General features: G+C 40.2%; 2 protein-coding genes and 1 long non-coding RNA gene across 11 annotated transcripts; 2 read left to right on the forward strand and 1 right to left on the reverse strand.

Annotated features, from left to right (window-relative positions):
- Positions 1-4,620: 4,620 nt before the first annotated feature.
- Positions 4,621-23,169, forward strand: FBXO30 (F-box protein 30). 8 transcript variants are annotated; one of them, XM_068938822.1, is made up of 7 exons: positions 4,655-4,763; positions 7,117-7,176; positions 9,407-9,511; positions 11,167-11,289; positions 14,483-14,577; positions 17,249-19,340; positions 20,250-23,169. In XM_068938822.1, the coding sequence occupies exons 6-7, from the start codon at positions 17,265-17,267 to the stop codon at positions 20,451-20,453; spliced, it is 2,280 nt and encodes a 759-aa protein (XP_068794923.1). In that variant the 5' UTR covers positions 4,655-4,763; positions 7,117-7,176; positions 9,407-9,511; positions 11,167-11,289; positions 14,483-14,577; positions 17,249-17,264; the 3' UTR covers positions 20,454-23,169. The 8 variants fall into 8 exon arrangements, with proteins under 8 accessions (XP_068794921.1, XP_068794920.1, XP_068794924.1 ...); XM_068938823.1 differs by lacking the exon at positions 11,167-11,289 and having other exon boundaries at positions 4,634-4,763; XM_068938817.1 differs by lacking the exon at positions 14,483-14,577 and having other exon boundaries at positions 4,638-4,763.
- LOC104140179 (uncharacterized) lies at positions 7,164-39,064 on the reverse strand. 2 transcript variants are annotated; one of them, XR_693239.2, is made up of 4 exons: positions 38,835-39,055; positions 14,883-14,928; positions 11,161-11,263; positions 7,171-7,600 (listed from the first exon to the last, which is right to left on the reverse strand). It is a non-coding gene; the product is annotated as an uncharacterized lncRNA (long non-coding RNA). The 2 variants fall into 2 exon arrangements; XR_693238.2 differs by lacking the exon at positions 14,883-14,928 and having other exon boundaries at positions 7,164-7,600; positions 38,835-39,064.
- Positions 39,065-39,083: 19 nt separating this feature from the next.
- Positions 39,084-85,071, forward strand: EPM2A (EPM2A glucan phosphatase, laforin). The gene is made up of 4 exons (XM_068938825.1): positions 39,084-39,429; positions 54,108-54,282; positions 81,193-81,434; positions 83,067-85,071. Exons 1-4 carry the CDS (start codon positions 39,168-39,170, stop codon positions 83,345-83,347), a joined length of 960 nt encoding a protein of 319 aa, XP_068794926.1. The 5' UTR covers positions 39,084-39,167; the 3' UTR covers positions 83,348-85,071.
- The last annotated feature ends 59,108 nt before the right edge of the window (positions 85,072-144,179 follow it).

Genomic DNA, 144,179 nt, shown 5'->3' on the forward strand with positions numbered 1-144,179 from the left:
ATAAGCTACAAGGCTGCACTACAAGCAGTAGTATGTATATGATATTTTGACCCTTGTTTTCCCCTGCAGCCCTCCATGCCATCCCTGATATAAGGATGAAACCTGCGTGAAACAACAGGAGATCCACAGGGCTGAAAAGAGCCCGCTCCCCACAAACACAACCTGTGAGTTGAAGAGGTGCTTTGTATTGCACAGGAGGAGTTCTGGGTATCTTTTATTTAGAACACCACCACTGTCCCTTCCTCAGCATCTTTAACAACTCCACCCTACTCCTCCTGCCTGCATGACAACTGGAAGTAAAAGAGAAAGTGAAGAGAATGTAGAACTTGTGAAGAAATCATTTTTACTCAAATTGACAATCTGAACTAGGGTGTTAGCTGCTTCCTCAGAGTTTCAGGTCCAGAATCCGTTTTCCAAGCTAAATTAATTGGTGCACATCATTTCTGTACTGTCATTTTGCTTCAGAATTGGTTTCTTACAAATGCTTTTGAAATGGGGAGCATTACCTATACTAAGATAATTTATCATCAGTTACATTTCACAGGAAGAGGTAGCTCTATAAACAGTCTGTTGCTCTCTCTCCAGATAAAAAAAATAAATTCTGCCAGTTGAAACTTTTGTCCTTGGGGGAGCACTGACAGCAGCGTTAATCATAACTGGAATCTTTGGGAAACTTTTATTTCAGTTCAGAAGAGCAAACCCTCCTATGCCAGCACTGCTGACTATAACATATATTTACAACTCAGAAGTAGGATCGTGATCTGCTGATTCCTCTCTAGCGTCTTACAATCTTGGTCTAAAATGGTCTAAATTATCACAAGAGATCATAGGGTATAATAGGCTGCCATCTCTAATTAACCTTTATTTTGTAGATGTTTGTCTTTTTTATTTTGATACAGCTGATGAGGTTTCACTATTTTGTTTACTTTCAGATCAATCTAGTTTATTCAGAATATACTGTAATTTATTATAGCTGTTGTGATTTTTTTTTACCTATGAAAAACTACTCCTAACATAATCATCAACTGACAGTTGTCACTTTTGAATCTTGAACATTAAGAGCAAGTGCTTCTGTATGAAGCCACTGCTGAATGACTGTCAGAAGTCCTGGATCAGAGACTCAAACCATTAGCAGGATTATGCTTCAAAGATCGTAATGACAACGAACATATCCACTTATGAGAAGTTTTCATGCAGTATTTTTTCCGCTTTCAGATTGACTGATGCTTTGATCCTTTCTACCTTGTTACTTCATAGCTCTGTAACTGATAAAGGAAGGCCAGTTTGGCATGATTAAAACTACACTGGCTTGAAGGTAATTTTATCCCAGTACCTGGGCCAGAACACCAGACATTCCAAACATTGTAACAAAACATACCTGGTATCCACCTACCAGTGTTTTTAATGGTTGTAATTAGGTAGGTGGGCAATCATGTTGAAATTGAGACACCTGACCTAAGAACCATGTTAGTGTAGATTTTCCTACCAATAAATCCTTCTCGTAATTAAAGATGGAATATGACAAGACAGCACTAAACCTCAAAATTCACAAGAGCTTCTCTGATTCTCTTATAGTATCTGTATGCCAGATGTTCTAAAAACTTAAATATTACTACTTTCCAAAAACTTTACAGAAGAGAATCTGATTCCCCTACTACATCAAGTTTCGAGGCTATTTACAATTTTTTAATGGTAGAAGAGGTACCCTGTTATAGAAGAGAGGCTTTGCTTGGAAAGGGATAACGATAACAGTTTTAAAATAAGTATCAAAGCTCTTGGTGGGCCTAGGTTGAAAATATGAACCTAAAAGGTGCAAACAACTTATTTTGAGGTCTCTGTTGTTTGGCAATATTGTGCTCTCAAGTCTGTGCAGTGTACATTGCAGATGCAGCTTTGTGGGCAGATCTCAGCTGTTTATTTTTACACACTGCTAAACAAGAACATTCACACATTAATTTATCTACTTGCCAATGCGTTTCGGAAACATTTGTAATTTTTTTTCCCCGTATCTCCACGTACAAAGAATTTCTAGGCACAAATGCCTGCCAGTGAAAAACAACTGTGATTGTAAGGGTTTGAAACTAGAAAGAGCTTAAATAATTCACATTTATTAGACAGTGTGCCAACAAACAAACTGCACCTTTTTATGGCATCAGAAGCAAATACATTTTATTTCATGTAGAGTTACTAGTTTACCAGAAATTGTCTGCACACCTCAGTAACCGTCTTGGCATTTGATACAGGCTTTACTTCAGACTAGGAGAAAGAACTGAATAACACCGCCTCAAGAATCAATTTACATCTCAGTCTTCTGATGACTTCACTGACAGCATCATGTACAGAACAATACTGGAGCAGATACAGATACTCATTCTCCATTTATGAGTAACCAGAATGAAGTTTCATTCATTTTGGACCTAAGCCGGTAGAAAATAGCCTCTACAGTTGTTCATCCACGGAATCCTCAGAGGCCTTCTGGCTTGCAGGGCAACGGTACTAGGCCAAATTGTATGGTTCCAACTTCCCTGATTACCCTAAATGGTAGTTGATGAGAACGACGACGATTTTCAGGACAGATAGAAGGGGATAGCTCAGGGACTGCAAGCAAGCCTATTCGCTAATGTCTTAGAGAAGCCGCAGATCCTTCCCTGAAAGACGGAATGATCAGCTGAGATCAACTGAGGTATGAGAAAAGAAGTCCAAGCCACAGAAGTTCATCCTTCTCCCTAAAAAGCAGCAGTTTAAGTAAGAAGTCCCACTTTCATCATAGGAGCTCAGTCCCAGCACCCAGGCAGTTAAGACAGAAAAGCTGTACAACATCCTATATAACAAACACTGTTGCTGCAGGTTGAGCTCAGTCAGCCACAGCGTATGTTTTACCATGGTGAGAATAAAAGGCCTGCCCAACTTTACCTGTCCCATTAAAGTCAGTACCAATAAGCAGTCAGTACCAAGCAGCAGTTGTGAAAACCAGTGACTGCCTGCATGGATTCTGGCCAGCCATTTGTATAATTGCCTGCTGAGCAGATTAAATAATTTTGCTTGGCTTCTGTGAGTCATGAAGCAAATCCGTAATGTCTTCTGGAACTCCCTTTGCTAGATCATTATGTCCTGATCCTATAATCAAACCTATGAAGGAAAAAAAAGGTTCTTGAGACCAAGGAAGATCAAGGCTGTAATATAAGGGTGGGGCAAACCTGAGACTGCTTACTATAGGAAAAACTGATGCCTAGTATTAAGGTCATCTTATGCTTTCTGAGACATCCCTAACATGTAGATGGCAGCTTACGTCACATTTTTCTTACTCTCCACTGAACTTGGGCTAAATGCTAAGAGACGCAGGGCACCTGCCAACAGCTGGCTTGCTCCTAAACACTTATAGCCTCTCTTAAACAGAGGTCTGTGCAAATAACAGAGAAATACAGTCTTCAGAAATGGGGTGTAGAAAAACAAGGTTTTTAACAAAGAGTTTAAAACAACATAATACTATTGCTTGTGAACTAACAACCTAATCTTCCCAATTTGTATTTTTTGTGGTAATGAAGTAAATTTATATTAGCATGCTCCTTTTGAACCAGTTGTAGGGTCAAAAACTGCTTTTCTCTCAGGACTACATGACACACTACATCCACTTAAAGCAGGACACGGTTATCAAGAAAAATAATACTCTAAGCATTAATAGGACCCTTATTGCAACCATAACCTGCAAAATAACGCCTACCTGGCTAAAGCCCCCTGTACAGCTGGACTCTAGTCTGAAGAGCCAAACCTGCACTGGCAGCCTCAGCACCCCGTACCCCTGGGAGCAAGCCCTGCTTTCCTGGAGAAAAACCCACTTTGCTCTGCAGCGCTCTAAAAGCCCGCAGGATCACCATAGGCCAAACGTGCACTGTGAAAGCCATTAGACAGTCACCGCCAGCAACAGTAAAAGGCATTTTTGAGTTGGTTGGCAGGAAACGTTTTGCTGAGGCAACTGCTTTAGCAAAGCCCAGTCCTGGAGCGTAACACAGCCTCCACCGAAGCCAAGCAGGGTTTTGCTTAGATACAAAACAACAGCTGCACTTGCTGCGCCCTGTACGCCCTATTGCCCTCAGCGCCTGGCCGCTCCGGCGCAAAAAAGCCTGAAAAACGGTCACTCAGCTTGCACGCGGTGCTCCTTCCCGGACAGAGCCCAGTTTCCACCCTGAAAAACACTCTTTCCACACAGGTACCCGGGGCTGCGCAGCAGCCGCCCCGGCCCTCGGCCTGCCCCGGTCTCTCCGGCCCGGCCCAACGGCCGCCGCACGCGCACCACCGGGCAGTCGCCGCCGCCAACCCTCCACCCCTGAACGACGGCCGCCGCCGCGCATGCGCGCCGACGGGCGGGGCGGGCCGAGCACGCGACATCCGGGCACTCCGCCCCGGCCCGCCCCGCCGTGTCACCAGGGAAGAAAGGCTGCGGCGGCGCCGCGCGGCTCGGCTCGGCGCCCCCCTCCCCCGCCCGCCCGCCCGCCCGCCGCTGCCCCCGCCCCTCGCGAGCGCCGAGGGACCTGGGCTCGCCGCCGCCCCGCGTCGCAGGCCCTGGCGTGCGCGCGCCTGCGCGCGGCCGTTGGGGGCGCGGCTGGCGGCGAGGCCGGGCGGGGCGGGGCGGGGCGAGCGCCGCGGTGGCGGCGGCGGCGACGACGGCGACGAGGAGAGCCCGGTGGGGACGGGGCGCGGCGCAGCGCTGAGCGAGCAGCCCTCCCCGCGGCCCGCACCTCCTGCCGGCCGAGCGACGGGGACGGGTGAGCGGCGGCTGGCTGCAGCCGGCGGGGCGAGCTGGGGCCTGCGCGCCGGCGGGGCTCCGTCCCTTTCCTGGCCGGCGGCGGCTGCCTGGCAGCCGAGTGGTAAACAAATGGCGGCCCGGCGGGGGCGAGCACCGGGGCCTGGCTGCGGGGTGACGCTGCCCGCACGCCGGGAGGAGGCCGCGGGGTCGGTGCGTTGGCGGTGCCGCTGCCTCCTCCCCGGCCCGGCCCGGCCCGGCCAGGTCTCGCCGTGCGGAGCGTGCGTCGGTGGTAACGCGCCGTGCAGGGTGGCGGCCCGGCCCGGCCCCTCGGCTGCCGGGAGCCGGCGGGGGCGGCGGGGCGAGCCGTGCCGCGGCCGCCTGCCCCGCGGTGCCGCCAGCGCTCTCCAGGGTGTCGGCGGCAGCACGTGGGAAGGGGCAGGGCCCGGCCCGGTGCTGTCGGCACTGAAGCCAGAGAGGCTCCTTCCTGCGTGGAAGGAGAGGGGAAGAGGGCAGATAATGCCGGGGTGTTGCTGAAATCTTTCTCTAATCCTCTGTGTTTGCGTCTTTCGAGTAGCTGCGCTCAGATTATGCGAGAGGATGTGTTCTCTCGGGTTTTTTGTCTCTCTCTTAATCCCTTTTTAGAGGGGTTGTAGGTGTGCGCTGCAAGCTCTTTCTCCTTTACAGTGGTGAGGAAGGTTGTGTAGCTGTACTCCTGTAACCCTAAAGATCAGTGGTCAGAAGTGTATTGTGAGATGGCAGTAACTTCTTTGAAGGGCATGCAGCTTAAAACAGTCATGTAGGCTCGCTTTCAAAATTCCTAATGCCACTATTGTTTGCAGCAGATCTTTTGAATTCTCCAAGGAGAAAACGCATGGACTGGAGAGACGTTTTGCTTTTGTTCCATAAAGTTCTACTGAGATTTGGCTGAGGAGCTTTTCATAATCCTCGTTTCCCTTTTGCTGATTTTATTGTTAGTGTGCCAAAATAAGCGTGTGTTAGCGTACTAATCTAAAGCTGGGCCCATGCTGCTGCAACATCACCTTGCTTGTGCTAGCGCTCTGCACAAGAGAAGTCTCTCTGCTTTCTTTGGAATCAGTGTATAGCACAGATGGGTAAGTCCTTTCCCTGGACAGCTGCTGTCTTCTGTTGTCATACAACTTTAGCTTGTGCCATGATTTGGAGGGTTAGGGTTTGCGCTTCTGCAGTGATGCATGATGGTGAGGATGTTAGTGATGCTTATTTATGGTTTTTCACCTCTCCCAATAGTACAAAAATATTAAAAGAACTTCAACTGGTAGGCAAGTTAAATACCTAGAAAATAAATACCTAGAAGACTGGAAAGTACATTGGGAACCTTAACGTGCTTTCCACTGTATATGCACCTAAATATTTCTGCAATTTTTTTTTTTTTTTTTTTTTTTTTAGCAACCCAGTTTCATCCAGAGGAGAGATAGACTAGGGGTTAGGTAGCAAGCTGAGTCTTTTTGTGGGGGTCTCTATCTTAGTCTTTTCACAAGTTGGAAAGTGTTCAGAGAACAGGAGAGAGTCCTGGCAGAAGGGGCAAAAGCAGTGCCTTTTGGTTGCCCTTTCTCTTAGGGACTAAGTTGTTCTTTTAATCAATTAACTTCTTAATTTTTCTTTATTTTCCTTGCCTCCTACTTTGATGTTAGAAGTTTAATGGGCAAAAGAAGTGCTGAGTTTATCCAGCAATGCCTGGTTGGAAACTTTCCAGCAATGTTTCTGCAAGTTTTTGGAAAAGCTGGTTTTTGACCTAGGTACTAAAGGGCTTCCTGCTGTACCTCTGTGAAAAAGAAATCATATTGCTGTTAGTCTTCACTTAAGTCCTTGAAGGAGCTGTGGATGTCACCTTCGTAACAAACGTATGCTTTTGTATTCAGTCAGATTAACCTAAACTTAATATAAAAAAATTAAATTACCTGCAAATTGGTAAACCTATTTATTTTGTGAGCTGTGTCTCAAGTGAAGCAGATGCTACTTGCCCCTGGCAATGAGATCCAGTGGTATAGAGACAGGAGCAGAGAATCAGGCTCTCATTAGTGGTCAGTATATTAGTGACAAGCAACTTTCAATGTCATGTTCTGCACAGTAGGAATAAAGATAACTTGAGTTTTTGTTGCTGAGTCCCCTAGATTGTATGATGAATATATTCCTGAACAGAGCACAAATAAATAGTAACATTGTTCAGGGTTAAAAAGAAATAATATGTAAACTTGCTTATGTCTCTGAGCACAATCTAGTGTCTGCATTGGATAAAGGAAGAAGACTGAAAAATTATGTAGTTTAAACTGGTCTAAAACAGGCCAAAATAATTCAAATTGCAGGGGAGCTCTAAACTTTGCCTTACTTTGCAGGATACTGTTTTGAACAGTTTTTGAAGGAAGTCCTTGCAATACATACTGCTGTGACACTTGGTATGTCTTTTATTTTATTGTGATCTGTTAACACTACTTGAATCTCAGTAAAATGCCCTGCAAATCCTTAGGACCTGTAGAACATCTGATTGGAGAGACTGCACTGCTGTTTACCAAATGCCAAAAACTGATCTAAGTTCTTAATGTGAAATCATGCTGAAAGCCTGATAGGTTTTAACTTAAGGCGTGAGCACATGAGAGAGAAACAATGGGGTAAAATTCTAATTGGCACAATTACAACTCTTGATATAAAGCTTAAGTCAATGGTTCATGCTTTCCACCGAATACTGATACCTGGTTCAGACGTTTTATATAGATGCCTGAAGGTGGATGGTGGGGTTTTTTGTTTGCTTGTTTTAAGGTTAAACTTCATATCTGTCCATTTAGAAGCATTTCCAGTAGAAACCGTAGTTTTCCAGGAGTCCTGTGGAAGAAAGAAATTGGTTGGAGTGTGATAGGTTCTTAGCAAATAAGATCTTTTTTTGTAAGAGCATTACAACTATGAAGAAGCACACACACGCAAACTTATTTTAGCTGAGTCACTATTATCACCAGCTATGGAGTGTATTTGGATGGGGAAGTTCAGCTGGAGTCTTTTAAAAAATATATATTAGTTTCGTGCCTGTTGACATTTGGAAAACACAGTCTATGTTATATTAGAGATCAGAAATTGATGACTCATTTTATGCCCTAAACCACTGCAAAAACTTTTAATGAAGATATTTCTGTTGATTTTTTTCTCCCCCCCCCCCCCACCACCACTTTTTCATTCAAGTAGAAGAGCTGGTACTTTGAAAGTTATCAGCTCATTATGAGATATGTTCCCAGCTTCCTGTTATCAACTATTTGGGATAGGTTCTTTTATAAAATAGTACAAAATATCCAATTAAAACAAATCTAAAAAGTATTATTTCCATTGCTTTTAAAACTAAGTAGTTTGGAAGGGCAAAAAATCCTAACAGATGCTGCAAAAAGTTTATCTGTCTTTGATATGAAAGTTAAATACCTGAAAACAGAAAAGGTTGAAGTTCTGAATACCATCTCTGTTCTTGTTCTTTTGCCCTTTCTATTGTGCTTTTAAGTTACAAACTATTTTAGGACAAAACCTTTTCAACTTTAGTATTATATCTGATGCAGTGGAATCCTGTTAGAATTCCTATGTTCCAACTACTTTTGGCATATCAGGCCTTATGCTACTAACAAGGGTATATTTTAAATAAAACTAACAACAAACCCTGCTATGTACAGTGTGTTAGGTCTGCATTTCAGCCTACGATCCTGGAGAGCAGCTGTGCTCATGTTCCATTTACTTTAAATTTATTTTCTTATTTTGCTATGGGAACTGGTTAAACTTGTGCAGTAAGACCTGAAACAGTGCATTAACAAGAGTTATGTCCTGATCTCTATAAATACAGAGGTCAGGAATTCTGCTGCAACATGTATGAATTAAAATATTATGAAGACAAAGGATTTATTTTTGACTTCTTTTGGGTGGTGAAATCTGCCTACTGTAATATAAATGCATTACTTTTTGCAATACTTTTGCTTCTGATTTTTGAGAAATTTTGGAATGCTTTCATTTTTACTTATTTCTAGAATACTTGAGAACTGATGTCTGGGGATAAGGATGTTACTTTTCTGTGGGTATTTCACCTCTAGTCCATCTCTGTTAACTTCTAATAATAATATATGGGTATGAACACATGGAAGAAGAAGATACTTGTTACCCTGAAGACCCTTCTACTATTCAGCAACTATTTATCAGTTCTCCTGTCTCGGAGTTGAAGATGGATAAATTTTGTCCAAGATGAAATGCAGTTTATAAAATAATTAAATTGTGAAACTTTTTAAAATTTTGCAGCTGATGCAGTCTTGAATTCAGTCCTGAATCCTGATGCATCTTTTCTTAAATGGTTGCTGGTGGACCACACTGAAGAATTAAGTGAAACAGGCCATAGTAAATAATTTTTGATAGTCTCTTTAGCCTTAAAGTAATGACTAACCGTCTCGTCTGACTAACAGGCAATAAACTAGAATGACAGAACTTACATTGTGGTTGCAAAGTCTATTAAAAATTTGTTTAGTTTTCCATTTAAAAAAAAAAAGCAAAATGTTTAACCATTTGTAGCTCCCGATAGTGTAAGGTTGTGACTCTTTCAAAGGATTGTGCATATGGGAAGCAATCTGTACACCTGAAATGAAACTGTATTTCTGGTCTCATTTCTTGCAGAGTCTGCAACAATCAAGGAGTCGCACTGAATTCAAGTTCAGAAGTGCTTTACCCATGAAATCTGCTGGCTGTCTAGCTGATTCTGTCCTGTCATCATCTCAACAGGTAGAGTGCTTTTGTGGCTGAGCCATGCACCAAGCGTAGCTGTTCTTGGTGTGGTTGTCCTGTGGTAGTGTGTGGCTAAAGGCACGTTGAAGCTTTTGGCCTTATTTGGGGAACGCGTCAAGAAGTCAAGAATGCATGGCAGATCTGTCACAAAAGTACTCTAAGGAAAAGCTTTTTGATTTTTAATGTTCATAGGGTTTGATAGTGATAGAGAGAAGTATTCTCTCATTCCATCAGAGCTTGCGTTCTAAAACAACAAGCCAGGCAGATGGGGCATCATTGGAGGTCCACTGTAGTCATAACAGTGTTTTATTTTCCCTTAAATTCTATTTTATGCCTGAAATCATTTGAGAGGAAATATCTAACTAAATTCCCTGAATGGGAGGAAGGGGTTGAGCCCTCGGGGAAAAAGGAGCTTCTAAAGGGTTACTGAAAAGACTACAAGATACAAATCACTTTCTATAACTAGAAAATTTGGGGTGAGGTGAGGGGTAAGATTTGAAAAAGCTTTTCTTCTTAGGGTTAACATCACAGAGGTTACATTTTTATAATTCCACCGATCATTATTTTTGCTGGAGTGAGAGGTTTCTGTTTTTTGAGTCAGATGGTCAACTTCTTAAATGATGCTTCAAAAAGCAGTCAGTACATGTCAATGCTTTGATCATTCATTAGATGGTAGATCACTGATAAAACTAGAATCTTGCACGAATATGTATCCTCCTGTATCTCTTCTTGCAATAAGAAGCTTTGTTTTTTAGCGTGAACTCTCTTTGCTTCTAGTGTGTAATGTCAAGAAATTGTCATAGCCTATGATGATAATGGTGAAAGTAACATAGTGCTTGTGTAGTAGTTTGGGCTTTAGTATTTGAAGCTCCTTCTTATGAATTCAGTGATTTAAAAACAAAATAAAGCAACAAAAAAACTTTAGTGTGTCCCACATCTGCACTCAGTACCAGCCAGGGAAGGTGCTCTCCTCTTTGTAGTAGATCAGTTTACGCTGTTTAAGAATGCAATAAATGATGATTTATCCAAATATTTTGAATGCTGTTTTGAACAACTGCAATCTGCCTAGCTATAATGGAAGCCAGGGCTGTCCTGATAATCTCTGAGAGAAAAAAGGTGCCTTGTATCCTCTAAGGTTGAAGTTGGAAGTGTGGCACCTGAAAAGACTCTACTTCCTAAAAGCATGTCTGATATGAACTAATTTGGATAAATACAGGGCTTCTTTTCAGAAATCAGAAAAACTGTAAAAAAAAAAAAAAAAATATATATATATATATATAAGCATATATATATATACATAAAAAGACAGCCAGCCTGTGCTACTGAGGCATGTACCTTTTACGTTTGTCACCTCTTGTTTCATTTTAATAGCTAATAATTTATAATGTTGTTTGCTGTTCTTCTGAATTTACCATTTTAAATAGTAGTTGGAAGTTTGTGTAGCATTAGATTAGCTTTGTTGTAGGTCCCTGCTTCCTACTGTCCCAACCCTATGGAGAGACATTTAAGTGAGGCTTGAGGTAGCCAGCTCCCTAATGTGAGGGCAGAGGCTGCGCTGGCTTTGGAGAAGCCTCAGAATGGCGTATTTAACCTTAGTCATTGTGGAGTCTTGAGTAGTAGAGTTAAATCTGCCTTTTATTGCTCACCTCCAGCAGGGATGGCAACTAGTGGCGGCACTTGTCATTCATCAGGTTGAAACTGTCAGAAGTTTTTACTGAAACTCCAGGGAATCCATCTGTCATCTGAAAACTGATGAAACAAAAAAAAGTCAAAAAGTGAGTGTAACATACACGCTAGAAAGTTTGTGGCCATGGTATTGTAGTAACAGATTGAGGTGTTTGGTAGATATGAAAGTTGTTATACTTTTTGTACAAGACAGGGATGAGAAGACAAGAAAGCTTACTTCCTGGAAGACAGCAAAGCTTGCTTAATGCATCTGGTAGACCTAGTAGTCAAGGTGAATGATGGTTATTCTCCCACGTGTGGTAGGCTATAGAGAAATAAAATAGCTTGTTCAACTGTAATACTACCGATTCTATTTTGGCAAAGTATTCTGAAACTTTTTTTCATACCTCTTCCTGTTTTAACTTGTGAAATTCTGTGAATCATGTTGTTTTTATTTATTTTTATTTATTTATTTTCATATACAAACGTCACTTAAATCTTATCCCTTTGCTCTCTACAATGCATAGCTTCCACATATTATGAGACTAGTTGGCCACAGATATAGACCTTTTATCCACATAGCTGGATATAGTTGGAAAAAGTGGGAGGTTCAGGAGTATGGCATTGTGTTCTTCTGTTTATGTTGCATCCTCCAAAACTTTTTTTAAAAGAATGTTTTGCATATATCTGACTGCTTGTGGGTGGTTTCGTATGCCTGTGGGAGTTTAACCTGTAGCACTGCTTATGCCTCTCTGTTCATCTGCTCCCTTGAACCAGTAATTTAAGAAACTGTTGGCCAATTTAATAAGATATGATAGAGGGAAGTGTCTCAAAGACAGTTGAGCTTTTATAGGTTTGATGAATAAAAGGTGGCTGAATAACAGAGGGTTCCAACAGCAGGAATAGTCGTTGCGGTTTCATATCTTAACCGGTACAAAGGGGTTCACGCAGGGGAAAGTAGGCAGACTTTGTGTTTGATAATACTAAGTACAGCATCTGATACTTTGCAGTGGAGGAGACGGTGAGAGCTCCTACTTGCAGCTGAAGTATTGTGTAGTGACTGTTTGAAACCCTTATTATGCTATTTTAATATTTATGTTACAACAGCAACTGAAAATCATGTGGCTGTAGCAGCTGGAATTTTAATCCTTTTAATTATGACAGATTTTCAAAGCATGTTCTGGCCGATTTGGTCAGCTGACTGTATAGTATGCACAATAACATCAAGTGATCACACAAATTCTGAGAGCAGTGGTCACCTCACTGGAACTAGATGTATTTTTAGGTTTCTCTGCTAGTAACAGTCAAGTGTGCATACTTAAGCATCTCATATGAACTCAACCTAGTTGCTGACATTAGGCTATCAGAAAAGGACAGCTGTTCTTTCTTGCTGTAGTCACGGATTTGACTTTCTAACTTCTTTCCAAATTTTGGTAAGGAACACAATAGGATATAAACACTATAAATCTCGTCAGTGCCCGTTTTAACAAATGATATTTTTCTTTTGCTCAGTTTGCAACGACAGCCATGTATCCTAGCTTTTTCAATTTTGTATCTCAGAGTAACTCAAAGTACAAGTTTAGATGTTGTTACCTGCACCAAGAATTGTCTTTAGCTCTGCTTTGCCCAGTGTTGTTGTTGTTCTTTTTTTCACGACAATGTTTGGGAAGAGGGTTCTCCTTCTAGTTCTCAGTGTGATATTAGGAATACGTTAATTGTTTTGCTTCAAAGAAAAATGATTCATATGTGGATGCTTTTAGTCTGTGAATCCAAAAGATGCTAAGCTGTGGTTCACAAGAATACCTGATTTACAGAATTGAATGAGTAGTGACCATTACCTGATTGAATATTCTAATTTTAGAAATATTATCCTATTGTTTCACCTTGTGCCTGTTTGATAGGGATGTTTAGTTAACTTTTGTATTTGGACTTACAATTCACTTATCACAAAATTTATCAAAAGCCTTATCTAGTTAAGCAATCCAGGAACTCATGACTCAACAAAATAGTTGTGGGGTTTGAAGGCCAGGCACTAAAAGAAGAAATGTGTGAAAAGGACATTTAAAATGCATAAAAGGGCTTTGTAGTAAGCTATAAATAAAAAGTGACATTCCAACTAAGTTGGAATTCTACAGCAAGTCCTATGACATTAAGGCCTGAGGACCACACAGAATTTTGGTGAATGTCATGTTGATGTTCTACTGATGTCCAAGGAGATTTTAAATTATAAATTTAAGGTGCCAGTGGATTCAAATTTTAAGAGAAATAATAAGTAGTATCAAACTTCAGTGATCTATAACATTCTAATTTAGGGAAACTGAGGAAATAGGTTACTTCAGCTATTTAACTGATCATATGCATAACTGCTTCTTTGTAAAAACAATCACAAGCGTCTGTTACAGGACTAAATTAGCATCTACCTAACCAGAACATGGTATTTTTAGTGTCTGATCTGGCCTTTGTACACCGTCTATCAGTGATATTTGATGTTTTCACCAGATTCTCTTTCCTATGCACTTCAAACTTGCATTTGTGCATGTTAGATCATTAAGTTTTGGTGAACGTTAGCTAATGCCTGAAAGGAGTCTTGGAGCTTGATAAAAAGATGGTATAGTCACAGAACTCAGGTTTCACAATCTGACTTGTAAAGACCAAGATAGTATGCTAGGGAGGAGGATGTTTTACTGTCTTAATAGAATGTTCTTCTGTGTAAGCTCACATAGGCTATTTAAAGACAGTATTTAATGATGGTTGACTAATTTAGGGTATGTCTACACAAATGGTGCAGGCAAACATGAGCTCGCTTTGACTGTTCTGAGCTGTCTGAAAGTGAGCCAACTTTGGCCTAGGAGCTAACACAGCAGTGTGCTCTAGTTAACAAACCTGCCTTCTGGTCTGCAAATGGCTCATATCTGGCCATCCTGAAGTGAGCAATGTGCATGGGTTTTTTTTGCAAGTCAACTGATTAAATTAAGCTTTGCTGCTACAGGACTACTTGTCATCTTGTTTTGTGGGAGCAGGACTCTTTAGATTTATGGAGTGAGGGCTGGGGCCTGTCGGGGTTGGTGAGTTAGCAACTAGCAATCGTCTTTCAGAACTTAATGTATCTCCATTTTGTGTGTCAAGTGTCTTAAAATACACACATAATCTGTGAGCTTTCCTTCTGATTTCTGCTCGTTTGTTGACTCCAGGAAAACTAGAGTTTAGTTTCAGTATTGATGCAATGTTCAGTGGTTGAGGAAAAGTAGGGTGTTTGACTTTTTTTTTTTTCTCTTTTTCCTTTTGACCCTTCATGCCTGCTAGATAAACAGTTGTGGGTTGTATTGGAATATCTCCAAAAAGAAAGGAAGCTTTTGAATTTAGTTAGAGTTTCTTGGGATCGTCGGTGAGTTTGAGTTGTAAGTATCTCTTGTTGTTAAGTATCTCATACTTAGAATGAGTGTTTAAAACTTTCTTACTGTGGCTATATTGTGCAGTCAGTTTCACAGCAGTTTTAACAAAACCCATTTTTCCAGGGCGGTCCTACCCATCAAAGCATCATGAAAGCAGAGTGGAAAGTACCTCATTCCCAGTTACTGCTACTGGGAATGCTACTTACACTTACTGCTACTTATGCTGCTGTTCCCTGAACAGTACTGTTTCCCAGCTCTCGTTCAGTAGGACCCCAACTATGTCAGCAATATATATATATCCCATTACTTACCTAGTGAAAGCAGTCTTGATGACTGGATCTTGTGTATAATGAATACCTAGTTAAAAAGCAAAGATGTGAAAAATAACCATGTAAAAATATCTATTGAGCTTGCAGCTAAACTGTAAATATGACTGGCAGTCTTCAAGACCCTTCCTTTGTGGGGTTCTTTATACAATGTTAAAAGTTGAATGTAGGCTGTAGGAGAACATAGGTGGGAGATGGTGATATATTAAAAAAATTTATATGATGAAAGAATATCTCTAATATGAAGTAACTTATTGCAAAAGTAAGGGTATTATTTTATAATAGTGAAAGTTCTCTTCATAAAAGAAAACAGGTTTACTAATGCAGATGTGTTTGTATTTGGCAGGAATTGCTTAAAGAGAGGGGTTTGGTAGAGGAACTAGGAATAAGATTGCTTTCCCACAAAAGTTCAGTAATATTCCCTTCCTGATTCTTCATGGAACATGTTTCAACTCTTGGCTGTAGGTGCTTTCTGACTTAATACGTAAGGTAAAAGCAGGTTGTGTGCCAGAAAGGTTTGCGAAAACCTTTAGCAAATCAGTCACGGAGTTCAGTGATTGCACACTTGACAGTGTGTGAGGGGTAAAGTTATTTGTTATTCACTATATAAATTCAGCTGTGTTTTGCCTGCTAATTGTAGCACATAAGCTTCTTTGCCAGAAGTGTTAGAAGAGTGGGTGGCTAAAACATTTGAGCTATCCATGTTACAAGGGATGGAGGGATGAGGTCTGATTGCTAGTTAGAGTTGGCATGAATTTCAAAACATTAAAAGAATACATCTGAGGTAAGTGTCACATAGAAATTTATTTCAATGCTGTAAATAATCTGAAGTCAAGTGTCTGAAATGCTATTTTGTTTTCTCTTACTTTCAGTTTGAACAAAGGAGTGATACCAATCAGTTTTATTTTTACAGTCAGTTTTGAATATTTTTAATTTAAGAAGTTCCAGTTCATTAGAACTGCAGTGTTTGGACGGAAGACACTGCATGAGAATACTTGCTGGACAGTAGAATACAATAAGAAACCATTTCTGTTCTATTAATCTTAAATTCTGCAAGTATTTTTCAAGAAAAATAATTTTGGAAGGTGGCAGATAAGGAGAAGAAGAAACTGAGCAGTGTATTTTAACAAAGTATTTTGAGCTCAACCTCAGTGTAATTCATTCACTGGTACCTCTGAACTGTAATCCCTAGCAGTTTAACTTCTGAAAGCTTTATAATAGAGCATAGAGGAGGGCTTGAACACTTGCATGGGCTTGTGCTCAAGCTAGTAAAGAACCTAAGAGCTTTTGGAAGTATAGTACAAAGACACACATTTTACTCTTTTCTTCATAGCACAACAAAGACTTTGATTTTTATTTTTTTTTTGTGTCAGTATGTGTTTTAATAGATTACTCATGGATATTTAACTGGCTTTTTATTACTGTTTAGCCTGGTTATGTAAGTTGCCATGTTACCCTTACACTTTGAACTATTACACTATTGTAATTAAGGAGGGTATTAAGGTGTGTGTGGCAGGGGGGAGTAGTACCTTTTTGTGTCTAGAACTGGAGGTATACATAGAGCCATGTTGGGCACTGGAGTTCTATGTAAAAGTTTTTGGTGAAATAAAAATTTTTTTTAAATGCTACCTTTATGCAACAGCTACTATAAAAATAAAAGCAGAGCTACAGGCTGTAGACTAGGGGGAAAAAAAAGTGAAAAGCTGTTGTAAGGGACTGCTGACTAAGCAGCAGTGTGTGTAGCGGGGGGGATGGCACAAAACAGGAGACTTAGAGATGAACGCTGAAGGTTGCAGATTGCCTTAGATGGAACTGCATGAAGAGGGACTAGGAAGCATAGGTGGTAGCAAGCAGCCTAGGCAACAGGATGCCTCTTGGAGAACAGGAGGTGTAAACAGATGAATGAATCTGGGTTCCTCTGTTTCTTCTCCTTCCTCTGTGGAGTCATGTGGTCTAGGATTTTAAGTGATAGAAGATAGTCAATGACAACGCTTCATTTTTAGTTGAAATATCTATTTTAAATGGGAAGGGGCACAAGAGCTGCTTCAGAGGGAAGGACTGTACAACGTTTTGGAGTTACATATTTCATATCTAGTGAATATAAATGTGGGGAATATGTTTTGAACTCGTGTATAAATGTGTATCCTTAATCTTCAGTGGAACTTTTAAGCAACGTTTTTTAAGATAAAACGTCACATGCTTGTTCCCTTAAAAGGGATACTGATCAGTTCACGTTATGTTAACATGTATCTCTCCATTGATACAGAGAATGCAAAACTGCAAATAACTGTTAGAATATTAACTTAATATCATTAATTACTATCTTTTCTGTCTTCTTTCTCTTCACTCAGAATTGGATTTACAGTCATGGAGGAAAATCAGCAGCATTCACACTGTGTAAACTGTGTCAGTCGTCGCTGTATGACCAGACCAGAGCCTGGCATTTCCTGTGATTTGATCGGCTGCCCGTGGGTTTGTGGAGCAGTTTTTCATTCATGTAAAGCTGAGGAACATCGTATTTTATGTCCACTTGAAAGAGTGCCTTGTTTGAATAGCGGCTTTGGATGTCCCTTCATAGTAGCCCGAAACAAAATTGCTGATCATCTAGAAGTTTGTCCTGCAAGTGTGGTATGTTGCACCATGGAGTGGAATAGATGGCCAGTCAGTTACGCAGACCGAAAATCTTACGAAAATCTGAGTAAAGATGTTGATGAAGTGGAGCAGCTAGATATGGCTTTAGCCCTTCAAGACCAGCGCATGTTACTAGAATCACTTAAAGTAGCAACTATGATGTCAAAAGCAGCTGATCAAATATCAGAAACCAGAGAGCAAACCTCTGTCAAATCAAGTGCCCCAGATGCAGTGCGCTCAAATGGTTTGATGCCTGTAGATGAAGATTCCTATGGTGCACTTTATCAAGCTACTGTAGAAACAACAAGGAGTTTAGCTGCTGCTCTGGATATCCTGAACACTGCTACAAGGGACATCAGTATGTTAAGTTCAAGGCTCTGTATTTCACCACATGAAAGGAGGGAAGACACAGAGATTAAAGAACAAGCTTCTAATGGAATTGTACAGGATGAAAAGTCTGACCATGAGTATGCAGATGAAGATAACATAGGAGCCGTTGGGGGAATTAACTTTGATAGCCTGAGTCAAAATTCGCAAATGGAGCAAAATGGTTCCAGTGATATTTGTTATGACATAATTCAAAAACATGACTTAAATGTAAACCTCAGTAATTCCTCACTTTTGTGTAATGGCTTTCATGTAGAAAATGAAAGTTCAAAGGTGTTGGACCAGAATGAAGGTCTTAGTGTGTCTAATTCAGAACCATCCAGTCTAGCAAACGGTGAATATACTGCATCTCCTGAGGATGAAGTGTTACAGCCTTGCAGTTCCTTCCCTGCAACAACACAACTTAGAGAAGTAATACCAGCTGATCACTTAGTTAATGGCAGTGTTAATCATGTACTACCACATAATGCTAATGAAGAAGAAATGTTAGAGAGACAGGTGGAACAAGAAAGATTGAGAAACGTAGATGCCTTTTCACTTTTACGGCATCGATCATACAAATTCCTTGTTAATCACTATTGGTCCACACCAAAGGAAGACAAAGCTGTTGATACATCAGATTTGGAGATAACAGAAGATCCCATGGGTCTGCAGGGGATTGATCTAATCACAGCAGCTCTGCTGTTTTGTCTAGGAGACTCTCCTGGAGGTAGGGGGATATCAGAAAGTCGCACTGTTGATGTGTATCACGTTGACTTTGGGACCCAAACATTTTCTCTCCCATCTGCTATATTGGCCACAAATACAATGGTGGGAGAAATAGCTTCAGCTTCTGCATGTGATCATGCCAACCCGCAGCTCTCAAATCCAAGTCCATTCCAGACCCTTGGACTGGATTTGGTATTGGAATACGTGGCTAGATACCAAACAAAACAGCGTTCAATGTTTACATTTGTTTGTGGACAGTTGTTTAGGAGGAATGAATTTTCTTCACACTTTAAGAACGTGCATGGTGACATTCATGCTGGCCTTAATGGCTGGATGGAGCAAAGGTGTCCATTGGCATATTATGGCTGTACATATTCTCAACGTCGGTTTTGCCCTTCAACACAAGGGGCAAAAATTATTCATGACCGCCACTTACGGTCATTTGGAGTTCAGCCTTGCATATCTACAGTATTAGTAGAACCAGCAAAAAGCTGCTTAATTGGACTACATAATGACCACCTGAGTAGTCTACCTTTTGAGGTTCTGCAGCATATTGCTAGTTTTCTAGATGGCTTTAGTTTATGTCAGCTTTCAAGAGTGTCACGTTTAATGAGAGATGTGTGTGGAAGCTTGCTTCAAGCACGTGGAATGGTGATACTACTTTGGGAGAAGAGAAGGTACCCAGATGGAAGTTCTTCGTGGCAAATAAAAGAAAAGGTAAGCTATTTTTTCCCTTAAAGGTGAAAGGGAAAGGCTATTAAATTGGCTATGTCTCCGCGCTTTCCCTGAGCCTTGTTATTTTGCCTGATCACCATTGATACTGCTGGTTTTAGATATGGTATCACTTCAAGAAGCAGGCCGTCTCAGAACAGCAGTTAGCAAAAATTGTTAGCGGATTTGTTCAGTTGTTACTTCCCTGGTGTATTCAGTTTTCTCCACGCTTCGAGAAGTAGGATTGGAGGTAGTTTCTGTCCAGTTTTTACTTGATGTAAAATTAATATTTTTAAATCTTGGGTAAATTGGAGGTTTATCTAGCAATTACATGCTTCATGATTTTCTTTAATGCTAATATTCCCTGAAAGCGGGAAAGTTACCTACAAAGTTTGCATTTTTTGCTTTTATACTGTTTAAAGGAGTTTTAATTTTTGCCCATCTGTTAAGATCATATCCCTTACCATGATACTATGCATTGATCAAGTATGTAAATAATTCTTAAATCTTTCAGTGACTTTCGTTTAGTATGGTTTTCACCATTTTCTGCCCCCCTCTCTCCCCCACCCTGAAGTGCCAGGGTTATCTGCAGCAGTCATTTAGAACTGCAAAAATTGATCACTTTAGAAATGGACTTTCACTGTGTTTTATGGTCATGTGGCACTTTTTCATTTAACTACTGATCATGTCTACTTTGTAGACGCTGTTGTAGACAACAGTGCCCTGCCTTCAGCTTGGAATCTGAATCAGCCTGGGACTGACTGTTCAAAAATTAGCATTGTTTGTTTCCTTGTCGTTCTGATTTTTAGCAAGAGTTCCAGTAGACCCAAAACAGTATCTGAAAGTAATGGCAAATATTTAATTCCCTACTCTGAGTTTAGGAATGTTTGAGCCTAAATATGACTTGTTTTCCAGGTTTGGCGATTCAGTACAGCCTTCTGTACTGTGAATGAGTGGAAGTTTGCAGACATCGTAAGCATGGCTGACCATTTGAAGAAATGTAGCTATAATGCTGTAGAGAGAAGAGAGGAGGCTGTTCCACTGCCATGTATGTGTGTAACACGAGAACTCACTAAAGAAGGACGTTCACTGCGCTCTGTTTTGAAACCTGTACTTTAAATATTGAAACCACTCCAGTTGCACATACACTCAAGCACCTGATTATAACCTCGGTAATACTATGTGACACTTTATTAATGTACTAAAGATACTTTCTAGCTAAATCTACTCTGTCACTGTGTATATAAGGTTTGAAGTGACATTTATTTTTTATAATACCGTTTAGCTGGAAAGTAATGAAAGTTGCCTTAACTAAGTCTGAAAAATTCGGAACTTGCTGGACAGGGTAGTTTTATCTAACTTATATAACTTAAAAACAAAACCCTAAGGTGTTTTCTGATTCACTGGTGCCCATGTTTCTGTTGACTGATATCATTTCAAAAATGGCCTCCTAATGGTATGCACATTTATATAGGAAACACTGAATTGCAGTGGGACAAGATCTTGACCAAATAGCGCGCTCTGTATTTGATCTTCCTTTTAATAACAAATTATCATCCACATATTTGAAAGATAAGGAAAAAGTCAAAGCTTTATAATAGATGTCTCGGACAAACATTCAGCTTTTAAGCACATCTTTTCTCATTAAATCAGTGTTCTAGTGCTCTTCCTAGTTAACAGGCGGTCTAGGATAAGCATTTAAAAGTGTTAGGAACGATCTAAGTGAACTCTGATTTACAGCAGCTTAATTTTTGGTACAACTTGCTTTTGACCTATCAACAATGATTGTTTTTCTTTTGAACTGGGTAACAGTTACTTCACTTTTGGGAGCAAAACGTTTAAAGCTAAAACATGGAAAAGTAGTTTTTACACTCGCACCTACGACGACATCTGATTTATAAACTTTTTTCCTTGTTCTGCAGTTGGCTGAGGGTTAAATTGCTTGAGCAGTCGAAATTCAAAGTATGTGATTAACAGTTACGAATTTATAATGCAGCTAATGAAAGGGCTTTACTTGTTTCATGGTATCGTGAGATGTATTGTCTCCTTTCTGTTACTTTGTCTATAAAAATGCTGCTTTTTTGAGGAGCATTTTAGATTACTGATACGTATATTAAATGCATCATCTTCATAAGATGAGACATGATTCATTATTTACATAAGGCATATCAGAAATATATGTTCAATCACATCTGTTAAATGAACAGCTCCAATTTGCTTCCAGTCTTCCATAATGAAAGATCTTACAAAGCATTTGTGAAGAGAGTATACATGCTATGAAAAATGCCCTGGTATAGCAAAACTCTAATAACTTGAACTGACTTTCCAACTTGTTTATATTAATGTTAGTGTCTCTAGCCTGTTGCACTTAGCAACTGTGCCACAAAGCTAAAACAGAAACAGACCAGTGCTTGGAACAAAGAAATACAGTGCATATTTCCATTATAGGAAAAATAAAGAGATTGGTAAGGAGGAGATGTTTACAAAAATGACTAAATTTATTGCTCGTAATTTCTGTACTGGACACTTGTTTATGGCTAGTCTGGCTGCAGTTCATAACTTTGGTATCTGTGCATTTCCCATTCTGGGTCCAGTCCAGCTAAACATTCACTGCCTTTTTCTTTCCAGAGTGCTAAGGGTACCCAGAAAGAAATTAAATCTCGTTCTTTAGTGCCATGAGTTGAAATTACTGAAGAGCTTAAACAGAAACTCTGCCTGGATTTTGAAACTCTGTCCTCTTTCCACACTTCCATTTTTTTGGTTGGAGGGAGAAAGGGAGTGAACCCTCAACGGAAGTCATTGCTATTTGTGGTAACTCTTAGCTGTTGCCACAGTTACGTGGAAAGGAGAATCTGGATCCATGTACAACTGACCACACCAACTGGGTTTTAAGTGGGTTTATAAAGAAACCACCCTGTTCTCTGAGTACACACACTGTAAAGCTTGTTACCCACAAATTCTTCAGTACAAGGCAGGAGACAGGCTTTCATCAGTTCTTGTCTTTTTAGCTCTAATAACTTCTTGCTGCTGCTCTCCAGTGTTTAAAAGTAGTCATCTGACTGGAAGGATCCTGAATGTTGAAGAGTTTATGGCTGAGTCTTTGGCTAAATTTACTTTAAAACATCTGTCTTGGGTTACTGATTTTTATTTTTTATTTTTAAATCTGGAATGTGGTGGGTTTGGTACTTGGCATTCTTTGTAACTACCTAGAACCCTGATAATCTTAGGGTAGGCAGAAGTGTCTTTTGCTTAGGAGGAGAGGGTGCTCAGTTATAGAAGCGGATGTTGAAAGAATCTTACAGTGCAGATCTACATCTAAAGTATCATCTGTTGGATCTATTAAAATGAACTTAAGTACTTCAGTGTTCTTCTTCAGAGATAACACTATTTCTCAATACATGCACTTTTGTTTTCAAATGTAGATACAGGCTTTTTTGTTAAATTAGTTTATTTTTTATGAGAATCCAGAGCTATTAAAATATCTGTGTTGTAAACAAAATCTCTGCCTTGTAAACTGCGCCAAATGCAGGAATACAGTATCATTAGGATAACACCATTTTTTACACTGCTATGCAGTTTGTAAAACATTTGTGGTGTGTAGTCAGCCTATCAAAGTGTGGCTTCTTGTTCATGTTTGCCCTTGAATTTTAAAAATATCATATCCCTTTCCTGGTACATCTTCCTTACAGCATATATAGACAGTTGTTCCAGTCTTTCTTTTACTTGATACCACATTGCTACTTTGTTTAAAATATGTTTTCAGTCATTATGCAATTTTTTTTTTTTTTGCAATGTCTGTTAAAATCCTAATAAAACCTTTGGAGTTTCTCTTTTAGTACAATTGTACCTTTTTTATTAAAGCTTATCACTGGTCTTTCAGTATTCAAACATGGTGCTCAGTGTCTGTCTCGAGGATTTCAGTAAGTACTTGAAAAATCAAAATACATAAAGCAGTCTATTTACAAACATTTAAATGCTCCATAATTTGCAGGTAATTAATATGTATTCACATTCACTTCAGTATGAAGATCAATCATTCCTTTTTATACTATGGACTCACTTCTAATGCCTTGGTCTATTATGTAGCGTAGATATCCTTCCATAATTAAAGATTTACCTACATAACACTAAGGGCTCCAGTTGTACCTTATAGATTTGTGGGGTTTTTTTCCCTAAGTAATAAATTTGAAAGATTATCCAATCAAAAAATAATATATACCTATGCTGCCTGTTTGTGAAAAAACTTTTTAAGCATATTGTTTCATGAGTAAAGTTTTCGGTAGAAAGCCATTGCTCAAAATGATAAAGAAGCAACAACTTAGGGTGGTTTCAGAGAATAGTTGTAGTTCAGACTGTATGTGGAATGGCAAAAAAAACAAACGGAAAAACTCATTAAAACAGGAGACGCTGTCTGGGCATTGATGCTCTATCTACCATTTGCTAGTGTGAGTATATTGATAGTATTTAAAAATAAAAAATGTACCTATATGCCATAAATCTCTACTCAGAACAGTTTAGGTTCATTTATTAGATAAATGTGGTGTGACTCATAATTTAATTTCAGCCACCATTACAAACCTGTGGCTAACATACTGTTTAGACAGGCATATCTAATGTGCCATGTTAGTCTTTTATTTTTCTGTTCTGCACAAGTGGATTTAGATGTTCTGTGTAAGGAAAATATTTTTTTCTTCCTTTAAATTTCTTGATGCTTGAAATATTCCAGAGGATTTGCTTGTTGCTAGCTTTCAAGTGTTTTAGCTTGTTTTTCCAAGAATACTACTGGTAAACTGTCTTCGTATGCTCTTACCTGCTGAATGTACTTTCCTAAATTGAGATTCAAGTTCAGTGGGGAGTTTGCTTCCTGTGATGTCAGAAAGCTGATTTGAATTGCTTCAGTCAGAAGATCTGGCGAAGCATCTCTGACCATCTTTAGGTGAGCAAACTAGTGGTTGTTTACAGCATTGAGAGAAAACAGCATTCAGATAGTGTTTATAAAAAGTTTGGACGTTTAAAGCTGAGACAGGGCTTAAAGAATGTGTGTGTTTTTGTAGCAAGAGCTGTTCTGCACACGGTAGATATTGTAACATAAACCAAATTGGAGAAGAAAACTGAATGGAGAAATAGGCTTATGATATTGAAGGCATCCGTTCCAGTAGTAGCGACTCTTCTGAGGGACTGCGTTTGTGAGAGTGCAGGGAGTTTGAGAGTTGTGCATGCTCTCTGTGTTTTACTGATGACTTCATTGGTCTTTCTGTGATAGCAGGAGCTACCCTGCTGCTACTTTAGCTCTGTAATGTGCTTTAGTTGTAGAGTGTCTCCAAGTGCTGCCAGTGTTCCTGAGTCAAGTATTACTTGTGTTGAATGCAGTCCTCTCTACTAAATGTTAAGATATTTATTTGGTGCAGGTTCTGTGTGCTGGTGGTGTCGGTCAACGTTTGGTAAGGATAATAGGAAAATAAGATCATTTAATACAGAGAATTTATCTGCTTGATTGTTGTCAATATTTCCCAGAGAAGGAGAAAAAACATTTGCGGGAATAGAAGGAAGAGGAAGGAGCAAAATAAAAATATTGATAAGTTTGAATACATCTTGCTAATGGAATGTCAGTCTAAAAGACATTTTTTGTTATCATCGTTAAAGGCACTGTGAAATGCGACGGCAAAAGTTCACACCACGCCTGCCATTTTGCCAAACCTGCAGCTCCTGCAGCAGGAGGTATGCACACTACTTACTTTTTTTTTTTTTTTTTTTTTTTTTTTTACTACATGAGGCTGTATACACAATCAGCATGTATGGTTTTAATTGCAAAATACAAAAAAAGCTAGAATTTCCCAAGGTGGGAAGTCATACAAAAGGCAGAATTTGTAGAATCGATCAGAAAAATAGGATTTCTCTCTTGATGATATTCCACTGTTCTTGTACTTAGTTTCATCCTAAATTGTCATGAAAACTTAAAACAAAAAAAAACACAAGAATGAAAAACTGGAGTGGAGGTAAGTATCAAGAAACATTGGAATGACCTTATTAGAGAACTTCATTTTGACAGTATCAGAATGTAGTCTCAATTAACTATTTTGTGATTTAAAAAAAAATGGAACACAACAAATCAGATACCTTTTTTCCTAAGGTATGTTTTCAAGCATGCAACAAAAACGCTGTCTTCACTCTTATGAGTTAAATGGGTAAAATTCTCCTAGTGAGATGAAAGTTGGGTTACGTTAGTAGACTATTTTCGTGTGAACATTCCAACCAATGGGTAGGCTGCAGAACAACTAATATGTCCCATTATATGACTGATTAGAAAATGAATAGTCAAGGACCTGGCATGAATATATGTTGGACTTTGTTCAAAAGTGTTAATGCTTGATAGTTACGATAGTTATGTATTATGTAACTTATGAATCTACTCTTAGGAAAATAATCTTTAGTATTATACCATTGTGTTCAGCATCTAATTCTGGAAGCCTCTGCAGCAAACAGAGAAAATAATGTGTTGCTTAGTGAGACCAGAACCTTGGTTAAGCTTAAAATATATGAAACGGTTAGGCAGCGTGGCAGCTATTTATGAGCATCAGCTCTCTGTGGAGTTCCACTTCATTGTAGTGGATGCCTTGTTGCCTAAGCAAGGTTGCTTTAGGTCTAAAGCTACAAGAGTATTTCACGAGGTATCTCACTGTGCATGCATATTTTTTTGATATGCAGATGAATAGGATGTTCTTGATTTAACAGTGCAGTAAGATTAACTTCACAGTAGATGGGTTTGTGCATGACACAACTGCTACCGCATTTTGTGATGAAGCAGGTTCAGTCTAAGTGACATGTGACTTGGACTTTAGTTAACTGTAGTTGTGATATGTAATCAGTTTTTTTCCGCTAATGCTATTTTGGATAAACACAGAAGCTTTTATAATTAAAAGTTTTAAAAAAAAAAACCCTCTAAAACAAAAAAAAAAACTCACTGATGGATTTCTGTCCTGTTTCCATATATAAAGTGTGTGCATTCATGTTTGTAGGAGAACCTGGCAAGTAAATAAATAACTTTTGCATAAAAATGATGCACTTCCTTATCTATGTGCACTGAATGTCATTTGAACAAAATACAGAAATGGAGTTACGTGATTGGCAAAGTCACCTTTTTAATGTCCCTTTAGTCTTCAAGTGGAGCTTTAATGATGATATCGGAATTACTAATTTTAATATGTATATGTTCATTATTCTATTTGACTAGCTCTAGTATGTAAATAGCTGAGAAAAATCCCACGGCTTTCAGTGTTTTCTTTTCTAATGGGCTGAGATCATTTCATGAATAAGATTCTACCATTGATTTTACTTGTGATCCTAGAGGGTCCTTGCTAAGATTCTGGTCCTTGTTGTATAGCCCAGATGCAATTAACCTTTTAATTCTTCACTTTTTAATTCCTCCATGGAAATCGGGAGATTACACTGCCTGAGTTAATCTAACAAACATATATGCAGGATTGAGCCTTCCTCCGTGGGGACAAAAAGCATGCTTTATCTTGAATATGACAAAACCCATTAGGAAGCAGTTTGCTTTTTTTATCTCTGTGGGAATTTGTTCCTCGCGTATGGCTATCTCCACTCAAAAGGAGAAGTCCTATGCGTATAGAAAACAGATTATTCTCTCATCGCTTAGAGGCTACTTAAGATATAATGTCCGCATACATGTTTACAATGTGCCATTGCCAGTGGGACTTAGAAACTGGAAGGAATGTGTGCAACTAAGAGGCTGTGAGGTTTGCTGTGTACATTTGTACCATATGTGAGACTGTTGGGTCCTGTGGCTCAGCAAGACAAGTGAGCACCAACCCTGCTACATGTGAGACGGAAGGCCCTGCGCATGCCTGTGAAGGCCCTAGCACAGACTAAAAAGTATTTGGTTTCAAATTGCTGGATATTTGTATATGCATAGTATGAATATGTAAAAAATATCACCACTCAAAAGATTTGACTTTCTAATAACTTTCTTGTTTCCTCTTACTTAAATGGTTGAACAGTTTTGATTCAGGATTTTGATATCAAGTAGCTATTGAAGCCTTATTTTATTCATCAAGATTGCAGTGTTAATACTTCATCATTAACAAAGTTAGTTATATAGTTGAATCACCGTTTATGGATAAATCAGCATTATTTAGTTGAACAATTAGCTCTAATTCCATTTTGCAAAAAAATTAGGTTTTTTAATCAGTATTTTCCTTCTGCTTTAGAATGAAATGCAGACTTTTTAATACATACTATGTGAAGAAAGCAAGCAACAGTTTGGTGGTTAGGGAATTTCATGTGTGGAAGATCTAGTTTGTCTTGTCTACAAGTCAAGCAGAGAAAGAGCATGAAATAGTAAGCCTTTGTTTTTCACATCACAGTCACTGAGAGAGATGATTCTGAGTTCTCTCTCTCTCTCTCTCACCCCTACCTTTCTCTCTCCATAGAAGAAATGATGTTAAATTACTACATTAAAGTCACATGACACTATAGTGAGAAATCCATTGGAAATTGTTACATAGCTGTGTTAAAGTTGGACAAAACATCCATATGTGAAATAAAGCATCAGTAAGAGATCTTCAAAATAAATAGAATACATGGGAAAAATTATCCTTTGCTAACTAGTCAAGATAAATGGTAACTACAGTCTTTAGTTCTGCTCTGACCACAGGCATGGTCGCAGCAAAAATGGGTTTGAGAAGTACTGCCTTAGAGTAGGGCACAACCTGCCCTGTGAATGTGCTATGTGAACTTTAAGATGCTTTTAAGTGACAGAAGTTGAATGAATGACTTTCTGTTAATTATGGTAGTCTCTGAGAACAACACACAAAGCTGTTTGAACATAGTCAGTGAATTGTGGTGACTTTAACAGCGATCATGAAAAAGTCAACTGAATGACTAACTGAGGAGTGCTATGCTACTTTGGATCATAGGTAAGTACTCGATTGCTACATGATGATCAGAAGAGATTTTTTTTTCTTTAGAGTTTGATTTGGCACATCAGCTTAGAGTGACTACTTCCATCCATGGGGATAAAATACATTAGCTTAGATACTTTTCAGAGTTGTGATTAACCTGAAAATACCCTGAGGAGGGATGAAAGAAAGTATGAAGAACATTACCAGCTGCCCATCGTTATTTGGGTACTCATCCACAGTACGGGAGTTACCTGGTCCTAGCGCTATGTGGCCCCATAGTTTATAGTTGCAAGTGACTGCAGTGTACTGAGTTACCCGTTAATCAGCTGAGACACGGAGGCAGTGTTAGCTCATGTGCTACACTTCGCAGCTGGAACAGACTGAGAGAATTTATATGGTCATTTACTACAACTCTGCTAATGACTCATTACTTCACAATAATTTGATATGGGAATTGCCATAGGGTGGACTAGGAGATGAAATCTAGCCCATATTGTCAGTGATCCCATCACTGTGAAATGCGGTGTCTCGGCAGACTCGCTCAGTCATTCCTCTTTCCATCTGTGGCATTAGACATGACTCTATTGGTTTTTGCATCAGTGTAAATGGGATTAACAAAAGAAGTAGTGATTTTTCAAAACACTATTTAAAGCCAGTATTAAAGACCTTGAAAGTTGCTGTTATGCTTCAAGGGGATATTCTGACAAACTCATCCATAATGCAACTTGGGTTGGGAGAAAAAAAATCACTTTATTGTTCCCTATGGATCATATAGATGTAATCACATTAAAATGAATGAAGTAATATGCTAAAGCTGTGAATGACTAATTCTGTGAAATCCATGCAGAGTCCATTTTATGCTTGGTTTGATCAATGTAGCAAACATACTTCAGTTTTTATTTTCTCAAACTTAGGCTGGCAGTAATGTTTAAACAAAGATGTACAATAGCAAAGCAAATATTAATAAATGCTGAATAATGTCTTATGACAAAAACAGTCATTCTCCAGCAGTATGGACAAAAATCTTAACAAAACTTGTTTACCTGGGAAATATTGCCTACAACTTCTTTGTCGGACTTACAAGTACTTGAACAAAAGGTGATGCCGGCTGGATTTACTATTTAAAAAAAAAATAAGATTTTTGCATATTCTTGGTCTCAATAGAAAATTTTGTTAGCTATGGAAAATATATGTATTATACACTTTTGTGTTTGAGCGCATGATAATAAATTTACAGGAAAAAGCTGTTTGTGGGGAAATGAGTGGATTCAATTGACTTACATGCAACTTTCAAAATTTTATACTGGCTGCTGCTTAAAATATATCTCAATTAGAGAACTACTACTTTGTTCTAGAAGTCTGAAATAAGCTCTCATAGGTGATAATGATAATTCATCCATCGCGCCAGTCAACAACCAATAACAGCTCAGTAGTTTTCCCTTTTATTTTTCTCTGCTTGATGACATCCCTAAAGACAAAGTTATAATATTTGCAAGCATTTCTGAAAAGCAGAAAAGAATTGCAATGTTCAAAAAGAAATTAAATAATATCCAAATCAGTAGCTGAAATGTAATTAGTCCCTTTAAAGTTTGACTTGATTATATGTGAATTTTAATGAAATTCATAGAGCTTGGCACAAAGCACGGCTGACAGCAGCAGCAGTGGAAAAAGTGATTTGCCTCTCTTGAAGTCTCCACAGTGCAGACAGTGAGCAATTTCTTTGTGCTATTCCCTTTTTCTTCATTTCTGTTCTTCTACTTGCATTGTTCTAAAAATAGTTTCCCATTGGATGTTCCCTAGTAAGCCTTCTAATTTCTAGACATACTAGCCTAAATTACAAATATTAAAGATGACCAGTTAACAGCTTTATAAATACCAATTAGTTTTGGTTTTATAAGTCTTAAGCTGAAATTTGCACTGCTATGTGGTTTGGTGTACTCTGGTTTCTCTTCAGATCATATAAAACTGAGAGTTGACTTGCTGGAAAGCAGCTCTGTAGAGAAGGACCTGGGGGTCCTGGTGGACAACAAGTTAAGCATGAGCCAGCAAAGTGCCCTTGCGGCCAAGAGGCCGGTGGTATCCTGGGGTGCGTTAGGCAGAGTGTTGCCAGCAGGTGGAGGGAGGTGATCCTCCCCCTCTCCTCAGCCCCGGGGAGGCCTCACCTGGAGTGGTGTGTCCAGTTCTGGCCTCCCCACTACAAGAGAGACATGGCGCTCCTGGAGAGAGTCCAGCGGAGGGCTACAAAGAGGAAGAGGGGACTGGAGCACCTCTCCTCTGAAGAAAGGCTGAGGGAGTTGGGACTGTTTAGCCTGGAGAAGAGAAGGCTCAGGGGGGGATCTGATCAACGTGTACAAGTATCTGAAGGGAGGGTGTCAAGAGGATGGGGCCAGACTCTTCTCCGGTGTGCCCAGTGACAGGACAAGAGGCAATGGGCAGAAACTGAAACACAGGAAGTTCTGTCTGAACATAAGGAGAAACCTCTTTCCTGTGAGGGTGAGAGAGCACTGGCGCAGGTTGCCCAGAGAAGTTGTGGAGTCTCCTTCGCTGGAGATATCCAAAACCCGCCTGGACGCGATCCTGGGCAATGCGCTCTAGAGGACCCTGCTTGAGCAGGGGGGTTGGACTAGATGATCTCCAGAGGTCCCTTCCAACCTCAACCATTGTGTGATTCTGTGAAATGAGCGTATAGCAGAAAATGAGGTAATTCAGAGAGCAAAGATACAATGAGTGGTTTGTTATACTTGGATTGCACTGTGAATACCATACTTAATATACTGTTGTTTCTGGTTGAGGAAGTTGAGGAACTATGCAATAGCACTGGAAAGATTCACTAGGCTGGGAACGATACTATCAAAAGTTCCAATTACGGAAGGAACAAACTGAGTTGCTAGATGTTTTTGAAACAGTGAATTATACAATTTTTTGTGTATCGTTTAATGCAATCAGGATAGCAAATAGTTACCTATCACACTGTAATACTAATATTGTAAGGTTAAAAAAAGTTACTTTATTCATACATTAAACAGAATTGACAATATAGCGCTTAATTGTGGCTTTCAGTTTATGTCATTTGAAATATGGATGCTTATAGAGGAAATCTAGTAACAGCTCTTCAGGAAATATGCCACTGTGTTACCCCTGCAAATCCATGCTGGCCATCATGCCAGCCTAATAGCTTCAATCCCTTCCCCTTTTACTCTTTAATTTTTTTTTTTTTTTAACAGTAGGATAACTGTAATTAGTAGCTTAAAATATTCATAAATGTATACAGTGTAAAGAATTGTTCTTTAAACAAGATTAAGCTCTTAAACTTGGAACATGAGCTATATTAATATATTCCATCACAACAGCTCGTTAAAGAACTACTATATGCTGTCAGGAATTCAAGAGTGTTTGAAGATTACTTAAGACTAGTTCCACCATTTTATATGTGAAAATATTTCCCCCTCCCCAAAACCTTCAGTTTCATTGTTTTATGGGAAGGAACTTGAAAAGTGAGACAAAAGATCAAGATTTATTCTGTAGGTTTCCCAGACAAGGAATTTGCTACCATGCAAAAAATAATTCTCGTAATACAAGAAAACGGTTCTACTTACCTGCACTTCTATAGAAGTGAGGGTGATTAATTAGGATTTAGAAAAGCATGTAATTGCAGTAATAATATGCTTGAGGTTATGAATGACATAATCAAGAACTATTTAATTTTGGTTGAATTAGTATTTGTTACTAATCTGTGAACAGATCTGTGAATTTAAAAGTTTTCCTGCTTAGGTTTATCCCCGATTCAGAAAAGCTTTTGGCAAATAATTTTTTTTTTTTTTTTACAACACTAAGTCTTCTATAATGATCTTAGCTTGGAAATACCGTACCTGTGTAAGTATCCTTAACGTATATAGTTAAACCAAAAAGGAATCTGTAAGCAGGACAATAGCTCTACATATTAATTTCCAGTAAACTTACTGCAATAAGGGTCAAAAGGTAAGTACTGAGGAAAATAATGTCATTTGAAAATGCAAACATGGACAGAACTGTTCAAGACAGTCTGAATTCTATATATAATATACAAATCTTAACTCTACACTGAGATTGTTCCTGTGCTTAAAATGAAACATTCTTGTAGTTCAAATGCTATAATATTGTTTATTAACACAGCTGATCCACTTTCAGGTGCAAATGTTCAGACATCCTATTCCTTCAAAATAGGTAAAGAAAAAAGAGGTGGCCCTCTGGTGCCTTATGAGCCACGTACAGCTCTTGAGTGGTGAGCTGTAGCTCCCATATTGGGACCACTTTGTGGGACTAGCTATGCTAATGGAAAGGCATCTGTGGGAGAACTTGGCTGAAGTGGAAACGGGTCAGTATAGTACACGGCAATATACACATACTAAACGAAGTCACAGGAGTCCCCTGTCTGTGATCTAGTCCCCAAATTACTTGTATTGGCAGATGCTACAACCTCTTCTTATTTTTGTGTGGTGGGGTCTCTTGGGTAGGAGGCAAGGTGTTTTTCTGGAATTTGTTTTTCTTTCTCCTGCCACTTTGCCTATACTTGGAAAATAAGTGCTTGAACCATCTCCAGTTTCACTATAAAGAAAGAGCTTTAAGTTGTGATTATTTTTTAATATAACTGGAAAAAAAAATTGATTGGTAAAGTCAGTCACCACTAAGATGGTTTATGACAAGTATTTAAGAGCTACTGCTAACTGTATGCTTAAAAAAATGCGTAACGGTCTATCTATATTTCATCCTCTGTAGCCTCTTCTTTTATACAGGATTTTAGGATTACATTTGAGGCATGACATGAACACGTCTGTGTTCACTTACCTTTTTTTAAACAGTAAAGGGAATAAATCTGTTAAATGAGTTGTTATAAAATGAAACACAGTCCTCCTTCCAGGTTCCTTAACATCTGGTCAGACTATTTTTCTGAAAGATTTCCACGTCTTTTAATAACGCACATTAAAAGTTCCTGTCAACTGTGGAGCCAGGGATGTGTTGAAGAACTACATCTGTTGCTCAAGAGCATACTGAGAGCAAACTCTTTTCTTGTTTCACTTTCTTTCCCCTGGTTGCTTTGGAAACTAATAAGGGCATTCTTTCCCCTTTTATATAACAACAACCACTATTCCGGATTTCTATTGTTCCTGAATTTAAAATCAATAATTTAGTCATTTATATTCTGAAGATAACAAAATGAGTATAACTTGTAATACTTCAGTGATGCTAAGATCTTAAAGACAGGGCAAAATTTTTGGCAGTTTTTGCCAAATGTTTTGCCTTCTACTGCTGTGGATTTCTGAAGTATTGTTGATCATAACACTGCATTTGCCAAAAAAAAAAAAAAGAAAAAAAAAAGAAAGTTACATAATGAAAACCAAGCAGTAACTTTTTCTTGAAGCAGTCACACGTGTATAATATATAGGAACTTTCTCTCAACCAGTAATTTGCTGAGGTTCCTAGGAACACTGAAACTATGCTCAGCTACTGATGCATTAATTAGAGTGGAGCAGAGTTACTTGGGTCTGTGTGCATTTGCTTTTGAAAATGAAAGGCTTACGTAACAAGCCTCCATAAAGAAAGCACTTTCTTCTACTTAGAAATTCACATGGTGTACATCACATTAACTTTGGGTCAAACTGCACTCTTCTAACTAATGGAATAATGTTTTGGTATTCCATACAGTCAAGTGTTTTGTTCCTTATTTCAAAAGGGCTGAACCTCTTTTCTTCTAAGATGGGTATTTAATAAGAAACTTGATGTTTTATTGGTAGTAAAAGGCTGCTTTCAAACAGTGTACCTTATAATTAGTTTGGTGTTGTAACAATTTACTGTTATATACTACTTTTCAGTATTTTTCAGTGGAGCATCTCAAGTTACTTTACAGTCATTAAATCTTTACTCTTCTACAAGAGATTTACTCTCTGAGTAAATCCTTGGCCTCTGTTCTGGCCCGTTGTGCCAGGCAGAAGTGCCACATTAATGTTAGGACAGAAGCTCCAAGTTTGCCTGGAGCTTCTAGATCTTCCTGGTGTGGACAGTCTACAAGAAATACATAAGGCTGGCACAGAGCTTCCTGGAGAGAACTGTCGCGGTCACTTTGCCTGAAGCAGGAAAGGAGCCGTGTTCTGGGCTCCTTTGCAATGCTTGCAAAGGTATTGGGCATTGATGAGGTTGATAAGGCATACTGAAAGGGCCCTCTGGTGAAATATGTTGGGACCTTCTTCAGTTCCCAAAACCCTTCAGGCTGGGGAGGATGCAGAGATGGCTTTTTATTAGAGGCACTGGATTTTGGGGAAAAAAAAAAAAAAACCACAAGCCTACTAGAATAGTTATTCCTGTATGCATTACTGTAATGTTATTGCATATTTGAGCTGGCTAGTTACTTTTAAAAATAAGAAACTGTTTTTATAAGTTCAGGAAAAATGCTATACACAATGATATGCAGAAGTGAAAGTTACCTCCTTTAGTGTCCTACCTATTATTTCAATATAGTTTTCTAATGCAATTACTAAAATGGTCAGTCATGCCAGATTTTTTTTTAGCTTAGCCTGCCTGAGACTGCTACACAAACTAGCACTCAGAAGCTAAAACAGCTTCACAGAGTTATCTGTGCTCTGAAACGGCACCTGCAACTACAGCTGTACAGTGTGCTGCCTTTCTCTTTTCTATAATTAGAGCAAACATTTGGAAATTGCGATAACACTTTTCCCGTATCTTTACAGGAAAGAAAATGACCTAAAAAGGGAAGAAAGGCTTGTCTGGGAAGGAGCACAGCTAATCCAAACATCACGCAAAACTTGCAGCAGCATAAAGAAAGACCTAATTATCATCCCTTTTCCGACCAAATCTTTTCAGTAACTGTGTGTTTGGTTTTGTTTTTCAAACTCTGTCTTCACTGCAGATTTCCCTACTTGGAAATATCATTGGGGATCACTGTACAGCAACAACAGATAAGGCTGTGCCAAGCAGCAAACAGGCCCATGGTGTAAAAAGCTTGTAATCAGTAAAGGACATGTATGCTAAAAACACAGGCCACCCTAATATGAAAGGTATTAAGTTGATCTGTGATTGTAGTAGTGTTCACATTGCCCAGATAGCTGTGTGCTCTTTCTAAGTAGCCACTTTTCAAACTAGAAAAGTGAAGAAAACAAGCATTTGTGGAAAGAAAACATGACTTTCCTCTTAGAAAGTTGAATTTTGGACTGCTGTACACTACTGTCAAATTTCTTGATTAGTATCTTTGTTAAATCCAGCCAGCAACACTTTCTCTGTCCAAGTTTCCTGAATGTAATGAATGGTTCAGATCCCTGAATACCAGATCAATTTTGCACCAGGAAGAGGCATTATAAGGAATTAGAGGGCCTTCTGTAGCATAGTAAACTGCAAGCATGTTGAAGCAGGTAGAACTGAACAAAAAGGGCCAGCTTTCCTGAAACGTTAATCATCCACAGCAATAGGAGCTGTATGAACAGCGACTGTCAGTACTGGTATTTCAGCAGAACCTTGTCTAAACTTTGATTTGTGGTTCTGCAAAAGTTTAATACATAGCAAAAGAAGATAAGGGTTTTAAAACATCTCATACATGTTTTACATGTATGAAAATATAATCACAGCTCCAATTTCTGGATACTCAAATTTTTCCTTAGAGCCCATTTAGCCACAGCAGTTAAGCAGGAACTCAAGACCTAACTGTTTTTGCTGCAGCTGGTACATAGCCTTGGTGATTTCCCCATGTATGATCTTAACCACCTTCACAAATTCTGGAGGATGGGCTAGATTTAAAAAAAAAAAAAAAAATTGGAAATTATGTAGGGCAAGACTGACCTCTCAATACTATTAAGGAGAAGTCCATGAAGCGATTGATCCTTGCACGGATTCCCATGTCTAGAGTCTGTTGCTGTGTGCTAATGCTGTGGAAGAACAATCCATTTTTCTCATACTGCTCTTCCCATTTAGTCTGTCAGAGAGCCAGTCAGCACTGACAAACACCTGAGATGGTATGAGTGGCCACGAGCTGGATTCTAGAAAATAAATTTGGCACTAAGAATCACTGTGTTGCTAGTCTAACTTGAGAACTGAGGTAGATCTAGGCTTCCACACAGTAGATGCTGATATAAGTGTATTGCTAGATCCTAAATAGCTGTTAAGGATGCAAGGACACAACGTTTACTGTTAGATCCTGGCAGGCCACAGTGCTAAAATGGTACTTTGTTCCCACAGGAATGAACATTTAACAACAGTTCCTAGGACAGTTAAAGGCAATTTGATTACTTGATTATTAGGGTTTTGGCCCACGTTGCTCCAAAATCTTTTGAGCGACTTGCAAGGCATGTCAGGTTGGGATGAAGACTTTGAGGAATAAAAAAAGAAAAGAAAAAAAAGTAGTCATGTTTAATTTTGTGGCTGTAAGAGATAACTAGACTATAGGGAAGGCTTTTGGGTTTGAGATTAGTGTTGAGAACTGTGGAGAAGGGACTTTGGGTCAAGCAGTTCTAGGATAAGGGGTCATTTTGACAGGAGGAAACCAGTTCATTGCTAATTTATTAGAAGGCTCGGGGTCATACTTAAACTAATTAGCGTTACAGCAACAGCTAAACAGTGAAAGTACTTCAACTCTTGCTATCCCAAACAATAGCAGTACGTTTCCCTTTTGACTCTAGCTTAAATTCCAGTTTAGAGACTAGCAATCCATAGACCACGCAAATCCAGCAATGAACATACATCTCCATTTCCTTTTGAATTTGAACCCAAACCTCTCTGTGTCTGTATCAGTCTCAGGTCTAACGATAATCCATTCACTCCTGTTTACAGACATCATTCTAGTCCTCAACTTGGTAGTATTCACGGGTAAGATTTGTTCTTCTATTCCCACTGTCCTAAACACATGGGACTCCAGAGTCCCAAGCCAAGCTCTAGTTCTTCTCCTAGTCTTGCAAGATCCAGTAATAAATCCAGCTCTTCAGCCCCTCTTGTCTTGAATCTTAACGTTAATTTGAACTGTAACAACAGTTTAGAAACCTAAAAATGAATCACAGGCCATTTTATAGGCATTGTCAATCCAACAAAAAAGCTTAGTTTTCAGTTACTGCTTTGCCAAAAACTCCCACTCATTTTAACTACAGCCTGGTGACCTATAACTGATGATCAGCTATTTATCTCTGTCAGCTCCACCATTCATCTTAACTTTATGGGTTTTGGAGGAAAGATCAAGTAGTTAAGTGTCTCAGCTCTTGTCATTTTTAACCTTAACCCAACACCTGATATTGACAGGCACAAAACGAATTAAGACTGAATCTGGAGAAGAAACGGTCTTAATTACTTTTAAGGCTGGTATTTGCCATATCAGAAGCTAGAGAACTTAATTTTTATTCTTCCTACATGGCATACATGTCTAAGATGATGATGATTTGGTACTTACTAGGTACAAAGAAGTTAAGGTTTGTCTTAAGATAGGTATGTGTTGCTTGTCTCTTTATACTGAGGCTTAAACAACAGCCAGGAACTAAAGGAACAGATTTGTCGCTGCTTCCTGCAGTTTCTGACCTGGGATGATGTCTGGAATCAGCAAGAACAGATGGTTTCAGGTAGGCACAGGCTACTTGATTACTTTCAGGGCTACTGTCAAGCCTGAACTTTGGGACAGCAAAACTAAGTTTAGTGTTCCATTCTCTCATGCCCATAATGCTACAATTAAGGTTTATCCTAACAGGGTAGAGATCTGAAAGGCAATTTTGAGACAGGAATAACTAGAACGTAAGGTTGGGCAAAGGTAAGGATTAGAACATATTGCTTTGTTCTGTAAAACTCACAGTGCTACAACGAGAGCTGGCGCTAACAGAAATACAGGGAGGAAAGCCAGGATTCCCTTAGCTTTGGTTATGCCTGGAACAGTGGCGGCATATCACTTGCACGAATTGCATCAGGAATAGTAAAGATGAGCTAAGGCACTCTTAAAAATTGGCAGTACATACACTTCAGCGTGTCATCACGACACACAGGAAATAAGCAGTCATCTTTTGACGCAGAATTTCTTTTGACTCATTGAAAGGCCTTCATCCTGTTCCCAGAACTTGACCTAAATAAAGTTAGTAATCCTCTGTTTCTGTCCTTAGATGCTTCTGAAATGGGTGTATTGAGACAAGGACTGCCCTATCACCAGTTGGATTGCATCCTCCCTCTCAGTCATTCTTTGCAAGTCCTGAATATTGCTACATATAGGACTTGCCAAAATTGGGTCAGAAGGGCAAAGCAAAATGCATGCAGTTGAGAGACTGAGAATTTTTTTTACATCTACTCTTCCGTTCCTATTTCCTACTTCTGGTCTTAACACGAGCAGCTGCCTATCTTCAGGGAAGATATAAACATCACGGAGCCTAATTCAAGGCTAAACCTGGAGAACTGTTTGTAATGCTGCATGTATTGTGCTTGTTTAATGATGTGTTTACTGCACTAAATTAAGTCTGGACTCTCAGGAGTAATTGCAGAAGCTTCCTTTAACGAGGTAATAATCGTTTGCTAAAGTCAGTGTACATAACGTGTAACCTCCTGCAGCCACACATCGGTACAGGTATTTATTTACCTGCAGAGGTAATCCGCCGTCCCAGCCTTAACTTTAGAAAGATATCCGGCGCTGAGATGAAGTTCAAAATCCCATCGGCGTTCGAGGAGCGGAGCCCCTTCAGCTTACAGGCGCGTAGGGGGCGAAGCAGCGAAAAAGCCACGCCAGGAAAAGCCCGGCCGAGGACGGCCGCGCCCAGAGGGCACCGGCGGCCGCCCCCCCCACCCCCCCGCCGTCACGTTCCCCCGCCGGAAGTGAGGCCGCGGCCGGGCCCCCCCCAGCGGCCGCGCGGCGACAACCGACGCCGACTCCGACAACGCCACCGCGCCGCGGCCGAGGCTGCCCGCCGCCGCCATGCTGTTCCGCTTCGGCCTGGTGCTGCCGGCCCGGCTGACGGCGGGCGGCGTCGTGCTCTGCGTGGCCGGCTCGCGGCCGGAGCTGGGCCAGTGGGACCCGCAGCGCGCCGTGCCCATGACGCCGGCGCGGCCCGCCGCCGCGCTGCCAACCCAGGAGCCGGCGCTGTGGCTGGCGGAGGTGGCGCTGCCGGACGAGGACGCGGGCGGCACCTTCTGGTACAAGTTCCTGCGGCGGCAGGGCGGCGACGTCCTCTGGGAAGGTAACGGGCGGCTCGGCGCGGGCCCCGCCTCCTCGGCTGGGCTGGGCTGGGCTGGGCTGGCCCCGCCCGCGCCTCGGGGCCGCTGCGTGCGCGGCGCGAGCGGGCGTGGCGGCCGGTGGCGAGCCGTTGGCGGGCCGTTGGCGGGGGAGGGGGCGCCTGGGGAGGCGAGGGGCGCCGCGCTCTGGGGCGTTGCCGCTGGGCGGCCGGGGCTGCTCGGCCAACGGCCTCGGCGCGGGGCTGGAGGGCTGCTGCGGGCGGCCGGTGGGAGCTCTCTCGCCTGGCCGTCGGCTGGGAGGGCTCGGGGGCTGCGGAGATGGCCGCGGGGAGGCAGCGGGTGTCCCTGGGTTTGGGCCTGTGGGGATGCTGGCGGAGCCGGCGGCAGCCTCCTCGCGTGCGGGGAAGACCTGAGTCGTGCTTGCAGGTGGAGCTGGGCTGTGGGTTACACGATGGGTGTACTCACTAGCGAAGGCAATTTTTTAACCGTTTGATAGGGGAGAGCGAGTGTAGAACGAAGCTGCTTTTCTGGGTTGGTAGAAGTTATTTGAAGCAGTTTTTTTCTTTCTTTTTTTTTTTTTTTTACTTTGGGCGTTCACTGTTCTGAAGCTTTTTGTTTGTTTGTTCGTTTTTATTTTTATTTTCCAGAAGTCAAGGCCATAGAATTTCCCCAGATAACTTCTGGGTGAAGGTGTGATTTGTTATTTAATTTTAGTGAGCTGCATATCCAGAGAGTCATGATGTCCTTTTCAGGCTGGTAAATTTTACCATTAGAATTGTGGAATTGCCAAAATATTGGAAAAGATCTGTTAGAACTTTAGACTGTTGGAACTGTCTGAATCTTTTACCTATTTCAGTATTACTTCCACTGGATTTTTCTCCTGTTCTGTGCTGTTAAATGTTCTATAACTTCAGTCGGCTTCCATGAACTATTTTAGTATGTATAAGTATCTTAAAGAGAACGCTCTTACAGTTGCATGCTGAATCAAACAAAGCTCTAAATTCACCTCTTCACTGAGAAAGGGATCAGACTTGGTGAAAGCAGGACAGATTAGAGATTTCACAAAAAAAAAAAAATTTTAACTTCTAAAATAGTTTTCTAATCCATATAGAGAAGTAACAGTTGCACTTTACCCATTTTTAAGGTTACATATGATATTTTTGAACTGCTGTTTCATCATATAGACTAAAACATGGATATTATAATTGTTGCATTTATTTTTTCTACAATAACGAAAGGGTGTATATGTTAACTTTTGTGAATATGTTATCTATATCATGAAGCGTGTGCTAGTAACTGTTAAAAAAGGCAGAGTATACTGTTTATTTTAGCTGTTAAAATACAACAATGTTTTTCTTTTGCAGAAATGCAGGAAAAGTGAATTTATGAAATAAAAATCTTTGGATCTTTGCAAGGAAGCAGAACTGGGTCTTTTTTGAAGGTGCCAAGTTCTACATAAAATTTTGGTGGTATTGGTATATGAAGAGGCTTTGACTACACGCGATATAGCAATTAAACAAAAAAAAAAAAAGTGTTCCAATCTGTAAAGAACCTGCAACTGTGAAGTTATGGTTACTGGCAATAATGGTATCAAGGTGTTTGTTCATTCCTGGGTGCATGTTTAATGATGTAGTCTACTGAATAATAAACAATATTTATTACTGTTCTGGCCATAGTGCTGTTAGATACAGTTTTAACCTGTGTGAAATTTTCCTCTTGTTCAGCAATGAATGTTCAGCAATTTGAGCCTGATGCATGGCTATAAAACTAGAAGACAGACTGGAGTATCATCCAACTACAGATCTTCTTTTAGTTAGTCACTCAGATCAGCCATTTCTTTCCTGAGTTGTTATTTACTGAAAAGATCTAAATTTGCTTCACTCTTGAGGTTTTTTGTTCTTCATATAACATGTGAAAGGGGCTTAAGAATGTTTTTCTATCCAGAAATTTAAACAAGAGACTGCAAGATATTGCTTATGTCAGTTATTTTAATGATCTTTTTCAACTGTAAATCAACAGAGCTTTGACTGTCATCTGCTTATTCTTGTAAAAAATGCAGTTCAAAAAGACAACTACCTTTTTTTTAAAAAAAGGAGAAAACTTAGCATTTACTTTTCGCAAAAGACATGCGTTGAATGTTTAGTGTCCTGCCTGTTTAGATTTAAAATGTGCTTTGGGAGACATCTAACAGTAATGAAAACATCTGCAATTTTGAAGACGTGATCATGAAGGATAGTGGAAAGTGTAAAATGATACTTGCTCTAAATTTGTGAGTTGAGGCAGTCCTATGCAACTGGAGGGAGTCCTGTCTAATTATGGATGTCAGGTATTTATACTGTTAGATGTGAGATACAGATCATTATGACAAATCACTCCTTTTTTATTAGTACACTTTAAGGGAGACTTCTACCAATAATGCGTATTATTTTTATAATACTAATATTATATGTTTTTATTATAGTATTATTTTTATAATACTAATATTATATGTTTAACATATTTTAAATATAAATTTAGTTAATCTTCATAAGCTGTCCAATGCAGTGGCGAAACTGGAAGTAGAAAATGATCTGTTTCTATGGGCTGGAAGAGTCAAAGTCAGGGTCCAGTGTTACCTGGCTTTTGAGTTCCATCAGCTGGTCTGCTAACAAGAAGACTTCAGACCAAGGTCTGGTCTGCGGGAGAATTCCGGACTTCTTGTCTGGGTCTTGTAGGAACTAGTGTACCTCTCCAAAAGGACAAGACGGGAGAGGAAACTCTTGAGCTTCTGAATGATCAAGTTTTTACATCTGCTGTTGCAAACTCTACCCCACAGTGATGGTCGTGGTCTGCATCCAGTGGCGGCCACTTAAAGCTGGTGGGCTCTTCTGGCTCAGATCACGTGGTTCCTATAAATGCTGTGGCCCAAGTAAGGTTTCGTCGGGAACCTTGCTTTGCTTATCCGGTGTGAGCTCAGCTGAAAAGCCTGTTGTTCAGGTGAATTTTGAACGTGTGGAAAACAGGATGATTATGTTAAGCTTCAGGATTTGGGAAGTGTTCTACCCATTATAAAATATAAAGAAATGTATCTGTTTTTTTCAGAATAACTATAGCCTATATGTCTTTGTACTCTAATGTTGATTCTTCAGAATTGGATTTTCTTTCAGTTTGTGAAGTACAAATGTATTGTGGCTACTGTCAAAGCTAAATAAATACAAGGTGGAGCTTATACCTGAATTCATTTTTCTGAATTTATGCCTGAACGCTAATGTAGACCTTTTATTTTTTGTTTTTCTAAATACACTGTAGATACTGTGCAAGACACATTGCATAAAAGGACTGAGGATGCTAAAGGTATGCCTGAAACTCTGTATTTTGAAAGGATAGAATACAGTATCCTGGTAACGTACAGGAAAGTCACACCTGAACATTTCTGAAAGCGAAAAATGCACTGCAAAACAAATCTAAGGTGATATTTTAAAATGCTTATCCATTTTTACACAGACTTGTGTTCCTGTCACATAACCATTGGTTTGATGCAGTTGATGCTTGCTTGAGGCTTGACAGATTGTGCAGCAATGCCAGTTAAAGCTGAGAAGTATGATCGACCTACGTTCTAGTAATTTGTGCATGTGAGCATAGCTTTTTCCTTTAAAAAAAAAATAATAATTATTCGTTGAGGGGGGAGGAAGAGGAGACAAAAGGAAGTGCATCTTGTCTGCATTCATCTGGCAGTGTTGTTTTCTGTGGTTTCTTGGAGACACAAAACAAACAGCACAACACAGTTCAATTTAAAAACAGTTATGTTAGACAGCCTGTGATTTGGTATGTTGTCCTTCCAACGTTTCCAGTTCCTGCTCATGTGAGCTTGTAGGTTATAGTTTAAGCTTTCTGTTGAATAATGTACACCTCTGGAGATAGTCCATAAATTCACCAGCCTTTTTGAACTAATACAGTTCATCATAATATTTTGATATAATTACTCGAAATATTGCCAGAAGTAAAATTTGTTCATGACTTTTGAAGCATTTTGAGCAGTTAATTGGCTGAAAATATTGGTGATATTAAGGCACATTAAAACTTTCAGCTCAAGTAATGATTGAAGCAGACTGCATATTTTGCTGTGCAGTTCTAGCTTTCTTCTGTGATTTAAATGCATTTGCCCAGGACTGGCTACTTCCTGCTTCTCTTTTCAGTATGGGGAAAAAGAAACAGCTGTATATGACAGTGGACTCCTTTTCTCCATTTTAGTCCTTGTTCTGTTGGCAGTTAAGAGCAGCGCATTTTTTCCCACATTAAATAAATTGGTTTATATACTTACTCTTTTCAGGGGCATATATGCCAGGTACTTTTGGCATGCAAACAGGGAAAGGAACAGCCAGGAGCTTTAATTGTTGTCCTTCTACAGATAACTACTGAGAGTCTGTGCTGCTTTCATTTGCAAAACCACACAGCGGCTCTGCAGGAATTACTGGATGTGGTGGGGGAAGTTTGGAAAGTCTGCAGATGTGGATCCCTGATTTTTGTGCTCAGTTCTAGCTGGAAGGTATTCTTGTGTCTTGTGAGCTGTCCCCCCACCTCCTCTCTGTAGTGCAAGTCAGACCCTTTGGATTACATAAATACGTCCGTCAGTCAGCCCGCCTACAGGTGTTGTGGCTCAGGTATTGTGCCCATAGCTTGTCCCTCCTCTTTTTTTTTTTTTTTTTTTTTTTTTGTTTGGCCCTTCTACCTGCTATTCATTTCCTGGAGGTCTTCAGGTTCTCTTTGCCGGATCTGTCCCCTCCAAGCTTGGTGCTGCATGGTCTAAGTTGGTGGTCCTGGGGCAAGGCCTGCCGGATCACAGTTGAGCTGTGTGCTACAGAGAGAAGTAGGGTCTGGGGGGATTTTCCTGGAAACTGCAGAACTCTTCACAGGGGGCTGTTCTCACAGTTTAGTCTCTTTTTAACAAGTAAGTATTTAATTTTAATGGGGCAGCATGTCTGCAGTGATAAACTTGATGTATCTGCCTTTTGAGACCTAAATGATCTCACTTCCTGGCCTCAACTCCATAGAGCAAGACTGGCGCAATCTCTTCTTTTAATGATGGAGATCTTTTAAAAGCAGTATGGGAAATTAATACCTGGTTGCCATTTGAGTAGGAGAAATTAAAAAAATATTTCAGGCTGAGCTGTAGCAGGAAAGGCAATGTGAGAATTCTTTGGGATCATTCTAGAGAAGTACAACTGGATGCACCACTATTTTTCTGTCACTAAGATGCACCTCTTATGTCTTTCCCAAAGTTAATCTACTCATCCCCAAATTAGGTAGCAGTGCTATTACTAAAAAAGAAGGAAAAAAGGAGAAGATCCTTGTCTGTCTTTCTGTTTAGTAATTTTAATTGAGATACATTATTCCCGCTAGGTGTCGCCATTTTACTTGTGGATAGTCACTGCTTCTTTAGCTCTTGCAACTCCTTACAAATTTCATCACTATTTAGTGTAATCTGTTCCACTTCTGAAGATAATCTAGGGCTTTACTTGCTTCCCCTTCCCCAATCTTACTTTTGAATAGGTAACGTCTAGGTGGAAACATAAAGTGTAATTGGATGTAGATATTTGAATAATTGCGTATAACATGTATTTTGTTAGTGCAAGCCTATTGCTTCCTTGAAAATGCTAGATGCTTTAATATCTTTCAGATGTAAGGAAACTTTGATCCAAATAGAAGGGAATCATTTTGAAATCTACCACCCAATACGTCCTTAACGAATGCAGAGAAACTGCGTTTGCAAGTATAATAGCTCCTACTCTGTTCTTCTTCAAACCCTTCAGGATGTATACTCAGCATGGATTATGGCATGATTGGGAACACGTTTTTCATTACTTCCGATCTGTACGTCAGCGTTAACCAACTTATACTGAGCCGAGTACTGGAGATCTATAAAACAGTGTAGAGATGCCTATGAAACTGCAAAATTAGAAGAATAAAAATAAGCATGTGCACATACATTCTCTTTGATTTTGCTGGTATGTGTCATTTCCTGCCAGCAGGAATACTCAGAGACCATATCTAACTGCTGTGAGAGCCCAATTAAAACATTTGTGGTTATAATGGTAAAACTACAATAAATATGTTGTTTATGTAAATGTTTTATTTATTTACCATTATTCTCTTCCCCCTTCCCCCCCCTCCCCGCCCTCACTTCACCATTTCAAGTGATAGCAGTATGCAGTGTGGACCAAGAATTTATTTTGAGTGGTGAGAGGCACTGAGCAGTAATAAATCAAGTCACTAGGATGGCTGGTTAATTTGCCATGGTTGCTGTGTTGCTGTAGTTGGCTTCCTGCCTATAGTTTAGTAGCCTTTTCTGGTATGGTGGAAAGTAACAATGAGTAATATACAATACAATACCATAGAAAGACAGTATTACATTTTACATTTTATTATTATCCATTTGCCTATCATCTGCATTTCCTTTATTCTTTTCTCCACCGTCTGTTTGAGAAGTATCTCTTGGTTTTTGTGAGCTGAATTCCCTTTGAGTTGCTTTTCTCTGGCTTAATCTACATCATTAGGCTGGACATTTGGCTAAAAATTCTTAGTAAAGTTGCGGCTCCCACTGAGAAACACCTGTGCCACAGCAGATGTAGAGAGAGAGATAAAACAGGGGTTTTTGAAAGCTGCTTTTGAAAATTCTTATTTTCTCATCTTGATGGTTAAGAAAAAAAGAGGAAGACTGAAACCTTGTTGATTAACTGCAGTAAATGCTGAATGGCAGTTTTCTTGTAAATCATTTAGTTCTGGTTCTGAGATAATTAAAAAAATATTACTTGCTTGATAATATATCAGCTGTTCAAAATGAGAAGTTGAAACAATCTCTCTGAAGACTGGCAGAAAATAAACTTTGTATATGTGCAGGTGTACGATTCAAATGGTCCTCTCTTTTCTTAGATATCTCTTTTGGTCTAGCAAATGCAAGGAAACATTTCTGAAAACCAAGCCAGCCACAGGCAAGGAGTTAGTGAGCTGAACGTGATCAAGTGAAAATAAACAAACAAGAAGTCTTGCTACTGCTTTCTGAATCTGTATGGAAGACAGTTTAGAGACAACAGACAAGTAGCATTAGAAAGTAGAGTAGTCATATTTTTATTAAGCCTATATGTACAAGGTTTAGTTCATGACATCTAGAATTCAAATGTGTTATTTGGCAGTATTTGCCAGAGTTGTAAAAACAAAGGTTAACTCTTCAGGGACTTAGTTTGCTCAGTCTTTAGAAAGGTAGGACTCTCTAGTCCAGAAGGCTGTGGCAGACTCAACCTGCCAAAATATCTGACCTAGTTAAATTCCAGTGAGAGAAGTTCAGCCTCCCATGTCTCTTATTTCTTAACAATCAATAGCAATTCATTCTTAGCTGGACTGAGGCAGAGCCTATTTCAAGGCATCAAAGACTGAATTTCATTAAAACAGGCTGCAGAAAGATTTTCGTGACAGAATTTGATGTAAAGGGTAAGCAAATTGGAATATTATAAGTGTAGTGGTGGAAGTCCAGTTATAATGTCTGATAATGACACCATGCAGTAGCACAAACAAATTACTAGAAGAATCAGGTCCAAAATAGACCTTGAGGCTTTTTTCATTTAATGGAAGTGGTAAAGAGAAGGAAGCTAGCAAATACTTTATCTGTCAAATCCTCCATTTCATGGAGTTTCTTGTTGGCTTTAGTTCCTGCTGTTCTATTGCAATTAAAAAAAACCAAACCTCCTTTAGCCCCTCTCCCCTCCCTCCTCCTCAGAGTATTTATATTGCTTGTGATGCTATTAAACTTTTCCAGGGGAATTTGTAAGCATGAACTCAGATGCTCATTTTTCTGTTAAAGGACCTATTTTAATATTTCAAATATAAATATTTATAGCAGTTAAGCATACTTAGAGCCTGATTTGACATGTATAAGGCTTGCTGGTTCATGGGACATTTATGACAAGGATTGTAAGAATGAGTTTGATTTGAAAGTAGGAGATTTGCAAATCACCTGGCTGCTCTCTCTATGGATTTGTAGGTTGCCATTGAAGCCAATGTGCATATTCAGAGTGATCTGAGTAGCCCTGTGATTTTTCAGAACTAACAGTGATTTGAAAGATACGTACTGTGAACTTGCTGGGATTTGCAGGTTTGGAAGAGGTAGGCCTGCAGTGTAGGCTCTGGCTAAGGCAGGAGTTATGGTATATAGCATCTCTACAGCTACTCGGCAGACGCTATTCTGCCCAGCAGGTTCTACATACCACCTTGCTTCACAGAGTAAAAAAACAGGGAAAAAAATACAGCTTTCGCCAAGTTAAGTGAAAAGCTGGTCGCTGGAAGAGATGTGGCTGCGCAGTTTACTGAAACAGCTTTCCTATAAAGAGCTCTGCAGAGACAGTGGAAGAGATCATTTTTTTCATTCGTTTTTACTCTGACTGATGCTGAGAAATTTTGTTGACGTGGATCTTGCTCATTATCTTTTAAGATCAAGCTGATAATTTTACTTATGTGACTCTTTGGTAAGCTTGGAGAAGCTATGTTAGTCAATGTGAGGGGACAGACTTGAGAGTCTGAGAGGGGAGTTTGCATTGACCATGTAATGCAAAAGGGGCTCCTTTGGGTGATAGTTTAGCTTTCATTGTACTAGAAATTTTGTGGTATGCACTTGAGCTCAGCAAGGGCATGCTTAAAGCTGTTTCCCTCCTGATGGATCCAAGTCTAAAGCACCCAACCTGCTGTATGGGTGCCAGGTCTTCTAGCAGTACGTGCCTAGGACTGGCAAGCAGTGCAGGCTTCATTGCTGGTAAAGTTGTGGTATGGACCTGTGGTGCTGGTCCATAATGGACTGCAGTAAATTAAACCCTGGGCCTTCTCTCCCTGTGCCATGCTAGTCAATAGCGTAGATGTACCCTAATGGACCCGGTTGTGCAGAACAGTCAGGCTAATGTTCCCAGCTGGCAGACTGGGCCTTTCTGAGCCTCAGAAACAAAGTCTGAACATCAGCACAGATGTGTGTCTGACCTTCTGTTAACTTTATGAAATGCTGTGTGCATTTGAGAAATGAATAAATATTACTTTACACTGAGCATACAGTTTCTGTGTAGTATATCTGCTGCCTCTGACTTCTTAATGAAGTCACTTAATGAAGTCATTTAGAAGATCCAAAGGTAGGCTTTTATTATTCAGATAATGCAGGTAATTGGGACCTGTGGGGTAGGACAAGCTTAAGGATTAAGTGGAGTAGAAAGTTGCTGTGGATCGCAAACCGTTTCAGTCATGGGCAGACGTGGCCAGACTGCGTACAAGCAGTCTCGTTGCACTTCTCTGCCCTGGCCACTACCTTCTCTGTGGTGCTGGAGCAGAAGGTAAGAAACAAAACATTTCTTCTGCACTGAGAAAGTCAGATTCTGCTGAGCTCACTCCTACTGCTTTTCTCACTCTCTCTGTCTCCCCCCAAACTAACCAACCGTACCCTCAGACAACTCTGGACTGGAGGAGGAGTGAGGAAGTGATGGTCTTTAATTTGGTTGTGTTGTTGGTCACTGCCTGTAGCTAGTACCCTGCCCAGTGCACTGTCATACAAATGGAGAAGTCCTCGTGCTCCAGTGATCCAGATGTAGAAAGGGATTTGCCTGGCCTGTCACTGTGGGGTGGGTGGGAGGTCAGTATTTCCTTCAGTATACTGAGGGGAGCCAAATTTTTGGGGAGTGCCACCCTAGCATAGGTGCTAATAACTGATAAGTTATTTTGTGCTTGTCACAAACTCTTCTTGCACTTCTGAGGAGTCTCATGCCAGCTCTTCCAATTACGTGGAAGCAAGTAATTCTAGGAAAAATGAGCTGCAAGGAGCCTTCTACATCAGCAAAGATAACAGGGCTAAGATGAGACCAAGACATGTTCTGCGTGGACGTACCACGAGGTTTACACAGCTTGCCTCAAACAAATGAAAGTAATGAAGGTAGCTTTATAAAGGCAGGGAGCAGAAAATGAAGAGCTGAAGGGTTGTCCAGTTAGTGGTTTCTGCTCATCACCCAAGTTGTGCCCGTATTCTTAATAGTGTACATTCTGCACACTGCAGGGATATAAAGGAATGCATAGTAGAGAATGTAAGTGATGCTAATTGGTTTCTACTTAAAGCATAGTTTATGATCAGTTAACTTGAATGAAAGCTGGTTTCATTGGCTGATTTTTATTTTTGTATTAAATGATTCTGGAAGATAAAAGTTAAGAGTTGAACCTTGAACCCTTTTAGAGCAGCTATAAATTATACATGAATTCTACGTTCCTCCTCCAAGCTTGTCATGTGGCTCTGTATATCTGAAACTGTTTCTTGCACCGTCATTTTGTAGCATTCAAAAAATTATGGTTTTCCTGTGACATAATGTGTTGGCAAAAGCATGGTTCAGACTGATCCAACTTTTTTTTTGTAACTCATTTAATTTCTTTGTTAAATGCGTCTTGTGAAGCAAACTCGTGGTAAGAAGTACTTGTGGGAAACGTAGTGTATTTTGGATGCTACCCTGGTAGTGGGATCCGGATAATTTGTGATGATTTCCGTCCTTCATGACTCTTGCAAGGGGGATGTAGAGTCAGTGTCCTGTACAGTTGAGTATGAACATTTTTTTCTCTGAGTTCTCTGAATTAGTTTTTCTTAGATATGGTAGCCCTCTTCCCTTCTTGTCTGAAATCATATTGCTGTATTGTTTTTGTATTTGTGTATGTTCTGTTGCAGAGATGTCGATAACAAGTGTATTAATTCATAGATCTGTATATAATGTGAACAGTAGTAGACAGTTGTGTAAATCTCATGAAAAACATGCTATAAATGCAAGCTCCTGCTGTTCACCTGAGTATTAAAATCAAAATGGAAACATATTTTTTGATTTTTTTTTTTATTTGACTGTAGGCCATAGCAGGAATGTGAGGTTGAGTGGTGCAGAAAAGTGAACAGTGATAAACAGTGATTAGAGATGGAAGTTTTTAAGATAGAGGTTTGAGAGGGAACAAATGAAACAAATACCTAGTGGCAATTTGCTCTCGGCCTCAGTTTCACGTGTGGTTGTAGATCCATTTTTGTAGGCTAGATAAGGAAATGAATGATGGTGAAGGTGAAAAGATTATCAAGCAAGGAGGTTACGTTACTACCATTTGAAAAGGTGAAAGATAGAGAGGAAAGGAAAAATCAGAGCTAAGAGTTAAGGCTGAAGGAATAGAAGGAAAAGGAGGGTGGCTGATAAAATTGATGAATGATAGAAGTACATGCGCCTCAAGCAGAATTTGGAAATAGGAGAGTACAAGATAGGTAGTGGAGCAGTTGTGATCATGTAGGAGACATTACTGTCTTCTAGGACTGCCTAGCACCTAGGGAAAAGGAGAAGGTAAGCAGAAAGGAGGGATCACGGATTGTCCTTGCTGTCCAAAAGGTCATGCAGAAACTCCTGGGAGAGGAGAAAGGACTGTGAGCAATGAAAGCGCCAGTCCTTTCCGGAGCCAAGTTGTGTACAAGGAGGCACATGTAAAAGGAAGAATAAGGCGGATAATAGCAAAAGAGCCAGAAATGTTGAGAACGTGGCCAGTTGTTGTCAGGGCACTGGGAGGGCTGGCGGCTCCTGGGGCCAGTGTCGTGGGCTGCCGGTGGGGCTAGGCTGGGCCTGGGCACCAGGGCCCGTCCCCCTGCCCCGAGGGCACAGGGCCCCAGGGGCAGCCGCAGCAGCCCCAGCCCCGGGGGCTGCTGCGGCGTCGGAGGGCAATGACTGACGTCCCAGGCTAGCCTGACATGGGGCCAGGGCTTGGGGGGGAGCCCGGGGAGGGGGCAGGGACGGGGAGGGCTGGGGGGGCCCTCAGCGCTCTGGCAAAAGTGAAAGGGGAAGAGGGAGAGCAGTGGTGAAAGATGTGGGAGAGCAAGAGGAGAGGCAGACGTTGGCGCTTGCGTGAGGGAGGGGAGTGCAAGATACTGAACAAACAGGAGCGCGAGAGCAGAGAGATGGAAATGATGTGAGAGTCTGGAGGAGGGAAAAATGACGGAGAAGCACTGAGAAGGGGCACCAGAGCTGCTGAAGAAATCAGCTAATAACTGCTTTTTAAAACAGCTCTCAATATTTTTGCTTGTGGGCGATACTCATTTCCATGACAGCGAGGAAATGTGTTTATACTTGTGAACAATGAGTAATGTCGAAGAAGTTGAAGTCAGTTAGCTCTTAAGTGTTGCTACAGACGGTTGTCAGAGAGTAAAATGGAGAAGGCAAGATGTACTATTTGTGACTCTAAGGATTTTACTGAATGTATGACGTCAAGCTGTCATGTAGGTTAATGCAGCTGGCTGATAATATGGCAAATACACTACCAAGCAACTTTTCTGTATTTAAATCAGACGCAGAAAACTAGGCAAACTATTTCCATCTACCTTAAAAGCTTTTTTAAAATTGCTCTGTTCAATGCAATGAGAATATTTTAACTGAAATCAAGTTCTAAATTTCTAATTTTTAAAAATCTGAAACAGTTTTTACCGGAAATGTTAAAGAAATTACTGTTTATAATGGACAAGTGACATCACAAATACAAAATGAATAAATCAATACAAATTTTGGATTGGATTCTTCAATCCTTACTGATACTACTAAGCTGTTATTAAAGAAGTAACAGTGATTTTAACTTTACTCTTATTTCAAGGAATAAAAAGAGAGGAGGGTGTTAAGTAATAGCTTAAAAAGAAGGTGAAGATGATGTTTAAGATCAATACCTGTAATCATTAATCATTATGATTTAAAGTGTACTTGTGTCGTAATTTTTTTTTAAACTCCATTTTTTTGCTCTATTGTGTTTGTGGAGGTACCCTGCTGTCTTCAAATATTATTGTTTAAACGAGGTAAGAAAAATATAAACAACTGCAAATGTGAAATAAAAATATAACAATAGAATTTGTATTTGTATATACGTTCAGGACGTATATACTGATCTTGTTCATCTTATTTATCCAAAATTGTGCCATAGCTTTGCATATGGTATGTAATGGTTCAGCAATGTAGAAAGAGTAAATAGTTACTTTTTAATACATAAATGTTAATAATATTTAATTTTAATGCCACATAATTTATGAATATATTTATACATAATGTTAATGCTTTACATTTAATAATAATATCAATACTATTTAATAGTATTTATTAAAATACATTTTAATAATATTTCACAATTAGGATAAAATGTGCTGCATATCATCTGGAAACAAAGAGATGGCTTGAGCTTTACTCTTACAAGTTAGCCTTGTTCTCTAATCATTGCAATAATATAACTGCTAAAATGCTCTTGAGCTAGTAAATTTTCCTAAATATGGTGCTTGGAAGCTGGTCGTAGATTTACCTGCAGGGTGAAAATGAAGCTGTTCCTTCAGGCATAAGTTTATTCTAAAGTGTTCTAACATCATTAATAATGTATACATGTAACAGGTTTACATTAAGTCAAGCCATAGACTAGATCACTTCTAATCTGCACATTAATTCCTACATGGCCTTAAGTATTACCCTATTTAAAATGGAGGGGGGGAGGGAATGAATATGCATGTATTGAATTTTTGGAGGCTAGAAAACCTTTTGATTACTGACATGACCCCATTCAATTCAGATTGTTTATTCTGGCGTGGTGTTTAAAATTGGTTGCCTTATCTGTACTAATGTTCACACTATTGCTACAAAAGAAGAAGTAGGCATAGTGGATATTACGTAGTAGAAAATTGTAGGAAAAGTTTCTTATTTTAGCCAAAGTCATTTTAGGCAGTAGTGGTCCCCTAGGATTGCAGATGTAAGTCTCTTCCTGGGTAACTTTGGGCAACTTTTCCTGTGTACGAAGAGACTCTCTGTAAGCAGGATACATGCATCTGAAGAGTAGACAGTGATTATTTATCGATTAACACGTACAAAGGACAACTAGAATTTGATGAGCTACTATGCTAGACATTAGTGTGCTTGCTATCCACAGTAAGACGCTTGAAGAGTCTTGGCTGGCTGTGCAGTTGTCAGTCAGGTGGAGAATTCAGCCTCCACTTGCTCCCTGAAACATCTTCGTTGCTGCTGAGTTGCTGTCTCTGATCTGTCTATTTTTTCCTTTAGGTTTTTGTACCTTTCTATGTGGGTATTTTTCCGCCTGAATCCTTCACCTGGTAACAATTCAAGTCTCAACGCTACCTCTGTTCGCAGTTTTACCTTTCTTATCTTGTATGGCTGTACCCTGTGTACTTTCTTGGAGGTCTTTCTCAGAGCTTAGCAATTTCTTCAAGTCTGAGGCAAGGTGGTGCTGCTGTGTTGTATCAAGCCTAGACTTTGGATCACAGAAAGATGAACCCCAGAGTGGGAAGTCACACAGCAGAAATGTGGAACCCTGAGGTCAAATATAATCAGATGGCAAATGAGAAACTTAAATGAAATGAATTATTCTTGAGATTGTAAGAGCTGCTGTTCGTGGTTTGGGAGTCTTATATAGCTTTAGCATTCTTTTGAAATCATTTCCAATAGTTGATTTTAATGCTGAACGTTTATTTTGTGGCAGTGGTTCTGTTCCAACTATTTCAGGTGTTGAAGTGTTCTGAGAAATGCGGTCTAAACAGTTAGCAACCACCACTCCTTGCCTTAAATACTAACTTCACATCCTCCGCAAATCGTTCAAAAGGTTTTTCTGGATTCACAGCCTGCAATTGTCCTTTCCTCTGTTCTAGGTAATGGGCCCCATCATGATCGAAGCAGTGTTTACAACCAGAACAACTTAGTAGATGGAGTTTACTGCCTCCCAATATCACACTGGATTGAAGTCTCTGGACATACTGATGAGATGAAGCATACAACTGACTTCTATTTTAATATAGCAGGACACCAGGCTATCCATTACTCCAGGTAAAAAAACAAAACAAAACAAAAACCCCAAAAAACTAGTCCAGGGCTTGGCCAGTGCATTCAGACAGAAAATCTGTATTGATATGATGTCCGCAGACTTCAACTCTGAAGTGGGGAATGGGAATACCTGTGAAAAGCTGTATTAAACAGCATCACATCTGAAAATGGCTATCAGTAATTTATGGATACATTTTATGAGGGACTGTTATTTTCAAGTGCTTATCCACATACATACATAAATATGCATAAGTATAATACGTGTATTCCCTATGTGTTTGAGATTATTTTGCTGAGGAATATCTTCTGGGGAAACAAAAAGGATGTATTAGAAAGCTAGGGTGTGATGTTACTGCTTATGTGCAGTAGCAACAGCTATTAGTGACAGCTGTTACGATGACTTTTGTTTCATAAATACAGTGCATGCAAGCCCTTCAAAAATGTTGAAACACAAGGAAGTCTTAAAAAGTTTGTACTTCCTTGGATTTCACTGGAGTCCAACTGATTTACACAGACAGCTGCCTGTTGTGTCTAAAAGACCCCCCAGAGCCTGGGTTCTTGTGATCATTGCTCATCTTGGAAGTACTGGATTCAAGAAGCGCTGCTAGAACCACTCCTGTTCTTTGAGGGAAAGGAGTATAGTTGCTTCTCTAAGAACAGACATCAGCCTCCACAGCTCACACTGAAAAGAAGTCTGAAGTGCCTCTTTGCTGCCTCACCAGTGAAGGTGAGGTCATCCTGGCCTGAATTAGGAGCCAGGGAGGCTTAAAGGGAAGATGATGTGCATCCTTTGGCGCTGCACATAAAGCACAGATTGTGCTTAGAGGCAACGGTCTCAGCAGTGGTCGTTAATAAGGTGTGGGACCTGGAGACCATCTGTAACTTTTTGTTTGTCCCCAGTTGTGGACGCACCACCAAGTTTGTTGATGGATAATGCTTGCATCACAACTGTCAATACTGATATGCCATGTGCAGGTCATATTAGTGGCAGAGCAGTTAATGATCCCAAAGGAATACCCATTTGTTTAAGAAATCAAATTCTCTCTTACTTCCAGTGGGTCATAACATTCGTTTGCGTGATCTTCTTTGGAATGCTCTTTCAGCTACTCCAACGTCACAGTCTTGTCTTCTCTTTCTGTTCTTCTCTCTGAGCAGTCAAACAGTGTAGAAACAGAATTATCTTATTCTCAAAGATTTTCTTCTCTTGCTATCTTTCCAAATATGACAGATTCATAAACACTGTTAGGCCTATTAAAATTGTCATATGACTTGGTACCTTTCCCCTGGCACCTATATAATAGCTATATAATGTGCCTGACAAACTGTACTGTTATCTGTATCTTAAGCATCCATTTCCAGCACCCTATCAGAGAAAAGATCTTGTTTGCTCCAAAGCAGAGAGCCATCAATCCCAAATATTGGGATTCAGTTGGCAAGGGAAATTTGTGAGAAAGAAGAACAGCTATCAGAGAATATTTAAGCACAAAAGGCTAAGTTATTTTCCTTCCCAGAGGCAGCAGTGATCTATTTAATGCTATCATCTTATTTGCATGACTATACATTTCCAAGATTAGGTAAAAAGCTGCAAATTCCACTTAATATTTGGGTAAAATTTTCTGAATTGTGTAATAATATGCGAAAAAGAGAGTTTTTTCCAAATGAGGACTTCCTCCTCTTTTTTCTTCTTACACATATATACCTTCACTGCAAGGCAGCCTTAAAGTTGTATGTACATTTTCAGTGAGTAATTCATATCTTATTTCTTTAAGCTATATTGTGAAGTGAATAGGCCCCATAACAGTGCTATTGCATAATTATTTGTAATACTTGGAAGATATGCAGCCTTAAATGACTTTTTGATTATTAACACTTGGCCAGAGTCATCATTCCGCTGGTTATAACAAAGCAGCCAAAAACTACTGGCTAGTTAAAATTTTTTTGGCAGAGCAGCTGAAGTAAAGTGATGAAAATGCCTTTATTCTGTAATGGTTATTGATTCGGAAGACTACTGTGGAGAACAGTACTACAAAAAAAGAAAAAAGAACCAATCCTTGTGTCTTTACAGTCAAAAGTATAATCTGATCTTAGTTAACCAGCTGCCTTTTTTCCGCTGTATAGGTGAGGCAGCAGTACCACAGGGAACACAAATGGTGAAAACTATCACTAGTTGTTAAGAACTTTAAAGAACACTGACAGCTGGAAAAAAGTGATTTATCAATGAAAACTTTTGATATGAGTCCGTTCTCTGTGTCGGTACTGATTTATTACACTTAATGGAATTGCCACGTGCAAATTAGCTGAAAAGAAAAGTTTATCTCTGTCAAAATAGCTTCCTGCATGAGCTGCTGAACTGATTGGACTTGTGATCTCTGTAATCACAACCATTAGAAACAGTTGCTCATAGTTTTCACTACCACCGTATTTCTTCATGAAGTATGTTCTTAAATTTTAAGTGGGTTTTAGCAATATGAGAAGAATCTACTTCCTGTTGTTGCCAAAAATCATTCTGAATAATGCTAAAGCTGACAGCAATGCTTTGAGGAATCAGATTTTTAATTTATTTTACTCATAAATCAGTGAATTTTTATTTAAATTTATAGCTAGAGAGCTCCCTTTATGTTCATCATTCAACTTGGAGATTATATGCTGTATTTTTTAAATATACCAAGATTTGAAATTTTTTTTTAAGTTTGAAATGTAAGTCACCCTCAGCTACAGAGTCATGGCTATCATCTCCATAGTATTAGTGTTTTGGACATGTATTGGCACACATCACTGATTCAGGAAAAAAGTAACAATTCCCTTCCTGTTAGATATTACTGCAATAAGATGCCTTCAAATTGCAGGAGCATTCATTTAGGACACAATAGTTTTCCAAAGCAAATAACAGTTATTGTCTTCTTTTCTGGGGGGAAAGATTTCAGAAAATCTGTAAATTTGGATCGCTTCAGCTCTGTTTAAGTTCCATCTGGGAAAGGTGGAACTTACTAATTCCTGGGTGTAATAATTACATAAAAACCTTTGCAGTTCTCAGAAGGAAAGCATTAAATAAGGACAGAGGGAGAATTATATCTGAAATTACAAAATCCTTACAGAATACATTGGAGACATTGAGCCCTGATGGCAGAATTAGGTACTGCAGGAAGGAATATCACTGAGACGAAAGGACATTTAGTTACAAGTTTCTATTTTCAGACCTAAATCCCTATTTACCACCCTCTTCACCTCTGAGAAATACTGAGTTCCCATAGCTTTTGCCAACTCCTTTGAGGATAATGTATGACTACCACCTTTTCACTTTAGGACATATATTTAAACGTCATTTCTGGTGTCTGAATTTTAATAATCCACATTTCAAATTTACAGCCTTCATAACTGTCATTTTATTCATTGTATATGCTTTTTGTGAGTCATATCTCCTAAATCTGATGAAAAAAAATGTTTATATGCTTTACAAAATAAACACAGCTATGAGAAAGTAAACTAGATTCTGTAAGAAATTTCCTCAGACAATACAGATAAGTGTCAGCCAATCTGTAACTGACGTATTTTTATTGCTTCTGAACATTTTAGAAAAAAATACATAATCGTATTTAAACGTAAAAGAATATAACAGTGAAGTCACTACATGAGAGTAACTCATGGATCCTGACAGTTTTTTGAAGGTATAGTTTTTATAGCAGCTTTTTTTCACTTTACTGGCTAGACACGTCATGATTAGAGAATGTTTAGGATGTTCCTGCTGCTGGATTTAATCCAAGAAATTGACAGCCTGACTAATGTGTGACTATTTTCAGATCCCTGAATTTTCCCATAGGATAAAACAAAACAAAAGATGAAGGAAAAAAAACCCCTTGTGCTTGGAAGTACTAGGTGTTTTGTTTGTTTCTTGATTGTTGCAAATTAAACTTGATTTATGATGTAATCTTTCCTAGTTTTGAAGCTGGTTGGTAAGGCAGTTTCCCTACTCACATTGCATCATACAGGCCCCGGAAGGTCAGCATCCTGGTCTGTTGAAGGCGCTTTTCCTGTTCTTTCAGGACAGACATGAATATGCTCTTTCTTGCCAAGAACCTTCTGTCAATAATATTATTTCTTAGATTTTCAGAGGCTTTCAAAGTGTGATGGTACAGCCACAGCCATTTGGAAAGCTTGGTACTGATTTTGTTCATGACGGTTTGAGTTTCTCATGTTGTTCGAACTGTGGGTTGGACTGTGCGGTCAGTGGGGAGCTCTGAGGCTGTGCCTGCGTTAGGAAGTCCTGCAGCTCAGTAGGAGCAGGTCTGCAGAGCAGAACGGCTAAGGACTCACTATGAAACGCACATTTCAGTATATTTTTCTAGCTCTAGTCTGTTCCCAGGGACTGGATGCTTATTAGTGGCTGCAGTGACATAGGGGCATTCTCAGAGCATATCTTTTAGTTTAGCTTTATCTGAAAGTAATCTGTTTTGTTCGTTCTTAAACTGCTCTGCAATGTGAAGCAAAGGGTAGTAAGTGCAAACAATTAGGAGATTCGCATCATATTTGCACTTCTGATTTGTACTAAAATGCTGATGCATGTTCAACATAAGTGGAATAATCCCGGGCAAAATCCAGCCGCTCATTACTTACCTTCTGGAAGCACTGAAGATTGATGCGGAATTCTGCCAATGAACACTGAGCTTCCTTTTGTCTGAGTAATTCTCCTGTGAAGAAAATGAATGCTTTCTTGGTTGACATGTATTTTTAAATGGGGTGGAAAAATAGGAATCTGGTTGGGTATGTTTTGCCTGACGATCACTGGAGAAGAGGAATTTATGTAATTTCTGCTAACTTAATTGCATCACGTAAGTTGCATTTACTGCTGTTGAACGTTGGAACAATGTTAGGATTGACCAATTTAAAGATATACTTTAAGACGTCTATGATAGGACTCAGTCTGAGATTAAGAGCACTAAATGTGGGTGTCTGTATATAGCAATTCAAGAAACTGGCAACTGGGTGTCTAAAGTGAATAGAATTGGTCTCCAAACTCCACTAACTGAGTTAATGAGATCTCTTACTGATTTATGATGAGAGTTTAAACACCCAGTGCTCTGTTTGGTTGCTTGAATGTTGATGTGTGGTGTCATTTGAGATACTCCAGGGTCTCTTGACTGGTCTTCAGCTAAAGGAACATGATCTCTTACAGCTCTTGGTCATATCTGTGAGCCATATACAGATGTTCGAGATGCTATAGGACATCTCAGATACCAGTGGAAAGCTGTACTTAGGCAATGCCTTGAGCATTGCTGTGCCTGAAGACATCCATTTGTAGATACCCAAAGCTAGGTGTCTTCATCTTGATCTTGTATCTCATCCCTTGCTCCTAGTCCGACACACAAGCAGACCATACATATTCTTAATTTTCAAGAACTTAATCACAATTTAAAAAAAATTGCTTCTTGATTTGAAACCCCTTTCCTCCCTAGTAGAGAATAAAACATTCTACAGCTCCAGGTGAGGGTGATATAGAGCAAAATGCAGATATATATGGGATGGAAACATAAAACTAGTTTTACAACAATACTATAAAATATTATTTCCATTGGTGAGTAAACAGGAGAGCAAATTTAGATTAGTTTAAGACTACAGCTCAATATATTGAAATAAAATTCAAACAAGTGGTCAAATTATGCTTTATGTGGTCAATGGTGCTTTATGTGATAAACATCACAAAATATGGCTTAGAATAATTTTCATTATTTTAATGCAGAAAATTGCCAGAGGATTTTACAATTAAGAGTCCCAAGTATTGATATGCACTGAAATCAAAGGCCAAACTCCTGCTGATGCTACGTATTTTTAATCAGGATTTTACTAGAATACAATAGAAGACACTTCCTGGAGCTCATTATTTCTTATTCTTTTCGCTGATATTGTTGCCACAAATCCTCTTTAGGCACCGGGGACAGCTGACTCTCAGCTTTTAATATTAATTGTGGTAATCCCAGGAGACTCTATCACCTCTTCTCTTAGTTTATAATGTAGGCATAAAGCATCAGTTCAGCTTTCTACAGTAGCATAGTTCACTGCACTGTAGGGCTTTGTGTGTGTGTGTCAGCTTCCTCTCTAAAACTCTTTTTATAATTTAGTAATAAGAAATTACTCCAGAATGACACTTCATACAGAAGGGTGTTTTATTTTATTTTATGTATGAATTAAAACCAGTAAGCCAGAAGACAAAGTTAGTTCAGGCTAAAGGAGTGAAAATAAGCAAAACCTCTCTCACTTCAATTTCTTTCATTTGCATAACTCAAAGATAACTCTGACTTCATTTTGAACTGAGATGGACATTTTTCATTAAAAATTGTGATTAAGTTCTTGAAAATTAAGAATATGTATGGTCTGCTTGTGTGTCGGACTAGGAGCAAGAGTGAGAAGACAACCTTTATGTTACAAACTCAGAATTGTAGCTGTTTCTGAAGTCCTTATTTGTTTACATTTATTTAAATTGAGTGTATCCCTGTATTGGGTAGTAAATGCATTTTTCTTCTACATTTGTTGCTGACTGATCTAAATGAAAATTTCCCCTTCCATGAACTCTCCACATTGAGCCCTCTCTCATAATGGCCAGCCAGATAGCTGTTCTGCAGTATTAAGCCGAAGGTAAATTCATTCAGATGTAGGAAAGAAGAAGATAAGCTCCACTGCCAAGAATACAGTTTCCTCAGTCTCTTCTTTTTAAACCTGAAAACGGACTCTGCTGTTCCAAGTTTTTGTTTGTAGTTCTGCATGAACAACATGGCACCTTGCTGGGGTAACCTAAGCAGGCTATCATAAATTTAGCTATGAAACTCAATTCCATGAATTGTGCCCAGAAACATATAGTTTGGGTGTGTCAGCAGTGGGATCACAGATGTGACTATAGTAAAGTGTAGAGATATTCAGACTGTAAAATAGTCCTGTTTAAACAAAAGAGGTACCAAGTTAGCTACGCAGCACCGGCATTTGAAGATTGTTTGCCTGTGTATGACAGAGTAGGTAACTTTTGCATTTACTGAGGGAACACTTGATTCCTTCAGGCAGACAGGTATCTTGTTTGCAGCCTTTTCCTTGCTTCTGTTATACTCCTCTTCATAAGGGAAGGAAGTTTGTGAAGTTCTTTCTGTTTCTCACCCCTGCACAGAAAAATAAAGGAAATAAACCCTTTGGATGTTGCACATCTGAAAAAATGGGTTATTCCTAGCCATGTTCTGAATCATATTCAGAAGTAATGTCAAGGCGCTTTAAACTTCTGTGTGGCTCTTCCGAGAACCAGTCAGCTTCCCAATCTTTGATGGCTAGGGAAGTGGTATAAATATGCAATAACTTCCTGGTAGCGTTGCTAGAAACCCTGAAGACTAAGATCTTCGAGGCAAAAGAGAGGCTTTTCAGCAGCAAAGCTCTTAATATGCTTTTCATCTCAGAAGTTAATGGGATTTTGTGTGTCACAGGGATGGGATGAGCTTTATGAGGTCTGTGCGGTGCCACTGCTGGATTGTCAGCATGTGCATGGCAGCAGTAGAAAATGGGACCACAACAAGAATCCTGATGCTTGTAATACTGCACAAAGCTCTGAAGGGCAGCAATTATTGGATCTGCCATTCCTCTGGAAACGAAATGATTTATATATAAATTGAACATGCCTCGATGTGCTTCTAATCAGCTGGGTGAATTTGACTTCAAAAACCTTTAAAAATTATATTCATTATCAACACAGATGTGCATGTAGTGTATGTTTTCTTTGGTGAAGTTTTTTCATCGTCCAGGCTGAGAAGTGAATCTAAATAGAAATAACAGTGGTGGGCTGATTGGTCTTTTTGGTTTGGACTCCTCTGAGATCCAAAGTACAAATTATTTGATGTTCATACTGGAAAAAAAAAAAAAACACCCCAAACCAAAACAAGAGCACTATGCATCTGTTCTGCCAAGTGCCATTGGTGAGATGGATATTTTTCAGGTCCTCTAATAAGTCACTATCAGGAGAAACACAGCAATAAGCAGTGCTTCTCAGCATGAACTGTGAACAAAGACTTTCTCCACAAATATATGGTGGCTTATCGCAACACCTTGAAATCAAGAGTAACACCGCTCATATTAACCGACGATATTAAACAAACCTGCTGTGTGCAGAAATACCTGATAGTAAGTCTGTAGCTGGGCAGGACTGGCTGTTAGGGCATGGCACAGGGAGAGAAAGTTGCAAAGGCTTGTTACCATGTCATGCAGGCAACTGGCTATTTGTCATGTGCCAGCGGCTTGTGGCCTAGGAGGTGCTTTAGGAGGAAACCTGGAATAAGGACTCAGCACAAAAGAACTAGTAATCTAACCAAGTAATTTCCAGCCAGGGGGTGGGCAGCAGAGCACAACAAGCTAAAGGGGAGCTCAGCACAATATCTGGTAAGCTTGTGATTTTTAGCTGTTTTTTTATCTGAATTTTTCTAAGTTTTCTTTTCCATTCTACCATTCATAAGTGGTCTTTGGAACTGGTATTTGATTGAGATTTAATTCTCTAAAGAGCTGATTGTGCGGAAACGAATGATTTCCTTAATGAGGTGTGATTTAAACTCTAAAGGCAACAAGCAGAGACTGTTGATGGCAAGATGAAAGCCTTTCATCAGCTGGCCGGTAGTGGGTAATATTTGCTTAAAACCACTATTGCTCTTTAAAATGGATCTTTTCATGGCTGCGTTGCTGCGCAGAATGGTTTCCTTCTTTCTTAAGGAAAACTTACAATTCCAAATCATCCTGGGAGCAAAAAGTAGGAGAAAAACTAAGAACCTTCTATGAAAAAAAACTAGAGAGGCAAACATATTTGTTTGTTCTGTTTTTCTCTGTCAGATATAAAAGATAAATACTAATAGTCTACTAAGTATGAATTTTATGTGGGGTATCACTGCTAGGAGGCAAAAGATGTGCTTCTTGTTCCTTCTAATTTCTCTTTGTGTTTTACTGTGCCTCCCTTTTTCCTGCCTCTTTAACGTTCAGGCTGTCAGCGATGGAGTAAAGCTCTGTCTCTGTTGGAGAGCAACTTGCTGGCATTGCTGGCTGTGAATGAAATTGATTGCCTGCGACTATGAAATCCTGGGCAATTTAACTCACAGTCGGGACCATGGTGAAAGGATGTTGCACTGTTCTTCCACCAAAGCTGATGTTCCAGTTGCCTGGCAGATTTTATTTCTTGTTTTCTTTTGCATGCATTTATTAGGTACCTCGTAATTGCTGGGATTTGTTAATAGAGTTTATCTAAAGATAGCAGAAGCTGTTTTTTTAAAAACAGAGATTGAGTACTCAATCTTTTTCTTATTGCTAATCAGCTTACCAGGAGAGAAAATTCAGATGTTAGTTGTTATTGAAAAAACTTCACTAAGACGACTCCAAGACAACCACCAGCAAAATCAGTGAGGGACTTGCCTTTGCAGTGTCGTCAAAACTCTGACTAGCCTTTCTGTGTTTTTAGCAGATATAATTCCTAGGTCAGATTAGCCCAGGAAGCCGTCAACTGACTCTTAAAACGTGCTTACAGAAATATCCCAAAATGAAAGAATTTTCTGTCCCCAAATGTGGGGGGTGACACCATCAGATAGTTTGCTATTACCAGCTGGTTTAGTGTTTGCTTGCTTAGTATATGCTGTGTTCTGAAACAAGTAACTTCTAAATCACAAAATCTAAAATAAAGACTGCATAGTTATTTCAACTTAGATGAAATGAAAAAAATGTAAAAAGATACCTCATAGATTTCCTCCATCTTTAATCTTTATAACTGCTGATAGATATAAATGCAAGTTTTCATGCTTGAAGGCTCTAGACATTTACAAGATGATTTTAACAAAGTTCCTCCAATTAAGAATATGGAGAAACCTATTTTAATTATAAAAAAAAAATTACTTACTAGAAAGAACACTTTAATGTAGCTCTAGTTTTCTTGAAGTTTGTCTCAGAAACATTAGTATTTTATTTTCCAAGAGTAAACAAAAAATTACCAAATTGCTGCTGTATTTTCCTGTGTCTGATTTCCTTTCTGTAAGGAAAAAACAAAACAAAACAAAGGAATGAACTGTGTCTGTCTTCCTGGGGAGCATAGTAAGAGGCAATACTGAAAATCTCATGTTCCCTCTTTTAATGCTTTTACTTTGGGAAATTTAATTTCAGGAAATCAGACACATAATCCCTGCTATTGTTCAGAAGTTTAATGTATGTTCTCTTGCAACCTATGATAAAAATTGAGTCAAATGTCGTAGAGGTTGCCAAGTTATAAGAAATGTCGATTTCTTCTTTACTGGCTCACAAGGCACAATGGTTTGCAGGTTAAAATGGGAGGTCTTTTTGATGTGATATGGAAGAAGCAGATAACAGGAAAGATGATTTTAAGCATGCAAAGAGGAAAAGGAGGAAATACAGAGGGAATATAAATATCAGTTTTAATACAGAGACAAGAAAATGTGAAATATAAACAAGATCAATAATGAAGTAGAATTTTGATTTTCATATGTAGTCATCTTTATATATATTACATAATATATATTATGTATATTTGTATATATTCATGTATAAAGTAATTGAATGAAGAGGAGCCACAGTAATAGAGGTGGTAGCAATCATGCATAAAGTCCAGTCATGAGGTGTGGGACAGCAACAAGTCTCCACAGCTGCTGTCTTTCAGTTTAGGGGCTGGGTTAGGAGCTAGTGGTGAGGTCTGTGGGCTTCTAGAGACTTTCTTCTTTAGTTCATTTAGCTTCTCTCATACTGCTTTTCCAAAACTGTTCAGAAGAGGTATCCTGGGCCTCCATTCTCCCAAGGTGCATGTCTGATGAGTAGGATATGCAGTCTCCTTAATAAAATAGTTTCGTTAGTGTTCCTTATTTCTGTAGCCCAGCTCACAGCTTGAAGGCCTGGTGCAGGCCATTCCTAAGCACAATATTAGCTCTTGCTATCACTGCTGAATATTGGATTCCTTCCTGTAATACTGAGTTACTTCCGTCTGATGAGTTAAAGGAGGAAAAAGCTTCCTGTATTTACTTGTGGTCTAGGTAATAAGGCTATCCAGTACTGAGTAATGTTTCACGCAGTTCCAAAGTCATATTTCAGCTAAGAATATAAACACGTTTCTGAACACTTCAGCAAGAGTAGATAATTTTTAATATATTTATTAAAACGTCTATGATTTCTATTTCCAAACAGGTGAAAATGATACTCCTAGAAAAAGACAGCAATCTACAAAAAACCTAGTAGTTTAAAAGAACAGACAACCTTTGGAAATTATTGTTAATCTCTTCTCTCATAAAAACTGCAGCATTATTAGCTGCTAAGATTTCTAGTCAGATGATTTTTTGCTTATTGACATTCAAGGCTTCTTCAAGAGTTCACAATATGATTCCGTTTTATAGTAAGAAGACTTAAACAATTTCTCTAGGATCTCTTAGCAACTCTGTTACTGTCTCAGCCATTTCTGACTGTAAAATAGGATAACAGTGAGCAAGAGGAGGAGCAACCTGCTTCCGGTAGCTTGTATTGGTGCATCTTACAATGTCCATCACATTCTCCCCTTCCTTCTCCTCTTCCTGTTGTCCAGGAACCAGGGGAGAAAAATACAGAGCTAATCTCTTTCATGGATTGAGCTGGTAGATCTCCCAGATCTTTATATACTAGCTTAAGTACTGGAAGTGGGATAGTCATTTTAGGAGAGTACTTTGCAGCAGTACTGAGCTAACTCAACTATCCACATAGCACTCTGAGCATGCTGTGAAAAGAGCATGCTGTCCTACTGCTCACTGCTGCCTCTCCATCTGTATTACCCAGAATTTGCAGACCTGGGAGTTGGAATTAATCTCATGATCTGCTGTTCATCTGATCTTTGAGTACTGGAGGTGTTCCTTATGCCATGATGAAGAGCACAGACTAGACTGCCTTTTTTTGGTAAGATTTGGAGAAGTGCTGCTATTCAGAGGGACCTGGACAGGCTGGAGAGCTGGGCAGAGAGGAACCTCCTGAAGTTCAACAAAGGCAAGTGCAGGGTCCTGCACCTAGGGAGGAATAACTCCATGCACTGGGGCAGGCTGGGGGTTGACCTGCTGGAAAGCAGCTCTGCAGAGAAGGACCTGGGGGTCCTGGTGGACAAGTTAAGCATGAGGCAGCAGTGTGCCCTTGTGGCCAAGAAAGCCAATGGTATCGTAGGGTACATTAGGAACTGTTGCCAGCAGGTGGAGGAAGGTGATCTTTCCCCTCTCCTCAGCCCCGGGGAGGCCACAGCTGAAGTGGTGTGTCCAGTTCTGGCCTCCCCACTACAAGAGAGACATGGCGCTCCTGGAGAGAGTCCAGCGGAAGGCTACAAAGAGGAAGAGGGGACTGGAGCATCTCTCCTCTGAAGAAAGGCTGAGAGAGCTGGGCCTGTTGAGCCCGGAGAAGAGAAGACTCAGAGGGGATCTCATCAACGTGTACAAGTATCTGAAGGGAGGGTGTCAAGAGTGTGTGCCCAGTGACAGGACAAGAGGCAATGGGCAGAAACTGAAACACATTAAGTTCTGTCTGAACATAAGGAGAAACCTCTTTCCTGTGAGGGTGAGAGAGCACTGGCGCAGGTTGCCCAGAGAAGTTGTGGAGTCTCCTTCGCTGGAGATATCCAAAACCCGCCTGGACGCGATCCTGGGCAATGCGCTCTAGAGGACCCTGCTTGAACAGGGAGCTTGGACTAGATGATCTCCAGAGGTCCCTTCCAACCTCAACCATTGTGTGATTCTGTGAAGGTTAGTTAGGCAGAAAAACACATGCACGTGTGCATACACATGCACTTGCATGCACACACACACACACGCATGCACGTGCATGCACAAACACAGAATTAGGGGAAAGAATGAAGGGAAAAGAGGGCTTCTCCTTGTCAGAAGATGGGCAGCTCTCACACCAGGGTTATTAACCTTAAGTTTATAATCTAGTAACCAGGTATGTTAACTAAAATGAAGTTTTCTAACACAAGGCTGCCTTTGTCCCTTTGATTTAACTTTGTTGTAGGAGTTTATTCTTTTAGATAGTCATGCAGCTGGTTGTGGTGCTGAGTTAATTCATTTTTTCTCAATATTTCTAAAATGGTGTGCCTCAGTCTGGACAAATATTTTAGCTGAAATGAATACAGATACAGAACCTGTCAAAAGGGTTGTATTTATTTGGATGATACCACAAGTGATGGATGTGCTTCTTCCTCTGATTGTCTCTTAGTTCTGAAGACATTCTACTATTCTGCTCATGTATATACTGCCATTTAGCTTACAAGGCCACTTTTCAACAAACCATGTTTTCATTTTCATGAAGATGTGTTTCACGTTTTCATGACGATGTGTTTATTTCCGAAGTGCTGTAAAGCATTTCCATTGGATCTGAAAAGCAGCATTTTGAAAAGTAAATTCACGGTCTATTATTTTCAGTTTAGATTTCACAGTTTATTATTTTCGATCTAGATTTCTAAGCAGCCACTCGTAAGTAAACCCTGAATGAACATATTTTTACTAATGATTCCTGAAACTTCTCAGGTGCTAATTAAAGTTCATCCTGAGTGGTTTAAGTCAATTTTGTTAAGATGCTTTAACTTAAAGATGCCAGCAGTGGCAGAGTTCCCATTGTTAAGCGTTAGTGTTAGAAATCCTCATTCCTAATGCCGAGAGATTCATGGCTCGTTACTACCTGGCTTCGCTTAGCAGCCTGTTGTTCTTGTGTTTCTGAGTATTTGTTTTAATTCACAGCAAACTGGAACATTGGCAACTTAACAGAGACATATGTAGGAAGTAACCATTGGCAACCAGCACATGAGACAAGGGTCTATAATGAGAGTGTTTAAATATTAATCCCCACAAGCCAACTGAGATGTCATTTCCAGAACTAGATCCTGAGATTGTTCAGTATGAGCCTTGGAACTAGATTCTCTTCTCAGGCTATATTTTCGCTAATGGCACCTCATTTGATTCCGATAATTTTTATACAAGTGAAAGTACAAGAAGAGTCAAACCCCATGAAGGCAAATCCTGCTTTCTGCTACATGCAGTGTGCTCCTTAGGAATCAGTAGAAACTTTACATGTATGTTTGAAGGTGAAGTTTAACTCAGTTTTATAAGGCTAAGTCTGGACACCCTGTCCTACAAGGCATCAATTTGTGTGTAAATGATTATTATCCTGTCTTCACTGTAGAAATATAAAGTGAAATAAGACATACAATATTTCACTTTGACTATGAGGAGGATAAAATTTTATCTTCCACAATTTAGTTTTGGTCAAATATGTAGTCTTGTGTGACCAAGTTAGTTATGTTAGATCATTTCCAAGATAGAGAAAGAATAGATTATAAGGGTTTATAAGATACAGATTCACTGGCTTCAACCTTTTTAATGGAGGGAGGTGAAGGAGAGGAGGGGAGAGTTCATAGTTTTGGGGTTTGTTTTTTTACTGTATAGAGTCAAATGTACTGCAAGCTTAATGAGAACAATTCTACTGAGTTCAGCGGAGCATGCCCATTTATCCTAGAGACAAATTTAGATATCGTTTGAGCTATTATTGTGACGGAAGAACAGAGATGGTTTACAATCCCTTTTGCACTTCCATTTGCTGAGGGGGACAAGTTCAGGGTATATTCCCGTGCTGGCAGGAAGGAGCTCAGCTTTATCAAACTGGTTTATTTCATGCTATCAGTAACTGGCCTTCCAGGTAATGGTGTAATGCCTGTTATTTGGGATATATTGTCTCTTCTCTGTTGCCTTCCTCATGGGAATGTTGTAGTCAGGAGATACCCCACGAAAAAGAATCCCCAAGATTTCTCATTAGGAGAACTTTACATTCTCTTTGCATCATAGAAGCAGTAGGAATGGTACATTTGGCTTTGTAAACCCATTTTAAATAGTAAATGATAGAATATCATGTTTTGTTTCTGTATCAGGGATTCCCTGACATAAGATGTGCCCTCATCACAAACTGCAGTGGAAAGCAAGATATCTGAGCTATCTTTGAATGAATGAAGGCATCCTCCAGGGGCTGTGCAGCTATCATGACACTGGAGTTAGAGCAAAGTAAATTGGCTTGCAAGGAACTCTGTGCTACCAGAGCTTGACTTCTTCTGCTATCTGAGACAGACAGCGTAGTCAAATGAAGAATGAGAAAGAGAATAATATATTACTATTTATAAAAATTTCAGGCATTAGTAAAAGGGAGGAAGAAGAATTATTTAAACTGAACCTTCTATAAAATCAAATGGATATTAATCAGTTATGAATGAATTTACATTGTAAATTAGAACAAGGTTTCTGGGTTCTGGCACGACCTTTACAATAGGGCAGTGAGGACAAGGAACCCTTAATTATTTCATGATGGAGCTTGATAAATTAATATGGGTAGTGATTCCAGAGTTGGAAATTAAAGTTTACAGTTACAGTGTCATAGATCATAGGCTAGAAGAGACCTCAACAAATGGCATCTAGTCCATTTTTTTGCTCTAACTTAGTCTCAGTTACATCTAAATCATTCCAAATTTATCCAGCCTGATTTTAAATATGATCTCATCGCAGTGATGTAACCCTGTTACTCTTTCATTCTATTACCTCACTGTTCTTACCAGTAAGAGGTTTACTAATGTTAACCTGAGTCTTCCTAGCTGCAATTTAAGTTAATTTCTCCTTGTCCTCTCCACAGCAGACATGGAGGACAAATTAGTGTCCTGCCCCTTTATAGCCACCCCCTTATGTTTGGAAACTGCTATTGTTTTTCTTTTCACTGTTTTCTTTTTAATATTAACCACCAGTTCTTTCAATCTTTTCTCTGAAATCATGCCCTCTGGTTCTCTGATTGTTTTGTTACTCCCTGTTGGGCTCTCTAGCTGTTCCTCTTCCTTCTTAACGTACCCATTAGACCTATTCCTTCAACTGACAGTCTACTAGTACTGAATAAAATAGAAAGATTTCTTTATAGATTTCATGAATAGAGCTACTGCTTAGTTATCTTAGTAGCATTTTAATTTTTACAGTAGTATGATGTTTTTCATTTAAGATTAACTGTAAGCCTGCCTTTTTGCTAGGACTGTTAGCTAAACAGTTGTCTCCCATTCTGTCGTGCAGGTGATTGATTGTTCTTGTGAGCTGTTCTATAGTTCCTTTTTGCCTCCCAAAGTACCTATTATTCTTGCTTTTTCCGCTTTCTTGTAGCCATTATTGTGAATACTTAGGACTTCATATGAGACTAAGTTGCTGTTCCATGGTGATGGATTTGAAATGTCACTTGGTACTTGTTGATCTGTTTATTGCATTTTATTTATAACACTTTTACATAACCTGATATTCCATCATTTCTGTATATAAAATGGCAAGAATATTTTACCTCCATTTAATTGGGCTTCTCGAGCTGTATTGACTTGTACCAAACTGTTAGAGGCTGGACACAGCTAGAGGTGGTTAGGAAGTGTGGAGAGGTTTTGGAGTTGGTTAATTTGCCTTTTTTCCATACTTGAGCTTAAGCAGGTCAATTTGTGGTCAGGAAGGCATTTATGTTTGAGTCAGATTAACAGGGAGTTCACTGCTATGTGTATATTAAGAAACAATTCAGTGCAAGAAGAGTGGGTCAATAGACAAAAGGGCTCTTCACATCTCCATTAAATGCACTGCCAGAAGGCTTTCTTCAGATTAAATAAATTTAATCTGGCCTTCTAGATAACATTGCCTTTTTGTATGTCTCATACGGAGGGTGTTAGCATACCAGTGGCCCCAGTACTATTTCCCATAGTAGGCCTTGCATGCGAAGCTTTCTTTCTGTTCCTATTTCATGCCATTTCTGAGTGATGTTGTGGTGCCTAATGCCTTTCCCACCCTGTTTGGACAGCATCCATTAGAAGGCACTGGGGAAAGGCGCATGAACTACTTCATCCTGCAGCTCCAGTAGCTACTCTGGAAGGACTCCCTGAGCATCTCTCGGGCCTCTTTTTTCCTAAAGAACAGGATTCCCACGATGACTTTCTGGGAGTCCATGCCGTTGCAGGTGCTTTGCCTGTAATTAACTGAGTGTCGTGAACCAGGGAGATGAACCCACACTGTTGGAATCACTTCACCTTCAGACATGGGATGACAAGCAGCAGATGTGAAACTTTTGAAAGTGAAGGGACACTGTCAAGACCATCTCCTGTGAGCTGGTTCAATGAATTTGTCATCCTTACACAACATTTTTAAGTGCTCTTGCCTGTGCTCAGTGTTGGCTCCTACTAGTGCACTTGAGCTATGGGTGTGCTGAAGGCTCTGCTGGTGGTGCAGCCCACTCATTTCTTTGTACCTGCACATCCCCATGAGGTATAGGGGTGTATTTGGAGTGGAGCCTCCACTTTTCTTTTCTTCCAAGTGGAATCTAGGTTGCTCACACCACAATAACTACAAGAACCAATCTGCTATAAGTGAAGACAATCGAAATTAGCTTTAAAACCACTTTGATGCCCTGTACCAAGTTGCTTGTGTGGATACAGCCTTTGGGAGTTGCCTAGCTTTGTGATGTGGGATGTGATTTTCTTCCCAGAGTTATCTAGATTTTTTCATCAAATATATTCCCTGCTGTGGCAGGATATAGGATGTTAATAATGCCTTGGTCTCTGCTAATGTCTTTTTGAAATGTTTTGCAATTTTTGTGAGTGTCTTACAATAAAGCTCTTACGCTCCTTATAGAGGAAAGTTTGGGTTTGCTGTGGAAGGGGGAAACGGGCCATAAACAGAAAGCTTTGTGGGCCCATCTAAACTAAACATCTCTCACATGGTTGATTTTATTTTTCAGGACATTAACTCAGTCACTCAAGGGGTTCCTTCTTCTGTATTCCTGGTGCATTCAAAGTCAGGGCAACAATAAAGTAGCCATACCCTAAGGCTTCCCCAGAGTCAGAATCAACCGAAACATTATGAGTGAGGTGGAGGGCTGTGCTTTGGCATTAGCATTATTGCGTCTTGTCTCTTGAGCTGAAGAGTGCAGTGTATCGCCTGCTGTTAATGCAAGTGGGTGGGTAAAAAGGGCCAACTGCAGCCCTTTTGTGCCGCCAGCCCAGTGCTGCAGAAGTCTCTTCCTAAATCAATAGAACCTGAGGGCGCTGTACAAATGAAACTGCTCTATAACTGGATGTCTGTATAACCTTACATTTGAGATATCAGTTTGGTATTATTTTTACTTGTTGTTTTTATTTTAGTGCATTGTCAGCTTAAGGTCAAATGTCTATGGCTTGTTCACCCTGCATATCAGCAAATGAGGTAGTTTGATGCCACACACGTGAGTAAATTTGTGAACATTGAATAAATAAGATATTATTAAGCATAGTGCTTGCAATGCAAGGGCTTCAGAAACTTTGCATATTGCTGAGCTGACAAAAGTGTTCTAGAATGATAAAAGCAGGTGTTTCTTTTTAGTTGCCAAGTCTGCTCCCATGTGAGAGGCCAGATAAGTAGTCCAAATTACATCTAAGAAGAAAATTTGCCAGAGCTTAATTACTTTCCATCACAGTGCCAAATGAGAAGGAAAAAAAATGGACCTACATTGTAGTCTGTTTAATTCTACTCATTTAAAGCCCTGAGGTAGAATTCTTAACTTAAAAATAAACTGTACTCCCTCGGTGGTAAAGTATAACAAATTTATAAGCAATGTCTTATACTCCTTCTACATTTGGCATTTAGCTAAAGTAATTTTTTTTTTTTTCCAAAGTGTAAGTAGTTTTTACAAGGTGTGCAGCCGTGTCATTTCAGCAGGGTATACTTTTATCATTAATCAGTGCTTTTCTCTGATGACTTCTGCTAAGGTTATGACCATTTAATCTATCTTTATTGATAAGAATGATGTTATTAAGCCTGGCTATTCGATCTTGGTGTTCTGTGAGTTAGACCATAGTATCATCAAACCTTGCTCTCTTAATCTGGCCGGTAGTGCTTGGCAGTTGAGTGCATCAGACTGTATTCAGTCAATCCTACTGAAGTCAAGCCTCTCATCACAAAGCCTCAGTCAGCTTGTCTTCTACAAGGAGACCTTATCAGTAAATCAGTAGGAGAAGGGATTAAGACCACAGTCATGTATCCACATCCCCTGTGATGTGCAATGAAATACCAGTGCCGTAACCTCTCAGTTCTACGTTCTTATTTCATTGCTGAGGACTCACTTTGCTGAGGGATCTTCCTGCCCCCTTTCTTTAAAGAGAATGTAGTGAAATCAGAATTCATGTACAAGATCCAACCAGGGATTCATTCGTTTTGATATTTGCCTCTGTTGCCAGTACTTTGGAAGAAGATGCAAGAATCAAAAAAAAAAAAAAAAGATGGAGGAGGGATTCTGCCATTTTTCTCACCCCTTAGCAGTGCATTATAGCAGAAGCTATATGAAAGTTTAGATTCTTTACCTATTTTATGTAATGGTATGGAGCAGTCCCATTGTACATGTGATTTTCCGGTCCATTGGGAAACCTAGTTAAGTTCTTGGCCTTGTTGATATTTTTAGGCATTGACTTCTATGGATTGATTCGGTAGTATATTAAAAAGTTTTCTTACTAGTTTCATATTTATTCTCTTTCCGTTGCATTGGAGAGCCCTTTGCTCAATAGTTTGAAATGATAGATGGGTTCACTTCATTTGCCTCTCCCATATGCTTTATCCTTAAGCAGTCATCCAGCTCCCTCTTAAATGTGCCACATTCTTAGTCCATCCTCATTTGGAAGTGTTTTCAAAACTAACAACTGGAATATTCTGTATTTTGAATATTTTCATTTTTACTGTATCTTTTTTGATACAGTGAAAAATTCGAGGTTTGAATGCATAGAAGGGGATCGTTGGTTTTTGGAAGGTTGTTACAAATTTTCTGTTATTTTCAGTTCATTTCTTTATACAGGCTAATACTACCACTTACTTTGACCTCTCTATAAAGCAATACTTTCACCAAGCATCATTGCAGTTATGCACTGTTTTTCTTTCTGATGGATTATAGTTAACTTAAAACCCACTGATGCTTGTGAGTGGTTCAGATTATTTTTTCTAAGACCTATTGCTGATACGCATTTGTCAACTGTGAATCTCATCTCTCCTATGCTGCATGTTATTCTAGTTACTTTTGATACCACTGGGAGTTGTGACGAGTAGAATCTTAGATAATCTGTGTTTCAGGCTGATTTTGCTCTCTCCTTGAGTAGTCTAGTTTCTTGTGAGAGATCTTAATTTCAGGACAGAGTTCCATGCTGAATATAGGCCAGCAGTGCCATGCTGTAAAAAGACAAGCAAGGAACAACTGTAAATAGGGATATAGCCTTTGGGGCACAAGAAGTAAGTAATCTTCACTTCTGCTCAGCAGTGGTAAGGCTTCATTTCTCTCCAGTAATGGGCATGACATCTTAGAGAAAGATGTTGACCAGATGGAGAGTCCAAAGGCACACAAGGATGATCAGATATTTTGAATATATGACCAGCAAAGAAAGATTGAAATCATTGGATTTGTTTAGTGTATAGAAGACAAAGCTGAAGGGGGATGTGTTAGTAATTTTCACAAACATAAAAGGATTTTGCAGAGATGAAGGAAATAATCTTTTCTTCCTGTCTGCTGTGAGGAGACAAGAAGCTCACAGTGATCGCAGACTATTCATATTAGACATTAGGAAAATATTTCTAAAGGCAGTGATAGTCATCAGTGTGCTCTCTACATGCCAAGCAGTATTTGAAAGTGTTCTAATCTTCCACTGGAAAGTAGAATTTGGTCACTTGAAAATCCTTCTCTGTTTATAAAGGTATTTCAGGATACTAGGTAGCAATCTAAGTTATTTTTCTAGATTGCTCTGACAAAATTATAGGAACCTTGTCTGGGTTCTAGCAAAAACTTCTAGCAAGTACTTTCACTCACATAGATTCAGGAGAAAAGGACAAGGAAGGCCCAGAAGAGAGATGCCTAATTTGGTACCTCGGGGAAGGCATGCATCCAAGAGTAAACTGCTATCTGTTATTAAAAAAATCAATGGCAAAGGAAGAAGCACATACAGGATGATAGTTGTGGGTCATCATAATCCAACGGTATCGCTATTTAAAATGTGCCACGTCACAAGGCAGAGGCCAGAGAAAAGCTGGAGGAGGATCTCAGCTACAGCTGATGGGATTTCCCATATTCTCATTCTAAATGTGCCGAAATCAATACTTTTGCCAATGTCTTTTGTGTCAAATGAAAGATTGGGAAAGAGAGGTAAGAATTCTTTGCTGACATCCCCTGTGTCCCTTTATTTTTCATCAGACATTTAGTCTTTGTGCTAACAGTTTTTTTACCAGTTTAAATTTAGTTAAAACTAAAACAATGCAATCTTTCAATGCAAGATTTTGGTTCCGATAGATCAACATTTTCCATCAAAACCCCACCTTATCAGAAAATTCAGAACCAGTTCCTATTCCAGTGTCATCAGGGGAGGAAAGAGGAATGCACTGTAGTTTGAAGCAGTCTCCACTAGTCACAGTGCTGAGTTACATATGCTTCGAACCTACAGCCCTCTCCAGCTGCTTGCATATGCTCTGAGCAGGGTCATAACGCTTCTTCAGTACAAGAAACGTTCCATATGTGTACAAGCACCACAAAATGCTGGGGGTAAATCAGCCTGGGGGTAAATCAGCCTGAATTATAGATGTTGCTCTTCTGGGAATGCAAAATAACTGTTGCTGCAAATTACGTGTAGCTGTAGTTGCATGCTACACCTATTAGGAAATAGAAGCCCTAGGGGTGGACACAGCCTTTTTAATTATTTTGTTTGTTGTTTCAGATAAATTGCTCTGTCTTGTTATATGTATATATTAGTACTCATCTTTCTGTCATCAGAGTCTTAGTGGGATCTAAGGAAGACTGTTTTGCAGCCAGCTGCACTGAATTGCAAGCTTTAACATGAAGCTATGACTTGAGCTGGCACTAAACGTTGAATCCATCACTTTTCATTTAAAATAATATGCTGGACCTTGGTCAAAAATATTATCAATATAAACAAATAGAGTAGTTGATGAATCACTCTATTGCCAATAACCAGTGAAAAATACCTTAGTTTGGCAAAGTCCTCTTTATTGATTAAAGCTGGCAGCTGTAGAGATAGGCTTCTGAAGTACTGTGCCTAATGAAATGTGTTCCCCAAAGGCTCAAATCTAACCCTTTTCTGTAAAAACTATGACTCCTTAGGAGGATTGACTGATTTTAGGAGAGTTTTTAAGATAACTGCTCCTACTACACTGATGATTGAACTGATCTTGAAACAGTACCTTAGTCATCCCTGTTTACAGCTCAGCATTTTAAAGAAAATTGAAATGGGTGCCAGTTTGCCTTAAACCATTATGCGCAAAAGTAATACAGGAGCTGCTTAAGAAGCAGTGTAGACATCTATGTCGGGTGGTGCAGTGAAAAGCCAGATGCAGCAAGCTAGTAATTTCCCCTGAGGCAGGTCACCCTTACTGTGAATTTGATCATTTAAGCTATAGTTGCTAGGTTGGTTTTGTACTATATGTGGAGGTCTAAGATTGAAATGAAGAGTGTATCATTCTTTGAGGAATATTTCTTCCAGCAAGAAAATGACAATCTGCGCCATAAAAAAAAAAAAAACCCACACTAATCTTTCATTGCTTCAGACTCATTGTCTTCTTATGGATAGGAAGACTATTTGCCTATGCATTGATTAAATGGAATGAATTTGTTATTTCAGATGCATTCACAGTGAATTGTTATAATTTAATTGAGACTGTGCAGGGTCCTGGGGGAAGTAACCAAGTGTGATGTATATCTTCATTGTTAAAAATAATTTAAGTTGTGATGACAGCTGGGAAATAACCATACAAGGGATTTCAGTGTTCCATATTTATTCTCTTTTAGTGATAAATTGTTGTTGATTTTCTCAGTTTACAAGTCAAAAGGCAGGTTCTTAACATGTCAGTCTTCACTCTGGGATCTGAAAGTCAAGTGAATAGAGCAGACACCTGTGTAGGTGAACATTTAGTCCTTGCTACCACAAATCTGAGTTCCTCCCGTTCATTCACTCATTTAATCCTAAAAAGTCCCCTTGAGGTAGGTAAATATTATCTCCAGGCTACTGCTGGGTAACTGAAGCACAAGGCCGAAAGTAACTTTAGAGAAAGTAGCTTTAAAGAAATAACTTTTAGAAAAGATACAAGATTCAACGTCCCAAGTTAGCTGACTATTTTTGAGGTTAGTCTATGTAATTTTCTCATTGCTATACTGCTGTGACTGAACTGAGCACAGGTCTTCTCAGACCAAGCACAGTTTACTGCCCTTAATAACACAGGGAGTTGACATGTACAATGAAAAAGTGCTATTTGTATATTAAAACAGAATTCTAAGTAGCATTTTGTTGAAACACCATCCTGTTCCCCTATATTTGGGGAATATGGAAGGAGTTAAATGCTGAAAAGATTATAGGTTTAGCAATCACACACAGTCTCTGAATATTTTTTGAACTGTGTATAGGGATCACTGGAAAAAAAGCCATATATGAGCTGGAAAGTAGCAGCTGTTGGACAGCTCAAAGCAGTATTACATGACTCTTTCCCATGCCAAATACTGTCCTTGCCAAAATCTAGTTACCTAGTGAAGTGTAACAACAACTTGAGGAAGTAAGACCACATTGGAAGAAGAAAACAAAAAATCACGTCTGTAAATTAAGAGATGTAAAACTGAAATTACCACTTTCTAGCTTTATTTAATATATATAGGTCCTGATCTTCAACACAATTAAGCCCATAGTAGGGTTATCAAAAATCAACATATAGAATATAGCTGCTAAACTCTTCCTCAGTTTCTGCACTTAAATTTGCACTAATGCTTTTCTTCTGATGTAAGACAAAATAAAGGTATGAACAAGAAAAAGCCAAATGTAAATGTAGGTGCAATACAGATCTTTTAAATAAAGTGGGCAATAAAACAGCTCTGCCCTACTGTTTTGTGTATGGAATTTCTTCCTGGGGAAAAGAGCGGTTAAACCTAGTCCAGCAATATTAAGACTTTGCAGTCATTACAGGTGGGTAAGGAATGGGCTTGAAGACAAAGATCAAAACAGCATCGTGATCCTGTCAAAGGCCAAACTCTGGGAGCTGATCAGAAAACTAATTCACAGGAGTTGTCTGTCCTAAATACAGGCAGGTGGCATTGTGGTTTTAGTCGTTCTCTGAATACAACCACTAGCCTGATTACTTACCAGGAAATACAGGGATAAAAACTTGGTAAGCGCGTCAGATCGTTCACGAAATGTGATTACTGTCGTTAAATACAAGAGGTCGCATAATGGACAAGAGCCTTTGTGCTACAAAAACAGAATAAATAAATGATGCATAACCCAGTGATCTTGCAGATAGTGCAGCCGCGATGTTCACCCACTAAATAATCATTGGAGAGAAAATGGTAAGGCATTGTTTTGTTTGTAATCTGGAGTACTACCTCGAATATTGTTTGTCTCAGGAATGCTTTAGTCACTGCTAATTCAGTCACACACTAGAACACACACTTTTGCTTTCCTGTCACGGTATTAGTGTATTAGATGTTTCCCAAGACATCAAGAGAATTACATATGTATGAGTCTCCAGGAAACCCTTTGAAGGAAGGATGTTCTTGTTCTTGAAAGAATATCCTTTTATTGTGGCAAGGTATCAGTGATGTTGTCATTTTTCTTTCATGATTACTGAGTGTTGTGAGCCCTGCTCACCTCTAGTCATTCACAAGAGTCTGAAGGGCCCTTTAGCTTGGACCTTAACAATGCTCTAATCATTGTGACAGATTCCTATGGCGGCAGCAGCCTGGCAATTGTCTTTTTTTCAGATTAGGAGCTGATTTGCTGTAGGGCTAGCAAATAAGAAGTAGTAGGGCAGTGGAGGACCTGCTGCAGGGAGCCTTTGCTAATAATAGGTCTGATCCGTGGGAATCTTCAGTTGATTATGCTAGGTCCCGGGCGATTTTGTGAAGCTCCCTTCCGGTACCTGCATGTGGGCTTGCGCCTTGAACATAATGATAATACAGAACTGTTGTGCTTTATTTGATTTTCTTCAGAGTGCTGTGCAGTCCACTGTTGCCTGAGTATTGATACTTCTTAATAAATGAACTGACTTTAATTTGTAGCTTACAAAATTCAGGGCCTATGTATTAGAGCTCCTTTCTTTCTATATTGTCTCTCCTTTAGAAAGGAGAGTTCAGGAGTATAAGAAAAGTGACAAAGGAAATGAGTTTTAAGGTGTAAATCTTAATTTCTGAGATTTTGAGTTAACGTTTGCTTAATGCTTAGGAATAAATGCATTTTCTATTAACAGTGAAAGGTACACTTGTGGTAATCTAGACCGGGACATGGATGTGAAACACTTAAACTAAATCAGATCTCTTCAGACGACCTCACATTCATAGGTACATGATTGAAATGATTATTTTAACATATATCTAATCGCTGTGTAATCTATTTGCTCAGATTATCAGGCTTTTAGTCACTCTCTGTGATCCAGCAGTTTGGGACCTGGTTACAGCATACCGAGATCAAGTTCTTTGCCTCCCTGAAACAGGTGCTTTTAAGGCCAAAGACTGTGTTTGTGTAGCTGATGCCTCATTGTGGATGTAGCTGAAATACAGTAAATATTGGTGATTCCTGGAGTGAATGTTTTTTATGGCAATCTTTCAGTAGTAATATAGCAGGATTTAATCATTGTCAATTGCAGAGCTTAATTAAATGCTAGTAAGCACTTATTACTGTGATAGTCCTATCAAGCGGAAGTAGCTACGTGATGATTTAAGGGATGTTTATATGAGTAACTGCTTCTCAATAAAAATAAAAGTTCCCCCATTTGTCCCTGTGATTAAAATGGGAAAAAATACAGGAAAGGCATGACAGACTTATTTTATTTTTGAAGATCTTGCATTCATTGTAGATTGGGCTCACTTTTTTGCAGGGAATAATGTTTGCAAAGTTGTATGTACTCTTGTGTGTGAGTATTTTGTTTAGTTTGTGGATTGCCTGTTCAAAATAAGCATTTATGCATGCAAAAGACTAATTAAGTAGACCACTAATAATTTGCATGTGTAAATTATCCATTTTAGATACCATCAGCATAATTCCATGTGCAGATTAAATATCCCCATTTGAAAAAATGTTCTGAATATTTCAGTTTATTTTTATGTCAAAGTCTACTGAGATATCTAGTGGGTTTTATGATAAGTAATCATGGGCAAAACATAGAAGTCTTGGAGTAAATTTGGATAAGTACCAGAAATATGGATGTTATTCCATCTTACACATATCTCACGTTTTCTTGCAAAAATTGTGGTTCTTCAAGCCTTGAAGGAACTAGACATATATTGTAATTCTGTGTCTGGTTTCCTCTAGACTCCGCAAGTTCAGAGGAAAGTGGGGAAGGCAGTTATTCATTCCTTTTTGAATTTTCTCACAGAAGGATGGCTTAAGCTGTTTTTTTTTCTATCTACTTTCCTCATTATAATGATAGCTATAAAGCTGGAAGAATTCTTTGCATTTGACTTACTACTAAAGTAATTCAGTTTTAGATCACATGAATCAATTAGGTCTTTTATTTTTTTGTGCAAATTGCATAAGCCTTCAAAGTTTTCTTATCCTAATATGTGATGTTAGTAAGTTTCCACTGGAAGATTAATGATGGATGCCTTTGAAACGTGAGCTACTAAGTAGGCCCTAAACTTTTTCTCAGATTGTCTGGCTCTTTGTGGTAGGTTAGGAATTTGATCCTCAGCATCAAACATTACCAACTAAACTGTAATGAAATAAGAATCTGTTTATTGCATGACATGAAACCAGTGTGCTTAACGGTGTTCATGTGATGATGCTAAGCAGGTTTTGAGCTGGAATGCCACTTAATGTCTCAGTTTCTTTGTTAAAATATTTTAATCAAATCCGCTACAATGTTTTCTCAATGCTAGAATTCTGCCAAACATCTGGCTGGGAAGTTGCCCTCGGCAGGTGGAGCATGTGACTGTCAAGCTAAAACACGAGCTGGGTATTACAGCTATAATGAACTTCCAGACCGAATGGGATATTGTGCAGAATTCCTGGGGTTGCAACCGCTACCCAGAACCCATGAGCCCTGAAATCCTCATGAAACTATATAAAGAGGAAGGTCTTGCCTATGTCTGGATGCCAACCCCAGACATGAGCACCGAAGGTAATGCTGAGACCAGTCGTGCAGCTAAATTAACAGTAGCAAAAGTTTTGAATTACTAATCTGTCTTTTTGTTGGCTGCTTTTTTTGTGTAAATTTTGTGCTAAAATATAGCTAGAGCACAATAAAGCTTGAGTGTTGTCTGTAATAAATTATGTATACTTTATTGCAGGTGGAGAGGCCATCTATAGTACTCCCCAGCTGGCAGTATATGCTTATTTTAGTTGTAAGCCATCTGACATCATTGATAGCTGCTTAACTGTTTTTGCTTTCAGCTTGAGTTCAGCCTGTATAATGAAAATATGCTGTGTAGGTGGAAGACTGCAAGCTTGCACAACAAGACAGCTTGCCATCCTTGCTGGTTTAAAATGGAGAGACAGCACTGTATATCTGTCTCTGCCATTCCCTTCCCCCCAAAAGCCATTTTTCCTTCTCTGTAGTATCCCAGTTGGATGAATCTCCATACGGTCATTTATATAATGGTTTGCAATTAATTTAGGATACCTATAGCACATTATTTTATAGCATGAATTATTATTTTTTAATTCTTCCGTCAGCTCAGCTAAAATCCTTACAAAATCTTGTTTTCAACTAGCAGGTTGGAAAATGTGCTTATTTTTGTTTGAGTATCCTATCAGCAGAATAGAATACTTTCAACAGAGTGAAATACTCCCTCCACAAATAGAGAGCTGTCATAACGGTGATAGGACACCAGGGAAGACAGTAAACCTTGAAACAGGGATTTGAAAGGGCTTAACGTCCATGCTCTTCTGCACCATGAGGAAAATTTGGGCTTTGATGTTTGCAGTTTCAATTCCCAGGGCAATAGGGAGGAAGAGATCTGGAAACGAGGTATATTCATGCCTTTGGAAGTGAAAGACTGTTCTATGTTGTTTAACCATATGCTTGATAGATAATCAAATAGTAACAATGTTGAGTTCTAAAGGAAAATACTCTCCCGTTCTCCTTCCCTCATTATTACTAAACTGTTGACCTTCATTATAGGTTTTGGAAGGTGGCAGTACCTAGGTAGCTTCCCAAACCTCTAGTGCTAAAAATATTTCAATTTTGACTTTCTAACTTCAGTGCTATATAAGATGTGCTGTTTGATATAATTTGCTGCCTTATTTCAGTCCTGTGAAAATGAAGATGCCACACACATTTAGTGTTAATCAGAACGTATTTTCAGAGAAGACTTGGCCATTTATATGGATTTTGTGTCAGCTGGACCTATGATGCAAGAAGAAACAAAGATTAGAGTGGAAGGCCATTAAAAAAAAATTTAAAATACAGCAGGTTTTTACAACACATTAGCAACTCTGGCTATCCAGTGTTCAAGACATACTTTTTAAAGTAGATGAAACCGTTTAAAAGTATGGAAGTACACACATTCACAGTCTCTTTTGAAAAATTTGTCCATAGCTTATTCAGAAAGATACTCATTTTCTGGTTCTCCAGAAAACCTACATAGAAACAGAGACCTACATAGTTCCTATTTCCCTGCCAGTGTAAGAAAATAAACTGGCTTTAAGAAATTCTTTGCTATTCGCAGTGCCTCAGGCTATATGGACATAATCTCAACCATGAACGTAACTTTCTCAAATGCAAGTGAATGTGCCTTGTTTTTAATCTTAGGAAGAATACAGATGTTGCCACAAGCTGTCTGCCTCTTGCATGGGCTACTTGAGAACGGACACACTGTCTACGTTCATTGTAACGCCGGTGTTGGCAGGTCCACAGCTGCTGTCTGTGGCTGGCTGAAGTACGTGATGGGATGGAGCCTGCGGAAAGTGCAGTATTTTGTGGCTTCCAGGAGACCAGCTGTCTACATAGATGAGGAAGCTCTGATTCGTGCTGAAGATGATTTCTACCAGAAATTTGGACCTCTTCGTTCCTCATGCAAACTTCAAAACTAGAAAAGCAGAAGCAGAGAAGGAGAGTGAGGAGGGATCCGTACATGTCAGCCGCAAGGATATAGTATTCATGAGTCGGACTCCTGTCTCTGCTGTTCGGATTACAGGCTTGTCTTAAATGTCCTGAGAATTTTACCAAAAAATGCCTCTGAGTGTTTTTTTATTTGCCTTCTTTAAGCTGGTGTAATTCATGTTTTCAAGACTTTTGCTGCAAGTATGAGAGGTGGAAACTCTGTAAAGGGAAACTAAGATTCCCGTTTAATTGTTTGCCCATAGGCACTGAGGTTTTAGGGTAGACACTAAATAAGAGACGACTTGAGATAAAATAATGAAATTTGGAAATGTTGCAGTGACAAGAAAGTGAAGGCATTCTCAGAAACACAGATACAAGGTTGACTGGATCAAAGATCAGGTTAGGAGGGAGCTGATAGTCAAAGCTGCTCAGGTATTTTAGGGAGTGTCCATTACTGAAGTGTTTTATAGTAATTTTATAAAGAAATGGTATTAATGATAAAGAGCAGACGGAAATGGATTTTTCAACTCTATTTCTTAAACCCAAGCCTAATGTCTATGCAGTGAACTAAATTTTTCTCTCTTGTTTACCTGTAGAGTTAATGTTAAATATTATGAGTTATAACTATATTCTTTATAATACTGAAGTTATGTTGGGATATGGCATGAAGAAAGGAAACAGTTCTGTTTATGCAGACTTACTCTATTGCGGGGCAGAACTAGTTTATTGCAATAGCCTAGACTCTGAGGTCTCTAAGTGAGAGATAAATTTGGCTCTTCTGGCCTCTGCACTGTTGTACAATGGGATCTCTAGGTGCTATGTCAATCTAAATGGCAACCACTGAAATAAAACAAGATACAGGAGGAACTGATTGATGAGCTTTTAGATACAGTTCACGTTGCAATACCAAGAACCAGGCTGAAATTCTGAGCCTCAGCCTCCGTTTTGTTGACCTAGCTGAATTTCTTCACTGTAGCAAGAGTCTCTCTCTCTCGTTCTTGGGCAAGCAGTGTGTGGATATTCATAGATGCTAGATTTAACCTAGTGAAGCTAATGCTAGGCTATCTTCATGGTGAATGGAATAAATATACTATATAGAAGCAAAAGAGCAGCTCTGTAGAGAGATTCTCAGGAGGTTAGCCTCGGTTGGATTATATACCTGGATTTGTAGGTGATCTCTAACATCTTCCAGTGTTGTTCAGTCCCTTAGCTAAACTAAGCGATGGCACCAATAGCTTCCAGCCCTGCTCAGATAAAACCAATTTGCTGTAGTTCAGGGCCAAGACAAAGGGGAGAGAAAGCATTCCCCAAGAAACAGAGAGGACTGAGAATTAAGGATGCATAAACATGAAGAAAATAATTTCTATAGGTTTTTTCTTCAGTGAAATCTCACTTTTTTCCAGCCAAACAACTTGTCCTTCTAAAGATTCAGTCAGTGCCGGAGTAGTTCAGCTGATATATATCGATTATCTGAACACTTAATGGAGAAACTGTTAGTTGTGAACTGTTTATGGAGAATATCCAGCATTATACAATACAATGTTTTATTTATCTTACACTTCAATTGTCTTCAAAAGGAAAAATGTTAATTTAAATTATTTTAAATGTGTGGTTTTGATCATAGGTTTGTTTTTCTTTTCTGCTTTGAAATAATGCTGCCTATTGAAAAAGTGGATGAGGAAAGATCACAATTAAATAAAAGTAGCATGACAATTACAGCAGTCCATGTTGTCTTATGTCTTTGGCTCCCGATTTCACAAATAGCAAAAAGTGCCGTGATTGATTGATATTTGTGTATAGAGGTGGGACTAGCCAGTTACCGCAGTAACAGTCTTATTTCTCGTCTCCTATGCTGTGTCAGTTTTGACAGGTTGTCGCCAAGGAAATCTCAGAATATGGGGGACATCAAAGAGGTGTGGGTATAACACACAGATATGGCACCTCTGGCATCTTCGAAGAACAAAAAAAAAAGGGGTTGTTTGTCCTAGTCGGACGTGCAAACCAGAGGAAGTGTGTCAGTGCTGCTGGGCTCTTGAGCAAGTGTTCAGAGTTACAGCGGAACTCCGAAGAACACCCAAGAGTTACTTAATTTTGACCGAATTTAAAGCAAAAATGATAAGCTTGTGCTACTGAGTGCCTCAAAAAGCAAGTGCTGAGAGGAGGCGGATGGCATTAGAAAGTAGAACTCGCATACATTTTACAGTTCTGTTGAAATATATTCAAAACTCCAAGTTTAAAATGTGTTTCAACGTGTTCATGATAGTCCTTTCTGTTAGGTGCAACTAGTAGTATATATTGGGGCAGGTACTTCTGGTTTTGGTCCTTACATTGCAGTTGTTTCACCGCTAATGATATTTCTTTTTCAGGGCTCTTGGGACCGAGCAGTACATAACACGGTGTGACTCAGTAAGTATATGACTAGGTAAGCACAGCTTGTGCCGTAACAGCTATTCCCTAATTCTGATCTTATTGGTGACAGAAGCAGACTCTTGCTCCGTGATGCAGAAGCCACACATCCAAGCGAGCCTTAGAACAGGGCTGTTACTTTGCTGTTTACTGTCATTTCAGTTTCCTTGTCTGCTAGGCTACTGGGAGTTTTATCATATACAGGTTATATTTGCTGATGAAATCCACGAAAACAGCTTGCCAACAATATGTTAGCAAGGAATGCAAAGGTGTACCTATTTGAAGTAAACATATTTTCTCATTGCTAACTTCTTGCCTTCCTCATTGAAGGCCACTTGCTGTTACTTGCTGTCAAGTAACATTCATTCAAAGTCTTGTCTGTTAAATGCAATGAGAAAGCACCAGGAATTTAAATGCTAAAGAAGTTATTGCAAGAGGCTAGGGCAATAGAAAAAGCAATCATATAAAAATACTCCATTTTCCCAACTGTATCATTACATGATAAGTCTGCATCTAAAGCTTATCTATTAGAATTCTAATTTGTAATATTTTCTTATACTGCTTGGATCATTAGCTTTTTCCATATACTAGACTATTTATGCAGTTTTGGGGGAAGGATGAGGATCTTTCTGTAGTTTATATCTTTGTATATGTCCTTGCTAGTCTAGTCATAAAAATGCTAAGATAGTTAGAGCAGAATAAGGCCTACAGAGAGAATTAGAAACAGATGAACAGTAGCACTTATTTTAAAGTGCACCCAAGAAGCCAAATTAATACACACACCCACTAAGGGGAACCAAATGCAAATATTTTGATAACTCATCATTGGAAAGTAGCAGTTGGGGGAAATTGTTTTCTATTAGTAAGAGCCTATTGGTATTCCCTGCCCTGTTACAGCAGGTTTTTACCATTGTTAAATTGAAGAAGCAAGTAGAACTTGCTAAATAGAGTGAGACTATTTATAATTCCAGGTATGTAGAATATCTCAATGTCATTATTAGGCCAAATAATAAAATACATTCTTTCCTAGGGCTACGCACATGAAGGAGCTGAGCACTCTTAGCTCTTATGCATAATTTTGTGAACAAACAGCCCCGTATGAGATGGGTTGGGATTTGAGCAGTGTGGTTTCCTGAGTATTTTTCCTTTTGATATCAGAAAGTGGCTAATGGGAGTCACCTGAGTGAGATTTTTAGGTAGGTAGTGCAGTCTGGTAGAAGAGACAGTGGGTTGGCTGGCAGGATTGGTAGATGCTTTTTTTCTCTTACTCCATATTTGTTATTTCGCACTTTGGCTTTTGGTCCCCTTGGCACTTGTCGTCAGCCCTAGCTGCTTAGGTTGTAAGCTTCCAGTGTTCCCTTTCTGTTTGCACAGCACCAAGCGCAGTGGAGCTCTGGATGTGGCTGGGACTGCAGGTGTGATAACAGTATGTAACAGTACTTAAAAATCTCATACCTGCGAACTGAGTTCTGTGTGCTGCACAAAACATTATAGAAAGTGTTGTCTCTGCTCTGAGGTGGAATTACAATTTGAGATTGACAGCCAAGCCTCCCTGGGCAAAGATATCTAAAGGGAAAAGCAAAGCTCTAGGTTGTGCAGGAACAGGTAATGAAACTCCTGTTTAAAACAGGAATGCACAACGCACCAGAAAATGTACAGTAGGAAATAGAGTCTTTCTGGTAAAAAGCCAGACTTACTCCATTATGTACTGTGATGGACTTTTTCAGTTCTAGTTTATAGGATTACGTACTGACTTTACTGGTCTGCAGTGAGAACATTTTGATTTGAAGTACTGAAAGAAATATGCCATAACTTCATGACCTTTCCTCTTCTTTTATTCTTCCTCATTAAATTGCAGTGAGAGGTTTCATATCAATGGTAGACTTAAAAAAGAAACCAAACTTAATATAAATCATTAAAAAAAATACACTAGAAAATTTTGAAGAAATATTTAGAAGTGTAATAGCTACCAAGAAAGCACATATTTAGCAAGCAAGTCCTAACCTCTTAAAGGATAATGGACAGGAGGCTGCCATTAGCTAAAATGGAATTGGATTAATGTAACAGAGGACAGGATTTAGATGGCTGTCTCTAACACTAAATGTTTACATTCTCAGAGTTAAATCAGTGTCTCTGTGGTTATTTCTTTAAAAATACCCCACTATAAAAATGTGTATTTTATTTTCTGCATGTATATAGCTTAGAGGGAAAGGGGCTGTTCCGAGGGAGCAGTCTTTCAAACAGTGAAAGTATAAAGGAATTAATCCTTTTTCTCATGGTCAATGACACAGCATAACCAGCAGCAAGATCAAACCGTATTACTTCATAACTAACCTTCTTTCTAAATTAACAAAGGAAAGCAAATTTTTCAAGGGCACTGACATTTCCACATATTAGCATGTTTGCCTAGTTCTGACATAAGCAACTGAAATATATGCTCGCCCCAAGATGCTTCATTCCAGTCTTGACTAGTTTAGGAAGGGTTGGTAGGTAAAAACTGTCATATTTCTAAAGATAAACCAGTGAGTATTTTATTAACCCTTTTTTACATATCAAAACTTGTCTCAGGATAAAGAAACAGGAACTGTTTTACCCAGTAAAATAAGGAGGGTGACATGATAAACCTGAGCACTATATTACTCAGCCTTTTTATACTTAAACATAGTCTTAATTGGGAGATTTGAATTTATAAAGACTGCAGGGTAATGTCTGTGATTTGATAATTACTTCAATGCTGATGTTGTTATATTTACATCAAGGAAAATAGAAGGCCTATTTATATTCAGGACCTAGTGAAATACTAAATGATATCTCATTCTTGATTTAAATGATGCGAGGAAAAAGCATAAAAAAGCTGCCAAGAAAAAATTTCTAATGCTGGGCAGGTTTCTGTGGTCTTAACTTAATGCCATTATAAGAAAATTTGTTTTCTGGTAATGCAGTTTCAGCAGGGAAATAATTAAGTCAGGCAGCCATCCAAGAGAAGCAACCATATTTGAATTGGGTAGGCAGCCCGAACTCACTGCAACAAATCAGATGCTGAAAGTGAATCCAGTCTGAAAATTCAATAAAATATATAAACACAGAGTTTAAGGAAGGAGTATAAGGATTGTATTTAGAGAAAGGAAGAAATATATAAATCTGCAATATAATCATAGGTAATACCAAAGGGGAAAGTATTTTGGAGTGAGATAGATAGCAAACACCACAGCTCATTTGAAGAGATAATCAATATGTTGGATTAAATTATGGTTATTATTTAAAGTTCACTAACCAGTTAAAGGGATGCTACTAAACTATTCAAGTTTTAAATGCAGCTACAGCGTTTAACAGTATAAAGAAAGAAATATAGAAGGGTAAGTTCTCAAGAACAGAGACCAGTTTTATACCCTCTCTTGGGCAACCAACTCATGGTGTGAACTTTGTGCTTTAGGAGCACAAAAACGGCTGTCGATGCACTGTGGTTTGGCAGTCAAATAAGTCCCTTGCGTATAGGATGTGTTTTGATCTGAAATAGGATCAATGAGGCTTTTCTTTAGAAGAGGTAATGGAAAGGACAGCTCTTAAAATGTGCTTAAATAACAGCCCCAAAATGGAAGTCTAGACAAACATATGTCTCGATGGAATCTTTCCCATCAGACAAGAAATGTAAGATGTATCTTGCTGCAACAGCATAGCCTCTTAGCACTTTTTTCTAAGCAACACCTGTGCTTAAAGGCAGAGACCCAGAACTGAAAAATTTTAATTGTGAGTAACAGTGGCTCTGACACCAGTTAGTTAGTTGTTAAATGCCATCACTCACATCGTCACCAAGTTTGGCAGAGCTGGCCAGAATCAGAGGAGTGATGCTGTTTGGCTGTCCAAGGTGCTCCAATGAGAGTACTAAACTCTGTCTTGCAGAAGCTTTAGATGGCCCAGCAGGATCCAGCCAGGAGGAAGGCAGACTGGAAAACACAAGACACATCCTGCACCCAGTTCTCTCACTGACTCTGCAAGTGAAATGGATTAAATCATTTAATCTCTCTTCACCTGACTTACTCTATTGATTAAAATATTGCTAATGATACTTAAGTCAGTCTACAGTCAGCAATTGACTGGGTGGGACGATAGTTATTCTCGATGTCTCCACCCACAATGACTGTGTGTGCGCTAGCGAGAACTTCTGCAGATACCGTCTCAGGTACTCTGCAACTCCATTTTAATATGGTCTGAATGATTAGCTTAAATTTCACATGGAGTTACTTGTCCATGTTCCTAACTTTCTTAGGTTGTGTGTGTGTGTGTGTGTGTGTTTTACAGTATGAGGCAGTCACAGGGAACATATGGTCTCGTTCTAAGAACTGTGACTCTGATCTGGCCTTCTTCGTAACTGGGATATCTTACTCACTTGGAAATAAGGATTCATGAACAGATGCCATCATCTTCAGGCAGACTTTTCCTAATTTGCTGATGCTGTATATGGCAATTTGCACTCAAGGGTCTCTGTGTGCTCTTCAAAGATTAAAGAAAGCAATGATAATTGGGTATCTTAAGCACCATTGAAAATATATTTTATATGCTTTTAGTTTGGTTTATTTTTTTAATTTAGATGCTCAGCAATGGGCACCCAAAATGCAAAATGCTGCTCTGAGTTTTTGTCATCTTCTACCTTTCCTAAATGTTAGGAAAAAGAAGACCTTATCAAAAGAAGAGTTTATTCAAACCAAAACCATTAAAACTTTTTAGTAGGTGCTATATTGTATGTACAGTAAAGCAAATGCATTTTTCTGTAGTGTTTCATGCAGAAGGGACTACAAAACATTTTGAAAGGTGAGAACTAGATAACTGCTAGAGCACCAGAGAAAGATTTAGAAGCAGGAATGGGAGAAAACATGACTTGAAGAAATGAGCAATGCAGTGAAATGGGACAGGGAAAGTGGTCAACTGACCTTTCAGCATTGCTGGGTTGTATGGAAAGAAAGAGAGCAGAAAGCAAGGGCTTGCAAAGCGGGCTGATGACAGGGAGGTGAGGCAACCCAGGCAGAGCTGTGTGGTCCAAGAACGGCTGTGAAATGGCCAGCAACCTGGGGAAAGGCTCGGAGGTGAAGCGTGAGCTGGACCTGCTGCCTGAGGGAGAGCAGTGTGTCCTCTGCACCTAGGTTACTGCTGTTATTTCTGTGTACTTTGAAAAAGTCTCATTCAGCAGTTGGTAGACACCACGTGGGGACTGGATGACTAAAGAAATGCTGCAGTGAGACACAAAAAAATCTCAAAATCTAATGATCATCAAAAGCACAACAAAATCCACAGGAACAGCAAACTTGGCAAGCTATTGAACAAAATCAGCCAAGATCATTATTTCTGAGAGGAAAAAATTTGATTAGGTCTCTCTTGATTGCTGGGAACATGACTCGAGTACACTTGGGAAAATGCTGAGCTGTACTATTCATGTATTTCTGCTTATGGAACTGAAATCAATAACTTTATTTTAGCTGTGAACATGGTTCTTATTTTGCTTTACTGAATAACAATAATGTTATAACTCTTTCAGTGGCACCCTGACAGGAAAAAAAAAAGTGTCATTTATCAGAAATTGATATCAATGATATCTATCTAGGGTACTTTCTGTGCTTTTAATGACCATCATCCACATTTATTGCAGTATTTCTGAGCTTAGAATGTGTAGTTATCTTTGCTTTACTTAACTAGTCTTGTATTCTAGACTAAAAGATATGCTCAGATAGCAAAAGAAAATAGCTGGGTTTGAAGCTGCTTCTATAACTATCACGTCCTTGTGTAAAGATCCAGAGTTCATTCTGTTAAATTTTTTTGTTTAAGAAAAAAAATCTGTAAAATGAACATTAGTGAGAAATGCAGTGGTTAACAGGAATGTTTACCTGCTCTTAATCTACTTTTCATATGAGAAAGCAGGAGAAAAAATGATTCGGAAAAACTTATTAAATTCAAACAGAAGACATGTACGCACACCAACAGACTTTGTTCCCTTTTTTAGCCGTGGATTCAGGCAGATGGTGTACTGCTACTTCTGCATTTGCAAAGGCTCTGTGCAAGAGACACCTCCTTTAGATAGAAACTGATCTAAACAAAGTACTTACCACTTGTGGAAATTTAACTACAAGAATAGTCCTAGGGATTTCAAGTTGAAGATGTTACACTTAGTGCCTAAGCACTTTGCTGCATTCTCCAACTTGGCTTTTGATGAGACAAGTTCTAAATTGGTGTATTGCTGCAACCACAGTGCCCCCAGCAAATGCCATGAGTTGTGAGCCTTTAAAAAAGGGTAAGAACACTTGTTTGTTACATGAGTCTGTGATTCAAACGAGCTGCGTAAGGTGGTAAAGTGAAGTCACTTAATTTGCTGAGGAAGTGGGTGATGATAGGTATTGGAGCTGTGTTCTCCCTCTTCATTTGCCATACAGTATCGAAAACTTGTATTGTGAACACCAGCAGAGTTGGCTAAGTTTCTGTATTCATACGCCTGCCTGAGGGGGGGGAAAAAAAGAAGAGAAGGCTTACTAAATATCAGAGTTTTCAGGATTGCAAATGGAAAGAATGAATGTGAATGTATTAGATACATAATGGCAGGAAGCACAAATGAGCCCTGCAGCATCTTGGGGAAAGCCTGCAGTTTTTAGCAATCTGTTGTGTTATGCATGAATGTGATTCTCAGTGACCTTCCATATTTACTCTTGTTCTACTTTTCTGCTTGCTTTCTGCCCCTACATTTCCTGCTGTTTGAAACAAACTGAAATACTACAGAAAGTCTGAGGAAAATTCTCTGCCTTGTGATTTTTTTTCCTCCATGGGCTTCCTTACCCTGTCTCAGTAACAACTTGTTCCAGACTTGCAAAATACCAGAGTAATATTACATCTACTTCCGTGCCACAGCTCCTGCTTTTCATCTCTTCCTTTATAGTTCCAGAACGTTGCAGGGAGAAGCACAAAGCTGTGCAATGATTCTGCATAGCTCTGGATCAGCTCTGACAGATGTGCAGAAAGCATAGCAGACAGAGTCATACTCATTACATGGTTGTCTATCTCCTGAAGAGTCTGAAAGCCAGTTTAGCATGAATTTTCTAGACATAATCTGAACTAGTGATTTTTCCCCCCTTCCAGTCTGGCGATTTCCCAAGGGGTTTCCTCCGCCTTCAGTGAAGAGACCCAGTCTGGAAGAACACTCAGCTACTTGCAATGGCTGTGAATGGTCTTTTGGACACTTCAGCACAGAAGTAGCAGTACCAAACTTTGAGGTGTGCCACAGACATAGCCCTTTGGACCTGCATACTAGATACCAGAGCTGCAGCAGTTTCCTATGAATGGATCTGTGCTGTTTTTTTACTTTTATTCTGTATGTAGCTCCTGCACTGCCTGTTTTTTGGCACAGATGTGTTGAAGCTGTTTGCTGATTAACTTTGGTTATTCTTTCATTTTGATAATGGTCTATAATAGAACTCTTTCACCCAGTGTTCATGACTGATGCCAAGAACAAGGCCAGCAGAATGCCTGATCTGTGTGCCAAGAGCAACTTCATTCTACTGCTTACAAGTAGGTGGTAGGTATAAGTAGGTACCTGACCCTGACAGAATGGAGCTCACAGCTGTCCTGCTGTTTCATTTCATAAAACATTAACTCTGATTTTTAACAGTTCGCCCAACACAAATGTTTACTGAGACAAACAATCTTGTTATTAGAGATGTGTTGTGACTACTGAAAAGTGTTGCTAAAAGCTGCACAAAAGACTGCACGAGGTGTGTCCTGTGCTCTAACTATCGGTGTTGGAGGGAAGCAGAAGGAGCAGAAGAAGCCCTGCTCCATGGTCGAGCTCTGGCAGGGAAGCGCGGCTTGGCTGGTTGAGTGCTGAAGGAGAAAAATAAATGAGAACTGATAACTAACAGCTCTATTTCTTAGCTCCTGTATTTCTAGTGGAAGGCTAACAATATTGTTTTCCATAGGTCATATGGCACACAATATTTTCCATAGGCACAGAATGGTTCACTTGAAGAGTGACTGCACTGAATCATATGAAGGATTCATCCAACCCAAACTACTGTCTCCAAAAGTCGCTGCAAGCAGGTGCCAAGGGAAGAATTAGAACAGGGCGAGTGTAGGTGATACGATGCTCCCCCCAGCCCCTGACCGTCTATTAGCTCAGGGGATTTCCAGAGCTTGTTGTGGTTTCTCTATTTAGTAAGCTATGATATACCTCTATTCAAGTGCTTGCTCTGTCTCCCCTGGGCGTAAGCTTCATGCAGTCACAGTGGCCTCTGGCAAGATGCTGTACCAGTCTGCTAAACACTGGATGAAGAACCACGTTATTTTGTTTGTTTTGAGTTTCATTTAATCTCCCCTAGTTTGTGTACTGGAGAGACAGAAAGCAGCTAATCCCTTCTCCACCTTCTCCATCAGAGAAGCGTATGCTCAGTGCATAACAAAATATTAAGTGCTTGATGAAGCCAATGGGAATAAACAAAACCTTAGCCCATGCCTAAATATAAGCTCATCTACAAATGCTTTGCTGCACGTGACGGCTCCAACAGCAGTGCTACATTTACTTTGTTCTATTTTAAAGTGGAAATTATTGTTCTGAGCCTTTATTTAGGTGTAGATATTTAAGGAAAGCAGAGGTTTAGAAGTAACCTTGTAACAGAAACTTTCCCTTTCTTCCGTGTTTATTATGTGATGCCTCAAAAAACCTCCTGGCATATTAAAGTATCAAATGTAATGTGTTTGCCTTTCCCATACACAATTCATTCTTCTAAGTCTTGCTTATTTCTGATTTCCTCTCATTCACAGCCCCTGCTCTGAGGCCACCAGCACAAAGAGGGAAGTTAACGCTTCCACTCAGCTGACAGTCTCGCAGAGGTCTGAAGATGGAAAAATCCTGCTGGCAGTGAATGGCGCTTGTGAAAGCAGTCATAGCATTAGTGCTGTGCAGCTCCTCTGGTTCTTGCCCTACTGTAATTCTAGTGGATTGTTATATAGATATAGCAATCCGGATGAGTAAATGCATATTTAAAACAGTCAAAGGTAATGGTCCTCTTGTACGTGTCCTAGTATGTTTCTAATTAAAACCTCCAAAATTCCTTATCCCAATCCCTGATTTTCTCCCCAGAGCTTTATTTCTGGGTATGTGACCTGCAGCAGTTGTAACATCTCAGCTAGAAAACATGTGGCAAGAAGGTTCTTAAACTTCTTTTTATTACCAGATAAAAACTGAATTAATCCATGTAAGTTTTAGGGACCAGACCAGGCTGTAGAAGCTTGTGTTAGGTGCCCCAGCTGTCACATGCCACCTGCATGCTGAGTGAGGAGTCACCCAGAGATACCTAATAGAAAAACGCAAGGCCAGGGGCAAATCTGATTCCCCGCTCTAACTTGGGGAGCTTCAGATAAGCACCTCTCCCTGCCTGGGGCACGGGGCATAGCATCGTCCCCGGAGGAGACACCTCGACTTCATGACAAAACGGCCAACTCAAGCTTGTCATTGTGGGCGGTGGGGAGGTGGTGACAGCTGTAGCACTCATCCTCAGTGTGATTATTGAGGGCTTAAAACATTTGCCTAGAAAATGGGAACCTAGGCTCAATTCACTCCTCCTCCCCAAATGGTTCAAGACCACATCTCCCAGGATGTGGCCCTGCACCCCGAGCTGTAAAGCGCGTGAAGACAACTCATTTTAAAGAACCCTCACAATTCAGAAGCATCCTGGAGAGCAGGAAGCACAACACCTGTCGTCTTCTCCACCACAAGCGCCCTGGTCTCTAGATTACCCAGCCAGCCTCTCCATCAGGCTTTCCCTCTCTTTGGCCGAATGAAACTTTGAATCTTTTTTGCATGCTGGTACTGTTCTAGCATGAAGCTGAGGTGGGGAAGGACTTTGTCCCACTATACTGCAGCCTAACCTATAGCTTACTGGTAAAGGGACTTGCGGATCTGATGCTCATTTCCAAAACAAGGGTTCTTATGAGTAGGCTATTACGCAAAATCGCTATCGTCTCTGCCACCTCAGAAGAAATGAGAGAAGTGGTAGTGTATACTCGCATCAGCCTCTAAGACACCTACAGTTAGTGAGTGACATTTGTGCTATGAAACCTAATCTCTATAAAGCATCTATAAAGCAGGGTTGTAAATCCTGTCCCTAGTCACTAACGTACAGAAGGTTTGGAAGTGCTCTGTGCTGGCGCCACTGGCTCCCGAGAACCTAAGTGTGTTTTTGGATCTCATCCTAGTCCCTTCTGAGGTTGGCGTCTGTAGGGAGAGACAAAAAAAAGGTGCATGTGCAGGCTGTGTTTTTTTCTACAGCTTGCAAACATTTGCTAGGAAAAAAGGATGGAGGGAAGAAAGATATATCTTAGGGAAGGGAGAAAGGGTGATATGATTGGATACTGCCTCTCCAGGTGGGAAATACTTTCTTTCTTCCCCCTCTCCTTCCTCCATATAAGACACTCAAAAACTGCTAGTAAAAGATGTAGTTCAGAATGAAGATTATAGATTTGTAGTGAAAATAATTTTTTTTCTCCTTTTGTCTTTTCTTTTTTTTTCTTTTCCACAAATGACCAAATCATTTAAATACAATTTTAAAGGAGGAAAGTACTGCCAGCCATAGAGTGGTCATAGAAAACTCTGGTTTAATGGTGGGTTTCCGAAAATGATAGCTCTGGGGGAAAATGAAAGGGAAAGGAGAAAGACACATACCTTCACCTTACCTTAATTCAGGCACTCTTCATCTACTTCCACAGTACTTCCACAGCTTGTACCACAGTTGGGAAATTCTGAAGTAGGCTACAGACCCTCAGGAAATGTATTCATGAAAAACAGGACATATAAAATCATGACCTAAAAATAGATGTCAAGGTGAGGGATGATTTTTCCGTTGCAGTGGGAGTTTGTTCCACATTTGCAATCTGGCCTCTGGGAGAGCTCTGTCTTGCACAGACAGGCCGTGCCCTTATGGTGGAAAACGGCTCATGCCAGAGGAACATATCTGACAGCAGCCTTCCAGCAGAGACCAGCACCTCACCTCAGAGCTATAAATGATCTTTAAATATCTTGGGCCCAAGCTGTCAAGTGCCTGCTGCAGCAGCATTTTAGACACTAGCAGCCTAGGCTCCTCGCATGGTGCATGTCTTCCCCTTGGAGAGAGCGAAGGGAAGAAAAATCGAGCAAAGTCAGGGTACAGAATCCATTACTCATCATGACATGCCGCTGGATCAGTCAGCAGGGATTAGCATTAAGGAGAGTTTATAGAAATGTCAGCTGTTACAGCCTGGCACAAAAAGAGAGGCAGATTAGGTCTTAAAAAATGCACAAGCCTCCTAACATGAGTAAGATTTTGAGAGCTGTAGCAAAATGTGTTGGGGATATGGTGAAGAAATCCTGGTCAACCTCCCCTCAGTGTATTTTGGAGGACAGGGCAGAACCTCGACCTGCTTCCTGCCCATGAAGCTGACCTGCTCTGTGTCTGGGCAGACAGGCAAAGGGAAACCTCAAAGAAAGCTTGCTATTTGATTATTTAAGAATGGGATGACCGGATAAAGTAGTTTGGAAAGGAAATGAGAGGCATGGAAGTGAGGTAGAGCATACGAGGAGAAGAAAATATGCAAATCCTTTTGTGTGTGTGTGTGTGTGTGTATATGGTGGAGACAAGGGGCTGGCAAATTTGTCAAAATGTTCCCAGCATCACCAAGAAGGTGGTGAAAAAAAGGCTCTAGCTGTGCAGATCCTTGTGTTTGTGGAATCCTAATAAAAAAGTCTGTGGCCCACATATCCATCTAATTCTGCTACCTACATATGGTTGCAAATACAAAATGCGACTTGTTTTTTTATTTTGCTCTGTGTCTTGCTGACCTGAAAATATGCATGACATAGGGGGAATACAGAAAGCCACAGAATAAGATTCTATTGTTTTTAATGTTACATTCAGTGATGATTACAATCCGCCCTTGCCATGGGTTTGTTCTTTTACAGCATGCCATAATGCTTTTGCATTTGGCAAAGAGTAGCCATTTAGCCTCCAAGTGGCCATTTTACAACTGGCAACTTTTCTTAAATTCAGCAATATTATCTTCTACTTTTCCACCTGAGGTATTCCTGGGGAAATAATGCATTCTCCTATTATAATATTTCACATTATAACATCTGTAAGCTAATAAAAAAGAAAGCAAGGATGAGACGCCCCTGCAGCTTGCCTCATATCTCACATCATTTCTGTGATTAACTCTCTTATGGGTCGATCTTGACAAGAGCGCCCAGGGGAGCTCAGATAACATTTTGCGAGGAAAACACTCTGCCATGGAAAGGGCAAGTTCCTGAGAGACCAAGTAAAAGGGCCTTTTGTGTAAGCTTGCCTGGCTGAGTAGAGCCATGCCAGGGCCATGTGGCCCCCAGGGCACGAAGTGCTATGAGAGCAGGGTTTTTTCTTCATCCTTTCTCATCCTCTGTCCCCTGCGACCTCAGGACATTAACCTCAGCAGCACCAGATTTATTTCCTTTGTTCTGTTTGCGTCTCTGAAACTAAGTTAAAAATATGTACCTGTGGAAGCCCAGAAATCATTGTACGGTTTTGGGCAGGGGCAAATTTTTCTGTTCTTTGTCTCTAGAGCTGCCTGTAATGAGCTCCTTTCACTGCTGCAGTGAAATGTTATGTCTGTAAAGGAAGTGCGGATGTCAGGAAGACAAACACTGAGTGTGTCTCAGTGCTTACGGAAAAAAAACAAGCAAGCCCCAAATATTCCAAAATATACTCTTTCAGTCAATATTTGTCATGCTCCAAGTGTTCATTCCTGGGCATACTGCCCTTTGTCTGTATCTGCTCATAGTCAATTAGTAAAGAATGTGAAGCTGACTGACGGGAAATCCTTACTGTAATATGTATACAAAGGGCAAAGCTGTAAACCTGACAGGTGAGCAGCTATTCGAACTACTCATTTGTTTTGACCTGGCTGGCACCGGTGAGGTGAGCAGCTGCTCACTGCTGGGTTTGGGGAAATCACACCGTGCCACAGGTAGTTGCTTTGCTCAGGAAACGATGATCGTAAAGACTAATAGACAGATACAGAATCATATCTTGCTTTGTAATTCAGGTCAAAAGTTTCGTTGATCTCAAAGGGTTTAGCACTGCTATGGATTTTTCAACATTTAGCCTATACGAAAGTAGAACACACACATGTGAAATAGATATAGCATAAAAAAAGGGAAGTTAAAAACAAAGCCAATAGCGGCTCTTTGCCAAAAATGTTTTAGATTTAAATGTTGATCTATGCATCAGTACCTTCTTCATTACGAATATTCAGAACTGGGAGTCCTAGAAGAACGGGCGTAACAGTGTTCATGTTCTTTCAATATGCTTCTCTTAACACCTCTTCCAAAGTAGCTTGACTTCATCGCTCTCTCCCCCTCTCTCCTTCTCTTCTCAAGTGCTCCCTTGCTACGTATTTATTGAATTTTGGAGTCATTGCAGTTTCTGTTGGTCTTTGAGTAAAAACTGTGCAGCACCTGCATATGGTTTTGAACAGCCTGATTTGCAGGGCTTCATTTTTAAGGATGTAAGTGACAGTTTTAAAGAGGGTTTTTTGCGAGGCTCTTGAAGATCTTTTTCCGTCTCAGAGAAACTGGTCCACTTTTCATGTTTTTAAAAGTGGGATTTTCTTTTTTTTTTTTTTTAAATAGCTTGAGGAGAATGACACTGAGCACCAAGGAAGATGACTTGCCTTATTCAGATTACATTAGTATGATTTCTTACCAAAAAAAAAAAAAAAAAGAAAAGAAAAAAAGAAACAAAGAAACAAAAAGCTAAAGAAGGATTAAAAAGACGAAGTGCTAGACAGTGCACCTGTATCAGTCATCCCAGATTTTAATTTTGGGAGGACTAGAGGTTTCTGAGTTAATCTTTCATCAGCATGTCAGGACATTATTTTCCTTTATAAACGTTAAGATCCATGTGCATTTCTGTAGCATCTTCTATCCCAAAGGGCTGACAGCACCTCACCTTCTATCCATCTGGTCGGGCTTCACTCTCTACTGAAGTACACCTGCCACAGTCTCAGGAGCACAAACTGGAAATGTGTTTAATTGTGTATAACAACACTGTCCCACAATGAAGGACAGAAGCAAAGCAGAATCCAGTAGAAACAGCAGGGAACCTTTAGATCAAAATGTGGCTAAAAGTGAATATTCCTCTAATATCACTTTCTGACCATAACACATCTCAATTCACCTCATGCCTTACCCTTAAACATATTTATATTGCAGGTATTATATGAGGAGTGTCTGACTCCTCAGATCTGTAGCTAGTATTTTGACCAATACCCACTAGTTTTTAGACACTTTTCAGTTTGCTTAGTTAGAAGATGCTTGCTGAATCCCAGAGGTGCTTACGTCCTTGGATAAAATCAGTGAGCACTGGTGGTGATCAACTCACTTACTCATCCTGCTGAAACCGAGATCTGCTGATAGCCCGATTTGGGAATGCATGCCAAATGAATGCTTGTTCCTGAATTCTTTTTAATCATAATAGCCGTACCTTGTTAATGCATGGTGGACACATTTCAGCAAACTGATCAGGATCATAATAGCCTTTTCTAGTTAATAAGGTGGTTCAGGACCTGAGATAGCCACAGACATTCAGGGGTTACTTTTTATGGCATCCACTATAAACGATGCCATTTCTAATGGCACAATAGCAGCAGCGTTCTGGGACTTTGACTCAGCAACTGCATGGTTAATGATATAATTTTTGTGCAGCTTCTGCATTGTTCTCTGCAAAAAAGCAAGGCAGCAAGTGCAGGTGCCCAGAATGTACCTTTGACATGGGAACTTGATCTGCTTAAAGATCTCCTGATTTTCAAATGCATGGGCTGTTCTAAGGGGGAATGGGAGGAAGCGGAGCAGTGGTGTGCTGGCAAGCATGGTCATGGGTCCTTTGCCAATAGCCTCCAAAGCAACCGACTTATTAAACGGAAAGAATGTGGCCCCAGTTGGCTTAAATGACAGGGGATAATCTTTAGCTAGTAGAGAAGAGTCTGATGGACTGAAATTCGTTGCAGTCAGAGAAATGCTGGTTGTTTAACACAGAAGCAAGTAGTACAGTCATTCAAGTAGATAGGTATTAGAGGGTCTTGTTTTCACCAAGGTTGTTCTGATTCCATAACACATAGCATCTCCATGCTGAGGCCATGTGTGTGCGAGGATGTACTCTCAAGTCATCTTTAGCCCTGGCCTTTTTTTTTTTTAATCATTCCTGAACATGATCTGCAAGTCAGTCGATCTGCTGAGGAGACTGGGTATTCATGGTGGCAGTCCCCTTCCCTACCTTCCAGTCATCTCGCTGGACTCATTTGTTGATGCCTATCACAGCAATTATGCTGGAACCCCACTAATTAATTAATATTAGTTGCTAATGGTTATGCAATTAATTGCATTTGGAAGAATATAAAATTCAGTAAATAACTTCAAAGTGTTGAGTCCTATTTGGCAGGCTAATACAGCTCATCCTGCCCAATTACACTGATAAGATTTTAAACTAATTGAGCTCACACTGTGCCTCTCCGTTACCTGACATTCAGCAGCACACAGAGAAGATTAAAGGGATTCAGGGTGTGTGCTTGTAAAACCAGGAATAGTCATTCCTGGTTCTCATTTAAGCATAAATACATACTAATTCACAACTGAACAATACTTGTCATGGAGGTTGCCATAGAGATCAGCATTTTGAGATGGGGCTTTTGCTGGCATTTCAGGTTAAAAGTAATGAGCCAGGTTACTCAGGACCTCATTTCACAACGGCAGGTGCATATCCTGCAACCCAATCGATTGTCCACCATGATGTTATGGGAACAGAGGACTTGCCATACTGGATTAAATCATATGTTCATCTAACTTCATCGAACTTGACACTTTGCCTTCTGCAGCGATATTCTTGAGGAAGGTGGAAGGCTCCCATAATGCCTATTGCCTATGCAGTTACGCTGGCTAGTGTACAGGGAAGAATCATCCTTCCAGAGCCCTGCAGGCAATTAGCTTACACCCAGAAGCATGATATTCAATTACCCTTATTATTTCAGCATGCTACGCAGCAAGAGGTCGTTAATGATTGCTTGAAATTATCTAGCCTTTAAAAAAATACCTACTCAAAGTTACCAGGATCTCACATCTCATGCCAGCAAAATCCATACGAGGCCCACTAGCAGCAGTAAAACAGAGAGAGGGTGAGTGACAGATTATTCCCTCACATAGCAAAATTTGTCTTTTTGAGTCTCTTGTTCATTTGCATGGGATCATTTTACTGCATGATGATGTTTATCCAGAAGCAAATCTGTTAGGCTCACCTGGATTTGGAGTTGCTGTACAGAAATAGCTATTTTTCACAGAAGGTTTTAGGCTGCCAGGTGCTCAGATGCTGTTGCAGCACGCTGGATTCAGGAGTTGCTGGTGCCTGTACGAGTGACGTGCTGATACCTTTTGCCAATTACCAGATTCACAGTGAAACCCCATAATAAAGGAGAGGATCTGATAAAATCCCTTAATGTTGTGAAAAAATGCTTTTAGAGGGTTAATTATTTTTCATTCAATAAGAGTGGACAGATGAGCTAATTAAGAGACGAACTCCTTAGAGAAGAAAATTAAAGTTCTTCAGGTGGAACAAGGTAAACATACTAAATGCTGAAAACTGAGTTATCTTTCAATAACTGTCTTTTGAGAAACTGTTCACTAGACTTTGCACTTGAACAGGTGTTTCCATTGTCATAGAAAACTGGGGCCAAAGGTACTAAGCTTGAGGCAAATTATATAGGAAGACAGTATAAAAGGTTTCCAGTGGATCAACAGTGGCTGGGTAATATATTAGACCATAAAAGAAAGGAGGTTGCAAATAATGAGTAAAATTGCTATAAGAAATTATATATTAAATATGCATCTACACGAGAAAAGAGATTTGGGATAACAACTTTCTGTTCTTCAGAGAAAATGTGAGGGAGAAGATGACAAAATGAGTCTGCATTTTCAACTGTACCAAACAAGTGCTGAACTTTGTCAAAGAGACATTACAAACTGGCTGCAGGAGAAATTTCACAAGACCTTCAGTCTCTAAAGGACATGTACTCTGATTAAGATGTATTGAATCATTACTTATTCAGTAAGAGATAGTTAAGTTCTTCCTGCTAAAATTCAAGCAAAAAGCTTTATCTCTAAGGCTCAAAGAAATTAACTTCCTTTTAAGTGTAAAACTGGCTGCTAAAACCAAAGGTGGGGGATGGGGACTGCCTACAGCTGCAGACTATAATTCAAACCTTTAGGATGTCAGGAAGAAAGTTAAAATGCAACCTCATACTTTTCACCAGCATTGACTGTCTGGATTACACAAATATATATATATATTTGTTTGATATATATATATGTGTGTGTGTATGTATGTATGTATGTATGTGTATATATATATCGTGTAACTACACATCTCTCCACTGAAGTCCGTGGCGCTGCATCCATAAACACGGGGGCTTGTTTTGACCTGTTTCACATATATTAAGAAATCACTTAATTCAAGACTCTTTCTCGGTGAAGACTATTTGAGTAGATGGGCTTTCAAAATGGTTTGGTTGGAGAATATGAATTTTAGTCTATAGTTTCCGAAGGTCATGGTAGTGTTTTGGGCAGAGCCTTGGACCTTCACAAAAAGGGTGTCATCTTTTGTATTTCACAATGATTGACCTCTTATCTGTGGCAGACGAAAAGCAGCTCCTTTGTGATGGGTCACAAGAAGTGCACAGAGGCAAAATATCACTTTGCCAAAAATGCTTGATTATTTCGAAATTCTTTTCCCCAATGCCTTGATTTGCTTTTGCAGATGGTAGGAAAAAGTGAGAACAATTAGATAAAAAAAGCTTTCTTTTTCCACGTGGCAATTACAATTTCCAGGGGTATTATAAATTCGCATATTCTTGGATACCTACAACTGTAGCTTATTGAATAAAATGAATGAAAACGAGAAAAATGGGTGGATTTACTTCTCATTAATCAGAGGAATGAATTGCATTAAGATGTTGATGTTTTTCTGGAACAGGAAACAAATGATTCTGTGAAAGGCATATAAGAAATAGCACTGAGCTGCTGCAAGTCTTGTAGCAGCAGACATCAGAGGTAAATGGAATAATCAGCAACAGAGCAGAATAGCCATTAGACATAATGACAGAAAACCTCCTTTCACGCTCACAGGCACCAGCCTTTCTGTGCAATTATAAATTGGCAGAAGCAAACAATCGTCTTTGAAACAAGATAAAAGACCATGGAAAGAACTTGACTTTTTGCTACAAGTGGATGGACTGCAAGTGAATTTAGCCACTCTGCTTAGAAAAGGGACTAAATGAAAACATACACTTTTGCACCCTTCATTATTAATTTCTGTGTAAGAAAGAATATCAAAAACTTCTAAATTCTTGCTACTTAATAAATCAGGCAAGAGCTACCCCCAAAAGTCCTGCTCTTCTGCAACTCTTTTTCAGCCAGAGGCAGGAGGACCTCTCAGCAGAGCCTTCACCTTCATAGCCCTTTTGAGCGCAACACAGAGATACAAGCGTCATCACTAGCTCGTGAACGCCAAGAGGAGGATAAGGGGAACACTGTAATGCTGTGTCTTCTTCCGTGGTCTCTATTTGCCCTGGTGGAAGTAGGCTGACTTCTTATGCAACACTCATATCAGTGAGAGGAGAGTCACTTCCTACCCTGTGTAGCGTACAATCCTCAAAATACTTGGTTTAGTAATTCATTATAAGCTATTTTTTGTGAAAGAAATTGCCAAACAATACTGAGGACCTTGCTGGTCTAGACATGCACCAGAAGGTACTCTCACCCCTACAGAAGGGACAGCTTAAAGGAGAAAACATGGAGCAAAAGTATTGGAGACGCAGAGCAACTAGAAGATCTGCTCAGTGTCACAGAATAAAACCAAGATATCTTGAATTTACAAGGCTATTTGCCTATGGCTGCTTTTTTGCTATGTAAATTTGGGAGTTTGAAATATGTGTCTGTGTCTGGCTTTCTTCTTTTTTTCATTCTGAGTGTCTGCTGGATTCTAATTTCCATATACTGAATCTCTCCTACATGAAATGGAAAGCAGTATTTCTCTGATTACCGTCTTTAACTGACTCCAGCTAATTCATGATGGGAACATTAGAGAAATACAAAACATATATCTCAGCAGTGAGCAAGATGGCTCAGAGATGCATTTTCTCTGTGCTCTTAAATGTTTTATTTTATCTTTAGGAAAGACAATAGACTTTTAATGGAAGTCCTATGAAAGTATAAGGCTAAGAATACCCATGGTTTTATAATAGAAGAAAATAAGTTGCATGGTACCCTTCAAAAACGGTTGCTGATCTTGGCCACTTCTGGGTATCTTACAGTAGCCTGAACCATGATATTTTAAAAAGTGTCAGCGTGATGGACATGAGATATGTTTTGCAGAAGAAATGTAATCAGTGTTTCTAAAGCACTGACTGATAGAATAGGCCAAAAACAGATTAGATTTTTTATAGGCAATTGAGTAAATAGTATGCATGAATAGTAATTTCATGCCTGAAATTACTTTGGATACTAAACTACACATTTATCTGATGGCTCTGATGGCTTTACTAAGAAGTTGTTGTCAAGTGTCATGGAAGTGATCATCATCATTTTCGCTACTCTTTAAACAGAATTAGACACAGTCTTCCTGGCTAAATATATGGAATAAGAAGCTGCCACAGAGGTCCCTGGTAGGTGATTTTTGAAGGTCTGTAAGGCTGGTGTGAGAGGAACAGGTATTCAGCATAGTCCTGTCAAAAGACTTATTGGAAAATAAAGTTTGGGGCAGCCATAAGATATGCTACTTTGATGCCCATTACAGGGAATAGGTTCCACGTATTTTGAGAATTTCATCTATGCACGATATTTTCATCCATGTATGAAACTGGCTTATGAATTTCCAAATTATCCATGTGGATTTGTACAGATATGGGCGATGCAAGAAAGGCAGCATGCTATTCTGTTTCCTGTGAAGTTCTCATAGCCTGATACCTGAAGACCCAATGCTGTAGGTGCTATGCAAGAAAGTCGTTTTCACTTATGTGAGTAGACCAGCTGAAATCAGGACTGGCTGTCTGTGCTGTATTTGGCATAGATTTTTTTTTACTGAAGGAGAGCCTAGGGAAAAATTATTTTCTACTTACACAGTCTTATCATGCAATCTTTGGCTAAGAGAACATGCTATTTCTGAAATAAACTGCAGCATACAACCACTTTCCTGTTTTACAAAAATATATTTCATGATGCAAAATATTTTTGTCAAATTGTAGCAGCGTAGTAAAATACTGTTGAAAATGTAATTTGATTATGATTATTTATTATTTTTTGACCATATTTGAATAACACGTTTAAAAGTACTTTATTGCCTAACTGTGCAGAAATTACTTTTCCGAGTTGGTTTATTTGGCTTATTCACTGAATAAAAAGTCCTAACATAAGTGCTTGACTATTAACATATCCTTAAGGGTTTTGCTGCATGGGAAAGGAGTTAAACACATTTTCTGTTGAACTGAGGCCGCACAGTGTAATAGACTATTACAAATTGCCATAGGTAAGTATCTAAGGCTGGAGGGAATGAAAACACTTAGGGAGGAGGAAACTTAGCCCAGAAAGAAGTGAGAAAAGATTAGATGGCGTTCTTTACATCAGAAAACAAGGAGAGGAAAAAGATAGAAGGCAAAATGAATTCCAGTTCTCCTGTCTCAATGCAAGATCAAATTCAAAGACACTCACAAACTCCTGCTGAGATTGATGCAGAACAGACTTTGCTGGTTCAGCTCTCAGTCGCCGCAGTGCTGATCAGCTCTCGCCCGCCTTTGCTGTCAATGTCCTTTCTAAACACTGGTGAATGTTAAAAAGGCAAATTTCAAAATGAGCTTTCTTTGGAAAAATTCACCCCTTCCTTTTATTATGCATTCAGCGAAGTTCTTCAAAGAATAATTTGTTAGCCCCCCACAGCTTCTTTCTCAGGCTACAGCAAGGTCTCTCCCGGTGAGCACCTGCTTTGCTCAGGTGTCACAAGGATCTCACTTTGTTAAGTATGAAAAAAAAAACAGATGAAAGACTAGGAAAAAACACAAATGACAGGCTAAGAAAGAGAGAAAAAAGTAGAATGGGATAGAAATAAAGTGTAAGAGAAGGGATGAAGAAAAACCTGGGACTTTAGAAGCAGCTTGGATTTTAATAGGTGGGTGTCCTTGCCAGCCAGTCTGTTTTCTGGTTGTCTGAGCTCTCCAGCTCTCAGCATTTGCCACACGAGTGGTTCCCCCTTGCCCTTCCCCTGCCCCCAGCAAAGTCGGAGAAGGACGTGATCCTTCCTCGCTCCTGGCCAACAGCCGTGACAGCCGTGTCACTCCATCAGGTGTCAAGTGCATCAAATACAATTTACAATTCAGAGTTTTTCTGTTTGCTGTGCTAACTTGGGATCCCAAGTGAATCCTTCAGGTTCATTTTCACCATTGAATACTCCCTGGATTACATGAACCTGTATTAATAACTTTAATGACTTTATTAATAACTTTACAGGACACATTTACAGGTTGAGCTTGGTGGTCAGTTGTTTTTCCACATATTTTAATTCAGAAAGGCATTTGAAACGCTAGCAAATGTTTTTTTTTTGCATACAGCAAAAATGGTTTTTTTTTTGCATACAGCATTTGCATACCCCAACTGATGGGACTTATGTAGTGATTTACAGCATAAATAAATAATAAAGTTCCTGTCTAGGACCTCTGTTGTGATATTTGACTGTTTTCTACTCTTATATTACACTCAACAGTATGTAAGCCCTGCACAAAAAAAAAAAATCCTGTAGGCTTTGAGCTTGGTTTTCCTTATTGGAGCAAACAAATACCCTGCCAATTATATTACATTTTCCTTGTTAAATATAAATATATGTGTATATATATATATGGATAAATATATGATTTTATGCTTATTTCTATTTAATTTTTTAGATGTTGCTAATGAATCAATTTTATGCAATAATTTCCTCAGTAAAAATACCTTGTAACTAATTTTAATTTCTCTCCATTCACTGAATTGCTCAAACCAGTACATAATGTGACTTGCATCACAAAGTTACTAAACTGCACTTACTAGACACCTGTGAGTGTCAGGGTCAAGGGCTACTGGAGACGAAATAGTTCCTCTCTTCTCCTGAAGTGTACAAAGGACTGAGAAAAACAAAAGTAAACAGCTGCTTCTTTCTGTTATTTGCTGTCTTGTCAAAAATATGTGGCAAGTTAAAAAAAAAAAAAGAAAATGAAAAAAAATATTTAATCATGTAAAGTTCTGCGTCTTGCAACAGCTCCTTCCTGACTGCTGAACTATGTACTTTTCCCCACAAAGAATAAATTCTGGACAAATAGTTTTTAAAGATGCAGAACTTTAAAATTTTCTGTCTTGTGCAAACGTACACAAAACACTCCTAAATCCCCAGGAAACCATGGAGGTAGAGGTGTCTATTGTGTCCAAAACATGACACGAAATTAAGGAACAATGCTGCAGTAGTTTAGAGACTGTGGAAATACTGGTGTGTGAAGCTGCCTCCTCATGCGTTTTTGTGATGGTAGATTTACCTGTGTGATCTTCCACCCTCTTTTCCAGAGGAACTCTCTTAGCTAGTACGTTCCTTCTGTTCTCATCCATTGCTCTGTTTAGGCCCTGAATTGAGTACAGAATTATCATTTTCCTTGTGGACATTTTGGGTTCCTCATCTTAGTGTTTGAACATGGCATGCATTTATTGTCATAGCGTCTGGGTAGAACTCACTGATATTGTCATCCTCAATTTTGCAGCTGGGATATTGAGGCAAAAGGCAATTAAAGTCAAAGTGATCAGTATAGCTATTAAAAGTTTACAGTCTAGGTGATCAGGAGCGCTAGGTCTCCTGGGCCCAGTTTTCAAAGGTCCTTAGCATCTTATAACACTTCATATATTGAAAGTAGAATTGCAATTGATTTCACTTGCTGCTGTGACTGTACTGTGCTCCTGACCTTGTAAATATAATTGTCGCTCTCTGGGCACTAGAAAACAAAGAATGTATTGCTGGCTGTCAGTCAGAGGCTAGATAAGGTCAAGTAAATGCTAGTCACTTTTGCTAGATTCCTTCTAGTAAATGATCACTTTAAAATCAGTAGAAGTGGTCACAGGGTTACAGCAGGAGAAGCTGAGGTATGTGTTAAAATTATTTTGTTACTAACATAAAGCAGTCATTTTCCATCAAGTAAGGACCACAGCAGCCTGGTAAGAAGAACTTTGACCTGTAATCTATCTCCATGCTTACCACTTTCCCTTTTGGTGACCCTTGTCAAACCTTGCCCCGGGAACGTTCCCAGCAGCCGTTTCCTAAAACACACCTCCTGTATCTCATTTCATCCATACTGCATACTCATTTTCCAAGAATTACCTAGCTTATACCTAACCAATATGTTAACATATATTCTTATAGGCTACTCATTTCACTCACTTCCATGGTTACTCTTACAGTTTACCTTCATTGCTAGTTAATAACCAAAATATTTCTAGTGAGCAACTATGAACATCCTAACCTAAAAATATCGTGTTTCTGTGTTTCCTTGCAGCTAGCAAACAAGGGCACAATACCCTTCCTGGATAATAGGCAAGATTTTAATCTGCCTGTAATAATTCATTCATTTATGTCAGGTAGCTTTTAATAGATAAACAGAAGGTAGCGTTTCCTGCTTGCATCCCTGCAAAACAGGACATCTCAGATACAATCAACACATCATTAGCGGGCAACTGTGATATTTTCTGGTTGAAGTCATAATCATCCAGGAGCTTGGAGAGACGGGCAAGGGTACAGACCGACTCTCTAACAGGCCATGAGGCTGCGCTTTATTTCCCCTTTGCTCCTCACATCACCTTCTTATGTCTGCAAAAAGCCTATGGGCCTGCAGACTGCCCAGCACAGCCTGACTCGCCTCCTGAGTGCAGTACAGTCTGTGTGCTGAGTAAGGCACGTGTCTGATGGACAAGTAGTGTGTGATTATGTGCTTTAAAGGGAAACCTGCAGCCTTATGGAGAGGCTAAGTAATGATTATATGGACAAAATTATTACACAGGCAATCAAGGCTTTTTCTGACTTAGCTTGAACATAGTCTTTAAGCTACTACTGGCTCAATTTGTTTCTGAACACCATCCCTCCCACTTTCTCTTCCAAAAAAAGATAAAGTCCTATGCCACTAACTTATATTGCTTATATTAAAATCTAAGTGGCAGCACAATGTGATCCCTCACCTGAAACAAGACAAGGAGGCGACGCCGGGGGGGGGGGGGGGGAGGGGGCCATGGTGTGAGAGAGACAGGGGCTGTGCCCTGCCAGGCTCTGCTGTGGCCCCAGGCTGAGAGCGAAAGGGGAGATGCTCTGCCAGACCTGAGCTGGTTGCAGCAAGGGCAGTCTCTGGGAGGAGCCAGCTGGAGTGGCCAGGGCTGCTGGAGACACCGCGGGAGCCAGTGGCAGGTGAGGAAAAACGCTGGTCATCCCTTCATTCTTTTTCTTTTCTACTTATTCCCACCTCTGATCTCCCGTCATGCTTCCCTCTTCCTCCCATCACCCGTGCTTTGGTCCTTTCTTTCATCGAACCTACACTAGAGCTCTGTGCACCCTTTGGTGCAGTGAAATCCTGCCTGCCCTGCTCCCTGCTCCTGCTGCTGCGATCCAGTTCAGCGGCATCACCCGTTCTTGTCATCTTTCATGTCTTGCTTTGCTGTCTTGCCTCTGCAAGGACCTGCCTCCTAAATTCAGGCTGGTCACAAAGGTGGGAGTTTGATAACCTCACATAAATTGAACAGCTCCTTATCCCAGGTGAGCTTACTGACTTCAACAAGAGTAAGAGTATTGAAATTTGACCTCAAACGGCTTGCAAGAATAGTATAGTAATAACCAGAACAAATAATAAATAAGGGAGCCTGGCTGTGAAACAAATGTGCATTGCCCAAAAGTCAATTAATATTATACTAACTACTAAAACAAATGCACCAGATGACAAGACCTACACATGGGCTCATCTTTTCAGGTAGTAAATTAGGCAAGAAATGAAGAACTGTATGATACTTTTTCAAAAAAGTAGCTTCGGAACTCACTCTTTTATTTAATCCATAAGCTCTGAAAGAAAATATATTTCTTGGTCCCAGAATTCATCTTTCTGGCTCATTATTTATTTGCAGCTTATGTATGCTGAGCTGGGAAAACAATAATGGAATGATAAACAGCATTCTGAATTGAAAAGAGGAGCCTTACAAAGCTGGATTGTGCTGTGGATGGATGTGATACCTCAAGAGCAGTAGAAGTTTGGTGGCTGACTAGAACAATTATGAATGAAATGACTGGAAAATGAATAAAAAAATAAAAATATGAATTATGAAATGAAATTATGAAATTAGAAAATGAAAAGTAATTATGGATAAAGAATGACAGACTGGATGCAAACTCCACACTGGAGGCTTGGAACATCTGCCGGGAAAGGCCCATGCCTTATTTACCCTGTTTCACATGCATTTTCCACAAGCACCTTCTACTGTTTGCTGATGGAACCAGAACAGTTGGCTAAGTGAACTTTTGACCTTATGCAGTTCTTATATTGTGTTTGGGGGATCAATATCTACTTTTCATTCCTGCCTAAACTCAAAAGCCACTTCAATCATTTCTGAATTACAATAAAAAGGCTAAAGCAAATGTTTCTGTTTCCACAGCCCTTAGTTTACAGCCAGAGTTTTAAAGATATTCCAATAATATACCAAAACTATTAGCTTCCTTGTGATAGATCCTCTGCTTCTGACAAGAAGCGTGAAAAGGCCCTGTCCCGTAATAGCAGCACTATATGCCTCTCTCAACAAGAGGGATTTTCCTTCCCTCCAGACTTGCATGATTGCATTAAGATTTAATAGGAAATATCTATCTCATGCTCCAGGGCACAAGTTTATCATGAACAACTATGGTTAATGGCCAGCATGATCAAGACAGACTTCTATATTGAATAGACATCTATTCTGATGTTGTCCAGCACAGGAGGGGGGAAACCTGTCATTTTAACCTTTTCAGTGACATGTCAGTCTCTAGGATATCTCAGTACTTGGTGAAAATGCTGTATCGTTGTTGTTGTTCTCCAGACAGGTAGCACAAGAAGAAAATTTATTTATTTGCTGCATTTTAAGTGTTCTGATCAGGTAGGCATTTTAACCTTTCCTTTCTGCCCTTGCAGCTCCAAAAAGACCTACCATTTTCATTTTTGCAGTGTATGCAAAAATTCAACATGCTGTATATAATCAAAGTGTGGGGATTTACACTCATTTAAAATAAATATGGTGATTCTCCTTTTTAAGAAACAGCTATAGGCAAATAAACAGTTTTACATTCAAATCAGAGAAGAGAAGCTGCTGCTTCCAAGAAAGAAGAAAGTGAATGGCAACAGGCAGAGGAAATGAGGAGAGAAGAAAAAAAGGTTATCGAATGAAGGGGCGGCTATCTGAAAAGAGTATAAAGCAGCATTTCTGTAGAGCTTCACAGCGCTCAACAGTTTATCATGAAACATTTAGGGAAATAAGTCTACACCCCTGAGCATTGCCAGGCCAGCCACACACCTCCCATCACTGCTTCGGGATGCGTTCGACCTGAGACTGCAGCCTTGGTACCCTCTTCTCTGAGTTCAGCATCTTTCTGCTGGATGCCGAGCAGGCTACATTTCATTTCTCTATTGCAAAACAAGACTGGCCATCCAGCACTGGCCCTCAGCCCCTGACTTGCAGTAATGCATCGTTACGGGGGTTGCTAATCTTTCCCCAGGGCTGGCTGTAAGCTAGCCATGTCTCCTGATACCATCTAAAGCTATAGAAACGTTTTTCACCTCAGGGACAGGTCATCTGGCTATATTTACACTCTCAGAAAAGGGGGATACTGTCCCAGCTTTTTCAGTGGACACTGCTTTAGGGGAGGTGTAGATGAACTTGGCATCTTTGTATGCTTAGATACTTTCAGAGAAGCTTTGAGCTTGGGACTCCATGAAATCCCTTTTGTTCTGAAATTGTTCACGGGAATGCGGAATTAAACAGCTATCTTGATTCTCTAAGGTTACATAGGTAACTAATGTCACACTTTAAAACACACCATTTTTACATCTCTAATTAAGAAAAAGCACCTTGGTTAATTGCCTATTTCCAGGTACAATATATAGTCAGTAATGTTAATTGCAGCATCTATTTATATTTGGAAGGTGACATTAGGAACAGGAAGGTCTAGATTTAAAAGAAAAATGACAGAGAAAACTCATACTAAAAATAATTATAATCCTCTCATTTCCCCAGGAAAAAGCTCAGACTGCAAATGACGGTGCTAGAAGAATTAAGATTCAACAATTTGCCATTAAAATGTGCTATTCTGGTGATCTGAAAACACTCTGCAATTAAAATTACCTTGAACTCTCTTAAAAGCAATGCCAAAATAAATGTATAATAAATATTTCAGACAGTATGTTATGCATGGTTTTTACAGAGTCCTGGGCTTATTAAAAAATCCTATTACCCCACACTGTGCTCTAATATAGTCACAGAAACGCACAAGCTCAGTATGGAATAAAAACAATGGCAGTGAATAACGACAGGTCTGCTAAAGCAGCCCACACACAAACAATGCATAAATGCAAAATACGGGTCACCTTTTGTAGGTACAAATAAGACAATCAGGAAGCAAAAGCTTGCCCTTTCTGGCTTAGAAGTGCCATGAGAAGTTGTATGATTTATTAAAATTAGTAATGGGTCTATGTCTTTTTCCGTTTAATCATGCAATATTTAGTTTGTTTGTTCAATGGCTTATTCAAATCTGTCCTCAGCTATTAAAGAATCTCTGTTTGAATATGTTTTAGTGGTTGAAGGGCTTGCCTCAAATACTAAAAAAAATTGAAGTAGAATATCTGCAATCCTTCATTTTCATACTTAATGTAAAAAGCACCACTTAAGTAAAAGGAAGCAAAGGGCTGCAGGGTTTGTTTGCACATGTTCCGCTCTGTTTTACACCCAGGCTGACAGTATTATGTTTAACTGCTCTGCAGTACGCCTTCAAAATATGTGGAAAATTCCCTTTTTACTATTTTTTACAGTAAAAAAAGAGTGGGGAAGATTTACAGTTTTTTACTGTAAAGAATCAGGACAGGAAGCTGCTTGTTGCAGAAGGGTAAGAGTTTTTTTAAAAGGGACAGGGATGCAGAAAACAATATCCCTGCATGCTCCAAACAGATGGCACTTGCTCTTCCAGAGGCATTGCCAAACTTTGGTCCTGTAGGATGAAAAAATATATTGGCATGCCCGTGGTACAGCATTTTGGTGCTTTCCATCATGTTCTTCTCCAAGATGGATGTAAAGTAAAGCCTCCTACTGTTTCATTCATCTTGTTTAGTGGTTAATCCAGGGGCATCTGCAGCTCTTACAAAATGTTAGCTGATGTGCAGGCTGAGACAGCGTTTAACATATGGAGAGCATGTGCCAAAACCAGGAGTGGTGAGATCAACCTGCCGAAATGCATCCCAGTCAGCAGGTGCGGAAAGCTTTGGACCAGTGAAAGCTGTCACACAGATAACCATTGGCAGGGTAGGGAACAACACGTGAATGATTTACTGAGCTTTCATCTCTTGAAGCACTGTCCCCTCTGTTTAAATTAGAGGTAACTTTTCAGGGCACGCCAGAAAGAAATTTTTTTTTCATTTTGCTGCTAAATAAGACTTTGCGCCATTGCCCAAAATGCTGTAGCTTTCAAATAAGAGAACAAGCACTGAGAGAAAATGTGACTATTACCACTTTGTTCATGGGTGAGTCTTAAAAAAAATTCTGTGTGGCTGGTATACAGTCTCAGAAAACTGCTCTATATCATGTGGAGTAAGGAGGGCTGATTTGCTGAAGGACTTTCAAAACTCAAAGCTTCTTTTTGTTTCATGCTACTTGTGGTGTCCCACACTAGTTTGGCTGTAGAGACGGATAGGCTTCCTGGGTTCACCCCATCACTGCTACGCACACCTCAGGCTCTTGTTCCTCACAAAGCATTTCCTGCATTTTTTCCCCACCCAGTGCATCTGAGATTTCAAGAGAGCTTTTCACAGCTACAGTTTTATACCTTGAGCTAGATCGCTTCCTAATCAGAGCTGCCACTTACCACAGCCTTTGCTGGATGCCTCTGCAAAAAATCATAATGCCTCATCTAGTGCTTTCAAAATCCTTTCCAGAGAAGATCTTCTCCCTGCAGCCAGCATTGCTCTGACCTGCTACTGCCTCTCCCCGACCCCTCACTCCCATGCCCTGCTCATAGCATTAACCTGCACCGCCAGCACAAGCCCTCCTTTGCAATCCTCATGTGGTCAAACATCCTCTTCTCTCTGCCTGGGTCTCTGGGATGCTTAGAGGGGTGACCCCAGGATACAGAGCGGCAGAAGATGGGAGGATACATCCCTCCTTTGGCACCAGTGTCTTTGGCCAGCGGGCAGGGCACAGCCAAAGGCAAAGGGGGCAGCAGTGGGCACAGCTGCATTGCTACCTGCTCCAGTTTGCCGCCCCAGAGAGTTGCCTGTTTTGCCTGTATCTAGAGCCAGCCATGTCCGGTAGAAATGTGGATAATGCTTTTGTGGACACTCAGAGGCTCACTTTCTGAGCATTTATGTGTATCATACAGGTCTGCTGCTCAAAATGTGAACATTATGGTCTATGCCCGGCTGGGGAATTTCCTCCTCACCGGGTTTGGCTGCTGATGGCTACTGAGACTTCCCTTCCCATGAACTGGTTGGTTCTGGACTCTGGTCATCTTTTCCCTCAGGTCTTAACTGCAATTTGTTTAGTGCACTTTGCTCGACAAAGTATGGGAACCCTTATGCACAGGGGCCAAAAAATATAAGAAAATACAGAAACGCAACAATATAAGAAAAATCATTGAGTTATTTCCTGATGAGCTCTACGGAAAACTGAATTAGAGGTGATCCTGCAAGGGCTATAAAACTTGATATGGTCTTGCATTACCCAGGGATTCTCTGTGGAAAGCAGCAACACACAACTATGGTGCAGGTTGCAGACATGTCAAATTTAGCTTTTATATTTAACAAGTCCAGTCTGCTGAACATCACCAAAGCAGCAGTGTCAGTCAGTCTTGCAGTGGGGCATCAAATAGAAGTGGCATTACTTGTGTTCCACATCTCCTGACTTAGTGCCTATATCCAACATTGACTTGACCGTCTCCCAATTTACTAGCTGAACTTTTGAAATAAAAATCTTTTCCTTTCACGATCTTATTTCCTCAGCTTTTATTTGAAATTTTTCTTCTTTTCCTTCTCTGCATTGTCTCTCTAGTTTAATTTCTTTTTCACATTTTTCTCCAGGCCATATAGCTCTTTCCCCACCTAAAGCTCCTACCACAGGATTTTTCAGTACCGCTTCATAAAATAGAATGACTAAAGGGAAAAAAAATTACTGGTCATTTTCAGGTTTTTTGCTGGAAGCGCTTTAATCATGGAAACTACTGTGGCAATCTTATTGTACTGCTATTGAGCTGGACTCTGTATATATTGGAGGAAGACACTAGTGTTTTCAGGGTCTATCCAACTGCTTTATTTGATAGCTAACTGTGATCTTCTATTACTCAGTATATCTGAAAGCAGTAGTGCAGTCTGCATAGAAAGACAGAACACAGTGTGGCAGTCTGTCACAGGAGTATTGTGGCCAGGATAGACTAAAGACATAAGTAAAATGAGTTTTATAGGAAGTTTTTTCAAGAATAATTGAAATAGTTTAATAAAGCAGACCAACTTTCAAGAGCACAAACCACTCAAGAAGAATGATATCTCCAAAAGCTTGTCTGATTTTCTTTCCATCTGCATTAGTTATTTTACCTAAAGATGCTCCTTCTCCCTCAAGCCTTACCTTGTTGGAGCACCCTGGGTAGAAACCAGTCTGTAGCTTTCTTTGAGGTAACTATCCTATTTCTGTAACAACTAAACCTTAAAGTTTCACCTGTTCTTGATAACCACAGAGTAAAATAGCGTGCCATTTCTATTTGCCTTCTCACTTGTATATTGATATTGTTTCTAATATGGCCATTAGTAAAACTTGTTACTCATTTAACTATTCTGCTACTACCTGAATTTGAACTGGAACAAACAGATTTCCACCATTCCACCACGTTTAGAGAGACGGCCGTACCTCAAAAACAGGCTTGTGAGTTCAAGCCATTTCATCCAAGTCATGTAAATGCCATGTCGTAGATCCCAAGTAACAGATATTAGCAACTCTCCCCAGTTTGCTTTCCTCCCAGGGCCTATTCGTGCTGTCGGCTCTGAACTGAAATCCTCGCTCAGGGTTGAAGGTTCCAAAGTCTGAAAGTTCAAGGTCTGAAATCAAGTCCAAGGAGACACTAGGAAACTTCTCAGGGCTCCATCTTGAGATCTAAGCTTTCCTTTTCCCTCTCTAAAAAGCTGGTTTACAGTATCTTATTCCCTACATCCAATGAAACTTTTTGAGATAGGTGCCTCCCTGCTACCACAAAGGAAGTGGAGAAGGAAGCGTTTCTTTCTGTTGTACATAACATATGATAAAATACTAAGGAGAAAGCTTAACATCCAGAAAACTTTTTTGAAGCCTCCACTTCTCAGCAGAGCCAGCACGTGCACTAGGAGGTAACTTTCCAAATTTTTAAAAGAAGTGTTTGCAAACAAGCCAAAAAAAGAAAAAAATCAGAAAATCAGATATCCTTTCAACTCCATTGGTAGTGTTACTGAGTCTCTTCACGCTAGAAAATGCTACAGGCCTTACCTCTCTGTCATTCCCAAACTGTTCCGCTTGTATAGCAAAACTGAGGCCTGAAACAGAAAATGTCTAACGTGAAATGCTACAGCAGTGGGCAAAAGTTCCCTAAAGATGAATTACCTCTTTTTACTTGGAAGGAACATAGCAGTCTGTTTAGCTCCATGGATTTTATTTATTTGGTGATGGGTAGCATTACCTTTCCTGGAGAAAATTCTAGGGGTCAAGTGCTCTGATCTTGTGAAAACAAATCTAGCTGACCAGCTTTAAGCACGTGAGCTTCTCCTCTAATGCACTGAGTCAGATGTACCTCTGTGATTTGTATGATCATTTGCATCCCCAGAAGATGAGGCATGTCCGCATTACCATTGTGTCTCCTGCCCTTATTTTACAGCAATAGAAAAAACTTGGAATTGCAGACTGCAGGTCATGGCTAATGAAATTATATTCCATTTTCCTCCCACCTGCATATGTGTATACTTATTGATCCATATGATCCCATATTAGTCCATGTTTTGGGGGGCTTTGCTCAGTGTGAAATGAAAGAACATTCCTTCTCTTGCTTCCTTCTGCCCTCCTCCTTCATTCACGTCTTACTCCACCTCTCTGCTGCACTGCCTTTGCACAGTGTTGAAAAGGTTGAGAAGGAGCAGTAGGTCTCAGGAAGGTGGTGATACCTCTTTATGCCTGGGATGTTTAGCAGTCTAGGATCTTATTTCCTGAATGTAGCCTTCCAGCTATTTGAAAAAGAATGCCAAGGCATTTGAATAAACTCCTTACATAAAACAATGTCATCTCAAAAAACATGCCTTCCTGCAGCTATTTTTTTGCGCTTCTACTTCTCAAAAAAAAAAAAAAAGGAATAATTTTCTTTTAATTTAAGGTAAAGACGCTTGGAAATTTTAAGAAAAAAGAAAAAAAATTGAATTTGGAATATAATTACCAAATGTCCTCTCTAAATCTGATAGACTGACACAATCGGGGCTCTAGGAGGGAAACAATAGTGAGTAGCTGACAACATTTTAAAATTTACTGTGAATGCAGTCAGACTTTGCATAGAGGTATAATCACCATCTGCATGCATGTGTATAATCTGTTTCACAAAACAAGAAATCAAGATTTTGCCTACCTTTAATCATTAAAGATACTATGCCATTTCCTACAGGCTCAGTGTTAGCCTTCGTGTTCTGGCCAGGCTCCACTTCAACTAAACCAGACTGACGTATGGTTTCAGCAGGGTAGTGTTCGCTTTCCTAACCTCTGTGGCTATGGCATATAGCTAAACTGCCTGTGGCATTGCTGTGCGCTGGAAGGCCAACCCCAAAATCAGTATGCTTCCCGGGCAGAGGAGGTCCTGCCGGCATGTGGAGGGTCAAAAAGCTGCTTCTACCTCACTTATTTTAAGTTGTTCATCAAGAGTCAGCTTTCGTCCATTAGAGTAGTCAACATGCACTTAGCAAGGACAGCAGGGGCAGAGGATGCCAGGGTCATGGCAAGATCCTGTCCTCTGAAGAGTAGTGGCATAAATAGGAATAATCCTCTCTGGAAACCAGCAGAGGATCAGTGGGGCTGCCCTTATTGCTGGCAAGAGGAGAATGGGAAAGGGACTTCAGCCCGAAGGTACCATCAGAGAGGTAAGTCCTTTTTATAGCCTGGTTCCCACACACTTTTGCAAGTGCTATAGAGCTATCGATCAGAAAAGGAGGATTTGTGCCTTTGCTCTCACCTGCTTGCTTTGTGATTTTGTCTGCATGTTTGTTTTGCAGTCAGCCAAATCATTTCTGCCCAATGCCACCGAGCCACAGACAACCCCCCCGGTATCCACACACTATATGCTCAAATGTTATGTTTTGACAGTTTAATTAAAGGGAGGGGTTGGGGTCTGAGCTGCTGGCATGGTCACAAGTCAATTCCTATTCTACCTGATATTTATTTCATAAGTAACTGATACGATGTCACAGCCTTCTCAATAGCTGCCGCCAATCATGACAAAGGCTGCAAGTATTGACTTGTCTGGGTCAGTAAGAAGCCCCACTGGGTAGAGGAACCTAAAGGGTTTTGGCTACTATTTCACGTGGAAAAATAAAATAAGCTAAAAATGAGCTTGCCTTCAATCCTGTCATTGTACCAAAATAAAAGGCCTTTTGCAGAGGTGAGTTCATTTTCATTTCCCATGTATCTAATGAAAGTTAGAGATGATGAGAAACCAGAATTTTTGCCTGTGGGGAAATGCCAGTATTTTTGTATTTACTTTTTACCTTTAGCCACATCAAAAGTTAAAACAGCAAAGCTTGTCACAATGATGTTCCTGAAATGAGCTGAAATGTTTTGGAGTAATGAGTCCTCCTGACTGTGCATTAGTTAGTTATACAGTCTAGGCAGTATATCCAATATGCTGGAGACCATGGGGTCATTAAGTACCTAAAAACAACACCCAAGAAACACTGAACAGCTGCAAAAGGGACAGAAATTAGTGTTGAAGCCATCCAGACAACTTGTTTAGCTTAGTAATACAAAATTAGTTAATTAGTTAAGTTAGTAGTAAACAAATAGTAGTAAATCCAAAATCAGAATTTTCTTATGGAATTTATCAGCTCTATGGAAGCCACATCTCATTTGAAAAGTAGCTGGATTTAAATCCTTTTTCTTGTTCAGTTAAGAAGCATGCTACACTTTTTCTGGCATGCTCCAGGAGAACAAGTCTCAGTCATGCTCTTGCCCGCCCTCGAAAGAGAAGCAAATACTTGCTGGGGCAGTGGTCACATCAGATAACACACACTCTCAGCCAGGGCTTTTGCTTTTGCTTTTATCAAAAAGGTCTTGATTTCGGCTTCTTTCCTGACTCTTTGGACACACCTTTGGGACTTTAGTAGTCTTGGAGATCAATCGCCTCTTACAAATGGTTCAAGAAAGCTTTCTGAACGTATGCACTGCAATTTTCCCTGAGGCAGAATACAGAATTTACTGGTTCTTTCAGAATGCATTTTTTGAATCTTATGGATGTATTATGATATTTCCACAGCTTTCTTTCAATGTCTGGACTTAATACACCTGTGGATTGTGAGGGGAGGCTTCAGACCTCGTGTTACTCACTGGAGGGGAGCTACCTTGACCAAAGTGGAGTTTTCTCATTTCACCGTCTCTTCAGGCCGCACACAACAGGCCAAGAAAAGCAGCAGCCAGGGAGCTGTGATTTGGTAACAATTCTTTCAGGTTTTATCATGTTGTAGGGCATTATTCCTGGGAGTCAGTAGGACTATTGTCTGCAGTTTATTTTTGCACAGTAACATTGTGACTAATAGCTTGCTTTCTAAAGCAGGAAAAGTAGGGGAATTTCTTGGAGGAGTGCTATTTCTGCAGAGGGTTGACTGATTATAAGTTACTTTTATACATCTCTTTGCATTTTTGACCTGCTAGAGGATTGCACAATGTCAGTCAGAATAGCCTCAGGGTTCCTTTTACTTGGATACTGTGCTGTCCTCTGAGACAGGGCATTTGGCAGAGGTCGGCTTGGCTCAGCATTGCTGGCCACCTTGTGTAGCGTTAAGCCTCTGCATAGCATTACAGCTGGGCCTCCCAGGGTTGTGGTAGAGCCCCTTAAACACCTTGCAGACATCTTTTCCTAAAGGAGGTGGGAGGGAGATTAGGCAGGCTCAGGGTGTTGTTGAGGCCAGTTCACAGCCCGTCCCAGTGTCCCACAGCAGCTGCTGGCCTGCTGTTTCAGCGGGCATCCCCTTGTACCCAGCATGGATGGCACTTACACTCAAATATGATCTCTGCCCTTCTGCCTGTGCCAGAGGGCAAGGCTCATAGGATCACAGAACAATTCAGATGGGAAGGGCTCTCAGGAGTCCACACCCTGCTCAAGCCAGGGCCAGCTCAGAGGTCAGACCAGGCTGCTCAGGGTTTTATCCAGGCTTAGTGCTAGAAAGACATTTACTTGTCATGTGCAACAGTCAAGTAACTTTTCTCCCAGCATTTCCGTTTTCTTTTCAGAAAGCAATAATTTTTCAGCAAACTTTGACATAAAAAACAAAAGAAAAATATTCAGTCGGAAGACCTAGAAAATGTTTCTATTCTGTAAGTGTTGGCCTGGATATGGTCTTTTATACCTACACAACCTTTACCATAATGTGGTGCTCTGGGTGTAGATGATCATTTCTTCCATTACAAGTCAGTCAAATCTCTTATATTCTAAATATCTTCCACAGTCCTCCTCTTTCTACAAAGACATTTATTAATTTGCATTATATAGATATTTGTTATGGTCTGGAAACAGTAATAGACAGGGAGACAAGTCCTGATAAAGGCTGGAAACAATCTGACAGATTCAGTGAGAGTTTAGGTGCTTGGAGATCTCAGAATCTATCACTTTTGATTGCCATTTATATTGGATTTCAGTATTACAGTCAGATAGGGGATATTAGAATTACCACAGGGAACTGCAGCATGACCAGGAACTGATGGCAGGGGAAGTCGCTAGCTTCTGAAGATGAAGTAGCAGGAGGCACTTAACAGAATCTGACCATCCTAATTTTCATTCATGACCTTTGTACAAATAGGACAAGTGCAGCAATGACCGACCTGGGAAGCATCACCATACAGAGTAGTATGGTAATATCAACAGGAAGGCATGGAAGTGGTAGAAGTGGCTGAAAAATACAAGATCCGATGACAAAAAAAAAAAGAAAAAACCTTTCAGGACAAGAGAGTCTATGCTATAAACTTTTGCTATAAGCTTGTCAGGAAGAAGTGATTGATGCAGACTTGAAGATATTTGTCAGTGACAACGCAAGTAGCAAGACACGATGTACAACAGCTAGAGAGAGGAAGAGATACCCCTAGAATTCATCCGGAAAGATATTTCCAGCGTAGGGAAGTTTAAATGCCACTGGGAAATGTCCTGATGAACCCTTCCCTGAAGTACACTGGTCAGGAATTCTAATAAACATTTTTAAGCAAAACAAACCGAGACTAGAAGTTAAAAAAATTTTGTCCAGCTAAACAGAGAATGAGGCAGTCTGTAGGAGACTAGAAAACGAAGAAAGAAATAAAAAAAAAGAAGGTAAAATGACTGTATAGTATGTTTTTAATGTATAAATGCGTCCAGAAAATACATACTTTACTTGGTTATATGTTTTTGTTTTTTGCACACTTCTTGTTTTTGCGATTTTCATAGAACTAGCTGGACTTGAGCAAGGTAAGGAACAGTAAGAAGACCATCAGGAGACACAGATCTAGTCACTAGTTCCTACTTAAATCAGTCCATTAGCAAGCAACTTTGCATCTGCCTCCATGCCTTTTCTTAGCCTTTCCTTCTAAAGCTGCTCTCACGTCATGCTGCAGAAGTTGAATAAACAAGCTAATATTCAATTGGATCATTTTTTTGGAAAGGTTTTATCTTGTTTCCCCCTTCTATTCCCCTCATAAAGAGTTTCCATTTATAAGTCGCCATATTTGATTTGGCAGATTTGCTAAACATGGCTCACAAATGCACCTACAGCATGTGCCAGATCTTGCTTCCGGGGTTTCCTACTTCCTCCCTGCCATGATCATTTGAAAGCGTTACCCCCCTTGAGTTTCGCTTTCTTCTCCAGGGGAGTAACTTTAATTTCCATACCCTCATTCCCATTCCATGTATTGCTTTTGCCTTTGCCATTTTTCCATTCTGATGGAAAATTTAGGCAATTTATTCCTTTAGTTTGGGGACCACAAGTACATGAGGTTTAATCTACATGTTACCCTATCTTCAGAACTAGCAATCACACTTCTTTCGTTGTTTGCTTCTGCATAGTATGCCCAAAAGGCACTTAGCTGTTTGGTTTTGTATCCCTTGCAGGACATAACTCAGATCAATTTTTGGCAGTTCCCTTTTTTTATCCTTGTATGTCTTTAACCTTGAAATCTAGCTTTATTTCCTGATTTGTCCTTTTCCCTTCCTGATTCTTGCAATTTTTTTCCTTATTAATACCCTTCTTCAGGCACATATTTATTTAGGTAAGTATGGTAAGTATGGAACTCCTTTCTATAAGTTTTTCTTCTGGCTGAGACTAAAGATTTCTGTTACGTTTAGCCCTTCAGATTGTAAAAACTCGTCACCTTCCACAGTCAAGTCACTGTATCATCTCAGTCCAACTCATTATACTAATCAGCTTCCTTAGCTTGTCTAAATTTGCTTTTCTGAAATCCAAATCCTTAGTTAAAGGCCTACCCATATTTATTCTTTGATTTTAAATTTACCTCAACCAATTTGTGACCATTCTGCAGTTACTTTCCATTATTCTGTTCTATCACCCGTTTCCCATTTAATGCACTGTTCACTTGCTAGAAAATCACACTGCGTAACATCTCATTGGTTCTCTGTAACTGTAATAAAGAAATGTGTTGGATAATACATTGAATACCTTAACATGAATACCTTATCATTACTGATATTGACAGTGTTTGTTCTCCAGCTAGTATTTTGGAAATTCAGCCTTCCCATAATGATACACGTGTCAGCAGTATTTGTCTTTATAATAGAATTAGGGCTGTCTGTTGTAGGTAGTCAGATCAATATGAAAGTGCAGCCTTTCAGCTTACCTGAAAATTAACCAAAACCCACTAAGCATCTACCCCTGACTGTTGAAGCACTGGACCCCAAGTCCACCAAACTCAGTAGAAATACTTGTCCTACTTCCAGTGGTCTTCCCTACATGTTATCTGTAATACTTAATGTTGTATAGTCTGACTGCTCCTGTAAATAAAATCCTAAAACATTACTTCCCAAAAACACTATAAAAAGTTTGCTTCCAAGAAGAGATCTCACTGGTAGCAGAAGGAAAACTGAGGGGGAAAAAAAAGACAACATGGTGTCAGGGAGGAGGGGGTGCCTCTTAAACTTAGCAATGTCATTATCTGTGTTTGCTAGTGATGACATCTTTATATTAGCACCCACTGGCCTTTCTGCTGCCCTCTCAGCTTTTTCCCTTGCTGCACTAGCTGCAACATGCTTCTGTGAGTGATTGAACACGATGAATTTTGCAATATTTTACAATTACAGAAACATGCATGCTAAACTCTGCTGTGCTTAGGCACTGTGGAAATGTAGTGTTCAATAGGTTTCATAATAACTGACTTTGTAAGTGCAGCAGTGCGGCCGTCCACTATAGATATAAGCATACATGCAGGGACAATAAATGCCTTGGATTTAAAGCTGCTCACCAGCTCAGAAGCTTTTACTTCTTCACTTCTGAATATTCTGCACCTGTAGCTGGAGCAAGAGGGCGGGACAGGAGCCTCCCAGAATGAGGTTTTATCCAGCAGAAAAAGTCTACCTACATACTCCCAGGATTTGTGACTTACTGGTGACCCTTGAATACATCTTCAGTTTCCAGTTGAAGTGGCTAAAGGCTGTTCTTGTGAATAATAAGATAGAATATGACTTTCGTGGATTTTAAGGATCTGTTCTCCAGGGTGTATTGCAGCCATATAGTACATCTTGAATCATGGCCAGAACCTATGGCAGTCATGGAGAATCTTTTCTTTAGCTCTGTCAGCCTTTGGCTCAAAAGCTGCAAGAGCTGAGTAAAAATAAAGGCTAGAAAAAGCATAGTAAGTGAGAAACAAGATTCAATATGAGCGAGTACCTGTGGTATGCACCCGGTACTGCAAGCAAAGGAGAACTTCAAAGATCTGTAATAATAACAGACTTCTAAGGCAAGTATATTTGAATTTGGCTACAAAATTTCAAGAGAAACATGTTTGTCCAAAATAAAAGCAAACTTTTGTTTCAATAGCTCCTATAGCTCTGAGTAGTTGCTTCATTCTGCATTATGGGCTCATACTCAGTTCAATTTATATTTTCTTTAAAAGGAGGAGCAGATCCCTGAAGAATGCAGAGATATATTTTTGTGCAGGGATGCTTTGAAGAAGCTTTAGGAGGGTAAAGAGTTCACTTGGAATAAGGGGATAACCCGTGAAAATAAGTCACTGGTCAAATAAAAATGTTTGCTAGCTGGTCTGTCTAACTCCATGTTTTAATGAGTAGAATCAGCCACTTTGCCGGATTCTGCTGGCCAGAACTGCATAGCTGTCAGTTGGTGCCAAACGGGATGACTGGGGGAAGGGGGAGACATTTCTCTCAAGTATTTCTTGATTCAGAAGATCACATGGAGAGGAATTTTTTTTAGGGGAGGCAAGCCATACGAAAGTTGAGCACCCTGAGTTACAATTTTTAGGGTCTACTCACAGTGTCCTTGCTGGAATCGGTGGGACTGTTCTGAGCTTAATGCTAGTAGGACCATTTTTTTCCTCAGTTACTCTGAATCATTTTTACATCCTTGTTTTCACATTAACAGTGGGTTTCTGCAATTTTTATCAGTGTTCCTATTAATATGGATTTCCTCTTGTAGGGCCAAAAATTCAAACCACCTCGAAGTGAAGTCTGCTTTGGACTGAAGCTGCTAACTAGTGAGGCCTGCACAGCACGGTAGGAGAATCACAGAATCACAGAATCACAGAATCGTTTAGGTTGGAAGGGACCTCTGGAGATCATCTAGTCCAACCTCCCTGTTCAAGCAGGGTCACCTAGAGCATATTGCCCAGGATCACGTCCAGACGGCTTTTGAATATCTCCAGGGAAGGAGACTCCACCACCTCTCTGGGCAACCTGTTCCAATGCTCAGTCACCCTCACAGTGAAGAAGTTTTTTCTCAGGTTCAGATGGAACTTCCTGTGGTTCAGTTTCTGCCCATTGCCTCTTGTCCTGTCGCTGGGCACCACGGAGAAGAGGCTGGCCTCATCCTCTTGACACTCCCCCTTCAGATACTTGTACACGTTGATGAGATCCCCTCTCAATCTTCTCTTCTCCAGGCTGAACAGGCCCAGCTCTTGCAGTCTTTCTTCCTAGGAGAGATGCTCCAGCCCTCTAATCATCTTGGTAGCCCTCCGCTGGACTCTCTCCAGCAGGGCCATGTCTCTCTTGTACTGGGGAGCCCAGAACTGGACACAGTACTCCAGGGGAGGCCTCACCAGGGCTGAATAGAGGGGCAGGATCACCTCCCTCCACCTGCTGGCAACACTCTGCCTAATGCACCCCAGGAGACCATTGGCCTTCTTGGCCACAAGGGCACACTGCTGGCTCATGTTTAACTTGTTGTCCACCAGCACTCCCAGGTCCTTCTCGGCAGAGCTACTTTCCAGCAGGTCAGTCCCCAGCCTGTACTGGTGCATGGGATTATTCCTGCCTAGGTGCAGGATCCTGCCCTTGCCTTTGTTGAACTTCAGGAGCTTCCTCTCCGCCCACCTCTCCAGCCTGTCCAGGTCCCTCTGAATGGCAGCACAGTCTTCTGGTGTGTTAGCCTCTCCCCCCAGTTTAGTATCCTCAGCAAACTTGCTGAGGGTGCACTCTGTGCCTTCCTCCAAGTCATGGATGAATACATTGAACAAGACTGGGCCCAGGACTGACCCCTGGGGGACACCACTAGCCACAGGCCTCCAACTTGACTCTGCGCCATTCATCACAACCCTCTGAGCTCGGCCATCCAGCCAGTTCTCAATCCACCTCACCGTCCACTCATCTAGCCCACACTTCCTGAGCTTACCTAGGAGGATGTGATGGGAGACAGTGTCAAAAGCCTTGCTGAAGTCCAGAAAGACAACATCCACTGCTCTGCCCTCATCTACCCAGCCAGTCATTCCGTCATAGAAGGCTATCAGGTTGGTCAAGCATGATTACCCTGTGGTGAATCCATGCTGACTACTCCTGATCACCTTCTTGTCCTCCAGATGCTTAGTGATGACCTTCAAGAGGAGCTGTTCCATCACCTTTCCAGGGATGGAGGTGAGGCTGACAGGCCTGTAGTTTCCTGGCTCCTCCTTCTTGCCCTTTTTGAAGACTGGCGTGACATTGGCTTTCTTCCAGTCCTCAGGCACCTCTCCTGATCTCCAGGACCTTTCAAAGATGATGGAGAGTGGCCTAGCGATAACATCCACCAGCTCCCTCAGCACTCATGGGTGCATCCCATCGGGGCCCATGGATTTGTGGATGTCAAGTTTGGACAAAAGATCTTTAACCCGATCCTCCTCCACCAAGGGAGAGTCTTCCTTTCTCCAGCCTTCCTCTCTTTTCTCCAAGGTCTGGAATTCCTCAGGACTGGCCTTAGCAGTGAAGACAGAAGCAAAGGCAGCATTCAATAACTCTGCCTTCTCTGTATCCTTTGTCACCAGGGCACCCGCCCCATTCAGCAGTGGGCCCACGTTTTCCCTAGCCTTCCTTTTGCTATTGATGTATTTGAAGAAGGCCTTCTTGTTGTCCTTGACATCCCTTGCCAGATTTAATTCCAACTGGGCCTTAGCCTTCCTTGTCGCATCCCTGCAGGCTCTGACAATGTCCCTGTATTCCTCCCAAGTGGCCTGTCCCCTTTTCCACATTCTGTAGACTTCCTTCTTCTGCTGGAGTTTTGCCAGGAGTTCCTTGCTCATCCATGCAGGTCTCCTGCCCGCTTTGCTGGACTTCTTCCTCAGAGGGATGCACTGATCCTGAGCCTGGAGGAAGTGACGCTTGAATATTAACCAGCTCTCTTGGACCCCTCTTCCTTCTAGGGCCCTACCCCAGGAGATTCCCCTAAGTAGGTCCCCGAAGAGGCCAAAGTCAGCTCTCCTGAAGTCCAGTGTTGCAATCCTACTCATTGCCCTGCTCCCTCCTCGTAGGATCCTGAACTCCACCATCTCATGGTCACTGTAGCCAAGGCTGCCCCCAACCTTCACATCTCCAACTAGACCTTCTTTGTTCGTTAGTACAAGGTCTAGCATTGCACCTCTCCTCATTGGCGTCTCCACCACCTGGGTCAAGAAATTATCATCAATGCTTTGCAGGAACCTCTTTGACTGTTTGTGCCTAGCTGTGCTGTCTTCCCAACAGATGTCAGGGTGGTTGAAGTCTCCCATGAGAACCAGGGCCTGTGATCGTGAGGCTTCTTCCAGCTGTCTGTAGAAGGCCTCATCGATGGCTTCCTCCTGATCAGGTGGCCTGTAGTAGACCCCCACAACAGTGTCACCCATGTTAGCCTGCCCTTTAATCCTTACCCATAGGCTCTCAACTTGCTCTTCATCCACCCCGAGGCACAGCTCCATACATTCTAGTTGCTCCCTCACATAAAGAGCAACTCCACCACCTCGCCTTCCTGGCCTGTCTTTCCTAAAAAGCACATAGCCATCCATGACAGCATCCCAGTCATGTGAACTATCCCACCATGTCTCTGTCACTGCAATGAGATCATGGCCCTGCGACCGCACACAGATCTCTAACTCTTCCTGCTTATTCCCCATGCTGCGTGCATTGGTATACAGGCATTTGAGAGAGCCAGTCAAGCACGCAGGCTTCCCAGAAGAGGTGCAAGAGGATCCTCCATAGCCATGTCCCATGCTGTCTCCCCTGGTTGTATGCACCTGCTGGAGGCATCCTGACTTGAGCGGTGTTTTACTGACTCCCCTGCCACTATACCACTCCCCTTCCCCCATCTTGCCTAGTTTAAAGCCCTCCGTACCAGGCTGGCCAATCTGTTGGCAAAAAGACACGCGTGCCCCGCTTGGTAAGGTGGATCCCATCTCTCCCCATCAGCTGTTGATCTTCAAACAGGGTCCCATGGTCATAGAAACCAAAGCCCTGTTGCCAACACCAGCGGCGCAGCCAGCTGTTAACTTGGAAAATTCGTCTACTCCTCCTCCTGTCCTTTCCCCTCACAGGCAAGATTGAGGAGAAAACCACCTGGGCTCCCAGACCCTTCACCACCATTCCCAGAGCTCTGAAGTCCCGTTTGATGGTTTCCAGTTTGCCTTTCGTGTCATTAGCACCCACATGGAAGATCAGCAGAGGGTAGTAGTCTGATGCATGGACAAGCCTTGGCAGTCTTTCCACGACATCTCTTATTCGAGCCCCTGGCAGGCAGCAAACCTCTCTGGGCAAGAGGTCAGGTCGGCAGAGAGGTGCCTCTGTCCCCTGCAGCAGGGAGTCACCCACAACAATCACTCGCCGCTTCTTCCGGGGGTTCCTGCATGGCACAGGGTCTGCCAGGCCAGTTGCCTCTCTTGGAGCCATGCTCAGCTCCTCCTCGGCTTGGAGGGCGCTAAACTTGTTCTTCAAGGGTAAGTCTTGAGGAGGAGCAAGAGCCTTTCTCCTTCTACGAGAGGTCACCAGCTTCCAGCCCTCTTCAACAGCGTTATGATGCACCTTTACACACGGTGCTGAGCCCTCTGACAACTCCACTGCAGTGGGGGCAGGGGACTCCCGGAGCTGAACAGTCTCCGAGAACGCCCTGTCCATCTCCCACTCATCCTCTCGGATGCTACGCAGCCTACTAACCTCCTCCTGTAACTCCTTTATCTGGTGACACAACTGGTCAACCACAGCACACCTCACACAGGAGAGCTGTCTGTCAGCCCAGGCCTCGCGGAGAGGCCCCAGGCACTATATGCGAATGCATACATGCACTATATGCACTCTACTATATGTGAATTGTGAGAAGTAAAACTTATTTTCACTCTTGCTACTGAGCTGCTGAGTAACCTTGGGCAAATCATGGCAGAGCTGTCTCTATCTCTCTTTCAAAGAGCGGGTGCACTCTTTGAAAGCTGTCTGGAGCTGCACTACGCTGTAAGATGGTGTCTTGCTTGGGAATTTGCTCGTTTTTTATGGTTTAAAACTTTTTTTTTGAAGAAAATGATATAATTATCTCTGGAGTCATGAAGCTAGAATTTCATTGGGTTTCCACCTGCTGTGAGATGTAATTTCGCTATTTGATCTCATAACTTTATTAATGAAAGAAGAGAAACACACCGTGTCAGTTCATCCCAGCCCAAAGGACATACCCATTATTTTCCTAAGCAACTTACCTTACCTCTTTCAGTCGTAAGAAAGAAGACTCTGAATTTGAGGTGTGTTAAACATTAACAGTATTACCCGAATAGTAGGGAAATCCTGCACATTTAATTATGGAATTTGAGAGTGCATAGTCAACTTAAGGTAAAACAGAACAGAAAACGACAAGTTTTTCAGCAAATATTTTTCAGCTAATTTGATCAAAGTTTAGAAGACATATCTAAATAAAAGACACAGAAAGGGATTCCTTGAAAAGTTAATGCATCTGGGTTTAGAACATTCTGGCTGGATATTTCTGGTTAGAAATTGTTTGTAGCTGTAAAGAAACCTGAAGAGTTTTGAGAAACCCTTTTAACACGACATTCAAAGTTTCCGTGTTTTTTAAGGTAACATATCAGGACCCCTGAAGTTAGAAAGCCTATTCGAGTGTTTTTAGGCGTATGAAGACTATCTCTTTTTTTTCTATGCAAAAGACTGTTTTTTAAATTTTTTCATGCTTTTTGAGGTAGCAGAAGTTACACAAGTTTCAAAATTTTGGAGCCAGATGAGTCACACCAGAGGGGGGCTAGCATTTTAGTGGAGTCATATGGGATGTGCCATCTGAATATGGGGCAGAGATTAGACCCTGATGGGGGCAGGAGAACAAGACAGCTTTGTTCGCTGTATGCAGCCAAGATGTTATTAGCATAATTTTTCACAGGCATTTTGCAACATCTAGTCCATGATCAAGAAAGCTTAAAATTGCGTTCTTTGTATGAAGGTCTTCTTCTTGTCTGTCTTTGCTGTAATCACTGTGATCATACCTGCAATTTCTTTTTCCTTTGCAATTTTTACTATGAGAGTATATTTGCTAAAGTAAGAAAATATGACTGAGCCTATTGTGAAGAAACTGTCAAGTAACAGCATTAGTGTTATTTTACAATAACTTGAGTTATATTCCCATTACAGATATAAAGGAAATGAAGGTTCATTATGATTCATATGAAAATCTTTTACCTCTAGGTCTTACTATAGCTAAATGAAGTTAACTCCACTGTTCATAAAATCTAGCCAAGTACAACCTCCTTGGTTGCAGTCCTGAAATGAAGTCGAGCTGTCATAGCCTCTCTCAAGACCACTCCTTCCCTATATAAATAGCCTATATAAAACACCCTATATCGAACATCACTCTCTCCTCATGTCTTACATTTTAGAAGTATTGGTAATGGCGTTCAGCAGAAAGAAGAGGTAGAGAAGTTACTGTGTTGTGGCCTTCATTGCTTTGAGTTCCATATGCTTTGAAGATGATCCCAGGTAAATGCCATTTAATTCTATGAAGGTTAAATTTCAAAAAGGATGAAGTGAGAGCTGAAAGCAATTACTGAGAACAGTGCACATCTGCTTCTGGACACCTGCTTGAAATCTCTAGTGCTGACTTCAGGTGGGTTAATCCTCTTCCAGAGTCCAGTGAGCTGTGCGAGGCCTGGATGCTGTTAAATGGCAGAAGACACCAATTCTGCAATGGAAGGTGGGGTAATGGAGGGGAGGGAGGAATTAAAGCACACACTGTAAATAGCTGCAATTGCAGAGAAAGGACTCCTCTCTCATCACCTATTTCCAGTTGACTTGTAGCATAAACAAAACTTCAGAGCACAGATTCACCACAAATTTATAGCTTTTCATAAGCCTATAGGATGGTTTAAAGTATTGCTTACTGTTTTCATAAAGGGTATCTAATTTTGTTGGTGTCCTAGCTTCAGTGTAAACATTTACATTTAATGCTCAGAGAGACAGTTATCAACCTTTGTCTGAGCCTGTATTTTCCTTCCTGATTTATGTTGAAGTGGTAGTCCCAGCGCAGCAACTCTAATGAGCTCAGCACTGAGCTGTGGTGTGGGCAGGACACTTGTGTTCAGACTGCTGCCCTGACCCGTCCTTTCTGCATTTCCATTTCCATTTGCAAAAGAAGAGACTTGTGGGACAACTCTGAACTGGTATAACTGGCTCTGGGGGAAAGTCCCCTAGGCTTAGCTCTCTATTGATCCACTGCTCTGTTTCGCTCTCTGTTGATCCACTGCTCTGTTTCATGCCTGGTCATTTTGAAATATTATTCGGATTTTTTTTCTAATGATACATTTACTTCCCAAAATATGGAATTTTCTTCAGAAATGATACTAGCCCATGACTAAGGCCCTAGACATTCAGCACTTGGCTTCGTGCACATGGCTCAGCCCGGCTCCTGAATCACTTCAGACTGCCTGGGCATCGCAGTAAGGCTCACTTCATATTTGTCTTCTTACAGCAGGAGAGAGAAACAGCCTTCCAAATAACGATTCTAAAATAGAAAATGGGATTTTGTAGCACAATTACCAAATGAAACTGCTTAGTGCAAGAGAGCTGTAGTAACATCTCGTGATCAGGGACATGCCATGGACATTTTGGGTATTCCACTCACTACTGAATGATTTCTGCTTGAAAGCCAGACAAAGCCATTATCTGGTGCCTGCTGCTCCCGGGCCAGCGGGAGCCAGGTGCTGGCCTTGCCTTTCCATGCATTCTGAAGCAACAAGTGGAAGAAAACAGGAGAGTCTCACTTAAAATGTCATTAACGTACAGGTGCAGACATGCCAAAGCCCTGAATAAAATGCAGGGAGAACATGTACAATGTACGTTCATGGAAGAGACAATGGGTGTTTTATAACCAGATTGCCATGTGATACAGTGAATCAGTACAGGTACTCTGCCGAGTGAGGAAGGTGTAGGAGCCAAACAGCTACCAAGTGCACAACTAAACACTGAGGCACTATCCACAGAAGAGGGAAAATGCACCTGAAGGCTGAAGTCCCTATACCTGAAGGCCCTATACAGCAGCTGATTCATTTAGAACTGCAAGCCAGGAAATAACAGAGAACGCACTTCGCCTAAACCGTTCGATAGTCGGAATCAAAAGCTAAAATAAACAGTAAAAATAATTGCTTGCAGAAGGCTGCACTGCTATGGTGCCTTTCATTCAAATATTCCAAAGCAGGTCAGCTTCTCATAATGCCTCAATCTGCAAGTCCAGTCCCGGGTGTGCTACTTCCCTGGCAAGGAGAGAGGTATCAAACGTGCGATAACACAAAGGCTATCTGCACAGAGAAGGAGGATGATCTGTATAATCCCTGAGGTCTTTTCCATCACTAATATCAATGTTATCCATTTTATAAGTGCACTGGGGCACAGGGAAACTTGATATCTGCTTTCACAAGAAGCAACCACGTAGTATCAGCAAATCCTGCTTAAGGCAAGTGGGTAAAAACTGCAAAAGGCCAAAGAGGGTGACAGCGTTTATGCATCGCAGGTTTGCTTCAGTTCAGGTAAATCCACTGTGAACAGAAAGAGACAGGTTGATCTCTTCAGTGTCTCTCAGTGTGTCAGTCAGACTGTCAGCTTTCCACTGATATGCTTAGCCTGTCCCGGAAACTTTCCTTTTCTTCCTGTTGGTCTCTGCCAAGTTTCTATATACTCTCCAATGCTAGGTAAACCTCAGAGAGGATTAATCAGCAATATATCTTGGTTTTGATAAACAGGTTATTGCAGTTGATGACCCAGCCACTGATAACTGACTGTTCAGATGATGTGAACCTAAAATCTTCTTACCTCTCACATTTCACCTTTCCCAACTCTAGCAGCTTCTTCATGTCCTTCTTAAATACTTCACAGAATTTGTTTTAATTCTATGCAGAAAGCAATACTTAAGAGAACAATACTTTGTCAGGGAAAACATAGTGGCAATCTAATATTCAGAGAGGACAATCCAGGTTTCTTCTGCAAGGTTTTTTTCGCAGGTGGTAGATTCTGACTTATGTACATCCCAAGAAAAAGGTTTTCATCTGTAGCAGGATCTAACCCTGAACAGCTCACAGCTCTGCTGGTTGGGGTAGAGGCAGTCGGAGAAATTTATGCCCTCCCATGTGAGGAAAACAGGGAGTCCACTGTCACTGACAATGAGCCAGTCAGGGATGATGAATGATGTAAAAAACACATTTTTTTTATTATTTCCCTTTTGAAATTCTCTTTTGCTCCCAATAATCAGTCTTTGACTTTTCCTCCTCTACATCCTTAAATGCGCTTGCTACCTGAAGATCTTTTCAGCAATACGACTGAGGCCTTCTGGCACCAGAACAGTCTCCTCCAAAATACCCGGTAGTTCTCAGACAAACTTAGCCACAGGATACGTTTATGCTGTATCACATACTTCATTAGCCTAGACCGCAAATCTTGTACTGTTTTTGTGTGAGGCCATTTCAACACAGAACTATTTCTTCTTGCACTCTATGCCATCATGTGCATTGCTAGAAATAGTCAGGCTGCTGTTGACAAAACAGTGGAGTGCTTTGAGACCTTCTTCCAAAGATAGGAAGTGCCTTATCAAACAGGACTTCAACTACTGTGATTTCTAAACAATTCTCACGGGAAGCTTTTAAAGCACTTCTCAGGTCCTGACTGGAAAAAAAAAAAACATTCCTAGCTGTTAAAAAACCCTAAAAGTGAACACCTCCATGAGCCTCACTGAAATCCTTGGATCTTATGCATGTATGGCACTTCAGGTATGAGTTTCTGAAACTTCCTGACCAAGGTCTGGTTGAAGGGCATGTCTCACTAATGACGTGTAAGTTTTAATAGCTTGATCATGTAAAGAGCTTCCAGTTTTATCTGAAACATCTCCTTGCTCTTCTTTCATGTTTCTCTCTTTGTAAAGTTTTCTTTCATGTTGGGATCTCTCCATATTTGCCTTCCATACCCCGACCCTCAGTGGATTTTACACATTAGAAATTGTCCTTAAGTTTTCGGTCTCAACCAGGCCACTCATGGTTGACAGCTGGAATGTCAAAAGGAAACATCTGTGTTTCACGAGCAGAAAATGAGCAAAGGCATCATGTTCAAAGAGGTGTTAGGTGAAATTAATGAATGAGCCAGGCACAAAATTGCCTAAGGCTTGTATCACAAAGTGTACTTCTTAGAAAAAAAGATGCAAAAAAGCCTCCCTTTTCTTCAGCTTCTGGCACTCTTTCCGCTCTGCAGATCTTATTCACATTTCATTTTAGTCACAATACGAAATCTGAGTTTCCTATAATGCCTGGAAAAAGATTAGCAATACAGAAATTAGAGGAGTTATTGAATGTAATTAATAAAAAATTTTCCATCAATGCTTGATTGACCATCGTGATGGTGTTTAAACTGAGAAGAAAGAAGCTGATTAAAGCTTCGATGCTTCCGGGAGAGTTTACGTGTGAGATGTGCCAGGTCATTGTAACCCGTTGTTATGAGCAGTGCAGAATGCTTTCTCCTTCTGGGAGATGAAAGCCAGTAAATAATCAGGTAAAGAAAAAAAGCAGGGAGGCCATAATGAGAAACAGTGGCAAACAAGGTTGCAGCTCTGCTAAAACGAACAAGAGGCTGATCTCAACCAGACAAGTATTAATCCACTGGACTTACTTAAAAAGCTGGAACTAAAACCGAAATCTGACCTGAGATTTTCAGTCTGTTTCAGTAGCACCATGACTGGAATTTTTTGGAAAATTCTGGATGTGTTTTGAAATGAAAAAAAACAGGCCAGCCTGAGAATAGGCTTGAAACTAGGTGTGATTTTTCACAAGTACCAAGTGATCTAGGAGCATAACCCTAATAGAAAGCCAGCAGAATGTGTGTTCCTAATCACCTCGGCAATTTGGAAGGTCCCAGGCTGGTGCTGGGGCTTAACATAGTTCATACAGCAGGTAGTATGAAACAGCAGCAATAATAGGTGGGATTCACTCCATCTATATGAAATCAAGCATCTAATTTAAGCTAGTTGTCTATGCCCGTTCAGTAGCTGACGGAAAGAGATAGGCACTATTCAAGACCTATTCCTCCTGCCACTCTTAGCCATTTTAGGAGGAATCAAATATTGGTTTTGGTTACAGAAATTTTTGCTTACATTTTTAATGGAGTGCAACTCACCCTGGAATCTCATTGGCTGTAAACAGAGCCAAGGGCAAGTAGCTCAGCTGCAGGCATGCAGGCATCTAAAGTGTAGTGAGGTGAATCCAGAGCTAACTCTATTTTATGCACTTCATACTGAACTTTCCTCAGTAAACGTCCTTCTGTCTTCCAAGTCAATGCTTTTATTATTTCCTGAAATGTTAAAATGAATGGGTCTAAGCTGTGCTAAGGGCTATTCCGATACTGTGGGCTGAAGCTCTGTCTTTCTCCCATTGAGAGATTCAGTTTTGCTTCTAGCTATAATAGAGTGGATTGGACATTCTCCTAGTTTGCTTTTGTTAACCTGGCAAAACCAGTGTATAATTTGACACCTGCAACTCTTTCCTTAGAGATGTCTGGGGTGCTCAAGACTGGAGTAACAGTAATTGTTGCAGACTCAAGCCTAAGTCTATTTGCAGGTTTTGGGGAGAAATAGGCAGATGAGAGCAGCAACACAATCTGGCGCCAACCTGACTGCTAGTTGGCACCCTTCACATGCAGTGGAGGAGCTCGTAAATCAACAAGATTAAAAACATTGCTACCTAAAGCCAAAACAATGCGCTTGTGTAGATGTATTTTTGTATAATGTATATCTTACACTAAAAATCAAATAAATTATCTGAAGGAAGGAACAATTAAAGCAGTGAAAACCTCTCAGTCAATTGTTTCACCATTGTAGTCATACTGTGTTTTTTGCTGTAGCCTTAGTTCTAAAGTTATAAAAATATAAAACGTCTGAGAGTTGGACATGAGACATTCTCCCCTAGTCTTCTGATGAGCAGACCACACGCCACCAGAGGTAAGTGAACCTTGCCCCTGGAGAGCATCCAAACGAACAAAATTCTAAAGAGAGTCCTTTGAATAGCTCAGGAACCCCTCCTGTTCTGAGTATTGATGCAGTCCCTGGAACTATGGTAACAGTAATCCTATATGTGATATCTAGTTTTGCTCTTGGCACACAAGGTGCTAAAGATTTCAAGTTTTAGTCTTGTGAAATGTAGCTGAGGAAATGGGGCCCAGATTGGGATCGAGTATGCTTTTTTTTTGTCTCTCTGCCCTTTTCGGTCCTCAAATCAGATTGTCTTTAAGGTGACTGCAAAGCAAAGTTTTCATGAGAGGGAGAGCTAGAATGAAAAAAAGTATAACACCCTAATTATGAGGGAGTGTACATTCTGTAGATTGTACATTTTTATACAGAGGTTTCTTCTGCCCAGGAGCACACATATAACATCTTGCTATAACATCATTTAGTAAATACAAGAATGGGGTAAGATGACTAAGAAAATAAGAAGGAATAATGTAGCGCATGGCTTTGTCTTCAAGCACACATTGACCTTTTTTCACATTTCTCCAGATTTGGAGCAAGGGTACTAGAGAGAGTCTTGACCATCAGGAAACAATGACATAACATAATCTAATCTATCTGATCTTTACTGTTCATTTTTTGCACTATAGGAGGGTAGCAACAAGCTTCGTTTGCCTTGAGTTCAGCAAAAGTGAAATGGACTGTGTGGGGGCTCTACTAGGTTGATTTTGTAGCCTTGGAGCATAGGGAGGTTATTTTGTCTCTGTCAGAGGTTGTGAAGTCAGTGGATTCTTTGAAATGAGGGGGAGCTCAAGGTTGTAATATCAGCGCTATCTTTTACTCTCCCTTAAAAAGAAGAACCTGGGACCAAATTGCCGTAAGGATTTTAGTGGCATGAGAGTAAACAGGCAGCTATCTCTTCCAGTGTGAGCAGCTTTGATGTTTAACCCTCTTAAAGGAAATGATTCTTTGCTGTTGCAAAGCTATAACTCTCCCATTTGAGATGAGCACCTTCCAAGAGAAACAGCTACTATTATTCCTACATAATCAGGGTTGTAATAAAGAGGCACACATAAAACTGCGCAGACCCTTGTTAAGGGTGTTTGCATATTACCTCCCTTCCAAATCACTGAACGTATCACCAGCTCCCTTTTTTCATCAAAAAAAGCCTCAAATCAAGTTTTTTGAAGTATTTCTGAGCTGTACTTGCATAAATGGCTTTGAGCTTTTCAGTCTATAGTTGTATCAAACCTCATTCTGAATGAGAATGTCTGTTCCGTCACAACAGCAATTGCTTTCCTATCGCTTCACCTGGAGGGGCTGAGAAGGATTGCTTTGATGCATAGTTTGTTTTTGCAGATGAGAGTTGGGAAGGAGGTTTGATTTCCCATGGCCCGCTCTAATAGTAGCTTCTTATTTTTTCTTATGAATCTGAAATTTGATGAGATTTGTCTTGGTACCTGGGATGACAAATGTGAGACAGGAATGCTATGGACCACTGCGAGCTGGAGCTCTCTCTCTTATGCAGTTGCTTGGGACTGCAAAGACCTGGTCTTATGTTCTTAAATCCTCTTTTGGAACAGGCTGAAAACATGATATTGTTTTATACTTGCCATTTGTAATAACCATTTTTTCATCCATTACCTGTCAAATAAGAGGTAGTTTATGAGTCTGAGCTATGCTTTAACGGCCTTGGCTCTTTCTGCCACATGAAAGATGGACCTCTGAAAATAATGAGTTTTTCTTCTTCACACACACACACACAGAGCTGATTTTCAAGTTTTAAGAAGCTTGCTGACAATATAAAAACTTCTAAAAGACTTTAGGATGAAAATCATACATTTGCAGAAAGCAAACTGTTTTGCACCAGCTCTGTTCATAAGCTGAAGCTTTGCTTTGTTTCTGCTCCAGACTCAGGCGCTTCCTAATTGCCTTTTGGGGGTGATTGGAGGCAATAAGTGAGGCTAGGGAGTTGTATATTACTTCCATCTGTGGCAAGCCAGCTCTGCAGGTTGGGGCTATGTGTCTGGCTTTTGTCTTCTCTCATTTTTTGACTAGTTTCTGGGTTGGGCTGGGTGAGGGAGGGATATGGAAGAACAGTGCTGAAATTTCCCTGCTCTCCCCTACTATGACTATTCATCGCTTGAGCAACAAAGGTTAGAGATAAGCCCATCTCACAATAGCAGCATATAAAAAGTTCAGTCTCTGCAGAACCCCTCCTTGTTCAGATACAGAAGGGAAATAACCCTCAGAATTTATATATATTACTACAATATGTGCAGGTCTGCAGTGACCTGTATGTGTATAAATACAAAGAATGACCCATTATGAGTATTTATAAAAAAAAAAATCAAATATCAAAACAGAATATTTGCCTGAATTTGTGGGCAGAAAAATTGCAAATAGGAAAAGGTAAAATTTATCAAAAATATTTTATATTTGGCCATAGCACTGGGGAAAAACAAACAAGATTTTAAGAGATTTTATAAGGTAAACAGCTATGCAAATCCATTCTTTTTTTGTACATGTTACAACTAAAAACAGCTTTACTGGCTTACAAGTTTTCAACCTGAAGTCCTATCGCTTCGACTCCAGCTGTGCAGACCCGAGATCACTCCTCTTTACTTTGAAACAGAAGATGCCTGGGGGGAAAAAAAGCATCATAGTACTTTCTTCTCTTGCAAAGCAGTGAGAAAATCTGGCAAAAGCAGAGAACTACTAACAAAGTTTATCTATTCCACTTTCATTACAGTAATCTTTCCTTCAGTAAATTCATCAATGGTTTTTATCAGTTTTAAAATAACGCGTTCTCCTCTGTGATAACAGTCATGGATTTTTTCTTGTCTCGAACAGACCATTATGATCATGTAGTTTGACCTCTTGCATAACACAAGCCATGAAATTTCACCTCCTGATTCCACTGCCTAATAATCTGTCAGAGCAGATAAATCTTGAGTAGACTTTATTTCTTTATTGACTGGCAAATCTCTCCTGCTCTAACAGAGACACTTCAAAAAGCTTTCACCCTGACCTGCCACTTAAGCCAATGCTGATAAAATTAGATCAATCTGTCCAAAGGAATTATTTTCTTTCATTCTGAAGCATTGGATGACATTTTACTTTTATTCATCTACAGGCTGTACTAAATGCCGATCACGTCCATGTTTCAGTGCACCTTGTTGCTCAGGGAATTGAAGACTGAGTTCACATGACACCACAGCCCACCGCTGGGTATAGTTGCCCATAGCCATTTCCTCTAACATGCACTGACAAATGAGCCAAAGGTTCAAATCAAGGGCTGAGCTCTGTGGAGACACTGAGAAGAAGTGTTAAGATTACTTTATCCCTAGCCTAAACCACACTCTGCCAGTTTCGATAAATTAATTGAATGATAATCAATAGATCAGGTAGAAACTTTGCTCCTCTCCTCTTTCAGGAATTTGAATCCTGCTGTTTTGCTTTTGTGTGGGTTACCACTCTCCTTTAAAACAGTAAACAATCAAAGTGGCTGATAAGCCGCTGCAACCGTGCGGGAGGATCCCTTGAAGGTAAGGGAATATTCAACACAATGTTAGATACTCCACTTTATGCACCCCATGAGTGCCTGCCAGATTTTTGTGGTCCCTGCGATCCCTTATAATCCAAAAGAATGTCTTTAGTACCCCAAGAACATTCACTATTTACTTTATCCTTGCTCAATAATCCAAAAGTAGCAATCAAGGAATACACTGAGAGCTCCTGAGTCAGCAGAGCACACAAATTTTAGGCATAATCAAATAAAAAGGGGATTAATGCAGTGAGATGACAGTAGTTCTTCACATTTCTTCTTTGTAGCAACTCTTCTGAATGCAGCCACCTCACTGAGAGGTGACTGCTGAGAAGGTTTGCCATACCCATTAGGTTAGCATTTGCCTTTCTGATGTCTTATCTGAATTCTGGGTTTGGGGGAATCTTTCAGCTCTTCAGCAGTCGCTACCAAGAAAGGACAAAGTTCCTTGCTAAATGTTCAAGGCCTGCAGAAGGATGTAGTCAATGAATATCTGATAAACATATATCCTCATTGATGGCTGTGTTGGATGCTTCAACAATACCCTAATTTCTCTGCTACCTTCCCTAGGAGATAATTCTCCTGCACAACTTCCCACTCACTTCATGCTATTCTATATCCTGTGATTACTGACTGTTAAATATATTCAGATTTCTTAGTTAAACTTTAAAAAGCTCAGAGATGACAAAAGCTGTGACTATGAAAAGGAATTTCTTTAAAGCATGACCTCAACTTTAAGTTTGCTGTTCTTGAGAATTAAAATTGGAGGGGATAGAGCCCAGCTGGATTGAGAGGGCTATGCATTCATGCAGTTGTATCAGGCAACTGCAGAGCAGGCTCACCCCACCAGCCAGTACTACTGAGGAAGTTCAGTCAGTTTTTTCAATGGATTTGCTTCATGCAAACTTGATTTCCCAACAGAAAAAGGATCATCTAGAGACCTATCTTAAAAGGGAGGCCTTAATCCAGCATCTTAAAAAAATGCTACAGACTCTGTGGGGGAGTTGGGCCAGCAATGCTGGTGGTCTGGGTCTCTCTTGTTTCTCAAGTCAGTGAGACTGGGTTGCCTTGTTAATCTTTATTTTGCTGATAGAGATTGCTTACTTTGCCCACAACATGCTCAGAGCATCCACAGTTTTACCTCAGGAGACAGTGAGTGTCACTCCAACCTTTCTTACGTTGTGCATCAGGACAGATGGGAGAAAATTTGCTTTCTTTCAATACAGTTTGGATTTTCCTTTCGTCTGCCTTCCTCTGCAGTGCCGAAGGCTGGGGACAGACACAGCCCATGCTGGATCAGATACAGTCCTCCTATGCGAGGACAGAATAACTGGGGAAAAGGGCCCATCCCATCCACGCTGCGACTGATGGTAGGTGTTTGGGCAGCACGTCTGACTGCTTAGACATGATTGCTTAGACTGAGGGTCAGAAATGCAGCGTAATTCCCAGGAAAGATTGAAAATGTATTTTTCCCCTTCCTTGGCAAAGAGAGCACTATTTGCTTTCTGGGAACATCCCTCATTAATCAGTTCTCTGCCATTGCAGACTCCTCAGGCACTGACTCGGTCTCTCTGATATTCTGCCTGCAACATGCAGTTTGATCTCCTCAAAAGATGTGAGCTCCTGAAATTCTTTAGTTTTTCTAAAGCCTTTGGATTTAATATAAGATACCAGCATGAAACTTAATGGCCTATGATATTTAGGAAGCCTGACTAGACAATCATATAATCCCTTCTGGCTTTAAACTCTTGGATCTTCACTCTGCCGATGACTGTCTCACATAAAATACAATTTAGAATAAAAATAACCTGAACATTCATCACTTATTTTCTTAACAAGGGAAAATTGTATCATTGTAGCAAAATCACCAAGGAGGAATTTTACCGGCATCCCTGTGATTTGGCACAGTATTCCGTAGCCTGAAATCTCATCTCATATGACAGATGGGAACCATTTCTCTGTGCTGGATCTGCGCCCCAGGCCTGTATCACAAGTGATATGTGGGACATTCTTTTGAATAAATACAGAGCAGAGCTCATTCTCCCAAGAAGAAAAACAAAACCAAAACCAAATAACAACTGCAATTTCCCTGCCAAAAAGAATAGAGAGATTGAGTGATGTGAAAGTTTCAGAGAGAACGAGAGGATCAAATGAAGCCTTCCAGATAATAACAGCAGCAATAAAAATGTTGTTTTAAAAGTTATTAGAGAGGACAGCTGAGCCAGTAGCAAGGAAATCTGGGTTCTCAATGCTCATATAAGGCAGGGGGGCCTTGAGCAAGATGTCATCTATCCTTGGGTATTTGAATGCGAGCTGGTGACCATGCTTGGACCTTTGCAGTGGCTCTGCAGCGGGGCTGGCCACATGCCAGCTGCTCAGTGGGACCTCCTCCTGCCCAAACCTCTGTGCGAACCCCCGGCACCTCTGGGGGTGCAGCTGCAGCTCAAAACAGGGCCGAAGGCATGTTTCAGTGCTCTTCCCAGGCAGTGACTGAAGCACTCATCAGCAATGCCTCCTTGCTGGCCGAGATGGTCCTTGGCGTGGTACAGGCCAAGGGCTGCCTTTGCAGGGCTGCGGGTCCCTCCTTGGTCCTATGGCTCCTGTTGGAGAGGTGTTGGGAATAACTCCGAACTGCTGATTTGAATGTGATGGATGTTATGGGCAACATCATTGAAACTGCACGCTCTTCATGTATGACTGAGTAATGAAGTTTTCCCCTTAAACTGAAGAGCAGGGTGTGGACCCTTGGGGCTGGAGCCGAGCACGGGGAAATGGCCCTGAAAAACCAAGAACCTGAAGCCAGAGGGAGGAAGTGCTGAGACTGTAGAGGACCGTAAGCCAGAATTAGGCCCACAAAGTAGAGCTGAGAGTCCAGAAAACGTCAGCTCCACCACAAGCTTTATGCTATGGGTGTTAAGATAAAGCAGAGAGCAGGGACCTTGGAGGCAAATGCCTGACAGAAGCGTCCGAGCTCGGTGCAGGTGCGTCTCCATGAAGTGGCAGCAGGTGCCACCTCATGTTTAGGCCAATTAGTCCAGTTGTTGGATTCGGGATGCTGTGGGGCCATTGAGTAGACATCTGCCCGTGACTGCCTTTTGGCAAGCTGTGCTTTGAGAGGGGCTTACAGGCAAAAATTTATTAGATTATGCGGAAAAAAGGACTATAACACAATCTATTTAATGTTTGCACTGCCATTTTTAACTCACTGTTTTAGACACGTCCTGAGATTTTTTTTTTTCCCCCCAGAAAAAATCCAGCAGGAAGTAACAAGCAGTGCCATTTCAGGTACAAGCCATCCTTTCTGCTTCCTGCTCATTCCACTTTGACAAACTGCTGTACAAGATACGGATACATGCGACCAATTCTGTGTGTCCTCTCAA

Source organism: Struthio camelus, chromosome 3 (assembly GCF_040807025.1).
Source record: "Struthio camelus isolate bStrCam1 chromosome 3, bStrCam1.hap1, whole genome shotgun sequence".
Classification (NCBI taxonomy): Eukaryota; Metazoa; Chordata; class Aves; order Struthioniformes; family Struthionidae; genus Struthio; species Struthio camelus.

Excerpts from the sequence above, each read along its gene's own strand:
- FBXO30 (XM_068938817.1), top strand. The coding sequence starts at position 11,267 with ATGAAACAAAAAAAAGTCAAAAA. Across the intron at positions 11,290-17,248 it reads AAACAAAAAAAAGTCAAAAA|AATTGGATTTACAGTCATGG; the intron begins GTGAGTGTAACA and ends CTCTTCACTCAG. Across the intron at positions 19,341-20,249 it reads CGTGGCAAATAAAAGAAAAG|GTTTGGCGATTCAGTACAGC; the intron begins GTAAGCTATTTT and ends CTTGTTTTCCAG.
- EPM2A (XM_068938825.1), top strand. The coding sequence starts at position 39,168 with ATGCTGTTCCGCTTCGGCCTGGTGCTGCCGGCCCGGCTGACGGCGGGC. Across the intron at positions 54,283-81,192 it reads CAGGCTATCCATTACTCCAG|AATTCTGCCAAACATCTGGC; the intron begins GTAAAAAAACAA and ends TCTCAATGCTAG. Across the intron at positions 81,435-83,066 it reads CCCAGACATGAGCACCGAAG|GAAGAATACAGATGTTGCCA; the intron begins GTAATGCTGAGA and ends TTTTAATCTTAG.